This window comes from Ostrea edulis, chromosome 4 (genome assembly GCF_947568905.1).
Source record: "Ostrea edulis chromosome 4, xbOstEdul1.1, whole genome shotgun sequence".
Lineage (NCBI taxonomy): Eukaryota > Metazoa > Mollusca > Bivalvia > Ostreida > Ostreidae > Ostrea > Ostrea edulis.
Genome location: NC_079167.1, coordinates 45,484,929 through 45,629,107, shown reverse-complemented (window position 1 = coordinate 45,629,107; position 144,179 = coordinate 45,484,929). Strand labels below are relative to the sequence as shown.

The 144,179-nt window shown below is 35.8% G+C and overlaps 5 protein-coding genes, 1 long non-coding RNA gene and 1 pseudogene across 11 annotated transcripts; 1 reads left to right on the top strand and 6 right to left on the bottom strand.

The window, feature by feature from the left end:
- Window positions 1-13,053: 13,053 nt before the first annotated feature.
- Window positions 13,054-19,749, bottom strand: LOC125671064 (uncharacterized). The gene is made up of 3 exons (XR_007368487.2): window positions 19,435-19,749; window positions 16,344-16,467; window positions 13,054-14,041 (listed from the first exon to the last, which is right to left on the bottom strand). It is a non-coding gene; the product is annotated as an uncharacterized LOC125671064 (long non-coding RNA).
- Window positions 19,750-32,405: 12,656 nt separating this feature from the next.
- LOC125671039 (uncharacterized) lies at window positions 32,406-34,800 on the bottom strand. The gene is made up of 4 exons (XM_048906533.2): window positions 34,692-34,800; window positions 34,512-34,556; window positions 32,984-33,081; window positions 32,406-32,788 (listed from the first exon to the last, which is right to left on the bottom strand). Exons 1-4 carry the CDS (start codon window positions 34,798-34,800, stop codon window positions 32,456-32,458), a joined length of 585 nt encoding a protein of 194 aa, XP_048762490.2. The 3' UTR covers window positions 32,406-32,455.
- A 1,348-nt stretch (window positions 34,801-36,148) lies between these two features.
- On the bottom strand, window positions 36,149-37,839 carry LOC125669024 (uncharacterized; annotated as a pseudogene).
- A 5,758-nt stretch (window positions 37,840-43,597) lies between these two features.
- Window positions 43,598-47,796, bottom strand: LOC125671018 (acetylcholine receptor subunit alpha-like). The gene has a single exon (XM_048906501.2). It carries the CDS (start codon window positions 47,754-47,756, stop codon window positions 46,506-46,508), a length of 1,251 nt encoding a protein of 416 aa, XP_048762458.1. The 5' UTR covers window positions 47,757-47,796; the 3' UTR covers window positions 43,598-46,505.
- A 15,844-nt stretch (window positions 47,797-63,640) lies between these two features.
- On the top strand, window positions 63,641-64,710 carry LOC125669022 (craniofacial development protein 2-like). The gene has a single exon (XM_048903467.2). The coding sequence runs from the start codon at window positions 63,796-63,798 to the stop codon at window positions 64,708-64,710; it is 915 nt and encodes a 304-aa protein (XP_048759424.2). The 5' UTR covers window positions 63,641-63,795.
- A 9,913-nt stretch (window positions 64,711-74,623) lies between these two features.
- LOC125669021 (neuronal acetylcholine receptor subunit beta-3-like) lies at window positions 74,624-75,643 on the bottom strand. Its single transcript, XM_048903465.2, has one exon. The coding sequence runs from the start codon at window positions 75,641-75,643 to the stop codon at window positions 74,624-74,626; it is 1,020 nt and encodes a 339-aa protein (XP_048759422.1).
- A 7,320-nt stretch (window positions 75,644-82,963) lies between these two features.
- LOC125671032 (probable basic-leucine zipper transcription factor D) lies at window positions 82,964-112,234 on the bottom strand. 6 transcript variants are annotated; one of them, XM_056162766.1, is made up of 5 exons: window positions 111,737-112,082; window positions 111,250-111,496; window positions 111,061-111,168; window positions 85,817-85,916; window positions 82,964-84,631 (listed from the first exon to the last, which is right to left on the bottom strand). In XM_056162766.1, the coding sequence occupies exons 1-4, from the start codon at window positions 111,766-111,768 to the stop codon at window positions 85,845-85,847; spliced, it is 459 nt and encodes a 152-aa protein (XP_056018741.1). In that variant the 5' UTR covers window positions 111,769-112,082; the 3' UTR covers window positions 82,964-84,631; window positions 85,817-85,844. The 6 variants fall into 6 exon arrangements, with proteins under 6 accessions (XP_056018741.1, XP_048762479.1, XP_048762478.1 ...); XM_048906522.2 differs by lacking the exons at window positions 82,964-84,631; window positions 85,817-85,916 and adding an exon at window positions 90,820-93,767; XM_048906521.2 differs by lacking the exons at window positions 82,964-84,631; window positions 85,817-85,916; window positions 111,737-112,082 and adding exons at window positions 96,392-101,160; window positions 112,101-112,234.
- Window positions 112,235-144,179: the final 31,945 nt, after the last annotated feature.

Below are 144,179 nucleotides of genomic sequence, written 5' to 3'. Positions count from 1 at the left end.
GCACTTCGTGGTATAAAACGGAAAATCCATGTTTTGTTGCAGTTTTCGGCGATAAGAGGCAATGAATGCAGTCATGTCATACATGGTTTTTAAGTTGAATGATTGTACAATACAACGGTAGTAAATACATTTGCATCGGATATTCCCCGGAGGCTCAAAAGGCCGACATTCTCAGGGGGTGCCATTCTGTGTCATTTGAAGCTAGGTACCTTGTGTTGTTATTAGTATACAGAGGTCATAAGTCATTTACAGAAACAAGTGCCTGTGTAGATACCACCTGTAATATCGACCGCTAATGTAATACCTGTCTTATTTCATGATTCTATTTCCAAACTGAGTTTGGGAAATATTGTTTATTAAGTTTCTTCTGATGACAATTCGTATTATGATAATGTTTCCAACGGAAGACCTAAGTCATAGTGTACTGATCACTAGCCATTGTGGTTCAGTGAATTCTTTATTGTGTACGCTATTAGTAAAAAGCTGTAACAAAAATATTACACTCTATTACAATTCAGAAAATGTAGACATTACATATGACATAATGGTGTAACAATGAATAATTCAATATAATAAATATGACTGACTGAATTATGACCAAATATCACTTGCTTAATAGCACACGGTTGACAAAAAATACACCTAAATTATCGATGATTTACAATGAGAAATTATGCAAGATAATAAAAATGCATGACATAAATATAGAACTGAAAATGACTTACTTTGAAAGTTTGAAAGACTAGTTTATGCATGGGTGAAACATAACACGAACAGTTTTCCCGCCAAAGGTCTAAATAACTTGCATGAACTTTTGTATAAATATTGACTGCAAATGTAACTTATGTACATGAAAACAATTTAAACATAAGAAAACACAAAAATTACTTACACTGTGGGACTACATTACTGGAAAAGGTGTACGCTTGTACAAGGTTGAAACTGTTCGGTGTGCACGGGCTCAGTGCAAAACTTTGTAAACAAAGAGTAGAAAAATGGGGCATAACTTTTACACAAAAAAAGGAGTCGTTCCTAGAATAATTCGTGTATAACACTACATATAGTGATTCTATTAACATCGGTGACTACAAATGAACGGAAGACAGAACAAGAATTTCAGTCTAAAATGCATTAAAATGCACCATTTTAAATCATTCTTTTTAAATGGGTTAACCCCCAACCCCAACCCCACATTAAGATATAGATCCGCCACTGTATTTGAGTGCACCCTGATGTTATAATAGAACAGACATAGCTCAAGAATTTCAAATTCACATGAAAGTATGCTACTCTAATGCATCGTTCACACGAAGAATTTGATTCGCATTAAACGTAAGTTAATGTGAATTAAATCTGAACCGCGTTCACACGGAGATTTTAATGCGTATTAGTTTACTTCCGAATTAAAATTTACGTCGCGATTTAATGCGAATTAAATTTACTTCGCATAAGCTCCATGTGAACGCAAAGCGAAGCTAATTCGCATTAGATATACACGCATGCATAATGGCAAATTTGGGTCACATGCATCATACCCGTGCTCAGCTATATATATTAATGTTAGATTTGTGCGAAAAACTAATCAAAATGATAATAATCACTAAAAACATGTACAAACAGCATGTCATTAGATAATGTCAGACGTAAATCTGTGCTAAATTTACATAGACATAATGAGCAATACAAATGGAAGGAATTGCTTTTAAATAAGACAAAAAATGTTTTACATTAGTGATATGATTTTCTTTTTTACATTTTTAAAAACAAATATGCCGCTCATTGTTAAAGGCTTTTTATACCATATGACGTCATGGTAGACTTATAATACGTATTAGTAATAGGCACGTTTAGAGTTCATCCGGAACACCCGGGATTTTTCGCATTTAGCCACGCCGATCACGTGACATGAACAAAATGTTCAGCAGGGGTACTTCCGGTTGATATTGTTTACTCTGGTAACAAAACTGTCTTTAACAAAATATGCATTTTGTGGCACGAAAGGTCGCAATTCAGATAATGGAAAGAAAGGGGTGTATATCTACTTTGGATGATGTTAAAGTTCACCCTTTCCCAACCCTGGAAAAAATGTCCACCCAGAGGAAACGATGGCGTCATTTGTTTAGAAAACCACGAGCAGCAGAACAGTGCAGAAAATTAGAGCGATTACTACATTCTGTGAAAGCTGAACCAACACAGAAGCATCCCTGTTCTAGCCATTTCACCATATGAAAGGCGAAGATAACAAACAGTGATCAAGTTTTAAGAAAGCCAAGAGGTTTGTACTGCCCTTTACAAATAGTTACTGTGCGACATTAAAATAGGCCTAGTTGATACCCTCATCTACATAGATCTGAGCAATGTATGCATTTTACAATGGTGATCATGTGGCACTAAATTGATAGTAGATTATCATATATCAGAAAATTTACACTTCGAACTCATGGTTTAGGCTCATAGGCAATTTCAGGGGGGGGGGGGTCATATAATTATAATATTGGGGGATCTATTCTTACAGAACTAGATTAGGATTTCAATGCAATAATCATTCATCCAAGCTCCATACAGATAGTTCATTTACTTCCAAATAAATTTCAATTCATATCAAAGAACTCTCATTTATCTTTGCTCCAACTTGACCAATCAGTGTGCTTTGTATATATCAGAAATTACATGTATGTACACTTCCACTCATATTTATGTGCTCTCCCACTCCTTTCATTTAGTAAGAAAAATGAGCACGATTTTCTTTCTTCATAATCTATTCAATATATAATTATACACAGGTTGATAACAATGACTGTCCTCCTTATGTTGACTGGAATTATTGACTGGTATGCAGTAAAACAGCTGAATGAAAGTTCAACTATTAATTCATTTCAGCCCGGTAAGAATCAATATCCTTTTGTGTATTATACATCTGCAATTCTTTTCTTTTGCTGCTTCAAATCTTGTGTATTTGAAATTTTAATTCTGATATTTTGGTATTATTATAGGTAGTCTGGCAGTATTATAGGTAATCTGACAGTAATGGCATGACATCATGAGAGCTGATCAACATGGTTAATGATGTATAGAGACACTGTCTGAAGACCTCGAGGGAAAGGCAAGGAAAATGGATGATCCACTTCCTATATCCCTGTAAAAAAAGAGGAAGGATACCACAATATTGACGATAAATTATTGTCAATTCAAGAAGCAAAGTTGTGAAAATGCAAAAATGATAATTAATCTATTTGTTCGAAAAATATCGTTAACTGCATATATATTTCTTGAACTTATTCAGGAATACATCAGATGTAGTCATTCATATTAAAACTGAATCTATGAATTTTCATCACTTTTATCAATAAAGTTTAATATATTTATTTTACATGTATCTAATTTCCCTAATACATTGTACTCATGGGAGTTTGCTTGCATTCAATGTTCTGACATGAATCCGAAAATGTGCATATTTCATCACAAGAGTCCACCTGGGTACGAAGCATGTGTCATGTATAAAGCAGACTCCAACAAGATCTCCCAACATAATATTTGAATGAACACAAACGGTCTTAGATACTCTCTCTTTTTTTTCTCTGCAATATGTGGCATTAAACAGCATTAATTTTTTTGTTGTTGTTAATATATACAAGTCAATTAACTTTTCCCAAACTTTTGATGCATATAATGGATTTTCTCTGTACTGCTACATCTATGTCCACAGAATGAAAATGATGTCACTATCCCAAACTTTTGATGCATATAATGGATTTTCTCTGTACTGCTACATCTATGTCCACAGAATGAAAATGATGTCACTAACAGGAATATACCTTAATCATGAGCAGATATATTTTGTTCAATGATAACAATTTGAGCAATGATCACAAATACTCATGACATTGGAATTATGAAAAGTCATTGAAATGTATGTATCTACTAGAGTCACTTTCATACTAAAAATTCTTCTTATTAAATGAGTCACTTATAAATGAAAGACTTGTGACGCGAGTATTAGTTGATAAATAATTATTTTCAAATATCAATGTTTAAATTAGGGAGGATATCATTTATAACTTAGTAGATATGATTAAATTATTCTCACCCATATAACATTTTTCTTTTGTCTTGGTCATTTTTGGTCGCATATATCGCATTCTGTTGTGTCTTTGATGAGTACGATGATCATTTATCTAGAAATATTCCACAACTTTGACATAATCAGCATGGCCAGTCATTCACAGATGATACCACTGTCCTGTCCACAGTTTAATAGCAAACCATTCAGACCAAAACAGGTCATATATGTATACCATCACAGCACCTGCAAGATATATATCTGGTTTTACAAGCATGCATGTATCGAACAAAAAAATTTAAGTTCAAAATTGCTTCACTTATTTTGTGAAATCTTTAGGTACATGAACAGGTCCAGTACAATCTCTATATTAAGCTATAGAGTTTGATTTAGCTATTTCAAATCTTTTATGAAATTAACTTTGAAAAGTGTAAAAATCCAATGGCAAATAAAATTTCAAATTACTCGCCCTTGATTACAGGTGGCGCACGATCCGTTAACGTCCAAGGCGTTTCTAACCTCAAGTTTAAGAGAGCGTCGGAAGGACACATTTAGATTAGAAAGTTGTTGAATATTTAGTAACGAAGGCGGATTATGGTTCGTAGGACCTCACTGCGCTTAGAGACGAACTTAGAAAACGCAATGCAAGACTCTCTGGGCGGAAAGGAGAGCACGTTGAGAGTTTCAGCTGCAACCGAATTTTCTCTGTCACATCGATTAAATAAAGACATTCAATACACATTGAACGTTTTTCAGTATAAACTACTTCGTGATTAAGTTTACATGCTTAAACAGTAGTTTAGGTTGAATATATAATATACAATACATCATAATTCTTTATAAGTTGTTGAATTGCATATGTATAAAACAATAAGGTGCGGACCCCCCCCCCCCTCTCTCTCTCTCTCTCTCGATCGAGGATTAAGAATATCAATTATTAAATATATCCATATATCTCTGAATTTCTATTATTAAGCTGTTAAAATGTGTAGTAATAGTGAATGTATATGCATAACTTCTCTTTATAAAATAAAATGCACGATAGAGAAGGTATACATGTATGTAGAGTACATATATCATAACCCTTAACTTCACATTTAAATGTTTATTTGCGTGTTTTAACTTATATCTCTTACATGATGACGTCACGGTAGGTAAACAGTCCTTGCGATTAACTTTTTTTATTAGTCCATAGGGCAAACGAGAGCATAAAAATTGGCAGATCAAATAAATTTTACTACCCCATATGCTAGCTGTACAATAATGATTCAAAATTTCGAGTTTTTACATTTTAATTGAATATTACAATTTGATTGCAAGTTTAAGACGGAAGTGTATCGTCAACGATATTGTAAACTTTCCGGAAATATTATACTTGGCCACTATTTTGTTACTTATTTTACTGGAAGTTTAGTACGTTATAGCTCTATAATGTTGGACCCATCAATGTGTGAGTAAATTCATGTACATTTATTAAGTATTAATTCTATAGTTATCAGATGTAGACTGTTATGCGGTTTTGAGGAAATATTGAATGACTGTTCAAACTAATTTTTAGGATTCATCTTGATGTGAAAACTACATAACAAAGTTTTGTCATGAATTTGGTAATTTTTGTACTTTCATTTGTAGGTTGAAACATTGGAATAAATGGTTACAACAGATGGTGTATTGTTTTATTGCTGAGCTATACATTTCAACACATCGGATATTATGGCAGAGGAAATTCGGAAGGGATTAAAGACAAGAGGCCCATGGGCCACATCGCTCACCTTAGTCACCTTGGTCCATATCAGAAGACTTTCTATATATATTTGCATGTAAAACCGTAGTCCTTATTATGGCCCCAACCTACCCCTGGAGGTCATAGTTTTTGCAAACTTGAATCTACACTATGTCAGAAAGCTTTCATGTAAATGTGAACTTCTTTGGCCCAATGGTTCACGAGAAGAAGATATTTGAAGATTTTTCCTATATATTTGTATGTAAAACTTTGATCCCCCCTTGTGGCCCCATCCTACCCCCAGGGGCCATGATTTGAACAAACTTGAATCTGCACTATATCAGAAAGCTTTCATGTAAATATCAGCTTTTCTGGCTCAGTGGTTCTTGAGAAGATTTTTTTTTAAAAATTCCTAAATATTTGTATGTAAAACTTTGATCCCCTATTGTGGCCCCATCCTACAACAGGGGGCCATGATTTGAGCAAACTTAACTCTGCTCTATGTTAGGAAGCTGTTCATGTGAATATCAGCTTTTCTTGCTCAGTGGTTCTTGAGAAGAAGATTCTTAAAGAATGTCCCTATATATTTGTATGTAAAACTTTGATCCCCCCATGTAGCCCCAACCAACCCCCAGGGGCCATGATTTGAACAAACTTGAATCTGCACTATGTCAGAAAGCTTTCATGTAAATATCAGCTTTTCTGGCTTAGTGGTTCTTGAGAAGAAGATTTTTAAAGATTTTTCCTATATATTTGTATGTAAAACTTTGATCCCGTATTGTGGCTCCATCCGAGCCCCGGGGGCCAGGATTTTAACAATTTAGAATCTGCACTATATCAGGAAGCGTTCATATAAATATCATCTTTTCTTGCCCAGTGGTTCTTGAGAAGAAGATTTTTAAAGATTTTTCCTATATATTTGTATGTAAAACTTTGATCCCCTATTGTGGCTCCATCCGAGCCCCGGGGGCCAGGATTTTAACAATTTAGAATCTGCACTATATCAGGAAGCGTTCATATAAATATCATCTTTTCTTGCCCAGTGGTTCTTGAGAAGAAGATTTTTTAATGACCCTACCCTCTTTTTACCTTTTCTTGATTATCTCCCCTTGGAAGGTGGCCTGGCCCTTTATTTTAACAATTTAGAATTCCCTTTACCTAAGGATGCTTTGTGCCAACTTTGGTTGAAAATGGACCAGTGGTTTTTAAGAAGAAGTTAAAAATGTTAAAAGTTTACAGACGGACAGACAGACGGACGGACGGACGGACGGACGCCGGAATACGGGTGATCAGAAAAGCTCACTTGAGCTTTTAGCTCAGGTGAGCTCAAAAAAACGAAGTACCGCGAAGGGAAGATTTCACAGAATATACGGACGTCTTCTGGAGAAAATTCAGGATGAAGAAGAATTAGAAGTAATCAAACAGATGTTAGATGATCTAGAACAGTCATACAAGGGCATGGAAGTTCGGCATTGTGAGTATCTAGAGAACTTTGATTCAGACAATGAAGACGACAAAACTAAAGTGGACGAAGTGAACCACGATATGAACACTTTATACAAAGAGTTGTGTAAAGCGAGATCCCTTTGTTTCAAATTAACAACACAAAGGAATGCATTGAAAGAAAAGTGCGGTAAAAACCAATCTTTAAAGGTGAAAAAATTGGATCCACCACACTTTAGTGGCAAGATACGGGACTATCCTAGCTTTAGATTGGATTATATTACCCACATGATTCCGACTTATGGAGAAGATCCATTCGCTTTGAAAAGTTCTTTGTCTGGAGAACCCTTGGAAATTATTAAGGGAGTGGACAATAACTTTGAGGAGATGTTGAAGCGTCTTGATCTAAAATATGGAAGGCCAGAAAAGTTAACAGACACTGTTTTGACTGACATAAAAGCACTGGAAACAGTTCCGGAAGGAGACAGTATGAAGTTTATAGAAATGGTGGAAACTGTGGAGGGATGTTGGCTAATTCTAAAGCATATGGGCTTGGAAAGAGAAATGAATACTGCTACCATGATAAGTGAGATTGAAAAGTTATTACCATCTATTCAGAAGAGAGAATGGGCCTTACGGAAGCTTAAGCTAAAGTCTACAGACTTCTCTGAATTCTTGAGATTTCTTTTGGACGAGAAGACCGCGATTGAACACATGACTTCAGATATTAGAGGTAGTGAAACTGACAGTGTTTCCCGTAAGGGACGGATACATACCATGACAAATTTACAAGAGGAGAAAAATGACAAAGTTGACAATGCATTTGTTAATGTTATACAGAGTCAAATGCAACAAAATGAACAGAAAATGCAACAGGTGATTGATGGACTAGCACAAGTAACGGATGCTCTTCTTAACGGCAAACAAAAGGGTGTGACACATAACACTACCAGAAATGACATTCCTTTAAGAAAAAAATGCTGGTATCATGAAACAGATAATCACTTCATCGGAGACTGTACAGGTTTTTCTGCCTTGGATGGAGAAACAAAGATGGAATTACTAAGAAGAAATGGCGCTTGTTTTAGTTGTTTGAAAAGTGGCCATCTTTCAAAACGGTGTGTAAACAGAAAACCTTGTGATATCACAGACTTTCGTCAACAAAAATGTGGTAGATTTCATCACCCATTCTTACACGGGGCAATCTTAAATGCAAGTGCGCATCATCATAACGTGAACATAGTTAATGAAGAGCAAGGAAAGGGAGTCATTCTCATGATCAGTAAAGTGAAAAGCAACAGTGTGTCACTAACTACATTATGGGATCCCGGAGCTAATATATCACTTCTGACGTACGAATCGGCTAGAAAGCTTGGACTGAAGGGACGTGAAGTAACATTGTCAATAACAAAGGTGGGAAATACATCTGAGTGTATTCAAAGTAAGGAATATTTGCTGCCACTGACAGACATGAATGGCAAGGTCTGGCAAGTCAAAGTATATGGAATTAACAAAATTACAGCAGATATTTCAAAGGTGGATGTCCATGGAGTAGTGAAATTCTTTAAAGGGGTCAAAGAGGGAGACATCTTGAGACCTGAAGGAAAAGTGGATCTGCTTATAGGAGCCGATTGTTGCATTTTATTACCGGAGAAAGTTGATCAGATTGGAAATCTCCAATTGATGCGGAACCAATTTGGATATTGTATTAGAGGAAGTCATGACAATTTACGAGTACCTGTTACAGAAGAATCAAATCTTGTGTGCATTCATCATACTTCAGGAAGGATAATTGAGCCTATTCGGTTGAACTTAGGCAACTTTAAGACTGCTGTTGATTAATTTTTCGACATAGAAAGTCTCGGAACTTATTGTGTGCCAAAGTGTGGAAGTTGCAGGTGCGGGAAGTGCCCACCAGGTAATGGAAGTTATACTCTGAAGGAAGAACGTGAGCTACACCCTATAAAGGATGGACTTCAATATGACAAATTGGGTAAATACTGGACCACTACATATCCGTGGGTTAAAGATCCAAAGTATCTCCCTAACAATGTGAACGCAATGCAGCAATGTATCGATTGAGATCCACAGAGAGACGTTTGGAAAGAGCAGGACCAGATTACAGTAAAGCATATGGTGACCAGATTATGGATATGATGGAAAGGAGCGTGGCAAGAAAATTAACTGATGAAGAGATGGATACACACGATGGGCCTATTCACTACATTCCACACCACGAGGTCTTAAAACCAATTTCCAAATCAACACCTGTGCGGATCGTATTTGATTCATCATCGTCGTATATGGGTCATGTATTGAATGAATATTGGGCAAAGGGACCAAATGTTCTGACCTTTTAGGGGTCATCATCAGATTTAGACAAAGGAAAATAGCTTTTGCAGGAGATATCACCAAGATGTATAATGCAATCAAACTATGTGAAAGAGATCAGCATACACACAGATTTGTATGGAGAGACTTGCAGTTAGACAAACTACCTGATCATTATGTATTAACATCAGTGACAAGTTATGACATTGTTAAATTTGTTTATAGAAAAAACAAAACAAAAATCTGTCCAGGTCTAGTTTTGCACTCAGAAAAATGCAGCGAAATATTTGTGAGACTTTACACCAGCACTAGAAATGAACGAATACATTGTGTAAATAGCCTAACCCCCTCGTTTCCACAGAAGTCAGTACTGGGCACGATGTCGGCTTTATGAATCACTTTAAGACATTGTGTTTTGTTTAATCATATACAACGTTCTACAAAAAAGTAGTAACTATTTTGATTTACCTATTTGGTAGGTTTCACCGAGTCTAATACGTTATTTTCATGTCCCACTATGGCTACTACTGTACTAGATACTAAGGGCCTAGGGTTCCTAGACAACTAGGCCTTCTGCATAGATCTGCAAGTTACACTGCAACATCGTCGTCTTGTCTAAGTCTTCCGTTGAATTTGACCAATGGTAGCTTATCAAACGTTGACAAACAAATACGTACCCCCATACATCCCAAACTAATACATTTAATACACGAAGTGTTGGTAAACAACGAGAAACCGGAAGTAACCCCGCTGAACATTTTTGAAGCGGCGTGACTAAACACAGAATAAAAACCGTGTTCCGAAGGAACTCGAAACACGGCTATTAAAAATTACGTCACAACAATATTCAGTGGAATGGTGAAAGAGACGTTCCGGTGTTTTTAAACTGGGCTCATGAAGAAGCAATATATTGTCTAGAATGAATGTTAGTCGTCAGAGGAAATAACAAGTTATTTCTTGGGTATGGAAAGCCGTAGGGTACCCCCACATTATTATTATTTTTCCCTATATAAAATACCAAAATTATTATCTCTTCCAAAAATAAAAATTTTCCCCCTATTTGCCGATATTATTATTATATCGCAGCGATAATAATCATCTGTCCCGAATCTCAGACACCAAATTATAATTTCATCCCCAAAAGAAAAATATTCTTCATTTATGACATTATTATAATTATAAATACTGCCGCAATAATTATAAAAACTGACCCGATTTAAAGTCACACATTATCTTTATAAATATAATCTTTCCACCACCATAATAATTACTGAACATCGCCAACAATAATTATCTTTTATATTTGAACGCTACAGAATATAATCTGTACTGACAATAATAATTCTGGACCAGCCAAAAAGACAAGATTATTATTTGGACGCTTGAAACAGAAAACGTTTGTCTGACTCGGATTCACAATAATAATCTCCGACTTCAGATTGGCAAATATTATATGAAGCGTGAAGGCAGATATTATTTCATGCGTGACTGTGCAAGCGGTTGGTCGAGAGGGAAATCACGTGACGTAGTTTCACTTTGACTTTATTATGGAAATGATTGTTTGTCGAAAAGGTATCCTGGTATGTGTTTCTTTTGGAGGATGATAAATGTGAATAATTCAATGAATAAATCTTTGTTGGAACTGGAGTATAACATTTTATATCTTTGTGACATGATAGATAGAAAGGGAATTTTATCAAACACACTGGCCAGCTGCACAAGCAGTTTTTTTTTTCGTAACACAGGCCACCCTAGGGCTTAATTACGCAAAATGATATAGGGCTCACGGCGCGTGTGACCGGTCAACAGGAGATGCTTACTCCTTCTAGGCACCTGGTCCCACCTCTGGTATATCCAGGGGTCCGTGTTTGCCCAACTTTCTATTTTGTATTGCTTACAGGAGTTACGAGATTGATCACTGTTCGTTATCTTCACCTTTCATGGATCTCTTTAATCTGTGTTTTGTGTTGATTTCTTAATGTACTGAATAGGGTGTCATCACATGAGGTGTCCATTTCTGGTACAGGAACAACCCTATCCGGGGAGTGGGCTTGTCAGTACTAAGTATAGCACCTCCACCGCTAAATCCCACATCATTTTGTATACATGACCATCCTTCTGCTTAGATAATTCACAAAGGTGGTACTAAGTACACATACGTCATGCAGTTAATTGTTTCCCAGCTATTCACACAACCATCTAAGGGTGCATACAATGTATAATTAAGGAGGTACCTTACATCGTCATAATGACTGATTTCCTTTTAAAACATGGATGAAAAAAATCAGTATCAGCAACATTTATCTATTCCTTTTGGATTTAACTACCTAGCCAAGTAGCTCAGTAGGTTAGCAAACTGACTGCTGATCTGTAGATTGTGCGTTCGAGTCCCCAGATTTCTACTAAAACTGCATTTTTGACATTAAAATGAAGTAAATTAAAAAAAATTCAATATCAAAATATTGTTGTACATATCCTTAGGATTACAAGGAGAAAGCTTTAAAAACCTGGCTTATATTTGCCATGATTGTCATGCAATAAATTTGTGCACGATTCAGTTATTGCTTTTCATTAATCTAATTGATGTGTATATCAACGTGGTGGAGATACTGCTCACATTCAAATTTGGAGCTCAGTATAAATGATTTGATCGAAGATATCTAATTATTTTAATATGTTTTTGTATAAGAATTAATGCACAGAAGAGAGCTACAATTCAATAAGATCATTAATTCAATTATAGAAATGTTGAATTGATGATATCTCTAATTATATAGTTGCTCTCTCTAAAAGAATTATTGCATACATCTGCAGTCAATTAATGTTATATTTAATCCAATTGTAGAGAGCAATACATCAATTACAGTGCACATTAAATGAATTATTGCTCTCTACAATTGAATTGTAGCTTGCACCAATTCAGTTGTTGATATCATCAATTCATTTCAAGAGAGCAACAATTCAATCATAGCGCACATCAATTCAGCAGAATAATTACTGCTATCACCAATTCAATTAATGTATGCAAAAATCCTGAAATGAAAATATGTTAAAATTATTTGAGGAGATCATTGACTTGTTGCATGCTTCAAATGAATTGATAGTATCTTCAAAATAATTAAAGATGCCTTAAATTATTTGAGTTTATATTGATTTGGCACTCCATACAACTGAGCCAAAGACCTCAATAAGCTTGTCTGATCAGAATGTCATTGTTGCAAGTCCTCTTTCAATTTTTCATTTGGCATTTCAATGAAACTTAGTAGAAAGTTTATCTTTGAGTAAAGAACTTTTAAGTTTGTTCATTTCAGGTTCCATGCCACCCCCAAAAGTGAAATGGACCTTATATCAATTCATGAAATATAATAAAAACCAAAACATGTTAAAGCATCTGCCATATTCAAGTGGTCCAGTGTTTCTTAACAAAGAATGACTACCAGAAAACCATCCATATAAGAAGGTTAAACATTTTTTTTTCCATTGAGACGTACCGGTAGTACATACACAAGAAAGATATTTCATTGAACTGAGAATCAATTCCAAAATACTTTTAAATAATTGTTATAATGAGGGTTTTAGGAGAAATCAACACCAATCATGGTTCAAAGAGTTATATTGTCTTAATCACATTAACCCTAAAATATTTAAACAATGTCACATCTAAAACATATATATACAAGTATGTGGATGCATACTGTAATTTACATTATAGCAACCAACATGACTATTTTAGATCAGAACCTTGCTTTGGCAACCATAGTCTATTACAGCACAAACACTTTAAGTATCAAAGACAATTCAATAAATACATGTATATAATTTATTACACAATCATGCATATCTGACATTAATAATACATATCAGAAGGTGCTAAACATTTTGAATATATAAATGCATAGTAAATAAAAAAAAAAAATTCTGTAAACTTCTCCTGTGGTTAGCAAGTTTAACAGTACAAAGGTATGGCTTGGACAAAATTCATGGATGTTTTTGTAGGGGATGGTGGAGTGGGATGGGAGAGTTCAAAGAACAAATTCTGTTCATGAATAGCCTTTAGCATTCATACCAAATGAAATTCTGTAAAGTTCCACATTTAAAATATTTCAAGGATAAAAAAAAACACCCCCAGAAAATGTGAATACATGAAAATGTATCTGATTAGTTAAATACATAAAACTATGAAACACAAATCAGCTGGCAATAAAAGCAGGTGTACAAAGTCATGGAAACAAATGTATATTCTACAACATCTTATGATGTTAAAGAATCATCAAATGCATCATGCACTCCCTCATATATATGTAGAGATGATGAGAAGAGGTCCAGTCTCTCAAGGTGTCAGGCAAAGGCAGATCATGCTGATGCAAAATAGATGTTGCCACACATGTAAAATCTTCATCAAGATCTTGGAAATTGTTTAATTACGAGTCTCTGTAAATGAGGCGCTGTATTTTGTTGAACTGCATAGAAGTATTGTGAAGCACCTAAAATAGAAAAAAAATCTATTATAATTGCACAATGAATCTCTAGACATATTCAACATACCCAGTATATAAATTGAACAAGAGGCCCACAGGCCTAAATTTATCGGTCACCTGAGTACTAGTGAAAAATTATCACTACTCCCAAGGGCTATGGAATCTAGAAATAATTTCCTGTTCTGAAATCTAATCTAAATTTTTAACATTCAGCAAAAGTATAAAACAAGATGTGTTCTTACAACTTCAATGCCCTCATAAGTGCATACATTGATGAAAGGCTTCACATAATACAAGAGATGTTTGTAAAACACATATACCCCCAGGGTGCAAAATTGAAAAGAGTTATACACACACATCATTCAATTGATAGTAGTATCATCAATACAAAATATTGAGCGGAAAATATCTTCCTATGTCAAGAGTGGCTTGACCATGTGACCTCAAAATCAATAGGGGTCATCTTCTTCTGAAGATATACCAGTGTACTAAGTTTGATGTCTGTCAAGCAAAGGGTTCTCTAGACATTAAGTGGTCAGTGTATTCCTATGTCCAGTTTGACCTTTGACCATTTGACCTCAAAATCAATAGGCGTCATCCACTCCTTAGGATGTACCAGTGTACCAAGTTTGATGTCTGTCAAGCAAAGGGTTCTCAAGATATTGAGCGGACAGTCTATTCCTATGTCCAGAGTAGATTGACCTTTGACCTGAAAAACAATATGGGTCCTCTTCTCATAACCAACCCACATATGAAATATCATTATGACCAAGTGAATGGTTCGCAAGATATTGAGCAGACAACATGTGGTCTACCGACCGAATGACAGGTGCAAAACAAAATACCCCTCTTCTTTGAAGAGGGGCATAATAGGCATATCAACATTAAAAGATTTTACTAATTTGGACCCATCCTAGAGTCAAAACCCTGGGTTGTGAAATTCACCATTTTTTTTTTTTTTGTACATCTTTTTCTGCTATTCCTTGGTATGCATTTAAATTTCATACAGCATCAGCAAACTTGTACAAAAACACTATATTCAAGTTTGGCCCCATCCTGGGGTCAGAACCCCTACCCCGGGGATCATGAAATTTACAATTTATGTCCCCCTTGTCCAAAAGACGCTTCATACTTAATTTGAAAAGAATTGGACTAGTAGTTATCAAGAAGAAGCTAAAAATGTTCAATTGTTAACGCATGACAGCGGACGACAACCAATTTAGTATCAGGGGTCCGTGTTTGCCCAACTTTCTAATTTGTATTACTTATATGAGTTATGAGATTGATCACTGTTCGTTCATCACCTTTCATTGTAATCCCAACCTAAGGGTCATGACATAACCTAACTTCAATTCACATACTGTATACCAACTTCCATTCATGACGATTAGTTGACAATTTAGCAATTTACAACTGGTTCTCGGTGACCAATATTCGCGACCAAGATAATCTTAAACAAATACAAAATACATTAATGATAAAGTTCTCGCAAACTTCACGAAAATTTCTCACATGCGAATAAAAGTTGGTTTACAGTATCATGGGTATGCCTCAATATCAATATGACAAACATGACCTTGCTATTCTGGAAAAGAACCTTTTTAAAAGATATTCCTTTCTGAATGCATAAACCTACTTCATGAACCACAATTTGACTAAACTTGAATCTACACTATGTCGTCAAGCTTTCATGAACATTTCAACTTGTCTAGCCAGTGGTTCTCAAGATAAAGATTTTTAAATGACCCCACCTATTTTTGCCTTTTCTTGATTATCTCCCCTTTGAACATTTAAACATCCCAATTATCCAACTTTGAAGGATTATTTGTGTCAAGTTTAATTGAATTTGGCCAGGTGGTTCTAGAGAAGATAAAATGCAGTTTACAAACAGACAGATAACAGACAAGAGGTGGTCAGAAAAGCTCACTTGATCTACTAATAATAAATATATCATGTCACTGTGTGCGTAAAATCTCACATAGATATATACATGTAGTATAGTTCGTCAATACAACCTCGCATTGGGTCAAATGCTGTCTGACGTGTTTCATACCGATTGTTAAGCCGTTCTTGGCACACTGATTTGACTGCGGATAACTCCGTTTACCTGATCAGGATATGGGGCTCACGGCGGGTGTGACCGATCAACAGGGGATGCTTACTCCTCCTAGGCACTTGATCCCACCTCTGGTGTGTCCAGGGGTCCGTGTTTGCCCAACTATCTATTTTGTATTGCTTGTAGGAGTTATGAGATTGATCGGTGTTCGTTATCTTCACCTTGCATGTAGCACTTTTTTATTCGTGTTACCTTGATTTGCTCCAGATTTTCCCTAAGTAACTGAATTGCCATTTCCTTCTAAACAGGATTCAATGAAATGCTGCAACGATTCCATTCTCTGTTCCAGGATCCACACAGATCTTTTAAGGACACCCTTAAAAAAATATGACAAAATCTCAAACTTTAAACTTCCATACATGGAATTTTAACATCAGAGCAGATTCTGTCTCATTTCAATTCTTGTGTAAAGGGACAGTCTAGGGTAATTCCATACATTTTATATCCAGGTCCAAAAGAAAAACAAGTTTTCAGTGTTTAGAAATAATTATATTCTGTTGTAGTTGAACATATATGTTATAGATATAAAACATTATCTTATGTCCAAGGGCAGTGGTGGATTTAAGGGGGGAGGGGGGTCCAAGGGCAGTGGTGGATTTAGGGGGGGGGGTTGCAGCCCCCCCCCCCCAATAAATTTTCAAATTTAAGGTAAATCGTGGTATCTTGTTTAGAAAAGTATACTAAACGATAAAACCGATACTTATTTCACCTTATTAAAAATAGAAAATAGTACAAATGACTTAAATAGGAGATGTATTTCAAGCCCTATAAAATCTGTAAAAATCCAAGAGCTTCCGGGGGCTTTGCCCTCTGGGCCCCCACCAGGGCTTTGCTTTGGACCCCCTGGAGGCCTCAAGGCAGCCCCCAGACCGCCTGCTTAATAAAGTGGCGACATTAATATTTAGTAAATATTGTTAATTGAAACTGAAGCAATTTTTTGCCATTGGTGTAACATGAGGTTAAAGATTATGATACTTTATCAAATTATCAGGAACTGAAGTTCTCTGATTGGTCCAGACTTTCTTTCCAAATGGGTGTACCTCAGAGTGAGTTCACCTTAAATGAAGTTCCAGGAGGTTTATTCGGGTTCCCCTCTCAAGAAACTGTAGATTTGCTTACAATTTTATCAACCAATCAAATTGCACATTTTAACGGATGTGTTGTGAAGATACACAATGGCAGACGCCAAGTATCAAAGAGACAAAACACCTTTATTACTTATTGATGGAATATTTATTGTTATAATACTCTTTTCCACTTTTTAAAAACAGTTTTGATTCAGAAACTGTTTACATATACCTAGCTGCAATAATGTAGCCCTATCCAATTTTTTTTATTCTGACGTTTTCGGGATAGGGCTACAATTCCATAGGATCTCCGTAATGGTGCAAAATAATTTTATGAATAACCGATAATAAACTCTGTGTATTAGTCCCAAATGTTGTTTGCACCAAAAGGAGTACCAACTTTGTGCTCGGGCATGTCTAATAAAGGTGTTTTTCATTAAATATAATGTACAGCATGCAAAATTCTTCGTCTGCTCCGCCATGCTTGTTATCGCGAGATCTCGTAGGTGGATCTAATGAAAAACCTAAACATTGACAATCAACGCGAAAATGTAGTTACTCGAGCCACTTCGACAAAGAAAGGAAAATCATATTGTTGCAGAAAGAATTTACACTCTGCTGTTCGGTTTTTAACTTGATATTAAATTCAAACCTTTTCAATACCGACGAAATAGCTTTCGCCTCCATACTTGTCCATTGATGTAAATACTACCTTATATGGCATATGCAAATGACTTGACAATCGGAAGTTGAAACTTCAGTACATCAAACATGGCGCACAAATATGAATCGAGAAATTGGAATTTATCGAAATTGTTGAAAACGGTAGAATAGAGCCTCACAAATCTTAAGTTGCAGGTTGTAAGTTTATATATTGACTAAGAAACATAGAATATCATTTTATTTACGTAAAGAAAGTCAGGAAATGTATAGAAGGAGCGCAAATGTTGCGGGAGTGAATCACTCCCGCATTTGCACCATTACGGAGATCCTTAGGAGTTGTAGCCCTCTCCCTAAAAAAAAAAAAAAAAAAAAAAAAAAAATCAGAGAGGGCTACATTATTGCAGCTAACATATACCCAGTAATTATGGTGGTTTTTTTTTTTTTTTTTTTTTTTTTTTTTTACATAACACATCTTATTTTGTGTCTATATTTGCTGGAGGCGGAAACTATATAGTCTATAGTGTCAAAAATGTTGTAAAATTCCTGATTATTCAATAAAATGTTTATTGACTTTTGAATTCAGTCTACTCTGTCTTGGTCAACCAATACCCGACTAGTTCCATATAGTTACGAGTAGACCTCATTAAAAGTCAATAAGTGTATAATGTGATCAAGCAACTACGAATAGGAGAGAGCAATATCAGTTACACACAACAAATGAATTCTACAGTATATCTACAATTGAATTTAACTTTCCTAAACATTCATCACCATAGAACATTACAGACCAAAGGGGGGGGGGATGGATAGTGGTATTATTTGGTGAACAAAAGTTATTTTCCTTCCATTTAACATGACTGCATTTCAATTCACTGCCAAGGGGGGGGGGGGGATTCCATGAACATTTTCATAGTAAAGTAACAGTTAAACTTTGTTAAAAAAAATAATAGGAGGGTCCCCTCTCCCAATACTATGTGCCTGGGACTGTACAATTTAATTACATCCTAAAATATCATTATTGTGTCTCCATAATATACTATATAGATCTACAGATAGATCTACAGATAGACAATTGTACCGAGATGATGTTTGGCACCCCCCCCCCCCCCCCTTCTTCGACCCCACCGAAAGCAATTGGATGACTGCGACAGTCTGAATACCCTTGCCTTATTTTATTTTGAGGAAACAGGCTACTACTACTAGCGACTAAGTTGTGTCACTTATACTTCTATCAGTGATAGGGTCATACATGTACATGTAATGATGCATACATATTTATCTATCGGAGCATTTTCAAGCTACAAATAAATGATGGGGCTACAATGGCTTGAACACTCTTTCAAGAGGAAGATGCTGGTGACATCAGTTGTAACAGGGAATTTAGAATGAATTCATTAAAACCCACTGATAATGTCTTAATGATGAATACCTGTACTGACCCTATGACCCTAGTCTGAGAATATGGCCAATGTTAAGCTTTTTAGAGCGCCTAACACATGATGAGGTACCTGACCGTTGCACATAATCACACATGTATGTTATTGTAGCCTTACCTCTATCCATGAGTCAATAAGTTGAATAACGGTTAGGTCTGTCGGACAAAAGTCATACGTGCCGCTTGCGTCACGTGCTAATCTCTCTCAATGGGGTGCTTCTTTTCGTCACGCTTCAAATAATATCTGCCTTCACGCTTCAAATAATATCTGCCTTCACGCTTCATATAATATCTGCCAATCTGAAGTCGGAGATTATTATTGTGAATCCGAGTCAGACAAACGTTTTCTGTTTCAAGCGTCCAAATAATAATCTTGTCTTTTTGGCTGGTCCAGAATTATTATTGTCAGTACAGATTATATTTTGTAGCGTTCAAATAAAAAAAGATAATTATTGTTGGCGATGTTCAGTAATTATTATGGTGGTGGAAAGATTATATTTATAAAGATAATGTGTGACTTTAAATCGGGTCAGTTTTTATAATTATTGCGGCAGTATTTATAATTATAATAATGTCATAAATGAAGAATATTTTTATTTTGGGGATGAAATTATAATTTGGTATCTGAGAATCGGGACAGATTATTATTATCGCTGCGATATAATAATAATATCGGGCAAATAGGGGGAAATTTTTATTTTTGGAAGAGATTATAATTTTGGTATTTTATATAGGGAAAAATAATAATAATGTGGGGGTACCCTACGGCTTTCCATAATTGGGAACATATAAAAACAAACACGATAAAACTCCTTGTGTGTAGATCAGTTACATAGGCCTAGTGTTTTGAACAATAAATTCTGTATCTACCCAATATTCATTAAAATATAGATCTATAAAAATAATAATATAGTCAATCCTTTAATTCATTTCCCGCACCCTTTAATTTAGAGATGCATACGAATTTAATGCGCATTAGTTTACTTCGCATTAAATATTACCGCCGTGTGAACGCTATTTAATTCGAATTAATTTAATGCGCATTATTTTACTTCGCATCAAATTTAATGCGAAGTAAAATTTAATACGCATCCGTGTGAACGAGTCATAAAGATTTCTTCGAAAAAATGTATAATTCAAATCCAACAAAAAATCAACAGACTGATTGAAATGGATCACAGATTAAAATGTATCACAATGAGGGAAATTGGGATGTTTTTGACAATGCAGAAAGAATTAAAAGGATCAGTAAATGATGTCATAATACTTGCCCTTCGACCTTTAAATATCACTTTGACCTTTAACATAAAGCATGGAGAATCCTTATGCAGATATCCAAATATCAGGGCTCTACCATATAGAAATCTCATGCAAATGATTATGCACATTTTTAATGTACGCCCGAGAATGTCCAATATATATATATATATATATATATATATATATATATATATAGGATGTTTCTATTCGTTTTTCACAGGGTAGGGTAAATAATTCATATTTTTCATTCCAAAGATAACTGATGATTGCAATACTATACTTTTTTTCTGGCATGTTTTCAAAGAAATGAATTTAAACTAATTTCACATGTTTTGAACTACGTGAAGTAAATTACTTTAATAGAGTATGAACTCCCCATCTCCATTCTTAATATTAATTCATCATATCCACATTTTCGAATACTGGATGCCTGATATCATCATTGAAAAACACTAGATATCTATAGATAATTAAAATCAGCGCGTCGGCTTTACTTCCTATTACCAGCCCGTCAGAGTTATCGCGCTTTGATGACTCTTGCGCGTCAATGAACAAGTCTCGCGAGCATATGCGAGATTACCACGTTGACCCCCCCCCCCCCCCCCTTTAAATATATATATATATATATATATATATATATATATATATATATATATATATATATATATATTAAAAAAAAAAAGTGGTGCCATATGGTCAAATAGCCCATTAGTCAAATTACATTAGAAAAAAACTAACACTAATATATAATACTAACGTGTTCTTGAATCTATTTCAAATATTTCAAAAATCGATGTTTTCTATCCGAATTCCATCGAAAGTTGTGATTTTTGATATAGCTTAGTTCGGGTAACATAACAGTTGTGTTAATTAGTGTTATAAACGTCACAATTTTTTTTAATGCAGTTTGACAGATGTATAATTATTTTAAAATATTGGAAAAGGAGGGGGGGGGGGGGGTACATTGTATACTTACAAAGTCCATGCCATATGAACCTGCGCTAATTGTATGACAAAATATCTTCATAGTCTGACAGAATAACTTTAAAAGCATATGAATCCCATTACTTGTAAGAAAATTTCGTTATGTTGGATGTGCATAGGTTTTTTGGTTTGCAATTGGTTATAATTCGGATTTAGTGCCGTATTATGTGGGTGATGACTAGATGAAGCTGTGAAACAGGTGACCCACGAGTTACTTGCCCCTGATCATAGATAGAAAGATAAGTCGTACGTCGAATAATATTTCGTAAAGAAATGTGTTTACGATGAAGAAGGCAAAGAAAATTGTTGGGATTTTTTACTAATTAAGATTACTAATTAAACTCTAATTAGCTCAACTATTAAAAATGTAAGAAATAAATAAAGCTATGAACGCAATATGGAGAGAAATACGATTTGATAGAAAGTGTACAGAGTATTATTTAATTAACATAATTAATCAAACCCTAATTCTCTCAGATGTTAAAAACAGTAAGAAATTTGATATCAAAAACTGTAAGGGGCGAGATCAAAAGATTGATTTCGGATAAAAATCTAAATTCAAATAGTTAGGGGGAGGGGAGGGGGGGGGGTAAAACTTCTGTAAGTTTCTCTCATCCGACATCGATTACACATTAGTCGAAAAAGGAGAAAGACAAGTGACTGTTAAAAACTACATGACGACATTACATTTTAATGAACATTTGATAGTTTTAATCTACACTTTCATTTGTGAATAAACAGAAGATAGGGTATACAGAGTTATTTATGCTCGTTTGTTCTTACTTGTTAATCGATTATAGTTTAAACACTCATCATATCTAGTTTAGGGGGTCGTTGCGGGGGGGGGGGGCGTAAAAACTATGTGAATTTAGTTTTTTTGTCAGACATTGAACTTTTGATCTCGCCCCTAGGAAGTAGATAAAACAACGAATGCAACATGGAAAAAAAATAATATTTAATAAGAAGTCTTATCAAAAGCAATACTGATGATGCCTAGCGGTGGTCAAAGTAACATATCTTTAGAAATTATTTTTGAAAGTACAGAAGGGTATTTTTGATCGAAAGTTAATCATAGAAATTATTTTAATTACGCATTCAGTACACAAAATCAACACAAAACTTTCATTCAACTTATAACTCAATAAAAAGAGCATTCCTCAAAATCTGCTTTTCACGGATATCGAGTTAATTATTAAGGCTCAACTAACTACAGATCCAGGTCGATATATACACCTACTTTTGAGGGATACCAGATAAGCTTTGCCATCCAGCGAGGCCTATGCTAGCCCTGCCTTTCAGTGATATCAAGTTTTTTTGTTTTTTGGTTTTTTTTAGTAATTTATTTGTTTTTTGACACATACAATATAATCACACAGACAAATAAACAAACGGACAATCAATCATACATACATTTGATTTGAACATATTTTATTGTCTGGATGTTATTACAAACGGACTGAGCACAAGTTCTTAAAACGTAGAACGCCCTCTCCTATATGACAATTGATTACATATATGATAATATTCAAGAAATGAAACACAAAGGTATATCTAAGGTCAAAAATGATTAGCTTTCATAAAGCAATTATATCTGTAGATATATAAGTACAATTGATTAATATATACATGTATGTACAATTGATTAATATATGCATGTAGTACGTACAAAGTAATCGCTATGTAAATTCCATCAACTAAAAACGACCAGATCTCTTTATAAATAACTGAACATAGGAAAATAAGTCTTCATTTTCTGTGGTACTGATTGCGTTATCTCCCCATAATAATACATGCGTGTCTACTATATGCAAATTATTCATTCTAAAAATAGCATTAAATAGTTCATTTCTTGGGGCGGTGTATTTTGCACATGAGAAAAAGAAATGGTAAGCATCTTCTATTTTACCACAAGTACACAAAGGACTGTCAATGATGTTACATCTAAATAAATCTATATTCAATACACAGTTGTGTCTTAGTCTCGTATGGGTTACGTTCCAGTAGCGTTCTCCGAAAGAAAAAAAAGGATGGAAGGTGCGATTTTTGGAGGCGTAATTTTTTTTAAAATGAGCTTAATGTCGTAGATTGCCTTGTTCCTAGGGGCAAGGAATTCAATTCACGTACCCCTCTTGATACAAAAGATGATTTATAGATGTTTAATCTGCATTTAGGAATGCCATAATTTTGCGATTGTCTTGTAACGTAATTTGATTCATGTGAACGAATATTTGGTAAATTTCTTTCAGATACTCGGGTACCATATTGTGATAAATTTCGTTCATAGTTATTCTTAAATTTGTCAATCTTCTAACAATAAGTGGTTCACACCCAGTTTCGAAATATAGAGATTCCCGTGATGCCAACGATGTTAGTCCAGTAACCAATCTTGCTGCTGCTAACTGTAGTTTTTCAAGTTTTTCAGAATCTTGATTTGAACACCCACCCCATACTTCAGATGCATATTCTAGAGGGGGTCTAATGAAAGTAGTATATAAAATAGCTAAAGTTTTCGAACTGACCTTGAACTGTAATTTTTTAAGTAGTCCAAGTTTTTTTTATAAGCATTGGCTAAAAGCGAATCAATGTAAGCTGACCATGTGAGATCATGTGAGAAAGTGATACCTAGGTGTTTATGTGTTGATACAAAATCTAAATTGCAATTTTGAAAATGTAGACAAGGGAAACATGTATTTTTCTTTGTACAAAAGAAGACGGCTTTTGTTTTCGAAGGATTAAAATTTAACAGTCATTGTTTAGACCATCGTTCAAGCCGAAGTAAATCATTATTCAGCACGCATTGGATATCATAGATATTGGTAGAACAGTTCTGCAAAGAATTATCATCAGCGTAAAGCCTACATAAACTTGACATATTTTTAGCAACATCATTGACATATATCAAAAATAAAAGAGGACCTAATACGGACCCTTGAGGGACTCCAACATGTAAAGGTTTGAAATTAGACATTACATTTCTATGCAATACCCTTTGAGTTCTGAAATTTAGATAGCTTTGAAACCATTGTAATAAGTTACCACTCACTCCATAAGTTTGTAGCTTAAAAAGAAGGCCCTTATGCCATACACGATCAAAGGCCTTTGACAAATCACAAAACACCATACAGCAACATTTGCCCTCATCTATGGATTTTGCTATATGATCATATGTTTCAATAAGCTGATAGGTAGTTGAATGACCAGGTAAAAAACCAGTTTGGTATTTGTAAAAAAGATCATTTGAGTGAAAAAAATTGTATACATATTTAAAAATAACACGTTCCATAATTTTACCAACACAACTCAACAATGATACAGGTCTATAATTTGACAATACTGATGGGTCACCTTTTTTAAACAAAGGAAGTACGTTAGCTACCTTCCATTGTTTAGGAAATGCACATTCTTTTAAAGACTGATTAAACAGAAAACACAACGGGGTTGAGACACTAAAGATTGTAGCCTTTAACATTCTATGGCTTATTTTATCTGGCCCTACAGCCTTGTTGACCTGGAGAATAGAAATTATGTCAATAATATCTTGCTCCACTAGTTTAATGCTGTTGAATACACTATTACAAAATAAAGAAAATGCTGGAAGTGTAGGTTCATCTTCGTGTACCCATGAAATAGACGCAAAAAAATTATTCAACGCTTCAACCTTGTCGGTATCACTGTAAGTAATATGTACATCGCCATTTTCTTTAATATCCTGAAGCGGTGGTATTTCGGTCCTGGGTTTAGTTTTAAATATATCTTTCAGAAGTTTCCAATACATTTTAGAACTTTTGATACTTGCATCAGTAAGATTCGCTTCTATATTATTATAATAGTTTGATATCGCTATTTTTTTCAAATTGTTAACTTTGTTACGTAGTTTTTAAAAAAAATATCCCAATCAGAATTGTTTTTTGTTTTGAGCGTTTTACTTCTCGCGCGGTTTCTTAGACGAATTATTTTCCGCAGTGCTGAATCGAACCATGGTTTATCTTTAGGTCTGATGGTGATTGTTTTTTCCGGAATGCATTGTTTTACATGGTTTAAGAAGGTTGTAGAAAAATTTCTCTCCGCCTGATCTATATCTTTCGCGTCATTGATAAGTTTGTTCCAATCTGAATTATGTGAGAGTGTATTTACTGTATCAAAATCTGCATTTTTGTATAACCAAACTTTACGCTCATATGACTGATTTTGGAGTGAATGTGATTTAAGATAGATGTATGTGCCTTTGTGGTCACTAAGAGTGTTTTCTACAGCTATTGTCCCCGAGTTAAATACATCGTCTTGTATAGCTTCACTAACAAGAATTGGGTCTATGAGAGTAACCGTGTTTTGCGTGATTCTTGTAGCTTCTTGGATCGTGTTTTCTAAGGAATATTTTAGAAGGATTTCATTAACTATGTGTGTGTTTGAGAGATTTAAGAAATTTACATTTACGTCACTAGAATTATGATTTTATTCGATAATTCAGCAGCCTTTTCAATGGACCATTCGAGTTTTTTGCAAAATGAATTTTCGGCGTTCGGAGGACGATATACACAACATAGAAGAATATTACAGGTAGGATCACCTATTTCTACCCATATGCATTCGATATCCGTAGGTTCTAGATCATAACGTCTATCAATGCGCAATGAATCGGATGCATATATAATTACACCGCCACCGTGTGAATTCCTATCTTTTCGAAAAATTGATTTAAATCCATCTATATAAATATCCTCGTTCATAACTGAAGCGTCCAGGTGCGTTTCTGTGAAACATAAAATATCAAAGTCTAACACGAAGCTCAAAAACTTGTCGAATTTATTTCTAATGCTCCTTGCGTTCAAGTGGAAAATATCCAATGTAAATTGTGTTACATGAAATGGCCCTGGGTTTGTTTCAACATCCCCCGATAAAAACAAAAGTAAGTTTATAATTTGAAACACGTAATTCATAAACAATACCTCTTGCACACCTTTTGACACTAAACGTATGATTTTCCAAAAGATATAATTTTTAAGACACTCTTTTAGAAAATAGACAAAATCATTAACTAATGAAATGCGAAATAACTGCGATTTGGTTGTACATCTACATTTACAGTAATATAGTCCAATTGCGGTTCGATATTGTTCAATTGTATTACCCATTATCAAATAAAAAAATCATACATTGTGTTGTCATGGAACCTACCGCAACGAAACCTATGGTATATTCACATACTGCATTTACATTTCAATGTTGACCTTTGATATCGGTTAAAAAAGAAAGAACAAAGTAAAAAAGGTAAACAAACAACAACAAAAGAAAACAGTGACTGTGTTCATCCCTAGGCAAAACCAAAAGCCTGTTGGAAGCATCTAGGTTAAATAACAAAAATGTTATGTACAAATATACATTTTCTGGTAGGAACAGCATACTTTGGAAGGAAAAATGAGGGTTACAATGTTTTTGTAATAAGTACATATATATTAGTACAAAGATGCATGTACAGGTGTACATGTACATATACAATGCAAAATGGAACTAATAATAGTAATAATATAATGGTAGTGATAATAATACAATTGCATGCTAAATCAAAGTGCGACTGTGATAATGAATACGTATGGAGGTCCATATTAATCAGATCCTGGCCTTGACACAATGTGGTAAAGGTCATTGAAGGAGCGGATCGGGTGTTTTGGCCCCCTCTCTTCAAATTTCACAAAGATGCGCCCGTCATTCGTCCAGTATGAGTTCACTTCACCTTCGCGTTTTGCTTTGGCCAATTCCTGAATCATTCCCTGCCGGTACTTCGTTAGGTCCTCTGTCAAGAATATTTGAGTATTTTTGAGTTTCCGTTTTTCTGAGTATACTCTGTTTTTGATTTTTCCAATTTTTGAAGTTACAGATTATCTGTATATTTCCACTTTTGTTGGGTTTGTCGATTATCTGTATATTTCCACTTTTGTTGGGTTTGCCGATTGGATGGGATCGGGAAATGTCATCGTCTGTCAGATCGATATTCATCTTCTTGCACAGCTCTGTAACTATCGCGTCGGTGTCTACACGATTTCGATGATGTTGCTGACGTTGTTGGCTGGGCACTGGACAGTTGTGGAACCTTAAGGAGTTTCTTCTGCCATACTGTTCTAGTTCATCTACCGATTCTTCCAAACCCCATATTTGTTTCTGAAGATCTGTATTGCATTCCTCTGCATCACTTAGTTTTTTTTTAAGCTCACTGATCTCTTCAGTTTTTTTTTTAATGTCTCTGTCAACTGATGAAATATTGACTGGACAGCCTTTTCTATAGAAGGTGTTATGGCATTGGCCAGTACAGGTACTAACTGTTGCATGAAACTTTGGTCACTCATAGCCGAATAAATCAGACCTGGTAAACTGTATGTTTGACCCTCGGACATACATTTCATTCTCTCCTGTGGTCACTTGCTGTACAGTATTGAAGCATAACAAAAAAAAAAAAAACATGTAAAAATAAAAAAGAAATTATTCAAAAATATTTTCCCATCTCTTCCACATTTTATCAAAGCTGTGCATTCTATGTTTTTGAATTGCAGCATATTTTTCCACGTGATATTTTAACTTGACATAATAATCCAACAAGGTTTGGTTCCTTATCCTGCATTAAACAGGTAAAGATGTATTGTTTAACATATAAAATTATAAAATTCATAACTTTGTTATTAAAAGTTAGTGGATTTTTACCTAATATAATATTGGACACATTAAAACCTACTCTTTCTGAAGTTTTTCTATATATATGAAGACTCAACTCACTCCACAATGTTTGGGTTTTATCACATGAAGCAAAAATATGTGTCATCGTCTCTACATTACTTGTACAAAATCTACAGCAGTCATTTGTTTTAACATTAATTTTTTTCAAATAATATCCAACAGGAAGGATTCTATGTAAAATTCTAAACTGTAGCCATTGAGCAGAAGAACCAGTTGTTGTTTTGAAACAAATTTTAAACACACCTTGTATGGAAATATCACCCACTCCATATGGAGACAGTTCAGCTTTCCACTTGACCATAGAAGTTGGGATCATATCGTTTTCGTTCAAAATATTGTAAATGATTTTGGAACATTTTTCATGCATCAAAACATGTTCAAAAAATACAGGCATACAGGGATTAGTAATATTTTTGGCTAAATGTCTATCAATAGACAGACTTTTTAGGTATTTTGAAATTGCTGTGATAATGCTATTATATTGCATTACACAAACTTCATGGAGATTGTATAAGCATTGTAATTTTCAGGGATATCAAGTTAATTAATAGGGCTCAACTATCCCAGGTTCCCAGGCGATCTAAACACCTACTTTTGAGGGATACCAGATAAGCTTTGCCACCCAGCGAGGCCTATGCTAGCCCTGCCTTCGGGGATATCAAGTTAATTAATAGGGCTCAACTATCCCTGGTTCCCAGGCGATCTAAACACCTACTTTTGAGGGATACCAGATATAAGCTTTGTCACCCATCGTGCCCTATGCTAGACCTGCTTTTCAGGGATACCGAGTTAATTATCAAGGCTCAACTAGCCCGGGTCACCGGGCGATTTAAACACCTACTTTTGAGGTATACCAGATAAGCTTTACCACCCAGCGAGACCTATTCTAGACCTGCCTTTCAGGGATACCGAGTTAATTAACAAGGCTCAACTAGCCCGGGTAACCGGGCGATCTAAACACCTACTTTTGAGGGATACCAGATAAGCTTTACCAACCAGCGAGCCCTATGCTAGACCTGCCTTTCAGGGATACCAAGTTGATTTATAGGGCTCAACTAGCCCAGGTTCCCGGGCGATCTAAACACCTACTTTTGAGGGATACCAGATAAGCTTTGCCACCCAGCGGGACCTATGCTAGACCTGCCTTTCAGGGATACCGAGTTAATTATCATGGCTCAACTAGCCCGGGTAACCGGGCGATCTAAACACCTACTTTTGAGGGATACCAGATAAGCTTTGCTACCCAGCGAGACCTATGCTAGACCTGCCTTTCAGGGATACCGAGTTAATTAACAAGGCTCAACTAGCCCGGGTTCCCGGTCGATCTAAACACCTACTTTTGAGGGATACCAGATAAGCTTTACCACCAAACGAGACCTTTGCTAGCCCTGCCTTTCAGGGATACCAAGTTAATTAATAGGGCTCAACTAGCCCAGGTTCCCGGGCGATCTAAACACATACTTTTGAGGGATACCAGATAAGCTTTGCCACCCAGCGAGCCCTATACTAGACCTTTCTTTCAGGGATACGGAGTTAATTATCAAGGCTCAACTAGCCCGGGTAACCGGGCGATCTAAACACCTACTTTTGAGGGATACCAGATAAGCTTTGCTACCCAGCGAGACCTATGCTAGACCTGCCTTTCAGGGATACCAAGTTAATTAACAAGGCTCAACTAGCCCGGGTTCCCGGTCGATCTAAACACCTACTTTTGAGGGATACCAGATAAGCTTTACCACCAAACGAGACCTTTGCTAGCCCTGCCTTTCAGGGATACCAAGTTAATTAATAGGGCTCAACTAGCCCAGGTTCCCGGGCGATCTAAACACCTACTTTTGAGGGATACCAGATAAGCTTTGCCACCCAGCGAGCCCTATACTAGACCTTTCTTTCAGGGATACGGAGTTAATTATCAAGGCTCAACTAGCCCGGGTCACCGGGCGATCTAAACACCTACTTTTGAGGGATACCAGATAAGCTTTGCTACCCAGCGAGACCTATGCTAGACCTGCCTTTCAGGGATACCGAGTTAATTAACAAGGCTCAACTAGCCCGGGTTCCCGGTCGATCTAAACACCTACTTTTGAGGGATACCAGATAAGCTTTACCACCAAACGAGACCTTTGCTAGCCCTGCCTTTCAGGGATACCAAGTTAATTAATAGGGCTCAACTAGTCCAGGTTCCCGGGCGATCTAAACACATACTTTTGAGGGATACCAGATAAGCTTTGCCACCCAGCGAGACCTATGCTAGACCTGCCTTTCAGGGATACCGAGTTAATTATCAAAGCTCAACTAGCCCGGGTTCCCGGGCGCTAAAGTCACCTACTTTTGAGGGATACCAGATAAGATTTACCACCCAGCGAACCTATGCTAAACCTGCCTTTCAGGGATACCGAGTTAATCAGCAACGCATAACGACGAGTGTAGTACTTATCTGCCTTATAAGGATACTAATTTGAATTTCCTATACAAAGATCAATTCATAAGATCTGCCCTTTAGGGATACAGAGTTAGTAATCCTTGGACAACTAAGCCAATTCCTAGGCTATTTTACTAAGCTGCCTTTGAGGACCTTTGTGCACAAATGAAGCTATTACAATAACGTATTTTGCGCCTAGCATAGTTATTACTATGGAACTAAGATGTATAATACTAGTAAATGAGAAACACTTTGTACTGTAATGGAAATGACACTACACTGTAATGATAAAAAAAATCTCCATGGACATCCTTAAACGTTATGAAATAATCACCATGTTGCATTGACTAGATCAAATTAAAACAACATTTAGTACGGAATTTTAATTTTTGATAGACTGATTAAGCTCATCAGCTATGATAATTTGTAAATGAATGTGTGCAGATATGATATTGGGTGTTAGTTGTTACTGTTTTTCTTCTCTCGCTCTCTTGTCTCTCTCCATCCTCCCACCTTCCCTCTCACTCTCTCTCGGTCTAATCTATCTCTCCCCACTCAATGCCTCCATGCCTGTCTTTCCCTTTCTCTCTTGCCCCTCTTTCTCCCCACACTTCCTCCTTCTCTCTCTCTCTCTCCATGTTTTCTCTCTCACTCCTTCTTTTCCTCTCTTTACCCAATCCCTCCCTCTCTCTCTCCCTATCCTACTCTTCCCCTTCTCTCTCTCCCTCCCTTTCTCCTCTTCTCCCTCTCCCCAACCATTTCTCTCACTCATTCCCTTTCCCACCATTCTTATCTCTCTTCCCTCTCCCCCTTTCTATCTCCTCTCTCCCCTTATCCCTCTCCCTCCATCTCTTTCTCCCTATCCTATCCTTCCTCTCTCTATCTCTCCCCATGTCTTTCTTCTCTTTTCTCTCTCCTTTTCTCTCCCATCTCTCTACCTCTTCCACTTTTCCCCTCTCTCTCTCTCTCTCTCTTCCATCTCTCTCTCCTCTTTCTTTTCTCTCTCCCCACCCTTTCTCTCACTCATTTTATACCCTTCCTCTCTCTTCCCTCTCCCCATTTCTATCTCCTCTCTCCCCTTATCTCTCTCTCTCCCATTTTTCCTCTCTATCTCTCCCCCATCTCTTTCTTGTCTTCTCTCTCTTCTTTTCTCTCTCCTCCCTCTGTCGCATTCCCTCTTCCATTCTTCCGTCTATCTCTCCTTCCTATCTTTCTCTTTTTCTCTCCCACCCTTTCTCCATTCTCCACCCATCCTATCTCTCTCCCCTCTCCCCTTTCTATCTTTTCTCACCTTCTCCTTTTATCTCTTTCCAATCCTTCCTCTCTCTCTATCTCTCCCATCTCTTTCTTTCTTCTCTCTCTTCTCTTTCCCCTCCCTATTCTCGCCCTTCTTCCCTCTCTCTCACATCCCCTCTTCCATATATTCCCTCCTCTTTCTCTTCTTTCCCCCACCCTTTCTCTCTCATTTCCTTTCCCACCCTTCCTATCTCTCTTGACTAGGAACTACAAATGAACATTCTGACCCATAAGTCTATCATTCCACAAGTCATAAGGGAGAAAGCTTTATATATAAACATCTTGAACATTTACAGTATATATTACTCTGAAAATTAATAACACTGTACATGCTATAACCTTCAAATAAAATTATAGTAATATGCATGTTACCAATTAACCATACATTGCTAAGTAATTGTGGATACAATCCATTATTTTGCATTCATTTGATGCTATCATTATAAAGAGTTTAATGGAATTTTGACCAAAAACAAAGAACTTCCTGTGAGGTACCTTTTCCCTTGGCCATGGCATAAACCTTCAGAGGTTTCTTTGGCACTTTCACACTCTCCAGTTCCAATAACGTAGCATCCTCATTCATTCGTTCTAATCCACTTCTGCCCATCACATAGGGAACAAACTCTATATTCCCTTTAAAATGCTCTCTCGGGGATGTCATCCAGTCCCGAGTAGTTTGCCCAGGGTTGGTCGAGATCTTCACACATCCTGTCAAACCCTCTTCACCGGGAAAAGCTCTTTTAAGAGCTTTCTTGTTTTTATCCATAACATGGATTACCAATTCCTAAACAATTGTTGAAATGTATGTAGTTTGCTATAACTAATGCATGAAATATCGACATTCCACTGCAAAACGCAATCTCTTACAATGGTATTGAAAAATACTGATAATTTACAAATACATGTATATTAACAATTAGTCACACATGTGGCTTGCTCATGCACTCAGTGTTAGAGAATGAAAATCAAATCTATTTACTTTTATTTCACAATTTCTCTTTTTGGACAGTTTCGAATTTCTTCCCACATGCCCAAAACCATACTTCTCCTTCAGTTTTGCTAAGCTTTCTTTTGTACCTATCAACAAATAAATATATATAAATCAAATTCTGACATTTCAGTTACAGCACACTGTATGCCCATAACGGCTGTAAATAAGGTAATGATATTTTGATCACATTAATTATTCTGCTGAACTGATGAGTGTTATACATGAATTGTTGCTCTCTTCATTAATAAATGAATTCAAAAATTTAATTGATGTGTTCTACAATTACATTGAAAAGAGCAATAATTATATTGATGTGCGCATCAATTCAACTAATGCTCGCAATAATTGAATTATTACTCTCTTCATTTGTAGTGTGCATTTAATATGCAATTTCCGAGTTGCCCAATAGTTCTTTCCCTTTGTGGAACTCTTATGCACAGTGAGACGCAAAACATACTATCGTCCACACGCGGTGGGTACAAATGCTTATCACTGCCTTCATATATTGCCTAAAGGCCGATTATCAGACATCATGCAACCACCCAAACTGCAGGGACACGCAATATTAGTAAGTTTATTGGTTTTCAATAATAAAATAGTTCAAACAAATATCGATAATCACTTTTTTCTTTGATTAAAATATCACTCGTACAGAAAAGGAAATAAAAAAATAATTTCATATTTAATTTAATGGCCTAATTCAATCAAATATTATTCTGGATATGGTCAGTTTAATGTATACCAACGGCTGGTATAAACAAAATTTACACTTTCATTACTTAACCGAATTTACATAGCTAATCTATAGTATATGTATATATCTTGTACCCACCCAAGAGTTCAACAGAACACTTAACGTACCTCTTTCACAGAAGAGCTGATATCTCGGAAGTTGCGTATTAATTTATGCATGCAATAATTGCATTATTGATCTTTTTAATTGAATTATGATATCATTAATTTAATTGATGCATGCAATAATTCTTTTTATGAGAGCAACTATATGGTTAGTGATATCTTCAATTCAACATATCCACAATTAGATTAATGATCTCTTAATGACTGACTTGTTGCTCTCTTGAATTGATGTGTGCTTTAATTTATTATACAAAAGCGTTGTAAATAATTAAAGATATCTTCAATCAAATTAAAGAGATCATAAAATCATTCGACTACATGTATCTCCAAATGCACTAATTCCCTCACATTGATGCATGCATCTACTGCATTGATGCACACATCAATTAATGCTTTCATCAATTGAATTAACGTGTGCATCAAATCAATTATCGCTGTCATCAATTCAATTATTGCTTACATCAATTCAATTGAAGAGTGCAATAACTGAGTTGATATCTTCAAACAATGAAAAATATCTCTTAATAAGTTTGTTAATTTGGCTCTCCATGATTTTTATGCCAAAAATAAATTCATCAAACAACAGAACATTTAATCCATTCAGATTTCTCCTACACCTTTGAAATATTATTCACTAGTCAATTTTACCATTTATTACCTTGGGACAGAGTTTCCTCGACATCAGATGGGAGAACTTCAGTACCTGCAAATTCATTTCATAACACACTTAAACCTTCTTTTTGCAATTTCTGTTCAATACTTTCATTGTCAAGGATGGATGTTATATAATATAATTTATTGTTTCTTTTTCTGTAAGATCATGATAGTAAGTACTAACCAGGATCTGTTTCTTGGGAGGCCGAAGGTACCTTGGTACATTTTGTACCACAATTACCACAAAAGTTTGACTTTGAGTCAAGCTTCACACCACATTCCATACAAAACATCTGCAGTGAAATATATTACATACACAATACTTGCATCTTCTTATACAGGCAAATAATACAGTTTCAAATTTTAAAAGTCCCTACATTTACAAACATTTTCTTAATGGCCATGAGTAGTCCATTAGTGAGTAAATAGACATTGGCTATGTACAAGACACCATACAGCTTAGTTTATGTAGGCTATATATAGGACCGTCCTGCAAATTAGTTTCTGTAGGTTATATATAGGGGCGTCCTGCATATTAGTTTCTGTAGGCTACATAAAGTACCACCATATCGTGTCCTAAACCTGCATGGCCGTATCTACCTTAGTTGTAAGGTTCAACTTTGCTAGAATACATGTATTGTTAGTTTACTGTTCTCCAATACCGGCATTCATTTGTAAATATGATCAAATATCTCTCTCTCTCTCTCTCTCTCTCTCTCTCTCTCTCTCTCTCGTATAGGCAACTCCTGCTCAATTTTTTCCAGGGGTTCTGGAAATGTTTTCAGAGACATTTGCAGCAGGACACATTGAAACATTTCTTTATAGGATATCCCTGCCCAACGCTTTTAATTAGTCAATGTTGTCCGATCTTCATGTATGATGGGGTAGGAATAAAATTATGAACTCGCCATTTCCAAATGTCCACCATAAACGCGTCAAATCTCTGAATAAATCTTTCATTAACTGGGAAACTCCCGTCCGATTTTTCTCGGGTTCTAAAAACGCTTATAAAAGCATTCCCAACATCGCCAGCTGTCTCACCTTCCCAAGTTGTCGGCTGCTAAACTTTATACAGTAACAATATAAAACATTACTAGCCGAAATTTTGCACCAGAAACGAAAAGACTTAACAAAATTAAACGAAGTATGTTCTACTTTGATAATAATTGTTGGTAATATTTACGTGATATCGGTATTCAGTCAATGACCCATGTATACTTTATTCAGACAACTGTTACGTCACAATTGAATGTGCACGTAAAAAGACGTCGAGTCGTAGGATTTGCGTACCCGAAAACGATGACGTAAGCAAACTCGCGACCTACGTTAAGTTGGAGCCATTAATAATTTGGTTCACTGAAGTGTGTGTGTGTTGGGGGGGGGGGGGGGGGGGGTGTTACTCCAGAGTGAAGGACCGCACCAAATATGGAGCTCGTAATGCGACCTTTATGGAGAAATATAATATCTGGCACAGCCGTTGCCCTCGAGTTTTCTCCTCTATGTAATGGCTTAGACTGTCCTCGATTGAAATGGGCATAGGTACTACAAAAAAATAATTATCATGTATTTAAGGTACATTAAACAACACTGAAAATAGATGAAAATCTTACAGATGAATGCCATATTTTAATAGGAATTTCTTTACTTACAGTTTTCTTCAGACAAGACCAGATCTTTCATCCCTTTTTCCAAAGGATCCTCGGTCGTGCCAACTTCCACCTCATTTTCCACCTCAGGAGCTTCGTCAGGAATGTTCCACAGCTGAGTTATGCCTGAAATACAAAAATCCATGACTTATCAATTGTGTGTGCATATTTGTATTTTAAATGATTAAAAGTATATGTCACTAGATATGTTTTAAATAAATGATTTGTAAAGCTTCATTTAATATTTATTGTATGGGTTTTGATGTTAGTTATCAATGCCGGTTTAAATTCAACATAATGGTTACCAGTTTTAGGAAACAAAACTCTTTGAGCAGCTTTAACTGCTGCATTGAGCTAGCCAGGTCAAAATACCTTTGATCAGGATGACGTGGATCAAACTGGATTTGCTTCCTCTCCCTGAACTCCACCTCCACTTCTTCACTCACTTTGGGTCTCCCAAAATTCCACTCCTTAAGGGGTTTTGGTTCCATTTTCATTGGTCGAGGATTTTGATGTTGACCTGTTGGAACTCAAAATCTGACTGAGGTGGAGATGATGGAGGTACATAAGTAATCCACCAATGTGACTGCAGGACTGTGCTAGACTTAAGTAGAGTTTTAAAATTTGAATGTATATAATACCAGTATATACTGTAAAGTTTTAATAAAAATATATTAAATAGGTTTCCCAGTCTAAATCTAAACTTTTCTCTTACCCAATAGGACATTCACAGTATGCATAGCATACTTTTCCCCTCTCCAGCAAACAAATGCACACATTGTATCTGGTTTTCTTCATTGAAGCCAAACAGAAAGCTTTGATGTACTCCAAGGAGTCATCTATCTGAAAATTTTCATGATTAATACTAAAATTATACATGTGTTTTCATTTGTTCAAATGCTTATAATATGTACATATGTGTATGTGATTTGTTCATAATGTTTTTTAATTAATTTTCTTCATTCGCTTCACTGTCTGATATTTTCTAGCCCATAAGACATGCCAGGTATGCATCTGTATGGGGGTATATTCATATATATTAGTAGTGTATATTACTAGTATTTTGTTGATTAAACATGTTCTTTAATAAATAATCACTACCAATATTAAACTAAGAGTCAAATGTTTTCATAGAAGAATAGTGCTCGGCATACAACAAAACATTCAGGATCTAATTAATGATTATGTAAATATATGGGGAGTCAATAAATAGATGAACAAAACAAACAAACATAAATAAATTAAAAAAAATAATGATAAATAGTATTTCTAAAATAATTGTTTTGGTTGTAAATTATATAATTGAGTCTATTCTTTCTTTCTTTTTTTTACTATGTGCACTGAAATTTTGATATATATGTTAAATAATCATGATAGTTAGAAAAATATGAGTTTGGGCAGCCTTATGAAATTGATACCTGGGCTGTCATAACTTGAGAGAAATCACCAGCTTCAAAGTGCTTAACGGCCTTGTCTAGTCCTTTATGGTTGTCTATCCGTTCCCCTTCTTCCGTTAGTCTCAAAATCATGTGTCGATAAATTTCTTTAAATGGTAGTATGGGCGACATCTGATGATAATGTGGAATATGAAGCTAAATGAAGAGGGGGGAGGTTTTCATGTCCTGGGATATCTGGGATGACTCCTTCTCATGCTGACACTCTGAATTTTATCGGTGTTTCAGTCATAGGAACGTTGGTAATTTTCCGCTTTGGGGCGTTTGAAATCTCCCGGTGTGCTATCTTCGCTGCCAACACGTAAACACGGAAATCCCCGTGTGTGCGCATAGAGCAGCAAGTTCAATGCTCATTTTTTATTATATTTCGTAAAATGTATGGTTCATGTAATAAAATCGCAAAATCAAACCCCAAATATAAATATAAAAGAGAAAACACAGACTTTCATATAAAAACCAGGGCCGTAAATTACATGGAGGCGGAGGAGGCAGCTGCCTCCTCCAACTTTTGAGCCAAAAAAAAATTAAAATTCAAAGTTCATTAGAATTTATGGTGTTTCCAATAACTAAGAACATGATACCTCCCTTAAAAAGCATTCCAAATCTTTCTTTTAGAATGAGTTAGTCAAGTAACATCTTAGAAGGCCCTAGAATCAAGGATTTTGCACGAAACGTGTTCAGTGTGCACAAAACGTGCTCAGCGTCTGGGGGCCTGGGCGGCCCCCAGACCCCCGCCTAATTTCCTGCCTCCTCCAAATTGAAGGTTAATTTACGGCCCTGAAAACAATTTATTTTCCTCGCTTGAGATATGTACTTTGTACAAAAAAATGTAAGCGTTGCGCATAAACAGCTTTGCCCTGGGGAAGGAGTTATGCGCATGTGCGAAAGTTATCGTGAAACAGTCTATAGGCCTTTTTACTTTAACTGCGGTCCTGCTACTCGCGCATGCGCATAAATACTTCCGCGAGGAAAGCGTCTGTAACAACATTGAACATTGCGAAATCATAATGGTACGATCTTGTGTCGTCTACAAATGCTACAATAAGTCTGATTCGACCAGCAAAGAAAAAGGAATTAGGTTTTTTCGGTTTCCTAAAGACAAAAAGAAGCGACAGGCGTGGGTGAAAGCTGTTCATAGAGACAAGTGGCAGCCAACCGAGGCCAGTTATGTGTGTTCGACGCATTTCGATGGTGGCTGGCATAGCGACGATACCGAAGATACAAACTTCAGACCTACAATTTTTTCATACAAACAGACAGTGGCCACATCCTCAGGAGAAGCGAGGTCTGAGAGGGTAGTCCAGAGGAACCTTGAGCAGGTAAGATAAGATAAAAGCCCCCCCCCCCCCCCCCCCTGTTGATTTCTGCCTTTTATTTTCAATTGTTCATTGATGGAATTCATGCATGCTAATTTGTTGAAGTGCCATATACATTTAAGATTAAAAGGCTAAATTGTTGACATTATTTTTAATTTTTTTAATTGTATTAGCAGAATATTTGGTTTATTGTATATTGTTTATGTTTTTGTTTATCAATTATCATTTCACTTAGTTGGTGATTTTTTGTTGTTCTTCAGCATGTTCAGCATTATATCATACTTTGTTTGCTTCCCTTGAAATCCCACAGAACATTGTTCTTGGTAAGACTTAGATGAATATTTCGAGCTTGCGTTAGTACATTTGTATGCATGCACAATAATAGATGTATTGTTTAATAGCTTTAATGTATTTATTAATTCTATGCTCAGTGTCAAAAACTTATCATATTAAATTCTTGTGTCATTTTAACTGTGATTTTTAATTGTTTAAATTAGGTATTAACAAAATCCTTTAATACGATTGCCTTTAATTTGTGTATGTTGGTCGCATGAAGGCAGAGTACTTATAGACCCTATCACTAGAAAAATCAATGCATAGACAGTACCTATTATGTCATAGTATCATGGTGTTGTGCTAGATTAATTATGTCACATTTGAGGAAAAGAAAAATTATGAGAAACTTATTTGCAGAAACGTGGACTGTCAATTCATTTATGTACAGATAAACATCTTCCTTAATTCTTATTTTCAGTAAAGTTAGATTTAATTAATAAACATGATCTGCAATAAAATTGTAAAGTTAAAAAATTATTTTGTTGTGAAGAAGGGCTTCAGATTTTAAGATATATTGATCCCAATCATCAATTCATACACAGTTTTTAGCAACTGGAATCATACAAATAGGTACATGTACATGTAAGTGTACATTCAATATTCTAATTATACATTTGCTTTCAAGATATCATAATATGTAGCAAATAGCAATTTTACATTTAAGATTTGCTATTGACATGCATGTTATATAGTACATCGCGGTGTACACAAATATATCAATTGCAATATATTTTGTCAAGATTTAGGAACAAATAGGTCAGCTTTATTAAAAAAAAAAGAAATCTCAATTTTTATGAAATCTTAGACTCTCTAGATAATTTTTACATTGCACACATTCTTATTATGAAAGTAATAATTTCACACTCTTCTTACTGGGGTCTGATACCCTATATTTAAAACTTATTGGGGGGGGGGGGGGTATGGCATGTCAAACATTGCAATATTTGATCTTTTCCATTTGTATTGTATAATTTTCCATTTGTATTCTATATTTTCCATTTGCATTGTATAATTTTTCATTTGCATTGTATAATTTCCATTTGTATTGTATATTTTTTCCATTTGTATTTTATATTTTCCATTCGTATTGTATAATTTTCCATTTGTATTCTATATTTTCCATTTGTATTCTATAATTTTTTCGCGTTTGCATTGTATAATTTCCATTTGCATTGCAAAATCTTTCATTTGTATTGCATCCGAGGGATTATTTATTTTGATTTGTTACGAAGGATTTCATTAGTTTAGGTCCCACTTATATTTAGCCGTCACCAGCTGTAGGTGACGTACCACAAATAGACTTACTATGCTACATGTACGGGCACAGTGGCGTAGCAGTGGTTTTGTTTTTTTTTAACGTGTCAACGCCTGTCGCAACACAGGATGTCTGCTTTTAAGGTCACAATTATCCGAAAGATCCGTGATTCTCACTTTTAGATAGCATTGCGTATGGGAAAGTATTAACTATATTTACGTTTGAGGTTTGATGCAGCAATGACACGAGTAGAACTCGAACATGCGACTTCACGGTTACGAACCAAAGGGTATATCACTGAACTACGCGATTGGTTCCATATAAGGACTAGTTGAACATACATGTAGCTAGCAATGAGGAATCTTGCGCCGGGAGACACCCACCCCCCCCCCTCCCTTTACAAATATGATATTTTGTATATAAATGTCGAAAAAAGCATGCATGTACGTTTTATTTTGTCAGAACCCACTTGTTCCAGGGGACTTCCAGGAGCGGATCCAGGAATTGCGGTTACGGGGGCGCCACTTTATGAGGCAGGGGGTCTAGGACGCCTTGAGGTGGGTCCAGGGCGAAGCCCTGATAGGGGTCCAGGGGGCAAAGCCCCTAGAAGCTCCTGGATTTTACAGATTTTATAGGGCTTGAAATATGTCATTTTTAATAAAAGGAAATTAGTAAAATGACGCAAATTTTAAGGGTTTCTGGAAAAATTAAGTTCTCTCAATAAAGTAATTCAAGATATTAAAAGATTTTGTCATTTATTTCTCCGGGAATGGAAGAAATTATTGCTTCTTTTATCGTTTAATACATTTTTCTAAACAAGACACCAAGATTTACCTTAAATTTGAAAATTTTGAGGGGGGAGGGGAGGGGGGCTGCGCCACTGACTTCGCCCCCCCCCCCCGCCCTCTGCACCCCCATCCCCTCCACCAAGGCTTTGCACTGGACTCACTAGGGATCTTAAGACAGTCCCCAGACATCCAGCAGTTTACTGCATCCTTTCGTTCAGAATTATCTCGATCAGCCAGTGGTTAAATAGGAGACTAGTTTGAATATGCTGATCACATTAGACGCATAAATGCGATCAATTAATGGGGGGGGGGGGGGGGGGGAGGGGGGGTGTTACGCCATTACACTTAGCAAATACGGTACATTACTGCGAAACGTGGCTCCTGAACTTTACCTCTTCAACATCTCGCGCATTACCAAATTCGATAAACGATAACTTAAGATTAATCCATTGAACAAACTCGATGTTAACAATTGGTGGGGACCCAAGGACCGAATTAAGTCCCCCGAATCTACTGAATTCTGACTAAATAAAAATGTGCATTCTTTTCTGGACAGTTCTATTTTTTTTTTTAAATGATCGGGGGGGGGGGGGGGGGTGATTCGCCATTACTAGAGCTTGCTACGTATTTTTAAAAATAACTAGTCCTCCATGGACCTGGTCGCGGTAGCTCAGCAATATATCGCTTGGTTTGTGGGCGAGAGGTCGTGAGTTCGAGAACCGTTACTGTCATTGCCGCATCAAACCTAAGACATAAACAAAGACAGTGATTGCTCCTTTGCCAAACACTCGGCATTTAAAAGTGAGAATCACGGGTCTTTCCGTAATGACCTTAAAAACAGATATTCCGTATCGCTGCACAGGCGTTGGCATGATAAAGAACCGTTATTGCTACGGCACTGTGTGCTAAGCACGTCTACATATGTAGTACATTAGTGATGTTAACTAATGAAATCCTTCGTAACAAATCAAAATAAACATTCCCTGGATACAATACAAATGAAAAATTATACAATGCAAATGGAAAATATAGAATACAAATGGAAAAGATCAAATATTGCAACGTTTGACATGCCATAATATGCTTTAATCTCCCTATTTTTGGAACAAGGCCTCTGACACTGGAATTTTGCGACAGTTTGCCTTCACTTTGTAAATATTTTCATATTCTAACATGACTTAGATGGTTTCCATACTCTCCCAACACAAAGGGCTAGAGCCACGAACAACCATAATCGACTTTGCTCCATCAATTGAATATCTTAAATATGATATTTGAAGTTTCCAAAAATATCTATCAAATTCGGACAATTGTGTAGCGTTCTATGGACTTTTGAAGAGGCGTAGGGCAGAAATACTAATAGACATTTTCAACATCAACATGACGTTACATATATATAACAATGTGCGCGTCATTCAACAAGCACATTTACAAATATCTTAATGCTATTTCTACATGATTGTATGTACATGTAATAGTATTTACCATCTGATTAAAACCAATTAAGCTCTCTTTACAGTTCATGTCAGGGGTCAAATGAAATTGACGAATGAAATCACTAAGGTCAAAATTTCAGAATGTTTACTGTGTTGTATCTTAATCAATAACATTTCATTTAAATCATGATATTTTAAATAGTAATTTTATTCAGTTTATGTTCATATGCAAATTTTTAAAGAACATGAACTCTAATCGATAGTAGTCAGCTTTCTATTGGAATAAAGATATTTGTATTTTAATTAAAAACACTGCGTATAAAGAAGTATAGCGCCCTTGGTATGCAATTTCGCCTACATAAATATTTTTTTCTTGAATATCATTTTTTACAAATATTCTGCTATACAATGTCAGTCTATACTTGTGTTTACCCAAATTACTCAATAAAGATATTATGTTGATAGTATCTTTATTTGATAAACATAAACATCACCGTGATTTTATAGAGTATATAGTAGATGTAACGCAATGGACCTAAAAAATTGTAAACTGTTGCAAAAGGAATAAAACACTGAAATTGTTTTACTTGAGTATGACTTTACATAAGTCCATTTGAGGAAATTTAGTTTAAGGTGGTCCTCTTGTTGAAAATGGCGAAAATATGAAAAATCTCAAAATTTACCTTGAGATTTAGTAGCCTGTCAAACGTTAAACCTTTAAAATTACATGCCTAGTGGTTTAGGTGGGCCGTAATCTTACACTTAAAGTGTACATTCCGAGTTGAAGTCCAATATTTCCCCAATCTTTTTTTTGTTTTGTTTTGGCTTTTCATTTTTTTGGGGTCGTTTTCTTGGGGGGGGGGGGGGGGGGTATAAATGTGATACATATATTTTAACAAATATTAGTCATTTTCATCATAACTTCCAATATTTGCAAGTTACATCTTAAAGAAAAGGAATTTATTCTGAGATCACTGTAGTTCCGTTTGTTTACCCTAACCTGTTCCTGTGTGCACAATTTTCAAACCATAATGTGGCTGACGAAAAGCTAAGCAAATACTACAAGAAAAGGGGCACAAATGCACAAAATGTGAAAGTAAAATTAGGTCAAGGGAGGAAAATAACTGTTATACAGTTTGACTTCTCAAAAGTAAATATAAAAACTCATGTAGCAACTGTCATATGATATTTAGGCAAAGCTAAACACTCGAATTATCAACCAAAGGCAAATAAACTGGTGAAATATATCAAAGGTGCTGCAGCCATGTCAGAAAAAGACAGTGAGCTAAGTAATGCCATATGTAAAAGGGTTGTGTGATATGACTGCACAGGTATGAAAATATTGTACTGTTCATCATTCCACAGGAACATGGTTTATTGATTAAAGAACGACTCATATAAATGTCAGTAATGCTAAACTGCAGCAATTATTTATCTTGGTTAACGAAACATTAAAATCTTTGGCCTTATATTTAAAAATAACACGCCAGACTATCATTGGAAACCGGTGCTTTCCCTTTAGATTTCTGAGTCGGCCGAAGTCAGCAAAAGCGCTATACCTCTGCCAAATTAGTCAATTCGTTTTTATGTCGTCGGTCAAGCGAAATGTCAAAAACACTGTATTTGAGAAATATTTTGCATATTTGGGGTCATTTTTCAATGTTGAAATGTGACCCCCTCCCCCCAACCACCACTTGACCTAAGTATGGACTGTATGGAAAACCTTTTGTATATTTGCGGCATTCTTTTAATGCTGAGATATGACCCCCTACTACCTGATTGAGATATGGATTGCAAAGAAACATTGTGTATATATATTTAGGGTAATTTTCAATGTTAAATATGACCCACCACTGGGGACTGTACAGAAAATGCATCGTACATTGAGGGTCCTTTTTTAATGTTGAAATTTAACCCCACCAGAAATTATCTCTAAGGGTAATTTTTCACAAGGGTCAAAATTTAACGTTTGGGAGGGTAGTTAATTAACAGTCTGGGTCAATTTTCAACGTTGAAAATTTTAAAATCACTATTTAATGTTACATCGGAACAAGTATCGCCGCCTAGCGGGAAACAGGGGAACACAACTCAATCCTATCTCCCATTAGATTGTATGTGTACTTGAAAATTCTTTCAGTTTTACACCAGATTTCATTATCAAAATACAGTTTAACAATGGATCCCCCCCCTCAAGGCGAACTGGGGACCTAAAGACGACCAACAGACCCTTGTCTCTCTGATTTTCCACACGCCCCTCTAAATTAAAATCCCAAATCCGCCCATCCTTATAAGGTAATTTGCATTGAAGAAGCTAAATTGATTTTTAAAGTGTCGAAGTACCATCATGATGGTATGCAAATGAAGCAAATGTGAATATTATTTGATTTTGAGATTCAATAGATTACAGAAACCAAACATGCTTTAGAGCTCTCTGAAAAAATATTGGGACAGATCAGAGAGCTACAGATCCACCCCTTATAAAAAAAAAAAAACCCTTCGATTTACGGCGCAGAAAAAAAAGTGTACGGTTGAGACCTTATATCGCTGTATTCTTGCAGTAGTCTAGTCAATGTACAAGATGACCTCAAACTAATTGCTACAAAAGGTTTTATTGCTTTAAGTTGTACTATAATATATTCTTAACAACATATAAAAAATATACCAAAATACAATTTGCGGAAGGTGTTGAAAAGGGGCATTCGAAATAGTAAAAAAAAACACCGCAATTGTGATTTGGTTCGTCCTCCATACACAGTTTAGATGACGTCTAAAAGACAAATGAACGTAAATAAATCGATGACACGACGTTAAAAAAAATCAGGGAAATTGTAAGTTTAGATAGAAACTATATGAATCAATTAATTTTAGATAAAGCAAGTAGACTAGGGCTTTTCAGCATCCAAAATTTGAAGTTTGGTTCAGAGCATTCTTTGTTTTTTAATTCTCTCCCTTTTCTACTTGAATATCGAGAATAAAAAAAAAAAAAAAAAAAAAAAACAACTACAACAACAAAACACCAAAAAAAAAAACAAAAAAAAAAAAAAAACCGCATTGCCCGATTCCAAATATACCAACAAAACTACATGTTGTTTAATAAACCTAAAGAGAAAAGCAAACATCATCAAAATGAATTATTTCAATGAGGATGCTACTCTCTCTCTCTCTCTCTCTCTCTCTCTCTCTCTCTCTCTCTATCTATCTTGATCTTGAAAAAATTGGAGAAAAAAAAACTACGATGCACCGTACACGACATTTTAATGCATTCTAGCTATTATGCAAATTCAAGCGTATGCTTACTAAAAGCAAGATGTTGGAAATAAATCAAATCACGAACTTTTCGGCAGTCCGTAAATTTTTTCTGTGAATTACATGTATTTCTACCTCGATATTTAAAATAATTTTCCAAACGAAAAAAACAGAAAGTAAATAGATACTAAATAAAATTCTAGATAAATCAAATATACACAAAAAAACAGATGTATTCGAATATTTTATTTCATGTTACTGCTTTCAAACTTTTGGATGTTTAAAAAATAATGGTTCCTATCAGCTACATACCTAAAATCGCTTGACTCGACCCAAACTTAGTCTTTACAATGTAGCTCCAAACTTAAACGACGCCGAGTAAAATGAAGAAAAATCTTACTACAGAAAAGCACATTTATCACTCATTTAAATATAACAAATGCAATACAGATACGGAGTTACATTGTTATGTGTAAAGATGAACAAATCTGTGGTGAAGCAATAACAAGCACGAGTTTCAGTTATGAACCGTTGCTTGAAAGGGGGGCTAAGAAAACAATAGTGCATATCATGTTTACTAAAATAAACACAACAAAGAAAAGAATATCTAATGCCAGTGCAACCAAACGATATGTTATGTTATCAGTCGGGGCGAACACATCAGGCCTTTTGCTCTGCTCTTTCTTCTCTGGTGCAGCCCAGCCCGCCATCTCCTCATCAGAAATCTGTTTTTTCGGACAACAGTATCTTGCTAAAATTATAGCTACAAGAATTTTCAACCATCGTGGAACATCAGTTGACTTTTCATAGATTCTTAGTGTCATTATGGTAACTATGGTAGATGCAGAAGACAGGTAAACCATGACTGTGAGGTAATATACCACTAGTGCCATTGGGTTCGAAGTGTGCGGTAAGTTTGAGGAAATCATGTCAAGGAAGAAGGCGAAAGTAAGAAATGCTGTGATGATATATCCTACCCTCTCTCCATCATCAACTGGCATTAGAAAGACAAGACCCGTCAACAGGCCGATGAGAATGATGGGTAATACCATGTTAAGAACAAACCATGTTGGCTGTCGTTCAAGTGTTATTGAAAAAGTAATGAAAGAATTGTCTCCCTTTGAAAAATTGGATATCTTGGATCCTGCTAGTGACCACTGCTCATTTTGTGTAAATAAACTTAAGTCGATCACTTCGTCTCTTGAATAAAGATGAACTTCTGACTCCTTGTATCCCCAGTTGGTAAAGGTTATATCACAGGTCTGTTTATCAAACGGAAAATAAGTAGCATCGACGGAACAACTGGTTTTCGTTATCAATCCGGGTATCCACTGAATCCAGCCAATCGCTGGAAGGATTCGAACATGGTAAGAGGAGTCCCCTACCATCTTTAACGACTCTACGGAATTGTACACAGTAATTGTTGGCAGCCATACCTCGTCTTGTGGGACCAAGATTTCAGTTATGGAAGAATACGTCGGAGTGTATAATCTTTGTAAATTTTCATCAGTCCAAGATATTTTCAACTTGGCAACAAGTTCAAGAATACCAGAAACCTCGTCGAATCCATTGATAGAAATCAATTGAAGTCCCATCATCACAGAAACTTGTTCGTAATTACTGTACTTTGGGAAAATGTTTTTCGAGTAGGAGTTCTGCAAATCTGTAAGATACGATTTCACTGTTGTACTTGTTAAAGTACACTTCGAAGCTGGTAGATTAAACATTGCATATAATACCACCATCCATGTTATCTTGAAAAATCCCATCATAAAATATCGATCCGCCCTTCTAGCTGATCTGCTATAATTCTTGTAAATCTATCACTTGGAATTTTTAGCTGAAATATTAACACAATTAATCGCTATTGTTTAAAAAATGTAAAGTGGTTTTAGGTTTTTCTAACAGATCAGTGCACCAATTGATTAGTTTACTTTGAACTCCACATACATCTGTTTCAATTTCAGACGATCACCGTCTGTTGTCCTTCGTTACAATAGAACAGTCAAACCTATTGTGGAAAGCCACAAAGCAGGGACAATATACGTGACAATAAGGGTGAAATTTGATTCCCTTAATTGTAACATCAAATTGAATGGCATTGTGTAAAGCTTTAACTTGTTTGTCCAGAAGCAAGATTTATTGCCTTATTATCGGCTTACAGTTACACAAATACAAACGTACTTTATTTTCTCAAGTCATTTCACCTGGCATAGACATTATAAAACTTGTCTAAAATACATGTCTGTATATCACCTATATGTGTCGATACGATACAAATACCCTCGCCAGCACAGGTATCAAAATTTTAAAAAGTATATAGCTAATTTATCAAGTGAATTGGAACAAAATTGTGACGGTCAACAGGGGGACCCCCTGTGTTTGCCCACTCATAATCTTGTATTCTTTATAGGATTTATGAGATTTAGTACTGTTTGTTTTCTTCAGCTTTTCATTTGTATCTCTCAAAAATCAAACAATTTTCAGCACACTTCCTTAGGATTTTCCATAAATTTTCCATACATTCCTTAAATATGCAATAAAATTTGATATTATTTAGCAAAAAAATTAGCTATGATTTTCTTTTTATTTCACTAATTGAAAATTTTAGCTGTAAAATTTTTGAACAGGACCTTAGCAAGGAGTATGAACAATAATAACATAGATATGTGGTACCAGATACAAGCATGAAATTCTATCAACACGCTCAGCTGTGAAACATTTAAAAAAAAAACATGTACTAATTACCAATAAAACTTGTACCTACAAAAATGTATAAGTTCCTTCAAATATCGATGATGATGATGATGATGATGGCGGGAGTTTTGGGGTTCCGTCTACCACTCCTAAACTTTAACATATTCCCTTCTTTGGAGGGCTATATTCCCCTTTTTATGTTATTTCCAATCCCAGTGCTTTTTAGTTGTTGTGTGCTGCTTGCACTCGATTGACAGCTGTGACCTAGATTGTTCTAGAGCTCATGTTACTTTTAGTAGAAAGATGACGTAATGGTTCCATTATTGTCTTTCAAGATTGTACTAAAAAAAATCATACACTGGAATTCTTGTGATAAAAAAACAACTGATTAGACAAGCACGCACGACATTTTGGATTTATTTTATGATTTTGGAATTTACTATTTTGTGTGTGTGTATTCGATTCAGTTTGGCACGGGTTTTTCATAAGTTCATTATTCAACTACCATAAGTTAGTATTTTGCTATTGTTAAAATTTTCTTTCAATTATTAATTGTAAATAAATCTTATTGTTTAATTGCCTTTCGTTAATAAATTCTGCTGCTGTATTATCAAGGGTAATTCTTATTTATCATTATTATTATTGATTATGACCCATAACACAGTGAGAATCCCAACCACAACCCTGTCCATAGTCTAATGTCCAATCCCTTTGATAAATAGTATTCTTTTTTTTTTAAATATCAAAAAGGAATAAGATAATCAAGGGTGAAAAAAACCCATCAAAATAACGAATTCCGTTTACTGAAAATTATTTGTGTTATTTATCAAAATCGAGATTAAATATATGTAACTACTGTAATTTTATTTAATAGAATAATCAAATAACAATGATTTATGTTTATATAATTAGGGTCTTCCGTTGGAGACGGAAGACCCTTCTATTATTCTATTGTTTCTTTTTCACTTTTTTTATTATTAGGGTCTTCCGTCTTCAGCGGAAGAACCTTCTATTATTGTATTGTTGATTTTTCACTTTTCTTATTAGGGTCTTCCGTCTTCAGCGGAAGAACCTTCTATTATTGTATTGTTGATTTTTCACTTTTGATTTTTGACTTTTCTTTTTATTATTATTTTTATTCTTTTTTTTTTCCTTACAGATTTTGTGCAGATCATATCTCAGAGATCGCTCGATTGATTTGCTTCAAATTTTCTGGATTGATGCGTTGCCATCTGAAGTTGATATCACCGTTACAATTTTTGAAAATTCACTTCCGATCGCAAGTTACGTCCGATTTTCCGTTTTTAAAATGACAATTTGTCCAGATGTATTTTCATAAACGGTTAAAGATTGAGTCTTGAAACTTTCAGGGATGATAGATGGTGACCTGTAGCTATGTAATAAGGTTTATCAATGCGATCCGCCACTTCCGCTCGTGACCGGAAGTGAACAAAAGAAACGTCAAATTCAAATTTATGCTTTTGAAACAAAACTTGCATAGATTAATTGAATCTCTTTCGGCGTTTCAGAATATGTTAGACTTACCGGAAGTTTAACGAGCAACTTCCAGTTATTAGAGACAAACTTCGAAAAATTGGTTTTTGTTTGTCCTCGTATATCTCGCTTAATTATCAAGTTTTTAATACGATATTTACAGATATAATTGACATTATCCATCTTTAGAGAACCCTTTAATATCATTTCAAAATTCACTACCGGTCGCAAGTTAAGGCAGAATTTCCGTTTTTCAAATGACATTTTGTCCGGGCGTTTTCTCATAAACGGTTAAGGATCGAGTCTTGAAACTTTTAGGGATGATAGATGGTGACTTGTAGCTGTGTAATAATGTTTATCATTCCCATCCATCACTTCCGGCCGTCATCGGAATTAAACAAAAGAAACGTCAAATTTCAAAATTATGCTTTTGAAACAAAACTTGCATAGATTTCTTAGGTCTCTTTCTGTGTTTCAGAAAATGTAAGACTTACCGGAAGTTTAACCAGCAACTTCCGGTTTTTAGAGAAAAACTTCGAAAAATTTATATTTCTTTGTCCTAGCATATCTCGCTTATTTATTAACTTTTTACTACGATATTTACAGATATTTTTGACATTATCGAACTCTAGGGTACGCTTTAATACTTTTTCAAAATTCACTTCCGGTCGCAGGTTACGGCCAAATTTTCGTTTTTCAAATGACATTTTGTCCGGCCGTTTTCTCATAAACGTTTAACGATTGAGTCTTGAAACTTTCAGGGATGATTGGTGGTGACTTGCAGCTTTGTAATAAGATTTATCATTGTCATCCGTCACTTCCGGCCGCCACCCAAAGTGAACGAAAGAAATGTCAAATATCAAATTTACACTTTTGAAACAAAATGTGCATGGAATAATTAAGTGTCTTCTGGAGTTTCAGGAAATGTTACACTTACCGGAAGTTTAAACAACAACTTCCGGTTTTTAGAGAAAACCTTCGAAAAATTGTTCTTTCTTTGCTATTCTATCTCTCGCTTATAAATCAAGTGTTTGATATGGTTTTCACATATATAATTGATATTATCAATCTTCATAGTATAGTGATTTTTTTTTCAAAATTCACTTCCGTTCGTTAAATAACTACGATTTCAGGGGTTTTTTCTCCTGGCGTTTTCTCATAAATAATCTAAGATTGAGTCTTGAAACTTTCAGGAATGTTAGATGGTGATTTGTAGATGTGACATACGTGTTTCAATTTTGTTGCCGTCACTTCCGTCATCCACCGGAAGTACCTTAAAATATGTAATTTTTCCTCATTTTAAATTCTAATGCTTATAACATTATTTAATAGAGTGTAATAAGTCATACCATTTCCACCGGAAGTTTGTTTGTTCGAAACCGGAAGTTGTCCGAAAACTCAGTATTTTTCATGGACATTTTTAGTGTGGGTTCCTACGCGGTCCATTTGGAATTTTTAGTCGTTTTATGGACTCCTGAGATACTCGAAAGTGAATAAAATAAAACCGAAATTGTTTATAATTGATAAATCGTGTCTTACATATACGTGTTTATTTCTTTCATGTATAGTCGTTCTTCACTAATTGAATTCTTCCAGTTAAGATCCCATCTCGTCAGAAATTGGACGGAACACCTATTTGTTGCTCGCAACGAGATCATTTCTAGTTATTATTATCAAGGTCTTCCGTTCCAGACGGAAGACCTTATAGTGATTCTACTGTTTATTAAGGTCTTCCGTCTCAACCGAAGACCTTATAGTGATTCTTATGTTTCTTTTCCTCTATTATTATTATGTCTCTGAACACAAAGTGTCGGAGACAATGTTTTTGCTCCGTTTCTTATTATGTCTCCGAACACAAAGTATCGGAGACATATTGTTTTTGCTCCGTTTCTTATTATGTCTCCGAACACAAAGTGTCGGAGACATTGTTTTTGCTCCGTTTCTTATTAAGGTCTTCCGTTCTTCACGGTGATTCTACTGTTTCTTATTCTTATTATTAAGGTCTTCCGTTCTTCACGGAAGACCTTATAGTGATTCTACTGTTTCTTATTATTATTATTATTAAGGTATTCCGTTCTTCACGGAAGACCTTATAGTGATTCTACTGTTTCTTATTATGTTCCCCAAACAAAGTTTGGGAACATATTGTTTTTACTGTTTCTTATTATGTTCCCCAAAAAAAGTTTGGGAACATATTATTTTTACTCTGTTTCTTATTATTATTAAGGTCTTCCGTTACCAATGGCGGCCAAAAAACAAGTCCGTCGGATTTAAACCAAATTTAGTTTCTAGGGTTTTTGGAGGATCCTGAGTGCATATCTGGCATCAAAAACATTTTCTGACATGGGGAGGTGTTCGGAGACATTTGTGTTGGCATCCTAACACAGTTATAGCTCGTTATTAAGGTCTTCCGTCTCCTGCGGAAGACCTTACTATTATTGTTCGCGTTCTTCTTCTTCATTATTATTATTATTATTATTATTTTCCTTGGTAGTACACGCGTTTTTCTCAGCCATTTCTCCATCGATTTTCACGAAATTTTCAGGAAAGATGTCTTTTGGTGACGAGACTTTGCTTGCAAAATTTCGTGCTTGACGTCACTTCCGGTCAGGAGTTATCTCTCTTTTAGTGACTTTTTGAAGGGCCTTGTTGTCCACACATCTCCTCCGTCAGTTTTGAAGCTAGAGTCTTGAAATTTCTACACAAGATAGAGTAAACATTTTAGAAGATTTGTGGGGGATTCGATTTTACCGGAGGCGATTTGCCTAAACGCTCGCCTGGACCTGAAAAAATGGATGCCAAAATTTTTCGCCGATTTCGGCGATTTTTGACCTTTGATCTCCAATATCTTTTTTCTTGCAAATATTTTGTTAAGACATGTAGAACAAAAGTTGTGCACATTTACGAGATCTTTTCGAAAATATCAAGATTTAGGGGCTAGCCCCTTAAATTAGGGATCTAGAAGGGCTCAAAGTCTAGATCAAATATCTCAAAAATCGTTAATATTTTGGTATAAGTCAAAGAACAAAAAATGTTCATCTCAACAATCCAAATCTATTCATATAAAAATTTAGGTCATATGTTACGTAATAAGGGATTTTAAGGGCCAAAACCATAAATTTTTTACCCCTTGTATCTCGAAAACGACAAATATTTTGAAAAGCAATAGAGAACAAAAGTTGTTCAGAATGATGATCTGAACAATATGCATATTTCGTTTTTACCCTATGTGGCCCCGTTAGGGAGCTACAGTTTGGCCCCTAAAAATTACTTCTAGAAATAACTCGAGAACGGTAAAGAATTTCTAAATACTTGTTGAACAACAAATGTTTGAAATGTCATGACCTTTCTTACGATATCAAGCAAAAGGGGCTGACCCTTTAAATTAGGGGCCCAGAAGGGTCCAAAGGTTTATGAGAATATCTCAGAAACTATTAATATTTTGTAATAAGTCATTGAAGCGGAAATGTTCATCTAAACGAGCTTGTTCTTATCAAATCAAAAAGTAGGTCATATGTTACGTAATAAGGGATTTTAAGGGCCAAAATCATAAATAATTGACGCCTCATATCTTGAAAACGACAAATATTTTGAAAAGCATTATTGAACAAAAGTTGTTCAGAATGATAATCTAAACAATATGTACATTTCGTTTTTTCCCTATGTGGCCCCGTTAGGGAGCTACAGTTTGGCCCCTAAATATTTCTTGTAGAGATAACTCGAGAACGGTAAAGAATTTCTAAATACTTGTTGAGCAAAAAATGTTTCAAATGACAAGGCCTTTCTTACGATATCAAGCAAAACGGGCTGGCCCTTTAAATTAGGGGTTCAGAAGGGTCCAAATGTTTTTGAGAATATCTCAGAAACTATTAATATTTTATAATAAGTTGTAGAAGCGGAAATGTTCATCTCAACGAGCTTGATCTTATCAAATCAAAAAGTAGGTCATATGTTACGTAATTAGAGATTTTAAGGGCCAAAATCGTAAATATTTGACGCCTCATATCTTTAAAACGACATATTTTTTGAAAAGCATTATTGAACAAAAGTTGTTCAATGTGTCATAACCTATCGATCAATATCAAAAAATGGGTCTGTGGGCCTCATGGCTCGCCTGTAGAGTCGATTTTTGTCGATATCAGTCGATTTCAAAAACTTGTAACTGGTAAATATTTTGTAAGGACATATTGAACAAAAGTTGTTCAGTTTATCGAGATCTATCGATTGATATCAAGAAATAGGCCTATGGTCCTAATGGCTCGCCTGTAGAGTCGATTTTTTGTCGATATCGGTCGATCTCAATAACTTTTTACAGGTAAATATTTTGTAAAGACATATAGAACTAAAGTTGTTGAGTCTATAGAGGGCTAACAAATGACATCAAGAAATAGGCCTGCGGGCCTTATGGCTCGCCTGGAGAGTCGAATTTCAACGAATTTCACCGCAACTTTGCTTCAGAAGCTTATGATATGAAAAATTGATTATATCTAAAGTGTCTTAAAGTCGGAAACTAAATTGGGACTCATTTGTCTTTTTTTTTTTTTTTTTTAACTCCGAGTGCATCAACAAATCGGACGGAAGACCTACTTGTTGCTCGCAACGAGATCGTGTCTAGTTATTATTATTTTTTTTTTGACCAAATTTTTTGCAGGAGTTTTCTCGAAAACTATACAGTGGTTTTCAGTGAATCTTTCAGGAAAAATGCATTTTATTATGAACTTTGTTTATCACAAAAAAATTGGGAAAATTCCATTTCGGTTCCAAGTTATGGACAATTTCCTGATTTTCAAATGGAACTTTGTCCGCGGGTGATCTACAGGAAGGACTAAAGATATGAACTGGAGACTTATTAGAGATGATAGAACATGACTTATAGATTTGCATAAGCACTATTTCGTACGTCGTCATCACTTCCGGTCGCTACCGGAAGGGAATTTAAAAAATGGATTTTTTCAACTTTTTTGTTTTTTAATGTTTTTCTTTGATAAAGGTAAGATAAATAGAGACTCTTAATAGAATGCTGAATATGATATTTGTTTTTAAATTGATCAAACCAAACTTTAGATATTCGTAATTTTCTTTTTGAACCGAGGTCCTCACTAGGCTAATGGTTAGCGTCAGTGCTCGAGCTGGGCTTCGCCATTTTCGCCAATGGCGAATTTTTTTCAAAAATGGCGGAAAAAAAATTGAAAGTGGCGAAAATCCCTTTTTGCAATAAATTGTATTTTTAATCCTTTGTCAGTGACACATTATCGCCTGTTTGTTTATGCAGTCAAAATCTGTTTATTCAGTTAACGCGTGCGACCGGAAATCTCGCGTCGCTCCAGTGCAAACAGAGCTGGTCACAGCCTCAGGTAATTTATGGCTGCAAAAAAGTCGGTGATTATGTAATAAAGTACATCGACAGCTGTTTACCCTGCTGTGGTCAATTGTTTAACATTTAAAGTCATTCATTATCGTGTTATCATCTCCACATTAACCAGAGAACCGACCGGTAATTAAATTGGCCGTATTATTGTGTAAAATGCATATATGAATACATCAATTGTTTGTTTTTGCGGCCAAACTCGTTGATTACAAGATTTTGATTTTGATGTGTTTGATTTTAGTTCGAATATTTCATAAACAATGCGGTCGGTCACCATTGATATGGACATAGCAATTTTAATAAATAATTTTCTTTGAAATTCGGTGCACAACAGTATAAAAATGCTAATCTCATAAGACTATGCACCCCATTCTATTTTGACAGTAAACTTGTAGCTTCTGACCCTAGTCAGTCTAAAATAAAAAAAATATCTATGTTTGGCTTTACGTTAAAAGATAGAGTCACCAAATTTTCAGAGTTTATAGATCTCACTTTGTAGGCGTGCAGTAGGGGGTTAAGAATGCCGGCCGTCACTTCCGGTCGTCACCGGAAGTGATTAAAGTAATCATAAATTTCTAACTTTTTTCTTTCAAATTGAAACCTATATCGGTTTACTAGGTCTCGTTCAAATTCTCAAAAAATGTTCACCCCACCGGAAGTTGAATCTCCAACTTCCGGTTATATCAAAGAAAGACTATTCATTTTCTCATTTTTCAGTGCCATAAATCTCGGTCATAAAACAAGTTAATGATTTGAATTTTACATATGTTATAGACACTATAAATGTCTAGAGTACACTTAAATATTTTTGTAAATTCACTTCCGGTCGTGAGATATGGGGTGGACATATTCAAACCTTGTTTTTTCAGTTTCTGAATAATGAATATAGATAGACGCTTGAAACTTGTAGAGCTGATCAACTAACATTAGTCCATTGTACACATACATTCAATTTTTTCGTCCGTCACTTCCGGTCTATACCGGAAGTATTTGAAAAAAATATCGATTTTACGATTTCTTCGAGTGATTTCTCAGAGATGGCTTGATATATTTTCTTGAAATTTTCAGGAATAATGTCTTATGAAATGACCTTGCTATAATTATTTTTGATTTTACAAAATTCACTTCCGGTCGGAAAATATGGCCGATTTTCTGTTTCTCAAAAGGAATTTTGTCCAGCATTTTTCTTGGAAAAGGTAAAATATAGGTTCATCATATATTCAGGGATGATCAATCTCTGTTTGTAGGTGTGCAGTAGGGGGGTTGAACATGTCAGCCGTCACTTCCTGTCGTCACCGGAAGTGATGGAAAGAATCGCAAATTTCAAACTTTTTCTTTTAAATTGAAACCTATACTAGTTTATTAAGTCTCTTTCAAAGTGTCAAAAGAATATTGACTCTGTCGGTAGCCAAAACGACTACTTCCGGTTTCTTGATAAAATACCTTTTTACTTTTCGTCTCTTTGTCCCCATAAATCTTGCTTATATTTGAAGTCTTTCATATGATTTTCACATGTCTTAATAAAAGTATCAACTTCTAAAGTTTTGATAATTTTGTTTTTCAAAATTGACTTCCGGTCGGTAGTAACCTACTACTTTTTCTTTCTTTAGTCTACTTCTTTTTGTTAAGAACTCTTTCAGATAGAGACGTGAAATTTTCAGGGAATATAGACAGTAAAGAGTCGCGGTCATTTATAGGAAAACGCATCTGAATAGTACTTCCGGTCGTCACCGGAAGTTACGAAAAAGGAGTAAAAAATTCGATAATACATTTCTCATTCATTGTTAAGGCACATTTTCTGATACATTTAAATGGTTTTCGTAGGAATAGAAAGTTCTTTACCGGAAGTGGTCTAACAGAAGACCTACTCATTACTATTACTAATGAGTGTCTAGTTATTATTATTTTTTTCCCCTTTCGTCTCCGAGACGGTTGGATGGATTTTCCTGAAACTTTCACAGATTATAGACAACGATGGTACCTCGAGGTATTTTTTTTTCATTTTTTCAAAATTCACTTCCGTTCGTGAGATACGTCCGATTTTCCGGTTTTTGATAGCAACATTGTCCGGCGGTAAACTTGAAAACCACTAAAGATAATCGAATGAAACTTTCAGGGATGATAGATCTATTTTCTCTATGGTGCATGCACGTAATATTTTTTTTCGCCGTCACTTCCGGTCGTCACCGGAAGTGATTAAATGACTCATTAATTCCAAAAAATTTTCTTTCAAATTGAAACCTATATCAGTTTACTAGGTCTCGTTCTAATTCTCAAAAAATGATGACCCCACCGGAAGTTGAATCTCCAACTCCCGGTTATATCAAAGAAAGACTATTCATTCTCTCATTTTTCAGTGCCATAGATCTCGGTCATGAAACAAGTTAATGAGTTGAGTTTTTCAGATATTATAGTCACTATATATGTCTATAGTAACGTCAAATATTTTTGTAAAATTCACTTCCGGTCGTTAGATATGGTGTGGACAAATTCAGACTTTGTTTCCCTGATATCTGCGGAACGAGTATAGATATACACTTGAAACTTGAATATAGTAAATTTTTCAGACACTTCCTGTTGAAACAGGAAGTGACGTCCACTCATATACAAAATATGTTTAAAATGGACTATTGAACAAATTCAAATTAGCAATAGTCCATCTTAAACATATTTTGTATATGAGTGGACGTCACTTCCTGTTTCAACAGGAAGTGTCTGAAAAATTTACTATATTCAAATTTTTTTCAACACGATTTCTGAAAGATGTCTAAATGGATTTTCTTGCCAATTATGGAGATGATAGAGAACTGTAGTACCCTTAGACACGATCTTTCATTTTTACAAACTCTACTTCCGTTCGTAAGATATGTCCGATTTCCATTTTTCAAAAAATCATCTTGTCCGGAGGTAATCTCAAAAACGACTAAAGAGGAACAAATGAAACTTTTAGGTATTATAGATCTCTCGATTGCATAGTGCATCCACATTAATTTGTTTTTCGTTATCACTTCCGGTCGTAACGGGAAGTGTTTGAAAGAATCACTAATTTCAAACTTTTTCTTTTAAATTGAAACCTACACTGGTTTATTAAGTCTCTTTCAAAGTATTCAAAGAATGTTGACCTGTCGGTAGTCAAAACGGTTACTTCCGGTTTCTCGATAAAATACTCTTATACCTTTCGTCTTTGTGCCCCCCCCCCCCCATAAATCTCGTTTATATTTCAAGTGTTTGATATGATTTTCAAATATTTTAAGAAGAATATCAACATCTAGAGTTAAGACAATTTTATTTTTCAAAATCCACTTCCGGTCGGTAGTAAGCCAATACTTTTTCTTTCTTTAGTCTGCTTCTTTTTCTTGAGAACTCTTTCAAATAGAGACGCGAAACTTTCAGGGAATATAGACAATAGAGAGTCGCTGTGGTTTATGGGAAAACACATCTGAATATTACTTCCGGCCGTCACCGGAAGTGACGAGAAATGGGTGAAAACTTCATTAACACACCTCTCATGTCTTGAAAAGACACATTCTCTGATATATTTGAATGATTCTTGTAAGAACAGAAAGCTGTGTACCGGAAGTGTTCAAACGGAAGCCCTACTCATTACTAGTAATGAGTATCTAGTTATTATTTTTCTCTTTACACATTTTGTGCAGACGATTTCTCAGAGGTGGCTGGATGGATTTCTTTGAAAATTTCAGGGATGATGTATCATGATCTAAACCTGATAAATATTTTTTTTTTTAATTTTTTTTTTTAGCTGTGTACCGGAAGTGTTCCAACTTAAGCCCTACTCATTACTAGTAATGAGTATCTAGTTGTTATTTTTCTCTTTACACATTTTGTGCAGACGATTTCTCAGAGGTGGCTGGATGGATTTATTTGAAAATTTCAGGGATGATGTATCATGATCTAAACCTGATAAATATATATTTTTTTTTAATATTCACTTCTGGTCGAAAGTTATCCCCTTTTATCGATTTTCAGATGACCATTTTGTCCGGCCAAAATCTCAAAAACGATAAAAGCTAGAGTGCTGAAATTTTCAGTGATGTTAGACGACATGTTGTAGTTGTGCACCTGGGTTTTCAAAATTTCTGAAAGTGCCTAGTATGGAAGCTCGGTAGGGTCGAAAATAGAGTTTAAAACAGTGCCCAATTTTTTTCTACGTTTTAAATCAGAACTTTTTACTCGTAAATATTTTGCTTAGATATATATAACAAAAGTTGAACAGTTTATTGAGATCTTTCATGCCATATCAAGAAATGGGCCCATGGGCCTCATGGCTCGCCTGGACCATTGAATTTCTGTTACAATGATTAACTTTTTTCTCACGAAACCAATGATAAGACATATAGAATAAAAGTTGTTCAGTTTTGCAAGATATATCTAATGATATAAAAAAAAAAATAGGCCTCCGGGCGTCATGGCTCGCCTGAACAGTCGAATTTGTATCACAATTAATAACATTAATAACTTTTTTCTCGATAAACTTTTGACAAGACATGTAGAACAAAAGTTGTTCAGTTTCGCAAGCGTTAACTAACGATGTTAAGAAATAGGCCTGCGGGTCTCATGGCTCACCTGAACAGTTGGGTTATTGTTGCAAGCTATAACATTTTTGTCAAGAAACTTTTAATAAGACATCTAGAACAAAAGTTGTTCAGTTTTGCAAGATCTTTCGAACAACATCATGAAAAAGGCGAACGGCCCTCATGGCTCGCCTGAAGAGTTTGATTAGTGTCACAATGAATAACTTTTTTCTGGAGAAACTTTTGATAAGACATGTAGGACAAAAGTTGTTCAGTTTTGCAAGATCTTTCAAACGATATCAAGAAAAAGGCCCACGGGCCTTATGACTCGCCTTAACAGTCTGATAAATGTCGCAATCAATAACTTTTTTCTCAAGAAAATTTTGATAGGACATGTAGAACAAAATTTGTTCAGTTTTGGGAGATATATCTAGAATGATATCAAAAAATAGGCCTCCGGGCGACATGACTCGCCTGATCAGTCGAATTTGTATCGCAGTAAATAACATTATTAACTTTTTTCTCGAAAAAAGGCTGACCCCTTTAATTAGTGGCCGAGAAAGGCAGACAGTCTTTAATTTATAACACTTAAATGATCAATATTTGTAAAACATTACCGAAGCTAAATTGTACATCTAAACAATATATTTGTATCATTATTTATGAAGGAAAATCTCAGTGAAATTCTTATCTCATCACATCTAAAATTGGACGGAAGACCCACTCGTTGCTCGCAACGAGATCGCATCAAATTACGTTTATCATTTTATAAAGTACACCCGCAGTAAATCACGGTCGTCTTTATAAAAATACTAGGAATTGCCTGCCTCCTGGCGGCCGATAATTAACCGTCTTATCTGTATAGGAACTTAAAACTTGATTATGCCAGTTAATTCCTGTTTGATTAATGACTTCAATGCAAGTTATATTCCTTTTTCTTAATTTGTTCATTGCTATAGATTTATATGAAAACTAGAGGGGGAGAGGAGGCTGAAACATGCAAAGTGAGGACAATTCTTAACCATCTGAGCTGCGTTGAGTGGACAGAGGAGTACTATGATGACAAAAAGTCCGTCCTTACAGTTGCGTTCCTTAAACGTGATCTACAGAACAAAAAAAGATTTAGATATAAGACATTAGATTAGTACAGAAAAGGGGTGTGGGGACATGTCTCTACTAATATTCTCTCTCAAAAACATTTTTATCACAATTCAAAAGAGTGTATTAGATAAACTTTTATAGGTGTCTTTATAACTATCTAAGATATATTGTTTTGCCTTTACAATAACATAATTATATTTGTATATCATCTCCTAGACGTGGTGAGGACACCTTCGCTAACTTTCGTCGGAGAGAAAGAGAGAGTTCTTTCGTGACCAGTGAGTATACCTGCAGCATTATAATACATGTATATAGGTCACTCAAGTGCATGACCTATTGGTTTTTGTTTTTGTCCAGTTAACGCGCGATTAGTATTTGAACATTTTTCACAATCGGAAAACTGGAATGATGTACGCAAGAGGGGCAAAATTGTGAATTTTATTGCCCCTGCTCTTCTGGAAACTGAGTGGAGATGCCATACCTTATGACCGAATCTTTAAAATTCGTCTTTACTTTTAATGGCATTTATCAACAGCTGTCTTCGATAAATGCTTTTAATTACTGGGCAGGCGCGGTAACTCTTGTAACCTTGTCTACCTTAAGCGTTTAAGCACATTGTATGACAGATTCAAGCCTAGTAGGATCCTGATTTTTGATCATAAAGTTTTAACCGCTCGTATGGAAAGGAGACCCGAGAATTTCAACAATCTAACTTTTGTGAATCCATCACCATCGAACAATATGCCGCCAAAAAACAGTAAACGGCAGTCTACAAGTACTGCATCGAGTGTCATCAAGCGACCAAAAAGGCAGAGGTCCGCCAATTTCAGGAATCCGGCGGAGATTGTAAGCAGCCAGCCTGTCCCCCGCGCCGCACTCAGCGTGCTAAGACTCGGAAAGCAGGTACAGGACCTGGTAGATCTACAGACGATGCTTTGTCGCCTCCGGTTTTTGTTCAGGAGTCTCAGTTGCTGACCGAACGTAACCCCACCCCCACCCCCACCCACCCACACCCTTTCGTAGAGGTGGACAATAGGCCTAACGCACAGAAATGCCCAGATCGAGGCTACAACCAGTACGCTGAGCACAGGTACGACAATAGACTTTGATAGGCAGAGGGGGTTGTACCCCCTCATTACAGATGCTAGTTTTAATGTTGGAAATCAGCGGGGCGTACACATGTAGGTTTTGAAATGAGTCAATCATGTGTTGGGGATCTCGCTTTAGGGGAGCAGGTTCAAGTTAGCCGCCCACCAGTAGATTTGTGACCCTATAGGCACTCATGTGCCTCAGTCCATTCGCGAGAAAATTTGGGCGGATGGTTATATTGACCGGGCATTGCTGTTAAAACATGCTCGGGACCTACGTACTGATGCCCACACTGCAGGTGAAATAGTAATTAAAAATGGGCAACTAGTTATTAAGAAACAGCATATACAGCCCATATGCAACGTACAAGCTTGGACGACTGCATTTATCATTTATATGTCCATATACCTGGAAAATTTTCCAGACAAAACCCAAGAGATGCTTCGATACTTGCACAACATTCGTCTAGCTGCCAGCAGAGTAGGTCATTCGGGGTGGGCTAGTTACGATGAACAAATACAGCCTCAAGAAGGATCGTCACCCTACATCATCCTGGGGGATTATTGATTATGAGTTGTGGGTGATGTATGTTAATGTAGCACCAAGTCAACCGTTACAACCGGCGGGTACTAACACTGCGGGTAGTAATAATGCATCTCGTCAGGGGTGGGCTAGAACACAAGCTCCACGATTTGGAGCTGGTACCCTGGGGGAAGGGTCAAGCACAAGTCTAACTATGGGTCAAACAAAGCATTCAAAGCAGGTGGCTGCTGTTATGCATTCAATAAGGGATCCTGCAAGTTTCGACACATATGTATTTTCGGGGGGGGGGGGGGGGGGGGGGCATCCCCAAATCAAATGTTCCATGGGTAAAAAATAAGGGACAGTCCAACTTGTATAGCTTAGCTGTCACACCTATCAATTACCATCAATTGTCAATTGAACTGGTTCCTAAGGTTGTTATGCCTAGGGGTGATACTGGAGATAAGCACCCAGTTTCAAATAAGTGTTCCTATGGGCGTGCGAAAAATATAGCCTCTGACAACCAAAGTCCAGCTCCTGACCTTCTCGTGGTGGAACTGTTTCAACGAACAGGAGAAGGGGCAAAGTCGAGACCCTGGCGCCTTAAAACCAGTGCTTGGGGTGGATGGAGCTCCTCAGCCTTGGAAGGCAATTCATCTAAGAGAAGGAAAACTCTGATTTCAAACCCGGCGTTGAAAGTCGTTAGTTGTTCACAACATTCAAAACATGGGTAGACAGGACTCAATAGCCATGGTCGGCAACCAGTCTAGGAGAAAGAGACTCTGATATAAAAACTACTCTGCAGGTTTCAAAATCCAACCCTATATCGAAAGATAAGGAATTTGTAGGGTGACAATCTGTCAAACTAAGGGATATGGTGAAGCTGAAGGGCCAACCCCCCATCAGTGGATAAAATCGGTTACAGAAACAACCATAGAAGCAAATCCTCTTACTCGTCAAAGACTAGAGATAGAGGTAAACCAAACCTCCCAAACACGAGTTCAACGAATGACGCGAAAGCCGAGAAAGTTGTTCTCACCAAAACATCCAACAAGAATTGCGTGCTGGAACATCCGCACGCTATATCAAAGTGGTAAGTGTGTCCAAGTAGCTAAAGAAATGGATAGATACAACATTGAAATACTAGGCTTAAGTGAAGTTAGATGGAACACATCTGGTATAACAACAATAAGCACAGGGCACACCATCGTATATTCGGGAAATCCAAACATAAATGATCCACATGAGAAAGAAGTTGGATTTTTACTCAACAGAACATCAAAGAAAGCACTGTTAGAGTGGAATCCTGTTTCACAAAGAATAATTACAGCAAGATTCGACACAAAATTCCAGAAAACCACCATCATACAAGTCTATGCTCCAACTAATGAGGCTGAAGAATCTGAAAAGGATGATTTCTACAATGCATTGCAATCCACAGTAGATAAAACACCAAAGCGTGACATCCTTATCATCATGGGTGACCTAAATGCAAAGGTAGGATCAGATAGAGTAGGGAGGGAGACAGAGATTGGAACACATGGAATAGGAAATATGAACGAAAATGGAGAGTTATTTGCAGACTTCTGTGCAGTCAATAAATTAATGATAGGAGGAACATTCTTCCCACACAAAACATGCCACAAGATCACATGGGTATCACCAGCAGGAAATGCAGAGAACCAAATAGACCACATTGCTATATCACACAGATGGAGATCATCACTGCAAGATGTTAGAAACAAAAGAGGTGCCGATGCTAATGGCTACCATCAAACTAAAGCTGCTATCAAAGAAAAAAACAGAACCAAAGAGGAAAAAGTTAAATGTTGCAAAACTAAAGGAACCCTCTACAAAACAAAACTACCAAATAACCTTACAAAACAGATTCTCTGTTTTATCGATCGAAGAGGAAGACCATGATATTAATACTATATGGGAGAAAACTAAGAAAGCCATTATACAAACATGTGAAGAAACCATAGGTTATGTCCAAAACAAACGTAAACATTGGATGTCAGATGACACTTGGGCTAGAGTTGAGGAAAGAAGACAAGCTAAAGAGAAAGTGGTAAGAGCTACAACCAGACACCAAACACGTCAAGCACAGGAGAACTACACCCAAAAAGATCAGGAGGTGAAGAAAAATTGTAAAAAAGACAAAAGAAAGTATGCAGAACATCTAGCACAAGAGGCAGAAACAGCATGTAGTAAAGGAGACATCAAAACTCTCTTTAACATCACCAGACAGCTGAGTGGTAAACCACCGACTACCAATACACCAGTAAAAGATAAAAACGGAAATGTAATAACCAAGATTGAAGAACAACTTAAGAGATGGAAAGAACATTTTCAGGAAGTACTAAATAGACCACCACCGACAAATCCACCTGATATAGAAGCGGGGCAACCACTAGATATAAATATTGAAGAAGTTACAAGAGATGAAATAGATAGAGCAATAAACATCTTAAAAATGGGAAATCAGGAGGAGTTGATAACATTCCACCAGAGGCAATTAAAGCCATGGACTATATGTCAGTCGAGGCCCTTCACCGCCTGATAAACAGAATCTGGAAGGAAGAACAAATTCCAGATGATTGGCGAAAAGGACTCCTTATTAAACTTCCAAAGAAAGGTGACCTTTCCTCATGTAACAACTGGAGAGGGATCACCCTGTTATCCATTCCAAGCAAAATCCTGTGTTATGTCATACTCTATCGAATTAAAGCAAAATTAGACAAAATGCTTAGAGATGAACAAGCAGGATTTAGACAAGAGCGTTCCTGTGTAGACCAGATATCCACCTTAAGAATCATAGTAGAACAGACAATTGAATGGCAAACATCTCTTTATATGATCTTTGTAGACTTCGAAAAGGCTTTTGACAGTATCGACCACCAGGTACTGTGGGATATTCTCAAACACTATGGCATACCTCATAAAATCATCTCTATCATTCAACAGCTTTATGATGGATATAACTGCCAAATAGTTCATGATGGAAACCTGACCGATCCGTTTGATGTCACTACCGGTGTAAGGCAAGGCTGTCTCCTGTCCCCTCTCCTATTCTTAATGGTTATAGACTGGGTAACTAAAACAGCATATAAAAACCCAAAAGGTATACAGTGGACATTACAAAACCGCCTGGAAGATCTTGACTTTGCCGACGATATATGTATGCTATCACATAGATTTCAGGACGCAAAAGAACAGACCATCAGTCTTGAATCAACAGCAAGACAAACAGGCCTTCTAATCAATCCAGTAAAGACAAAGATAATGACAATAAACACTGCTCAGACAGAGAAACTACAAATAAGACACAAAGAAGTAGAAAATATAGAAGAATTCACATACCTGGGCAGTATCATCAGCACTACAGGTGGAACCGACGAAGACATAAAAGCTCGGAAAAGGAAAGCTCAACAAGCCTTTGCTATACTAAAACCAGTTTGGAGAAACACCACCTTGAGAACTAGTACCAAACTAAGGCTTTTCAACTCTAATGTCAAATCTGTCCTTCTCTATGGGTCCGAAACTTGGAGAGAAACATCAGCATCCATCAAGACACTCCAAGTCTTCTTAAACCGCTGCCTAAGAAACATCCTTGGTGTGAGATGGCCAGATACGATTAACAACAAAGAACTGTGGAAAAGAACCAAACAAGAACCAATTGAGATAACAATTAGAACAAGAAGATGGAAGTGGATTGGACACACATTAAGAAAACCTAACACCAGCATAACTAAACAAGCTCTAGAATGGAATCCACAAGGCAAACGTAAGAGGGGCAGACCGAAAAACACTTGGCGTAGAGGGATCAATGCAGAGTTACAGGCCATCAATAAAACATGGGGAGAAACCAAAAAAATAGCCCAAGACAGAAAAAAGTGGAAAGCTACTGTGGTTGCCCTATGTCCCCCATGGGACGAAGTGGATTAAGTAAGTAAGTAAGTCAATTGAACTGGAATCTTACCCCTTTGAACTCGACAGACAACAACCTTTGACTGGTTTTAGGATTGGTTTTTCATTGCATTATTCGGGGCCTAGGCAATTTAGGGTATCCAATAATTTAAAATCTGCGCAAGAGGCACTTCAATTGGTTGAAGAAAAAATATCTAAGAAAGTAGCATTGGGTAGGGTAGCAGGTCCTTTTACCTATGTTCCACTCCCCACTCTTCGCATTTCGCCAGTAGGTCTCTTACCTAAAAAGTAGGGATGGCGATTTCAGATTAATTCACTTGTCTTACCCACAATATGACTCGGTTAATTATCGCATTGATCCATACATTTGTACTGTTAAATACTCCGATATTGACGAAGTGATCCTCATGATTCAAACACTGGGGCCCAACGCATTACTGGCCAAAACTGGCCTTAAGAGCGCCTTTCGTCTGCTACCTATATACCAAGGTGATTTCGATCTTTTAGGCATTAAATGCAATAACAACTACTACTTCGACAAATGTTTGCCATTTGGCTCAAAATTGTCTTGTGCTTTATTCAACCGATTCGGCACATTCCTACACTGGTTGATCCGTAAAAGTCCCTGAATTACAATATTATTCATTATTTAGATGACTTTGTGTTTGAGGGCAAGTCAGTAGACGGAACATGTAGTCACACTTTACTAATTTTTCATAAGGTTTGTGCGCAATTGGGGGTTCCCATAGCTGACGACAAGACTGTCGAGCCGACGACATGTTTAACATTTTGAGGGATTGAATTTGATACAGCAGCGATGCAGTTGCGCCTGCCTCAGGACAAATTAACGGAACTGCGTAGTCAACTACAAACAACTTTGCATATATAAAAAAAAAAACAACAAAAAAACCTGACATTACAGGAGCTGCAGTTGAGGTGGGCCTTCTGGTGGCTTTGGGATTTTCTTTCAGAACAAATGGGCCTATGGTAGATGGCCACAACATTGGTCAGAAGCAGGTAGATTAAGCGACATGACATTTTAGAGCTCTTTCCAGTAGTGTTGGCTTTGTCTGTCTGGGGTCCCCAGCTAGCTAATAGGAGGATATTGTTTCATGCAGCAGTACAGATAATCAATAAAAAATCTTCCAAATCGCTTGAGGTCATGACATTGGTAAGGAAACTGGTACTTCATATGCTGCGCTTTAACATAAACTTTGGAGCTCAGTACATTAACACAATAACCGATTCTATTTCTCGTTGTCAGTGGAACCGCTTTCAGGCTTTGGCTCCACATGCAGATCCAGCACCATCTCCACTCCCCCCCCCCCCCCCCCCCCCGCCAATATATGGCAGATTTGATAGTTGAAACTAATAGGCTCTTGAGAGCTTCAATGGCAGAGAATACATGGCTAACATATAAGGCAGCCGTTGAAAGTTTTAACCATTTCAGATATATATTTAGCTTACAATTGACATGGCCAGCGCCCTTGGTTCATATGGTGCAATTCATAGCTTATATGTCCACAAAAAAATCGCACACCAGCATCCATTACGATAAAAATATCAGGTTTGTCATACATGTACAAAATCCAAGGTCTCAGCGATGTTACCAAGTCATTTATAGTCACTAAGTTGTTAGAGGGTGCCAAAAGAAGTTCCCAGAGTCTGGATACAAGGGCCCCAACAAGCTCTGAACAAGCTTTCTTTGGATTTCTGCGTGTAGGGGAATTGACTACCAAGTCATTAAAGTTTTATGACCCAAGACCGCTACACCGTAGCGACATTGACATTGTGGGAAACTTCGGGTGCAGACAGGTTAAGATGACAACTGATCAATTGGGCCTTATGGTTATTAGAAACGGGGGGCCCAGCTTGTCCAGTAACTTCATTGTCTAAATTATTAGCGGTAAGAAACAACGATATTACAGCAGACAGCCAATTATTAATCCACTATGATGACAATCCCCTAACGCGTTATCAGTTTGCATCTATTTTGGCCAAAACCTTAAAATTCTGCAACATAAACAATGGGCAATTTAGGACACACTCATTTCGAATTGGGGCAGCAACAGAGGCAGCGATGAGGGGTATCCCAGATATAGTAATCAAACAATGGGGCAGATGGAAGTCAGGGGCGTACACTTATTATATTAGATTGTTTTAATATGCTTTTGATTTTACATGCATGTATCATGTAGGCGTGTCATACTATTTATGCACTATACTAACAAATACCAAGTTTTGCAGGAAAGCCAACAGTAGTCTGGATAATGGGATCCTCCATTGTCCATTGAGCTGCCTGTAGCGTTAACAGTCGTCCCGGAGGGAGGCATCTTACAGTCCAAGATAAGAACATCCGGATATTTTGGTTTGGGGGTTAGAGGCATGAAATGGGAACAGTTTGACAACTTGTTTTATAGTAAATCAGGAGCTAACCCTGCACCTCAGTATTTGATAGTACACTTGGGATCCAATGATCTGGGATTTTACCTGAGGTGGAGTTATTTAATCGAATTAAATGTTCTCCTGCGTTGCAAGGTGCTGGCCCCAGATATGACCATCATTTGGTCTATATTGGCAGAATGCCAAAAGTGCTTCTAAAGTGGATGCCACGCGCAAGGACATCAACCGTAAGGTCAGGAACTTTCTTAGAACGGAAGGGGGGGGGGTAGTCATTAGACATCCAACTATCACATTTGCGGAGAAAAAGCTATTTAGGTATGATGGTAACCATCTGAATGACTTAGGCAATGCCGTGCTTCTCAACGACTTGCAAGGGGGTCTTGAAACTTTCTTACTAAATGCCGAAAGGGGGGGGGGGGGGGGTAACTGTATTTCCAGACGAATTGCAGTAAGTTACGGCTCATTTGAAGTGGTGTTTGTATGACTCGCTCTTTACATATGTTATTGTGGTTTGTCTTCTCGGAAGGACTGATGGGTGAAATTCAGGGTATATTATGTAATTAATTACGATAACGCGTTGTTGGCGGGTGAACTTGTATTTAGACAAGTCCATTTGGCGGAACTTAGGGATTACCACGATTGAGGATTTCGCTTATGTCTGGCTCTAAACTCTGGGTATTCCATCCTCAGTAGTGGGGGGATGTGGGGGTCACCTTTGTTTACCTTAGGGGCCGGCTTGACCCTTGAGGTACCAAGGGCAAGTTTTGTGGCTTACCCCAGTGTATGGCACCAGGGGAGGCAGGATAGAGTGAGGACCTGAGCCAGTACTTGATTTCCCCTTCATATGTGGTATTCTCTCTTGTTACGGTACCACGAGGTATCGCTCATCACGGTTACTCTAAATTGGAGACCGGTGGCCCTTCTGGCAGTTGGTGAATCTCTGGGTTCCCCTGGAGTAATTTATACATTGTATAAATAGATTGTGACAAATACTCGCCACAAATTGTCATTGCTCTCGTTTATGCAATAAAGGTTTACAATTTATGATTTGTTGTATTAGTTGCTGCATCTGGAATTAAATATACCAATTATGTAATGAGCAATGATGCATTAACGAAACTGAAATTCATGGCCCCTGGATCAGGACTTCTAGGTTTTCGAGTGGAACCAGCTTATATAATGAAAATTCATTGTTTCTTGACTCCTGAACATCAATCAGTGCATAGAAATAATACTTAAAGAAGCGTCTACAAAGATTTAAAATTCCTGACCCGGTCTTGTCCAAGGCGGGTCTCAATGATTCATGTACATGAAGTAAAAATGTTTTGGTTTTTTTTTATCAAAAAAGGGGAGAGGGTCTTGACTTCAGAATATCATAGAAAGTCATTATAATAAGAGGCCCACAGGCCTTATCGGTCACCGGTTTATTAACTTAAAGTATCACTAGTGCCAAGGGCTATGAAATACTGTTCTGCATATCAAAGCTGAATTCTAATATTTAGAAACAGTATAAAACAAGATGCCCTCGAAAGTGCCTAACTGATGAAAGGCTTTACATAATATAATATATGTAACATTAACACAATATTGGACTTGTCCTATAGTCAAAACCCTAAGGTTGCAAAATTAATAATTTTGGTACATCCTTTCCTGCTTTTCCTAAATATGAAGTTAGTTTTTTATATCGTAACAACAAACAAATGATAAAGACAATAACCATTATAATAATTTAGCCCCACCCTGGAATCAAAACAGTTACACCATGGGATCATGAATGTTACAATTTTGGTAAAGGTTGACTTACTCCCTCTAAATATCTATTTAGTTTCAATTTAGTATTAAAAGCATTAAAGAAGACATTATTTAAATGTTTTACACATACATGTATATATAATATATAATACTAAGCTTTGGCCCCACTCTGGGGTCAGAACCTCTACCCCTGGGATCATAAAATTTACGATTTTGTAGAAGCCTTCTTACTCTACGTCACTATGCATTCAGTTTTTCTTGCACTTATGTGGCTATAGGAATTAGAATGGTACTTATCAAGAGAAGTTAAAAATGTTCTATTGTTCCCCAATTTAATAATTGACGATTTGGGCCCCATCCTGATACCAAAACCCCTACCCCTGGGACATCAAATTTACAATTTTGGTAAAAGATTACCTGTTCTTTCTAAATATCTATTTAGTTTCAATTTAGTATCAATAGCACAAAAGAAGATGTTATTTAAGTGTTTTACACATAAACACTATGTACAAAGTTTGACCCCTCCCTGGGGTTAGAACCTCTACCCCGGGGATCATGAAATTCACAATTTTGGTAGAGGCCTTCCTGTTCTACATCATAATCTATTTAGTTTTTCTTACACATGTGCGGTTGTAGAGAAGATTTTTGAAAATTTGTAAAATTTTGGCAGTTTTTGCCTCGCTCTTAGGAGCCAGGAGTACAGGAGTCCTGAAACTTACAATTTAGGTCCCCCTTGTCCCAAATATGCTTCAAACCAAATTTGAAAAGAATTAGAATGGTAATTATCAAGAAGTTAAAAATGTTTATTTGTTAACGCACGACAACCAATTGCAATAAAAAAGAAGTTTTTACTCATGGCCCCTATGCAGGGTCAGTAGTTCTGGTACTATGCGGCGGGATTCTTTGATTGATATAGTGAAAATGCGTTGTTTCGTTACAAGTCTTCATGACTCTTGGACATCAAATAACCAAATATTAACTGGATGCGTAATAATACACATGTATTGTGAAATGCATGACCCCTAGCTAGAGCAGGATTTCTTGTCTAGGGTGGCACTCTTTCATATCGTATGTATTAATGTTCATATTAGTTAATCTAATTAATTATTTTAAAATTAATAACGTCATTGCAAATCAAAGTTAATCAATCTCTCTGTTATAAAACGACACTAGTGTGGTCCTAATGCTCTTCGGCAATCTATTTCTGTGATGAAATTAAATTCCGTTTCACTGAAATTCCATGTTCAGATTTAGGTACTGAGATTTTCTACTTACAGTTTACCGTTTTTAAAAAACCTTTTTAAAATTTTCCACACGTCTTTTAAAAATCTCAAGTCTTTCTTAAGGTAGCTCATTATACTAAAATTTTGTTCAATGGCTCCTTAAAACACATCTTATGAAGTATGATTTCACCATCAAAAGAGTGATACAAGATATCAATTATTTTATATGATTTTTGTGATTTATCCCGGAATGATAAAAAGGTACTTTGCTTGCGAATAAGATACTCTAGAATCCAAATTTCGCTATGATTGTATGCATAATATGAAAATCTAAGAAAACATGCCTAAGCGATTCAGGCAGACGTTCTAATTTTTTAGATAAAAAAATATTTATGAAAATTGAAAACGTTTTTTGCTAACCTTTTTTAAATCTACAGATAAAATCTTCAAAAACATATCAATTAGAAAAAAGATATATCAGAGAAATACATTTTTAACAAGAGTACCGCAAATGGTATAATATACGCCCGTTGGACACTGAAATTTAACCTGGAAGCATATCATGCACTCTGAATTGATACAACACACATTCTGAATAGAAAAGCCTTAAAGTGGGTCCTGGGGCACCAATCCATCTGACATGTGAACTGATTATGTATTTCTCTGAGAGTGAGGTTGTGACAAAATGTCGGTGCAATATCTATGTATGATGATAAAAAGTCCAGGGAACCATTTGATCTACTTATAGTCCTAAAGAAGGTCATGGTGCACCATGGTTGAAATGTTAACTGATTATGTATTTCTCAAAAAGGGAGGTTGTGACTAGATTTCAGACCAATACCTGTGACCATGCCAAAAAAAATCTGGAAAACTGTTTGACCTATTTTTAGCTGAAAGGTATGTCAAGGATGGACCAATCCAGCTGAAATGCAAACTGACCTTGTATTCGTCCAAGAGGAAGCCTTTGACTAAATCTCAGTGCAATATATGTATCCATAATGGAAAAAAAAAAGCCAGAAAAACTGTTTGACCTACTTTTAGTCCTAATATAGGTCACAGACGGATGGACCAATCCAGCTGAAATGCAAACTGAACTTGTATTTCTCTGAAAGAAAGCTAATGTGTAAATTTCAGGACAATATCTGTATCTGTAATGAAAAAAAGTTCGGAAAACTGTTTGACCTACTTATAGCCCTAAAGTAGGTCAAGAATGGACCAATCCAGATGAAATGGAAACTCACTCTTACAATTCTTGAGGGAGATATTGTGATCAAATTTCAAAGTTGTACATGCATCCGTTACGTAAAAAAAAGTCCAGAAAACATGACCCGGGACGGACGGATGGACAGACAGCCAGCCGGAAAGACGCACGGACAGCGCCATAACATAATAATAATAATAATAATAATAATAAGTCTAATGACGGGCGTATAAAAAAAATTGAAATGAAATTATCAAAATTCAGAAATATTATGATTTTTCAAATTTGAACCAATCAGAAAACTACAGTCCCTTGATGTAGAATGGTTTACAAATTAAATGAATTTATAAAGGAAACCAATTTCTTGATGAAAAGTGCATACAATTAGCAACAATATGATTAGTTTAGTAATTTCTATCAATTTTGATCGGTATTGGTACTTTTATCTCTCGTTTGAATATAGTGAAATATCTGAAATTTGGTCATTTACTTTTAATTTCTTTTTAAAATATATATTTTTCGATGTACATGTTTTTTGAAAATTTTATCCGTAGATTTAAAAAATATTAACAAATAACGTTTTTAATTTTCATATATGTAAATATTTTTTTCTGAAAAGTTATAACGTTGAGGCCTATAATATTATCCGAGTCTTTTAGGCATGTTGTATCAGATATTCATATCATGCACCAAATCACAGCGAAATTTGGACTCTAGAATATCTTATATGCAAACACAACACCTTTTTTTTTATCATTCCGGGAAAAATCACAGGAAAATCATATAAAACAATTGAGAGCTTGTATCACTCTTTTGATGGTAAAAGCATGCTTCATAAGAGGTGTCTTTACGAGCAATTAAATAAAATACGTACACGTTGATGCCATGTACATGTATTGATATTTACATTCAAAATGAAAATCTGGAAGGTAGTATACAGATATTTTTATGCTTTATTTTCAGACATTTACAATAACATACATACATAATAAATTTTGTAATATCACACAATCTTCCATACAAAAGCACTTCGTAACTATTATTGTAATAGTATTTGACAGCAAGTCATAATTTGAAGGAAATCGAAAAATTACATATCAACAAATTGATACTAAAATTATAATACTAACAAATGTAACCCCCTCCCTTTAGACATATATTTTAGTGCATGTATTTTATCACATTATGTACCGTGGCTTGTTTTCGAATTCACCAAGGTACTACAATTAAATGAATATAGATACAACGCAAGTATGAACGAAAATAAATTTTTAATGAAATATTAACATCTTGTGCAAACAAGGTGTAGTGTATGAAGATAAGGATTTCATGAGTCCTTCCCAACGGAAACAGTTAGGATAATGAGAACGGTGAAAGTCAGAGACACCGCGAAAAACAGCATGAAAAAACAAGAGTTGAGAGTGGTGGTAACCGTGTGGTAGGTTATTCCCTCCTTTGGTTTCATGTAATCTATTTTCACCTCCTCCTCCCCCTCACCAGTGCTTTCGGCAGTTAAAGGCCGTTTCTCGCCTGCGGTCTGTACTGGTTGTCTGCCCTGCAGTTCCCTTTCTTCTCTTCTTTCCTTTTCTTTAGGATACCAGTAACGAAGCAGGATAAAAGCAATGATGGTCTTCAGTCTTTCAGGAACTTCTTGTCGTTTTGGTTTGAAGTCGAGTCTCATCACGAGTACAGAAATTATGGCGGCCAAACCGACGGCTACCAAAGAAATTATAAGGAAATAACAAATCAGTGGGATCGGGTTCGATACATGTGGAATAAGATAAAAATTTAGTTTGAATATGAAGGCAAAGAACAGGAATGCTACTGCAATGTAGCGACTGCGAGTTGCAATGACAGGAGGAGATAAAATATCCTTTCTAGTCTTTTTCACATTTTTTATTCGAGCTTTCAGAAATGTCATTCTTAGACCCTGTGTCATCTTTGAGTTTGGCATCAAAAAAGAAAAGTACATAAGCAAAGTCACAGCACATACGGGTATAATAGTGTACCAAATGAAAAAACTAGGTTCTCGATGAAGGACTATTGAAAACTCCAGGAAAGATTGGTTCGAAATTGTCTTGTTCGAGATGCTGGTGGTCATTACACTCCACTGAGAGTGCGTCTGTTCGTCATAATGACTGAGATCTATAGCTGAGGAGGAAGTAGTCAGAATTATCTCTGTGTTTTGAAAACCCCATGGCACAAGTTTTACAACACATGTTTGTATGTCAAATGGAAAGAATTTGGCATCGTATGTGCACTTTGTGCTCGGGTTAATCTTTGGTGTCCACTTAATGTAGCCTGAATTTGGAAGTACTCTCAGCGCTGTTGATAAGTTTCCGACCATCTTGATTTCATCAACGCCATTTTGGATCGTTAACGGAGGAAGCCAAATGTTCTCTTTCTGAAAAACAAGTTCATTCAGCTCGGAATATTTTTGAGGAGTGTACCACCCAACAGAAGAGTCTATCAAATTTTCATCCGTCCAGGTTACAATTAGTTTACCGCAAAACCGAAAAATGCCTTTCTGTTCGTTGTAATCGATAATACTGTACAGTTCCAATCCCACATCGACGGTAATTGGAGAAAAGGTTTGGTAGCGCGGGAATATCAAGCTATCATAATTAGTGTCCAAATTTGTCAAATAATCTTTGACTGTGTCATTAGTAGGAACTGACCACATATGAGGGAAAGATGATAAACAAACGAAGGCCGTAGTAATCCACATCTTATAATTTCACTTTTAATAACCAATACACAAAATTGTAAAAAGTCAACAGTGGGTGTTCTCGAACGAGACATCGGATCGTAATCAAAATTTTACAATAGATTTGAAATTAAATAGTCAATTTCTTTAGAAACGTACAGACAAGTAGTGGAGGACATCGTGCCGCCTAATGATTCTTTGTTCTGATCTAATTACTGAAACATTTTACTGCTATTTAAAGCTCTGCTAAATTTTATTATTAACTCTTTGGTAGAGCAGAAAATAAAAGACATATCAAAAATGAAGAAAGCAGAAAAGACATCAAAACACATGAAAGTACTCTGAACAAGCGTTTCCCCAAGATAAGTATTTTGGATCTTGTTGAAAGTGGCAGTGCATTAGATATATTGTTGCACTAATAGAATAGATTCAGTTTTTAAAATTATTTTCAAATATCACTCTGCTAATTAGAAAACAGATACTGTTTACATGATATGTAATCCAGAAACCCATGGGTCTTAAACGGTCAACTGCGTATCATGATTTAAACAAGAGTACCGCAAACGGTGTACCGTGAAATGCTTATATAGGGTGTTTTTCTTGTGCTATAATTTGTATAACTTTGCTTCAAGTAGTATCAGCCATCATGAGGTTGTGACAAACTTTCATATGAACAAAGGGTCTTAGCCTAAAAATCAAGATTTCCTCAAAATGGACCAAGTTCAACAACCTGTAATTTTTTTCAAAAATGGAAGAAAATCAAAATCCTTCCTCAGATGCACATCTTCAATACCTATACAAACACTCCACAAAATAAGATGGTCCTCACTTGAAAACTGTGGGAGAAGTTGGGCAGACAAATTATGTACCCTCCATAGAATATTAATTTCCAAATAGACTAAGTTCAACAACCTGTAATTTTCTCAACAATTGTAGAAAATCAAAATCCATCCCACATGCACATCTTCAGTACCTATACAAACACTCCACAAAATAAGAAGGTCCTCACTTGAAAACTGTGGGAGGAGTTGGGCAGACAAATTATGTACCCCCCATAGAATATTAATTTCCAAATAGACTAAGTTCAACAACCTGTAATGTTCTCAAAAATTGTAGAAAATCAAAATCCATCCCACATGCACATCTTCAGTACCTATACAAACACTCCACAAAATAAGATGGTCCTCACTTGAAAACTGTGGGAGGAGTTGGGCAGACAAATTATGTACCCTCCATAGAATATTAATTTCCAAATAGACTAAGTTCAACAACCTGTAATGTTCTCAAAAATTGTAGAAAATCAAAATCCATCCCACATGCACATCTTCAATACCCATACAAACACTCCACAAAATAAGATGGTCCTCAGTTGAAAACTGTGGGAGGAGTAGGGCGGACAAATTATGTACCCTTCATATAATAATTATTTCCAAATAAAGGGGCAAAACTCCTGGAAAAAAGGTCGAAATGGATCAAAATTGCAGTATGATCTAGAGTGACCCACAAAGAAGCTACACAGCAAGTTTTAGCATGATATGTGAAAGGGAAACGAAATTATAAAGAGAAAACCCCAAACGGATGGACGGACAGACGGACGTACAGACATCGCTGTACCATAATACATCCCGTCTAAAGACGGTCGTATAATAAAAGCTAGTACTTGCATCAAACGTAGAGTGCACCTATAACGCCATCGTCGGATACCCACGGGTGATCTCGTTTTTTACTCATCATGATGAGTAAAAGACGAGATCACCCGTGGGTATCCGACGATGCTATAACGCAGGCGATGTGATTTTTACATTTACAACTTTGCATTTTAAAACTTGTTTGCTTGATGTTCAGGAGCAGTGGCGCTCGGGTCGTGGATAATGTAAATAAACTAAGACTATAGAGCTATTGACGAAATTCGAACTATGATCGGGACATTTTTGCAGAAGGATAATTTGTACTCTCAAGTAGGACCCAGGGGAACCCATTTTAGTATGACCCCGGGTCACCCTATTTTCTACAGTTTACTACACTATAAAATAGTCCCACAAAGAGGTGAACGTATAATGCAGACAATGTATAATGCACACTACTAAAGGAAAATGAATATTGAGCAAGTCATTATTGATCATTTACATGTCATAATTTCTAAGCAAAAATAGCCTAATTCTAAAAATGATAATTCACTGTTATCTGCATCCCTCAGATTTTCCCAAATACGAGAAGTTTATATGAACCTAGCTTATAATAAATACAATGCAGTGAAATTGAACTTGGAATATTATTCTTTTATTTATCTATTTATTTATTTGCAATTTATTTACAAATAATGATAAGATAATGTTGCACCGGAGGAGGGGAGGTGACCTCTGATTATCTTCTGATGAAATGAACTTTTTTTTTATCATTTGTCTATCGTTTGTATTTTTTTTATCTACAGGGCATATTTTCACCAAACCTTAAGTAAAGGCGGTGAATTTGGTGAAGCAATACTGAATGACATTTTGGAATCATTGACTTATCAATCATTTCATCGCTTCAGAATTTGAATTTAAATAAGCTTAAGATGTTTCATGATCTTTTGCCTGAAAATTATAGAGGGAATTTTATTAGAAATATTTTCACAAATATCTTGTGTAGTGTAATTAAATTGAAACGATGATTTCAATATATGTAATACATCCGATTTGTTTCCTTTTGAAATATCATAGAGTGGATAAAATTTTGATACTTCGTTCTAGTGTAACCATACGTAAGGAACGTTTAAACAAGAGGGGTTGAAAGAACGCAATTCTGGATTCTGGATTCTCCTAAGCGTTGTTTCAACGCTTAGGAAATAAAGATAAACAGGTTTATTAATACTTAGTATCTAGTTAATCCCTCCATTTCAAAAATAATAAAATGCAGGAATATGTGTGACAAAGGTACAAAAAATATCTCAACAAGTTGTTTTGGACGTTCAATTTTAACTAATTTTCAGTATTTTCCTTTAATTTATATGCTCATAAATTCTAATATTTTTCGATAACTTAATGACTTGCATGTACAACCTAGAATCATTAAAGCTTCCAAACATCGATCGACCAATTAATTAGACAGTGAACAATCGGATTTCAAACATTTCGGTTGAGCATCACTGAAGAGACGTTATTTGTCGAAATGCGCATCTGGTGCATCAAAATTGGTACCGTATAAGTTTTACATTATGACCCCTGGGTCGAGGCCTCTGCTGGTGGACTGTTAGTCCCCGAGGGTCTCTACAGCCCAGTAGCTAAGTACTTCGTTACTAGCTTGAAAATGCGGATGTATATTTAATTGCTGTTATAAAATTTAGAAATTCACTTCAAAATTAAGGATTATCTCCCTCATGCATAGCTCTTATCCTTGGACGAATTTGGCTCCACTTTTTTGGCACGCTGTTTTTGGCTATATTTAGCTCTAAAACTTCATAGTTATTTCGGATTTCAAACATTTTGGTTGAGCATCACTGAAGAGACATTATTTGTCGAAATGCGCATCTGGTGCATCAAAATTGGTACCGTATAAGTTTTACAGTGAACAATCGGTAGCAAACTCGCACTTACAGCAATGAAGCCCCTTTTATTGTTTACACCACCCAGGTACAGGTATACAGACATACATGTACTTCCCATTTTGGGTCAATTCGTAACAATAACTTTCACACTTGTCGCTCCATTGACCACAGATCACCATTATACTCGCCGCTCCAATGAGTAGATATCGCCGTTACAAATCTTTTGTATTTTGTTTTTATTTATCTATATATTTTTGCAAAATTATTGGGGCGGCGACCGCCGCCCCTTCCGTCCTTCATATGAAAATGCAAATAACCTTAGCAAAAAACCATAAGATTCGCAGCTTGTGTAGGAGTTCTAATATGAAAAAAAAAAAAAAAAAAACGTAACAGAACTGACTCGCAATAGATATATAATACATGTATTTACAACATGTAAATGTATAAGTTCAATGAGAATCCCAAGCTATATCATGTATATAGGCACTTAAACGTTACAAAAGTAATTTTCAAACCGCTGTAGATATAATGAAGAGGTATCTCGCCGAAAAACTAATGTATATGCATTTTTATATGAAAAGATTGTTCAACGAAAACAATATGTGGTGACAAGGAACAACGAAGTAAAACCATGCCCCCTTCCCCTCCTTCATCAAATTGAAAACACAATTACTTTTCATTGTGTGTAACGTGCTGTGGGCCGGCTTTCAGATTTTGGAACGCAGTTCGCAGTTCACTATTCGCAATCCAATAGTGAACTGCATTTCAGAACGCAGTTCGCAATTCAAATTTCTATATGCATAAAACAACACCACATTGGAATTATAAGGATGGGGTGCCAGTTACCAACCCCAAACACTGTGAAGAAATGGTGATGGTAATCTCTCTAGTTACATAGATCAGCCCCTCCAATTTTTATGCATAACGCATTACACTTAGTGAATAAACAGCGGTTTCGGAATCATCGAAGACCCCTACCCCGGGGACTGAAATTTTTGTGGTAGGGTATTAGTGGTCCTCTCCCACCACTATGAAGAAATGGTGATGTTACTCTCTCTAATTACAAAGATCCGCCTTTCCAATTTTTATGCATAACGCATTACACTTAATGAATAAACATCGGGTTCGGAATCATCGAAGACTCCTACCCCGGGGACTGAAATTTTGGGGGAATGGTATTAGTGGTCCTCTCCCACCACTATGAAGAAATGGTGATGTTACTCTCTTTAGTTACGGAGATCCGCCCCTCCAATTTTTATGCATAATGCATTACAGTCAGTGAATAAGCATCGGGTTCGGAATCATCGAAGACCCCTACCCCGGGGACTGAAATTTTTGTGGTAGGGTATTAGTGGTCCTCTCCCACCACTGTGAAGAAATGGTGATGTTACTCTCTTTAGTTATGGAGATCCGCTCCTCCGACACTTTTAAATAACGCATTACACTTAGTGAATAAACATCGGGTACGGAATTATCGAAGACCCCTACCCCGGGGACTGAAATTCTGGTGGTAGGGTATTAGTGGTTCTCTGCGACCACTGTGAAGAAATGGTGATGTTACTCTCTCTACTTACGGAGATCCGCCCCTCCAATTTTTATTCTTATTACTTTACACTAAGTGAATAAACATCGGGTTCGGAATCATCGAAGACCCCTACCCAGGGGACTGAAATTTTGGGAGAAGGGTGTCAGTGGTCCTTTGCCAGCACTATGAAGAAATGGTGATGTTGCATTTTCTAGTTACTGAGATCCGCGCTTATAAGTTTTATGCATAACGCATTACATTATGTGAATAAACATCGGGTTCGGAATCCTCGAAGGCTCGTACCCCGGGGATTGAAATTTTTGTGGTAGGGTATTAGTGGTCCTCTACCACCACTGTGAAAAAATTGTGATGTTACTCTCTCTAGTAACGGAGATCCGCCCCTCCAATTTTTATTCATAATACTTTACACTAAGTGAATAAACATCGGGTTCGGAATCATCGAAGACCCCTACCCCGGGGACTGAAATTTTGGGGGAAGGGTATTAGTGGTCCTTTCCCACCACTATGAAGAAATTGTAATGTTACTCTCCCGGGTTACGGAGATCCGCCCCTCCAATTTTTATGCATAACGCATTACAGAAAGTGAATAAACATCGGGTTCGGAATCATCGAAGACCCATACCCCGGGAACTGAAATTTTTGTGGGAGGGTATTAGTGGTCCTCTTCCACCACTATGAGGGAAATGGTGATGTTACTCTCTCTAGTTACGGAGATCCGCCCCTCCAATTTTTATGCATAATGCATTACACTTAGCTGCAATAATGTAGCCCTCTCTGATTTTTTTTTTTTTTTTTTTTAGGGGAGAGGGCTACAACTCCTTAGGATCTCCGTAATGGTGCAAATGCGGGAGTGATTCACTCCCGCAACATTTGCGCTCATTCTAAACATTTCCTGACTTTCTTTACGTAAATAAAATGATATTCTATGTTTCTTAGTCAATATATAAATTTACAACCTGCAACTTAAGATTTGTGAAGCTCTTTTCTACCGTTTTCAACAATTTCGATAAATTCCAATTTCTCGATTCATATTTGTGCGCCATGTTTGATGTACTGAAGTATAAACTTCCGATTGTCAAGTCATTTGCATATGCCATATAAGGTAGTATTTACATCAATGGACAAGTATGGAGGCGAAAGCTATTTCGTCGGTATTGAAAATGTTTGAATTTAATATCAAGTTCAAAACCGAACAGCAGAGTGTAACAATAATATGATTTTCTGCAACAATATGATTTTCCTTTCTTTGTCGAAGTGGCTCGAATAACTACATTTTCGCGCTGATTGTCAATGTTTAGGTTTTTCATTAGATCCACCTACGAGATCTCGCGATAACAAGCATGGCGGAGCAGACGAAGAATTTTGCATGCTGTACATTGTATTTAATGAAAAACACCTTTATTAGACATGCCCGAGCACAAAGTTGGTACTCCTTTTGGTATAAACAACATATGGGACTAATACACAGAGTTTATTATCGGTTATTCATAACATTATTTTGCACCATTACGGAGATCCTATGGAATTGTAGCCCTATCCCGAAAACGTCAGAATAAAAAAAATTTGGATAGGGCTACATTATTGCAGCTACATTACACTAAGTGAATAAACATCGGGTTCGGAATCATCGAAGACCCCTACCCTAGACTGAAGCAGTCCATGTAAGAATCATGCAGAAGGTGGCATACTGATAATCTTGGATTTTCATGAAACTTTCCATAACTCTTCATAATAATGATATATGAAGACATGCAGAGTAAAAACATTGTGCATCAATAGTTGCTATGGAAATTAAAGCATTTGTGTTTCCATAGCAACCACTGTATTGGGTTTTGTAAAGTGCAGAAATACATACTTCTTAAAATTTGTATAAAAATGAAAATAATAATTTTTCAAACATAATGATAATTTATTTAGGCGAGGTAAAGGTTACTTCAATATAAAAATGTACAATACTAATGAAATACTATTATATGGTATCTGTAGAGGACTTTGGAATAGGCATTGTTTTAATATTTATAAATTTTCTGTAAATTCGACAATTTTAAGGTATTTTAAATACATATTACTTTAGTTATCCGAAAAGTGCCAAATTTTGATACATATTTTCTAAACAATCAATATTAAGTGTACTTAAAATAAAAATCAAGAGTCGGAAATGCACATAGTAACGGTTGCTAGGCAACTCTTTCAGGCCCATTTCCAACACAATAAAACAAGAATATCTGCAATATATGCATTAAAATGATTCTATTAACTGAAAATAAACACAAATCATCTGATTTCACTTTAGTTTATTGACATTTCAGACCAATTGGAGAAATCAGACTTAAACCATATCACCATAGCAACTGATTTTCCTTAGCAACGCACATAAAATTTATAGTTGTATGATTAAATTGCATTGGAATGAGAACCTAATGCAAATATACCAATATATGATTTTCTACTGATATGTTGAATCCAATGAAGACATCAGGTTTAACTATATCACCATAGCAACCAATTTTCCCTAGCAACAAGCAAACATTTCAAACTGTACAATTCCAATTGCCTTCAAATGAGAATATAATACAAATATATCAACATGTACTTATTTACTGACATGTCGGACCCATGGAAGACAATATGTTTACACATATCACCATAGCAACCACTTTCCCTAACACTTAAAATATTTGTACAATGCCATTGCACTGAAACGAGTATATAATTGAAAAATATCACCATATGAATCATGTTTCTCTACTGACATGCCACACCCATTGTAGACAATGAGTTTAATTATACCACCATATAATTCTCTCTCTCTCTCTTTATATATATATATATATATATATATATATATATATATATTGGGATAAATCTCCGATATAATCTTCTAGAGTGCTCGACGTGGCCTCACGGAGCTACATAAATTGACGATCAGATGGAGTTCAATCACATAACATTTATTTCTCTACAGGCTGTTTCGTGAGGGGATGGTTTCCCCTCACTCGTCGGGACGACGACGAGTGAGGGGAAACCATCCCCTCACGAAACAGCCTGTAGAGAAATAAATGTTATGTGATTGAACTCCATCTGATCGTCAATTTATATATATATATATACATACATACATACATACATATATATATATATATATATATATAATTTCTGCATCTTTATAATTATTCTACATTCATGCCTGAGTGAGTCTCTCTTTATGTACAATTTTGCTGCAAGTAAATTTTCCTGGTACTCCTCGAGCTATGAAATCTTGTCATTATCTGGTTAATAGGCCTCCATGCTTCTCAGAATTCCTATGAGGATTTCAAACCATGCAGTTCCATCTGCAGCCACATTGTGAAATCTTTTTAAGCTTGTGATGCAGGACAAGTAGTTAAAATCCTAAATAACATGGCCCTTGAAAGAGGATGAAATAAGTTTCTTCACAACAGGACTGGTAAATTCATATATGTACAATGGTTGAATGGCAGGCAGTCCCAATTTCTTGTTGAAAGGTTATAAGTTGTCTGCTGTGAAGGTACATTTCTTTTGTACTCAATGATGTTACCTGAAAATAATTTTGTTGGATCAGAGACATTGTTTTTTAAAAAAAATTGCGCAATGTCAAAAATGCCTATTCATTGAAACAGATATTTTCCATAAATGTATGTCAGTTGCTATTAAAAATTTATTTTTAGCTCACCTGAGCCGAAGGCTCAAGTGAGCTTTTCTGATCACATTTTGTCCGGCGTCCATCTGTCTGTAAACTTTTCACATTTTCATCTTCTTCTCATGAACCACTGGGCCAATTTCAACCAAACATGGCCAAATGCATCATTGGGTGAAGGGCTTTCAAGTTTGTTCAAATAAATGGCCATGTCCCTTTCAAAGGGGAGATAATCACAAAAATGCAAAAATAGGGTGGGGTCATTTAAAAATCTTCTCAAGAACAACTGGGTCAGAAGAGCTGAAATTTACCTGAAAGCTTCCTGACATATTGCAGATTCAACTTTGTTCAAATCATGGCCCCCGGTGGTAGGATGGGGCCACAAGGGGGGATCAAAGTTTTACATACAAATATATAGGGAAACACTTTAAAAATCTTCTCAAGAACCACTAAGCCAGAAAAGCTGAGATTTACATGAAAGCTTCCTGACATAATGCAGATTCAAGTTTGTTCAAATCATGGGCCCCGGGGGGTTGGATGGGGCCACAATAGGGGATCAAAGTGTTACATACAAGTATATAGGAAAAATCTTTAAAAATATTCTTCTCAAAAACCACTGAGCCAGAAAAGCTGATTTTTACACGAAAACTTTCTGACATAGTGCAGATTCAAGTTTGTTCAAATCATGGCCCCTGGGGGGTAGGATGGGGGCACAAGTTGGGGGGGGGGGTCAAAGTTTTACATACAAATATAGGAAAAAGCTTTAAAAATCTTCTTTTCAAGAACCATTGGGCCAAAGAAGTTGACATTTACATGAAAGCTTTCTGACATAGTGTAGATTGAAGTTTGCAAAGGGTAGTTTGGGCCATAATAGGGACTATTAGGTTTTACATGCAAATATATATGGAAAGTCTTCAGATATGGGCCAAGGTGACTCAGGTGAGTGATGTGGCCCATGGGCCTCTTGTACATTGGGTAATCATGGGATGTATTTTTTCAGAGTGCAGTGCGAGTTATTTCAATGAATGTTAATCATATCCATTGGATGAAGACATAATTTGGCATTGTTGATAATTTATTGTGTACCTGATAAAAAAGCAGGATTTAAAGAAGTCTAGTGCATGCTCCAATTTTTCTTTATCCATCTTCCAACAAATACGCTTCCCCTTTTCCTGAAGTACAACACCTATTTTGAAGAAGAAGAAAATATATAACATATTTCGAAATTAATTACAACTCATCATTTGTTGTCAAACAAAGGGGTCTAAAGACATTGAACAATATTTCTAATATCATGATTGATTTGACCTTTGTCTTTGATTTTGTGGCCTCAAATACCATCAAGAGGCTCATGGGTTGCATTGCTCACCCGAGTCATCTTGACGCTGCTGTAGTGATTTTTAAAAGATTTGTTTCCAATCTTTATTCCCATGAAAATTTTTAACCCTATATTGCGACCCAAATCTAGCCCAAAAAGTTGCGATATAGCCTACTTGAATTCACATATGGGGATGCCCCAAAACCAATATGACTAACATGATCTTGCTGTTATTGAGAAAACATCTTTTTTAAAGATCTTCTTTCAAGCATATATGTCCTATAAATGTAAATTATGATTCATTGAGTAACCATAAACCAAGGGTTCATTTTTACTGAGGGAAAAAACTTCAAATGAACTTAGGAATGTTGGTATTATGATATGATTTAGTGTGGCTCTGTGACACTTACACTGTCTTAAACATTTGTTTTAATCAATTTTCTGAATAGTCTAATATAAATCTCCAATTGTGTTTCACACCTACCCCTAGGGCTCAGAATTGAACATACAGAAATTTGAAAACCTGTTCATGCATGCATATTGATATGGCTAGCCTAATCATGGTCATCTGTTATTGAGATGAATATTTTTAAAGATGTTCCATACATATACCCAAATAAAACTTAGATCAATTATTGTGCCATATCCTACTTTCTAGGACCACAATTTGAACAAACTTAAATTGTGCAATATCTGTGAGTTTAACCCGACTACTAGTAGTACCTGTCTTTTATGAAGATTTATTTAAAAAATTTCCAGTATACTTTGATCCCCTATGGTGATTGAATCTACACTATGTTAAGGAAGCTTACATGTAAATTTTAACTTTTCTGGCCCAGTGTTTTTGAGAAGATTAAAAAAAAAGAACCTCCCACCAGACCTGGGGTAATGGTAATGTGTAATGCATTGTCGTCATTACATTTTTAAAGTAATGGGGTGTAATGTGTAATGCACCCATTTTTGAATTACAAGTAATTGTAATGTAATGCATTACTTTCATAAAAATGCCAGTAATGACCATTACTTTTCAATTACATTTGAATTACCTATCATTTCTTATTTCATGAAATAATCTAAGTTTTTCTTTTCAATGAAAATGATTAATAATTTTTAAAACATGATACATTAAAAATACATTCTTTAAAATAAAGACATATTTCTTTTTCTAATGTGTTCATTCAATGGTCATTTATGAATAATTCAATTGATTTTTTAATGGAAATTTTTAATAAAAAGTTATGAAATCAATTGAAGGACTTTAGGTAAACATTTTAAATTTCATCTATGTGATATGAAATCAGACATGAGATCAGAGACATAAATAACATGTTACTTAGTCATGTAAATATTCCATATTTCTTGATTATCTCCCCTTTGAAGGGAGCATGACCCTTCATTTAATTTGAACAAGCTTGAATCCCCTTTTCCCAAGGATGATTTTTGCTAGATTGACTGACAATGGCTCAGTGGTTGTAGAAAAGATTAAATTTTGTAAAGTCTACAAACAGATGGACAGACAGACAAAAGCTCACTAAAATGTTCAACTCAGGTGAGGTAAATAGGATAATATGCTCTGTGGTTTATCAGTATGCCAAGTTTGTTGTCAACCCAGCAATTGGTGTGACTGACGGGTGCAAACTTAATTAATATTCCAACTCACATATACAGGACAATATAACAACCTGAACAATACATATATTACATGTAAATATATGCATGTGTATATTTACAATGACAACGATTTTTCATTTTCATACATGCAAAGCAGATATCATGATGTATACCTTTAATATTGCTACATAACTTTGCATGTATTCAAGTCTGACCCATTCAAGTTCTAGTTCTAGGAATCGCGTCCATAATCTGTTGTTCGTTGTATGGCAAGCAAGTCATGGAATCTTCTTGGAATTTCAGTGAATAGATTCCTTGTGTACTGAAATTTAAGTAAATATATTTCATTCAATGAAGCTGAACTACCAACTATCAATTTGTGGTGATGGCAATGATCTCAATACCTGCAGAGGTGTCAATAATTCAATTTTCAATCAAGTTCACAAGTTACCAAATTCTGTAGACAGAAAAATGGTGATCAGGTAAGCTATACAGACTTTTGGTTAAAAGACCCGTGCTAAATCATTACATCCGATACATTTTTGCTGATAAGAAATATTCATTTGATTAAAAATTATGTTTGAAATTGTTCATCTTATGCAAAATTAACTAAAATAGATTCTTAAGGTCTTCATATTTGATGTGATAAAAATTAGCTAATGAAGACAGGGTTGGCAAAAAAGTGGTCAATGTGAGTATTGACTGGGCCGGTGGTCAATACTGGTTAAAACCGGTCAATATTGGTCAATACTGTCCGATTGAAGATTATTTGGTCATTATAGTCTGTGTTATTTGTTTTAAATGTTTAAGTTACCATTATGGTAATTACTGTAATTCATAACATGCACTATCAGTTTATAATATACTTATAAGTCATAATATTAAATAAATAATGTACAAATGACTCTGTTGAATTGGGGAAGATGTAAAAGTTTCTGTTCAAATTCCTTAGTTTAACAAGAACTACCTATATAAGTATTGTTTCATCAATCTTCATTTTAACTGTTGAATAAACATTTGAGGGGGTGGGTTGGTCATGTTTTCATAACAATAACAGGCACACTGGTCATCTCTGGTCCCAGCCTATGCTTATTAACACCTGTCAACTCTGCTTCCTGTGCTCAGGTAATGTCCAGCTACCTTTTATTCTTAATCTGTCCAGGTACATGTAGTAAAAGGTCTGTCTCCAATCGTCAAGCTAAGCTATAGAACTGTGACCCTCTGGTAGGTGCTGAAGATATTTCGGTCAGTTTCAGCAAACCAAATATATTAAATTTATAAAATTACATTTGATTATCTAATGAAAAATATTAATCAACAATTGATCCATATAATGAAAAGACTTAATTTATCTTTATCTTTGCAAGAAATGTACAAAAATAAGAAAATGGACAGTTTAAATCACAATTGACCACTATTGACCAGTATCGACCACTTGGGAAGTATTGACCGGGACGGTTAAAACCACTGGTTAAAACCGGGGGCGGTTTTGACCGCCCAACCCTGAATGAAGAGCACTTTTAATATGTATTTTCAACTATGTGGGTTGTGATTGGATTTTTAAAAAAGCATCTATACTGGTTATAAGAAAATTAAAAGGATTTTGATATAGAATCAGGCATCACAAATAGTGTTTCCTATTTTAATTATTATTCCATGGCTAAGAAAATAAAAAATCATTAATTTTGAATTTCCACTGTGATGACATCATGATTAACAACTATGTGGAATCAACATTTGTACCATCTTCGCTAGCCTAGGGTTTACGATCCGCTCCGCTTCTCTACAAACCCTTGGCAGATTTAGTGCGATTTTCGTAGCTTTGAGTGGCGCCCTCTAGCAGATGGAGAAAACAACCCTGTTTGGATTACATCATGCTTATCCAATGAAAATGCATGTTTCAGCTACTGTTTAAAAGTTGTTTAGAAATGGCTGCGCTCAGAGAGTAACGCAATGTGGTATGCAAATCATTCAAAATATCAATAATAAATTTAACTATCTCTTAATTGCATATACTTGAAAAAGAAATCAGTGAGAATATTATTTAGAAAATAAACATGTGTGAACCCATGAAATGTATGTAGTCGTTGAGTCTACGTCTAAAAATAACCCCCCGTGTGTAAGGTGAATTCCAAATTGAGGAAAATAGCTCTGACGCAACTGTCTAAATCTGACAACGAATTACAAGAGATGTTTGATATTAAACTTATGGTACGGTACTGTAGTAAATAAAATGCACTTCTTTACGCAGATACGAGTCTGAACTGCGCACGTGGCATAATTGGTTTGGATACACGGCCGAGTGACAGTTATAGGTATTTTTAAATTCCTTTGATTTGCACGTGATCTAACGTAACACGTTCTCTGATTGAGCAGTGGACTTTCCCTGCGTCCAATCATATGCTGAAAGTTGAGGCTATGAAAATCGCACTAAATCTGCCAAGGGTTTGTAGAGAAGTGGAGCGAATTGTAAACCCTTGGCTAGCGAAGATGCATTTGTACTTTTCTCAAAAATCAGATACAAAAAGACTCATGAAAATTCATGGGATTTGTGAATTTTCATGGGATTGAAGCTGCTCATAAACCATGAGTCTGGGGCTTATGTTAAAAAGCCCTAGTAACAACCCTGATGTGTTATGAAATTTAAACCTGTGGTACATGTGTTAGATTAGAGTTGTGAGGATCAAGATACCCCAACATATCACCATATGGCATATGTCATTGACTTGTCTAAACAATGTGTAACTGTTGACCCACCAGGTTCAGTAATCATGGGGTGGGGGTGGGGTTGTTGAATCATTCATTGAAATAACATGAAAAAAGAGCAATGATTCATTAGTTTCATTTTAGCTGATGTGTTTTGATTTTAGCCTGTGGAAGAAAAAGTTACTTTCAACCACTGGTTGGCAGAGGGAAAAGAGAAGTGTTTCTAAAATGGCCTACATTTTAAAGTATAATATTTTTACATAGTTTTCACCCCCCCCCCCCCCCCACCCCCCCCACACTGATACTATTTATGCATTAGTCGACAGCTTATTTATGGTCCAAAGCAAAAGAATGATTAAAATAAAGTATGGTGAAATTAGCTTAAGTAACCAATACACATTTATGATTCATTCATACAAACTTACCTGCACCGCCACCAATACTGGCCATAGCATTTTCCCACAAGCATGTTGCTCATCCCGAATATTAATGATATGTGTCCATATCCGGTTCGTATATCCAATACAACTGACCGAGTGATCTGGAAAAACACATGTAGTATTCCTCATCCACTCCAAAGAACTCTGATGATATGAAACAACCGAAAAATTCCAACGTGTGATTGTGAAAATAGACACAGGCGCAGGTGGGCCTTGCGTCATGGATTTCCCGCAATGTGATTTGTTTAACGAGCATAAATATCTAGCTACCGATTTCTTATAGTCATTCACTTAAACTGTCTTTGAAACTTCTTCACATGGAGTATTTGTCGATAAAGAAATGTTACAAAACGGCATCGTCTGTCTTCAAACCGCCAACTCGTAGGTGTGGCATCTTGTCATGTTTCCCCAAACACTGAAGAGTTAGCAAAGGGAGATAATAAAATCGTCAATCTGCTAGATCGTACGTAGTTTTTAAAAATCTGTAACTAATTTGTAAACATGTTTCCAAATGATGTTTGTTATTCCTTTTACTGTCCATATTATTGACTTTATGTATCTATTAATCTTTAATGACAGAGTGTCCGATAATTAATTTTTATGACCATTTTCATTAGTGCTCTTTATAAAGAAAACAACGGAAAAATATTTTTGAAACCGAATATTCTTTCAGCCGATTAAAAATCTTAAGAAGGATTCAAAGTGAAAATTTTTATTGGATCAAGTACAAAACATGATTTTCTTCAAAATCAGCAATTTTTCAAGAGATTTTAAATTTATAGCTGTGCCACTTATTTTTCATTTTGCATGATTCTTATGTGGACTGCTATAACAAACTAAAAAAAGATACTGCTGCGGCCCTAATATGCTTCCGTACCTATGTGACCTTTTAAAAGTATTCTATGTGTTTCACCTTGTTGTTCTCTACCCGTTTATCCGCTTTCTTTTCATTCATCACCCAATATTCAATTATTAGAGAGGTCTGAAAAGTGGTCCACCCATGGAAATCCAAAGGGGGTACCCCTACAGCCCCAAACTGAGAACGGAAAACGATAGCTTTAGGGGTCCCCCTCCTTGCCTGCATACTCCTTTTGTGGATTCTTCAAAGATTAAGTTGTTATTGGCCATCATTATGACCCTACATGAAATCATCACCCTACATGTAAATTCATGAATTTTCGGGTGAGCTCAATATTGCCCTTAAAGCCCTATGTGACCCTTTTAAAGGTTCTATATGCTTGACTTTATTGTTGTCTAGTCCTTTATCAGTTTTGTTTTATTTCAATACCCTACAGACATTTTTAAGAGAGGTCTGCAAGGAGACCATACCCTTGGAAGACCCCAGGAGGCACCCCTAAGACATCAAATGAGGGCGGTAAATGATAGTACTAAGCACCGGGGTAGGCGTCTTCAATGATTCCGAACCCAATATTTATTCACGAAGTGCATTGCATTATGAACAAGAATAGGAGGGCGGATCTACGTAACTATCAAAAGTATCTTCAACAAATCTTCACAATGGTGGGAGTGGACTACTAATACCCCACCCCCAAAATTTCAGTCCCCGGGTTAGGGGTCTTCGATAATTCCAAGCTCGATGTTTATTCATTAAGTGTAATGAATTATGCATAAAAATTGGAGGGGCGGATCTCCGTAACTAGAGAGAGTATCATCACCATTTCTTAACAGTGGTGGGAAAGGACCACTAATACCCTTCTCCCAAAATTTCAGTCCCCGGGATAGGGGTCTTCGATGATTCCGAACCCGATGTTTATTCACTAAGTGTAATGCATTATGCATAAAAATTGGAGGGGCGGATCTCCGTAACTAGAGAGAGTAACATCACCATTTCTTCACAGTGGTGGGAGAGGACCACTAATACCCTACCACAAAAATTTCAGTCCCCTGGGTAGGGATCTTCGATGATTCCGAACCCGATGTTTATTCACTTAGTGTAAAGCATTATGCATGAAAATTGGAGGGGCAGATCTCCGTAACTAGAGAGAGTAACATCACAATTTCTTCATAGTGGTGGGAGATGACCACTAATGCCCTACCCCCAAAATTTCAGCCCCCGGGGTAGGGGTCTTCGATGATTCCGAACCCGATGTTTATTCACTAAGTGTAATGCGTTATTTAAAAATGTCGGAGGAGCGGATCTCCATAACTAAAGAGAGTAACATCGCCATTTCTCCATAGTGGTGGGAAAGGACCACTAATACCCTTCCCCCAAAATTTCAGTCCCCGGGGTAGGGGTCCTCGATGATTCCGAACCCGATGTTTATTTACTAAGTGTAATGCGTTATGTATAAAAATTGGAGGGGCGGATCTACGTAACTAGAGAATTAGAAGACATTAACTTCTTCCCAACTTCACTATTTCAGATGTTAGATACTGGTAGATAACAGCAAAGACATGAGATGTATGAATTAATTTTTATATACCATTACACGATTTGAGTAATTTCCTTTTTTTCTTCAAAAAACCAAACAACATAAGACGATGATTGTGATACACAAGACCCTGCTCAAAATTTAAAAAAAATAAGAAGAAGAATTCCTGGGTCTAGATAAGCAAGAGAATTCTAGTAATAGAACTGAAAACGGATACATAGCTAAAATGTAAGAAGGGGGGGGGGGCGTACTGTCATTTAGGGGGGAATTATATACTGGTGCGGTTTTTCCTAGGGGGAAAATTGGGCCCGGGATAATTCTTCCTAGAGGGAAATTCTATGCCAGGTCCATCTTTCCGGGGGGAATGTCTATCCCGGGCCCGTTTTTCCGGGGGAAAAGTCTATGCGGGGGGAAATTCTATGCTACAACAACGGGTCTTTCGGATATGACTTTAAAAAATCGAAGGTCCACTGTCACGACCGGCGTTGAAGAGCCCTCAGTGCTTTGGCCGCAAGCGCTAAGCATAGGTATGTAAAGAGGTTGCTGACGTATCCAGTCGACTCAGAAATCTAAAAGGAAAACACCGGTATCCAATAATAGACTGGCGTGTTATTTTTAAATATAAGGCCAACGTTTTTTAATGTTTCGTTAACCAAGATAAATAACTGCTGCAGTTTAGCATTAATGACATTTATATGAATCGTTCTTTATTCAATAAACCATGTTCCTATGTGGAATGATGAACAGTACAATATTTTCATAGGTGCATTCAATATCACACAACAACCCTTTTACATATGACATTACATAGCTCACTGTCTTTTTCTGACATGGCTGCAGCACCTTTGATAGATTTCATCAAGTTCATTTGCCTTTGGTTGATAATTCGAGTGTATGCCTAAATATCATATGACAGTTGCTACATGAGTTTTTATATTTACTTTTGAGAAGTCATACTATATAACAGTTCTTTTCCTCCCTTGAAATATTTTTACTTATTACATGTTGTGCATTTGTCCCCTTCTCTTGTAGTATTTGTTTAGTTTTCCATCAGCCACATTACGGTCTGAAAATCCCGTGCACACAGGAACAGGTTAGTATAAACAAACGGAACTACAGTGATCTCAGAATAAATTCTTTTTATTTAAGTCGTAACTTGCAAATATTGGAAGTTATGATGAAAATGACTAATATTTGCTAAAATATTTGTATCACATTTATACCCCACCCCACCCCACCCCACCCCCAGAAAACGACCCCCACAAAAAAATTGGGAAAATATTAGACTTGAACTCGGAATGTATGCTATAAGTGTAAGATTACTGAGCACCTAAACCACCATGCCACCCAGGCGTGTTTGTTTAAAGGTTTCACGTTTGACAGGCTGCTAAATCTCAAGGTAAATTTTGAGAACGATTTTTTTTTCATATCTTAGTCATTTTCAACAAGAGGGCCACCTTGAAACAAAATTTCCTCAAATGGACTTATGTACAGTCATACTTAAGTAAAACAATTTCAGTGTAGGGTGGCCTTTTGCAACAGTTTGCAATTTTTTAGGCCCATTACGTTACATCTACTATATACTCTATATAATCACGGTGATGTTTATGCTTATCAAATAAAGATACTATCAACATATAGATATCTTTATTGAGTAATTTGGGTAAAGACAAGTATAAACTGACATTGTATAGCAGAATATTTGTAAAAAATGATACCCAAGAAAAAAGTATTTATGTAGGCGAAATTGCATACCAAGGGCGCTATACTTCTTTGTGGTACTGTACTTCATCTACAACCGGTGACGTCGCCATGAAAGTTGAAGATAACGAACAGTGATCAATCTCATAACTCCTATAGGCAATACAAAATAAAGAGCTGGGCAAACACGGACACCTGGACATACTAGAGGTGTGCCTAGGAGGAGTAAACATCCCCTGTCGACCGGTCACACACCCGCCGTGAGCTTTATGTCTTGATCAGATAAACGGAATGCGGGTGAAAAATTCTCGACGGGACGTGAAACAAATATACAAACCAACCAACCATTTAAAAGACATGAGAAAAGTTTCGGTTAAACTCCAAAGTCAAGGTCACAAAGTCAAACATCAAGGCATCAAATGGAATTTCTTGCCATAAGCAATCTATACACAAAATATGAAAGCCTTACCTTTAGGAGATATATTGCTTAGTTTTCTTAAAAAGCAGGTAAAACTCCAAGGTCGAAGTCATAAAGTTAAAAACTTTGGTACCAAAAAAGTTGATGCCACAAGGAATGCACGGATGAAATACGAGAGCCCTATTTAGCCATGGGGGCATCAAAATACTTGAAACCCCATAACTTAGAAACGTGATTTAGAAATCTAGAAAATAATTTGTCCAGTTTGACCCTTGAGCATGTGACCTCAAAATCAATAGGGGTCATCTTCTCCTGAAGATGTACCAGTGTACCAAGTTTGGTGTCTGTCAAGCAAAAGGTTCTCAAGATATCGAGCGAACAGTAAATTCTTATATCCAGTTTGACCCTTGACGATGTGACCTCAAAATCAATAGGGGTCAACTTCTCCTGAATATGTACCAGTGAACCAAGTTTGATGTCTGTCAAGCAGAGAGTTCTCTAGACATTGAGTGGTCACTATATTCCTATGCCCAGTTTGACCCTTGACCATGTGACCTCAAAATCAATAGGGGTAATCTACTTCTTAGGATGTACATGTACCAGTGTACGAAGTTTGATGTTTGTCAAGGAGAGGGTTCTCAATATATTGAGCGAACAATGTCTTCCTATGTCCAGAGTAAATTGACCCTTGACCTTTGGAACTGAAAAACAATAGGTGTCCTCTTCTATTCATAACCAACCCACATATGAAATATCATTACGATCAAGTGAATGATTCTCAAGATATTGAGCGGACAACATGTGGTCTACCGACTGACCGACCGACAGGTGCAAAGGAATATGCCCCTATTCTTTGAAGGGGGCATAAAAAGGATGTGGCATTTCATTTGAATTAGTAATCAAGTTTGGCTGAAATTAACAATGTGGTTCTGGAGAAAAAGTTAAAAATGTTAAAAGTTTACGGATGCCGGACAAAGAGTATCAGAAAAGCTCACCTAAAAAAATTGGGTCAGTATGATAAAAGCAAAATACGAAATGTAAAGCCCTTTAAGAAAACAAGTTCGTATGACAGGATGAATCTTTGGAGAATTTTATCTTAGATATTGAACATTAAAAATATACATGTAAGTCATTTAAAGTTGACAACCAAATTTTGGACCTTCTTCAAGGAACTGATTCACGTCTTTTTTTTTTAAAGAAAAAATGTCATTTTTTATGTTAAACATTAAAAATATAACTCATTTAGATTAACCAAACTTGGGCCTTTTTGATACAAGGATAAGACTCTTATTAAGGGCAATATTTTACATGTACCCTTTTCTGTGTTGTGCAAACACGTTTATGTATACAAGCAAACTAGTGAAATGATAATTTTGTAATTCAAAGCATCCAAATTTTACAAAGACACAAATGAAAGGAGAAGATAACGAACAGTGATGAGATTGATTACTCCTGTAAAGGATACAAAATAAAGAGTAGGGCAAACACGGAACCCTGGATACACGTGCCATAGGTGGGATAAGGTGCTTAGGAGGAGTAAGTATCCCCTGTCGACCGGTCACACCCGCCGTGAGCCCTATATCTTGATCAGGTAAACGGAGTAATCCGTAGTGTAAAAAACGGCCTACCAATTGGTATGACAGCATTTGACCCAATGACAGGTTGTATTGGTACATGTAAATTAGATCATTATAACGACCATATAATTTGCGAAATGCGGACTTTAAACGAGACTCCTGTAAAATCAACTTATTTGTCAGTAGCCTGCTTGGATTTAAAAACTCTCTATAATGAGCTTTGTTATGATGTATAACCTTACTTTTTGTGTGTAAAACCTTTCAAACACATTAGACAGTAGAATTTGATCATTAAAATGAAAAACGTGTGGGGAAAATCGTGAATCAGTCCCTTGATAGCAAATCTAGTAAAATATCGGGGTAATGATTTACAGCACGCCAAATTTCTGTCCAAGATCTATTACATATCCAATGTATATTTCAACAGTTTGGGTGTGACCCTATTTCAGTACTTCATGTTTTACAAAATAAGCACGTTTTAAAATCCAGGTTTGTTTGTCTGTTGTGGTTGTTTCTTCAATGTTACATATGGACTTTTGCGAGAACGACTGACTTTCACGGTCAATGGCTGACTTGGATATTTAAACCTGAGTATTGTATGGAAGCACGATATCGTTAAATATATGTAAAGTCGAATTGTTGGAAAGTATATAGGGAACTTCTGCCTCGCTCTTGAGCTAGCTTGTTCAGTGATTTCTCTTGATCACGCAAGTTAAGCAAAGGCGAGTCTGTTCAAACCGTAGCACGTTACAAAATGGTGACAGTGTAATAACTCTGGTGTTTGGCTGTCCAGAGGCTTGCTTCAGGTAGAGTACGTTTGGAACTCGGGGACTGTGTGTCCTTATACGCACGTGGTTTCGTCCTGGGACAACGACGGTTGTCGTCGTGAACGGCAGATGCTTTTGCTGAAGAGGTGCCAAAAATCAGAGAAGACCCATGCTAAGCTTCGGGACGAAGCTTCCCTGGGCGGGGGAAAGTGTAGCAGACAGTATGTAGGGATTTTCTACGGCCTCGCTAGTGAACTAGCTTATCTAGTGATATGGTAGAGTCTCTCTCTAAGCAACGGTGAGCGTGTTCAGATCGCTGCATGTTACAATATTATTACGGTAGGCCTGTTACGTTTCAAATCATTTGAACTTCTTTCATTATCTGACAATTATCAAAACATCAAACCACAAGGCTTGCATGCATACCTGGGTGTAAAATCTTAACTCGCACAGATACCATGATTCATTGTTTAAACTTTACAAAAAGTAATTGCATCTTGATAAATCGAATGTAAATTTATTATGCAGGAGTTTTGCGTTTTATTTTATAAAAATATACGAAGGTCTTATACAGCTTTATTCAATCAAACACACACAAGTACAACACAGAACATGATAAACATTCGGAATTACATGTGCATCTGCACTAATGCACATCTGCAGCTCTCTGGGAAAATATTTGGACATACCAGAGAGCTACAGATCCACCCATTATAAAAACCTTCGATTTATGGCACATGTCGATGTATTCTTGCATCATAATATCAAAAAATTCCTAACATATTTTCCCAGTATATTTCTTAAAGCCGCATGTGAACCGAAAACTCATATCTTCAATTGATTCCGTTTGTAGAGATAGCCATGTTTGGTAGCAGTCAAATCGAACCCCGTTGATTTTTATATATATTCATTCTATCCAATATGAAGTACGTAAATATTGAAAAGTAACCCTAGTACGTTATGAAAGTCATGAGTCTGGTCCCCGTCTCCGATTAATATTTTCAATACTGATATATAAATGGAAAGTTTATTGAAGCAAAGAAACAGTTATACCAAAAAAGCTTAAAGGCATGCTTCAAATTTTACAGAGATATAAAAACTGCTAATCCCTGTATAAAAACTTTTTTTTTTTTTTTTAATTTTTTTTTTTTTATATACATATATTTGATCATTGTATTAAACCCATAGTATTGTATGGTTGTGAGAATTGGAGCATTATTAATGTTACCCCAAAAAGAAGAAACCTCGCACTTTTTGATATATTCAAAGAGTGGGAGGTGGAAAAGCTAAATATGAAAATCTGTAAATATATTATGGGGGTGTCTAAAACTTGTACAAATATAGGCATCTATTCTGCACTGGGCATGTATCCATTATATATTGATATGCTAAAGCAAACATTTATGTACTGGTATAGACTAGAACACTCAACTTCAAACCTATTACAGGCTGCTTTCAATGAGTGCAGGTCACCATTAACAGTGACTGGTATTCTAGTATATTATTCTACAGTGAAAAACTAAATATCAATTTGCCCCACTGCAGAAAATTATGTGAAAATAAATTTAAATTGTACATAAAAAAGCAACTGCGTAACAATTTCTCAAACTTTGGGAAAATATTCGTACCAGTTATATGCAAGGATTTGGAAAATTAAGTACATACTTTCAGTACAAAAGTTTGTTCAATTTTGAAAAATACCTGAATTTAAAAACTCGAGACAATCGGGTAATTCTCACTAAATTCAGAATTAGTAATCATTGTCTACGGATAGAAACAGGCAGATATGAAAGAAAAATTGATAACCATGGTAAATATTAAATTCTTCCTAGATGTGAAAGAGTCTGTCAACACTGTATCTCAAGTTCAACAGAGGATGAATTGCATTTTCTTCTTGAATGTCCACTATAATATAATAATCTTAGAGGAGAATTTTTGAATAAGATATTAAAAACCTTTCCAAACCTAATACTGCTTCACAATACTGATCTGTTTATTCGATTTTGCTGTTTTATTATGCCAATATTTAATTGTAAATTTCAAAACAAGAAAACAACATACATGTACAATATAGTTATGTGCATGTATAAGATGCTAGTTGATTATTATGCATTGATAGATGTGATGGCTAACTCTCTGTTCATCATGCAGTGCAATTGTCTTTGTTTTCCTTTGTCATGTGCTTCTGTGATTTTGGACTTTGTCAATGTACATCATTATGCTCCTCTGGGGACCCAACTTGGTTGAATAAATATTCTATTCTATTCTATAAAAACAGGGCTTGGCGGGCATGGAACTGGAATTGTTTCATCTAAAATATTTAACTAGCAAGAGGCCCACGGCATAGCATTGAAGAAGATCTATGCTATTTAAATGGTTAACACATAAATACTAATTCCTAGTTTGGCCCCGTCCTGGAGTCTGAACATCTACCCCGGATATCAAGAAATTTACAATTTCGGTAGAGGCTTTCCATCTCTACATGACCAGATCTATGTATTCAGTTTTTCTTACAGATGTAAGGAAGATTTTTTTAACATTTGTCAATTTTTGCTCCATCCTTAAGGCCCTGAGGGTGCAGAAGTCCTGTAATTTATACTTTATACCCCCTTGTCCCAAAGATGCTTCATACCAAATTTGAAAAAAAAAAGGCAGTTATCAGGAAGAAGTTAAGAATGGTCAAGTGTTCGCGCACGACGACGGATGCTGACCAAATGCATTAGGTCAGGTGACCTAAACTATTTAGGGATATTAGGTCACATGGACTTTACACTTTAGAAAGTGTACGAGTATGGAAATGAACCGGAACAACTCTATAATGTTTGGGCAACTTGACCATTTCTGTACATTGTATCGGTTCATCACTTATTCATGTATACGGATATGTCACGAAAAGGTTTCCGTATTATATGCTCGTGTCAAAGTCAGCCGTTGACTGTAAAAGTCAGCCCATCTCGCAAAAGTCCACTAGCATTATAAATTATAATCAAACAATTACACAAATATCACACGATATTTGGATCCAATATAATTAAAAGTCACAATCTTATATAATTTCAAGTCATATGAAAGACAATAGGGGTCTCATTGGATGTTTCCAATTCTGTTAAACACTGCTGCTTACAGATTGCTGGATTGTATTGGCATCAAATCCTTCGCTCCTCTGTCTAGAGTACATTTCTACTTCTATAGGCGAATCTGGACTCAAAGTTTGAGAATCGTCAGTGGAGGTTTGCACCTGCGTACTTGAAGCAGTTCTACACATTTTTGCGAACAGATGTACACCATTATGATGCGGCCTACTATTTACTGGGAACTTGAGGTTGCTCTTTAAGGATTGTAACCCTTCAGATCCATATTGTTGTTGGAGTTTCTTCCCCTCCATTTGACACCGAAGCAAGTGATTCTTAAAACCTTCTTTCATTTTTTCTTTAAGCACTTTCAAATGTTGAATTTCTCTCTTCAATTTTTTATGGTCGTTTTCGAGAGTGTCCACCTCCTGCATTTAGGAAAATAGATCTAAAGTGTAACAAATATGTTGTTTGCATCACATGATTAGATAGATACTGTACAACATGTTTCGTCATTTTTCGTTTCAAATCTTTATTTTAAAGGTAACTAGTATGAGATTACATCATTTGAAGAAATCAGTGCCATTTGAACAACTCTGTCAAGAAATATGCTAGAAAAGAATGAAGATGGGATCATATTTAGATACATGTACTATTTTTTAACTTGAATAAAACTCCTGAGCAGATGCCTCTTTCAGGAAAAAGGGCCCGCAGGCCTTAACGGTCATCTGAGTGCCATAGCCCATACATAGACCTGTCAGCGAGTCTCATATTTGCATTTTATCCTCATTCTGGAGTTTTTTGTGCACAGTTTTATGATCTTCCTAAATATGCATACAATTCCCATTTCAATCCCCCCCCCCTCCAATGAATTATATCTCTTATTTTGGTAGACAGCTGTATCCTCTCCTCTGAATATGTTTCATCTTTCATTTAACACCAGAAGTACAAAAGAATATTTCAGACATCTCTGACTCATTAAGTGACCATGTATTTAGTTTTACGTCTGAGAGTAAAGAAGATTTCCCCAGATTTAATACATTTTAAATAGAGAGCTAAATTGGCCTCACCCAAGTATATAAACCCCTAACCCAGGGGCCAGGATTTTCACAATTTAGGTAGAGATCTTCATGAACATTATAACCATCTATTTAGTTTTTTTTTCACACATGTCTGAGAGGATAGAAGATTTTCTAGGATTTAATATATATTTAATATATGGCCATATTGGCCCCATCCTAGAGACTGAACTTCTGACCAAGAGGCCATGAATTTAACAATTTTGGTAAAGAGCTTTATGAACATCATAACCATGCATTTGGTTTTTCTCCCACGTGCGAGCGAGCTAAGATAATACATTTTCACAAATTACATTTCTCTTATCCTAAACAAGTTTCACTTCAATCAAGAGGCCCATGGGCCACATCGCTCACCTGAATCACCTTGGTCCTGTCATTGTTCAGCTGTTGTGATTTTTAAAAGACTTTTTTTTATCAACCTTTATCCCATGAAAACTTTTGATCACAACATAACTGGAAATGAATTCACAAAACACAGAAATGTATCAACACCAATATGACTAAATGATATTGCTGTTCAGGATAAGACCAAGGTATGATAGGAAAGACCTTGCCATAAGAAATCTAAATTAAAAAAATATGAAAACTCTATCTGAAATAGTGGAAGAGATATTGAGTAGGTCAGATTTTACTAAAAGTAGATCAAACTTCCAGAACAAGGTCACATACTGAAGTAAATCAAGGTCTTGCCATAAAAATCTATATACAAATATAAAAGCTTTTCCTTAAATAGTTCAGGAGATATTCATTAGGTCAGGTTTGTTAAGAAAGTAGATCAAGTCACATGTATCACAGGGTCGTCTTGTCATAGAGAATCTATATACAAACAAGAGATGTTTGTAGAACATATATACCCCCATGGTGCAAAATTGAAAAGGGTTATACACATGCATCATTTAATTGATAGTAGTATCACCAATTCAAAACATTGTGCAGACATTATCTTCCTATGTCAGGAGTGGATTGACCATGTGACCTAAATATCAGTAGAGGTTATCTACTCCTTATGCTGTACCAGAGTGCCAAGATTGGTGTCAATCAAGTAAATAATTCTTAAAATATAGGAGACAATATATTAGTATGTCCAGATTAACCCTTGACATTTGACCATGTGACCTCAAAATCAATAGGGGTCATCTTCTCCTGAAGATGTCCTAGTGTACCAAGTTTGATGTCTGTCAAGCAAAGTGTTCATAAGATATTGAGCGGACAGTGCATTCCTATGTCCAGTTTTGATCCATGACCTTTGACCATATGACCTAAAATTAATAGGGGTCATCTATTCCTTGGGATGAACCAGTGTACCAAGTTTGATGTCTGTCAAGCAAAGGGTTCTTAAGATATTGAGCGGACAGCATATTCCTATGTCCAGTTTTCATCCGTGACCTTTGACCATATGACCTAAAATTAATAGGGGTCATCTATTCCTTGGGATGAACCAGTGTATCAAGTTTAATGTCTGTCAAGCAAAGGGTTCTCAAGATATTGAGCGGACAGTGTCTTTCTATGTCCAGAGCAGATTGATCCTTGACCTTTGGAACTGAAAAACAATAGGGGTCCTCTTCTACTCATAACTAACCCACATATGAAATAACATTACGATCAAGTGAATGATTCTCAAGATATTGAGCGGACAACATGTGGTCTACCGACCGACAGGTCCAAAGCAATATTCCCCTCTTCTTTGAAGGGGGGAATACATCGAATACTTATGAAAATACATTTTCTTAAAAGTAGTTCAATTTCAAGATTACAAGTCAAAGGTTATAGTATGAAGTAAAAGGTATTGTCATAAGAAATTCCTACACAAAATATCAAAGATCTATCTTTAATTAAATACATTGTAGTTCAGGACATATTGAATAGCTCAGGGTTTTTTAAGCTGGTCCAACTCCCAGGTCAAGGTCAAACTTCACAAAATAAGGTCCAAACTTCCGCCAGAGTTCGTTTGCTCACAAACGTAGGTGACGTAATGAGGTTTCGACGGGGAGTTTGAATAAGGTCTTGCCATAAACATTCTATACACAAAAAGGAAAGACCCACCAGAAATAGCTCTGAATATATTCAATAGGTTGTGTTTTCTTGAAAGTAGGTCAAACTCCAAGTTCAAGGTCAAAGGTCACGATATGAAAATAACTGTCATGTCATTAGAAATATACATACAAAATTAGGATATATTGAATAGATCAGATTTTTATTAAAAGTAGGTCAAACTTCCACGTCAAGGTCAAAAGATCGCACACCATTGCATCACATGAGAGGTCTTTCCGAAAAAAATGTATATACAAAATATGAAAGTCCTATCTTAAATAGTTCAAGAGATATTCGTAAAGGTTTTTCTTACATTTCAGGATATAACACTTTGATCCACTATTTTGGCCCACCCCTACCCCCGGGGACTATGAATTGCACAAATATCAGGAATCTTTCATGTAAATCCACTTTTCTCGCCTTGTGGCTTTTGGAAAGAAGGTATTTAAAGATTTTCCCTATATACTGGTATGTAAAACTTTGATCCCTTATTGTGGTCCAATCCTACCTTCGGGGCCATGATTTTTACAAACTTGAATTTTCACGATATCCGGAAGCTTTCATGTAAATTTCAACTTTTCTGGCTTAGTTGCTCTTCTAAAGAAGATTTTTAAAAAGTTTCCCTATATATTCCCATGTAAAACTTTGATTCCCTATTGTGGCCCCAGCCTACATTTTAGCAAACTTGAATCTGTACTTTCTCAGAAAGCTTTCCTATGAATATGATCTTTCCTGATCTAGTGGTTTTTTAAAAAAAGATTTTCCCAACATATTTACATACAACTTTGATCGCCGTGTGTGTGTGTGGGGGGGGGGGGGGGGATAGGCGTAATTTTAACAAACTTGAATCTGCTGGTGGGATGTGCATTTCAACTTTCCTGGCCCAGTGGTTCTTTAGAAGATTTTTTAAAGATTGTCCCTCTATATTTCCATGTAAAACTTTAATCTCCTATTGTGGCACCACCCTACCCCCAGGGAGGGAGGGGCGTGATTTTAACAAACTGTAATCTGCACTAAGTCAAGAAGATTTCATGTTAATGTAAACTTTTCTGGCCCAGTGGTTCTTGAGAGGATTTTTAATGATTTTCCCTATATATTCCCATGTAAAACTTTGATCCCATATTGTGGCCCAGTGGTTCTTGAGAAGAAGAATATCAAAGATTTTCCATATATATTTGTATGTAAAACTTTGATCCCCTATTGTGGCCCCACCCTACCCCCAGGGAGGGAGGGGCGTGATTTTAACAAACTTGAATCTGCACTATGTCAGAAAGCTGGCATGTCAATTTTAACTTTGCTGACCCAGTGGTTCTTGATAATATTTTTAAATGTCAGAGCCCCACCCTATTTTTGCATTTTCGTGATTATCTCCCCTTTGAAGGGGGCATGCCCTTCATTTGAACAAACTTGAACCCCCTTTACCCATGAATGATTTGTACCAAGGTTGAAATTGATCCAGTGGTTCTGGAGAAGATGAAAATGTGAGACGTTTACGGACAGAGGGACGGATGAACGAACAAACGCCAGACAAAAAGTGATCAGAATAGCTCACTTGAACTTTCAGCTCAGGTGAGCTAAAATGGTAACAATTCAAATAGCTCAAAATGTAAAATTGGTAACGCAAGACGACGGACGAAGACCAACAGCAATAGGTGACTCAGGTGACCTAAATATGAAAGCACTAACTTAGATAGCTCAGGAGATGTTGAATATATCATGATTTTTTTTAAGTAAGCCAAACTCCAAAGTCAAAACATCAAACACCATTGTGTCACAAGATCTTGCTATAAAGAATCTATATACAAAATATGAAAATCCTACCTAAAATAGTTCCGGATATATCAACTAGTTATGTTTTCTAAAAATAACTCCGAGTTCATGGTCACAAGGTAATGATAAAAAACAAGAGGCCCACAGGCCTTATCGGCTACCTGAAAAAGTATCACTAGTGCCAAGGGCTATGAAATGTAGAAAAAATTCCTGTTCTACATATCTTAGCTAATTCTAATATCTAGCAACAGTATCAAACAATATCTGTTCTTTAAAAAACTAAAATGCCCCTGAAAGTTGCCTATACTGATGAAAGAATTTACATAGTGATATAATATATGTAACATTAACACAATATGACTAATGTGGACCTGTTCTTGAGTCAAAACCCAAAGGTTGCAAATTTCATAAGTTTAGTACATCCTTTCCTACTTTTCCTTTATTTCCACTTAGTTTTTATACCGTATCAGCAAAAGAGGCCTTTCAAATGATAAAGACAATAACCACTATAATAATTTTGGCCCCACCTTGGAACCAAACCCCCTTGGATCATGAAATTTACAATTATGGTAAAGGACGACCGAGTACCTGTAAACTGCGAAACGAAATCGAAATGAAATCTGCCGAAACGAAACGAAACCTACCGAAACGAAACAGATTGTAGAACCAAACTGTAATCATGATAATAAGAATGGAATCTCAGCTCCCTGTGAAAGTTCCCCTCATATAAATGAAATTCTCTTCCCTGTTGATGTGGTCTTTCGGGATGACTGATACATTTTAAGCGGTCCATCTGTTAGCATCATACATTGTTTAAGGAAGCTGGTGTTTGAGAAAGTTGAAAACAGGAAGACATTTAACCTCTTATTTTATCTCTATTTGCTGAGGTGCGAGTACTTTCAATAACGGAAAAAATTAAATAGTATACCATATCATATGAATGCAATTCGGTAAGATATATATATATACATGTATTATTAAAAATTATTATTGATATACAGTAAGTCTAAAGATAACTTTATATATTTGGGGTGTTGCTAAAACGGGGAATTGAAAACGGAACGGAAAACAGTTTATGCAATAATATCAAGAGGAGGTCAGCATTTTGTAAAATCAAAAGGCTTATGAACAAGGGAAGCAGAAATTTCAAAGACAAGGGGAAGACATACCCAAAGACGGATCCAACCCCGGCGACCCCACCCCTCGTTTAATGTGTTTCCCCAGACCTCCGACCTGTGAGACTGTAACCCTCCTTTCTGAAATTTCTGGATCCGAAACTAATTGCACATGATACTTATAATTTAATCAACTTTTTATATGTACTTTGTGCTTACTCATCCCCCCTTTCCAACTTTTAAAACTTTGTTTTAGTTTTAAAAACCGAAAGCCTACATCAAAGGGGAGGCGAATACAATTTATACGTGGTAACTTTCACAGGGGTCTGAAATACCATTTCTAATATCATTATAATTAATAGAGTTTGGTTATACAGTCTGTTTCGTTTCGCACTTTACAGGTACCCAAGGACTACCTATTGCTTCTAAATATCTATTTAGTTTCAGTTTAGTATGAATGGCACTAAAGAAGATATTACTAGTATTCAAATGTAAATACATATTTACACTATATAATACCATGTTTTGGCCCCACCCTGTGGTCAGAACCTCTACCCCAGGGATCATGAAATTTACAATTTTGGTAGAGTCCTCCCTACTCTTCATCACTATGCATTTAGTTTTTCTTGCACATGTGTGGTAGTAGAAAATATTTTTGAAAATTTGTCAATTTTTGGCAGTTTTTGCCTCGCCCCTAAGGCCCTGGGGGTCCAGGAGACCTAAAAATTTACATTTTAGGTCCCCCTTGTCCAAAAGATGCTTCATACTAAATTTGAAAAGAATTAGAATGGTAGTTATCAAGAAGAAGTTAAAAATGTTCTGTTGTTAACACACGACGAATCATGAAGGAGGTCGTGAAATTCACAATTTTGGTAGAGGCCTTCCTGTGCATTTAGTTTTCCTTACTCCTGTGCGGTTGTGGAGAAGATGACTTTTGAATTTTTCCCGACCCTTAAGGCCCCAGGGGTGCAGGATTCCTGAAATTTACAATTTATGTCCCCCTTGTCCCAAAGATGCTTCATGCCAAATTTGAAACGGGCCAAAACCTTGAACCAAACTAAAGATAGGGTTTACATGCTGATTTTTTAAGCAAAAAAAAAAAAAAAAAAAAAAAAAAAAAAGAATCTTTGAAAATCCAGATTTTGCAAAGTAAAAGATGAAAAAAACTTGTGTAAAAGTCTCCAGTAGGATTCGAACCCATTCTAACAAGCTATGATTCTCTTTTATTGTCGATCTCTGAATGGAACATCTCCTGATTATCCACCAGGAATTTAAAAACACAAGCTATTCGCAGTTTATATAAAACAATAATCAGGGGCAGACCACTCAAACACCCAAAAATTCTTCTGTAATTCCGGTGTACATACATGTACAGAGTATTGTATATCCTGAAAGAATTTTCATCGAATATTTTCATATTAAAAAATCCAACGTCTATTACGGTGTGGCCCTAAGGGTCAGGTTTTAACAAAGTTCAAGCTACAGTACATGAAAATGATTAACAAATCGTACTCTGTAAAACTTTAATTCCCTATTTTGTTCCTGTCCTGGTATCAGGGTCGTGGTTTGAACGTTCTTGAAATTACATAATCTAAATAACCCTTCATTTGAAAAAATACAAATAAAAAAACCTGGAAGTCCTTACCTAGGAATACTTGGTCTGAAATTTACCAAATAGTTCTAGAGAAGAAAATGTGAAAAGTTTACGACAGTAAAGCAGACCAGAAAATCTCATTTTCAAGACACATTTGCTTTGGCTCTTCAGGTTGATATATATTTTTGTGCCCAATGAGTTTGCAAACACAATGAATTACAGGTTCAAATGATTTTGTAACATCACTATTTTTACCACAAAAATTATTTAATTTTTTTTTTAAATACAGTGAACGAAGGTACCATAACGATTAAAAAATTGTCACAATAATTTCAAATACTCTAAACCATTTCTGATCCAATTTTTATATGACTTAAATCATTTAATAACTACACTCACAAATGTATGTAATTTTTTACCGTAATTTCATTGATAACTTCTTGACATGCACGCATAAAATAAACACAACACAAAAATGTTTGGTTCTAAATGTGAAAGACATGCACGAATCCATCATTTTATGTTTTCAAAGGGGAAGGTCGAACGTTTGACAAGAAAAAGAAAATAACCCTCTTATAAAGAACATTATGGACCAATGATCATTAATTATAACAGTACAAAAGGGGTGGGGGTCGAAATATATACATGACCCATACTGCAATTTACTATGCACCTAGGAGACAAAAGACGCCGGATGTGAATTTCTAACTTGTATCGTCATGTGCTGTTTCTGGAAGGAGGTGTTATTTAGCAAAGGAAATATGATTGGAATAATCTTCTGTTTCCCTACTGGATTGTACAATTTCTTTTCGGTCAATTTCTAATGATGAACGAAACGAAAGTGGCTACCAAAGTAAATGAGTTTACGATAATGCAGTAGCACATAATACTATAGTCAAAGGTTTACATTGTCCAGAAGGGTTTTTTTTGGGGACAAAATAGAGGAAAAGAGTCAATGATACGTCGAATCTTAACCTATAGTTGAATGAAAGTATAACATCAATCATCGGCAGTTGCCGCCACTTATGTCAATTGTAAATGAATCAAACAAATCGTTTCTAGTAAATGTATTCGTTTGAGTGCATTTTATACATGATCATTTTATGACAATTGTGTGATCTGGTTCTGTCCTCATTACTCAGTATACAAATGTAAGACCTCATATATTTTTTTTTTATAAATCATGATGGTAGATACTTTGCAAATCCGCGCATGAACAGATATGCAAATTGAAATATAGTAAATGGGCAACTACTATCACTGTTTGCTTTAAATCTTTTATCACTTCAGTGGTCAATGGTCAAGTCTATGAATATAAACAACATATGCCCCCCATGGTGCAAAATTGAAAAGGGTTATACACATGCATCATTTAATTGATAGTAGTATCACCAATTAAAAATATTGTGCAGACAATATCTTCCTATGTCAAGAGGGGATTGACCATGTGACCTAAAAATCAATAGGGGTCATCTACTCCTTATATGTGCTGTACCAGTGTACCAAGTTTGCTGTCAATCAAGCAATTAATTCATAAAAGATAGGAAACAATATATTACTAATGTCCAGTTTAACCCTTGACCTTGTGACTTCAAAATCATTAGCGGTCATCTTCTCCTGAAGATGTACCTGTGTACCAAGTTTGATGTCTGTCAAGCAAAAGGTTCTCAAGATACTGAGCGGACAGTATATCCCTATGTCCAGTTTGACCCTTGACCATGTGACCTCAAAATCAATAGGGATCATCTTCTCCTGAAGATGTACCAGTGTACCAAGTCCGTCAAACAAAGGGTTATCTAGACATTGAGTGATCAGTATATTCCTATGTCCAGTGTGACCCTTGACCTTTGACCTCAAAATCAATAGGGGTCATCTACTCTTTAGGATGTACCAGTGTACCAAGTTTGATGTCTGTCAAGCAGAGGGTTCTCAAGATATTGAACGGACAATGTCTTCCTATGTCCAGAGTAGATTGACCCTTGACCTTTTGACCTGCAAAACAATAGGGGTCCTTTTCTATACTCATAATCAACCACATATGAAATATCATTACCATCAAGTGAATGGTTCTCAAAATATTGAGCGGACAACATGTGGTCTACCGACCGACCGACAGTTGCAAAGCAATATGCCCCTCTTCTTTGAAGGGGGGCATAAATTAAAATATTATTTTAAAATCATAAATGAAAACTAGATATATCTAGGTTTAATGGTATATTATTTTTTACTTCGATAAAATATGATTTCAAACGAAAACTTAAGATAAATATTATTTTGAAATCGTAAAAAGAAACTAGGCATGTCTGGGTTTAATGGTATATTATTTTCTAATTTAAAAAAAAGATGGTTTAAAACGAAAATTTTAGAAAAAATATAGAAAGAATAAACATTGAAACTTGTCCAGTGTCTGTAAATAAAATTAGACACCTGGCGTCTGAACCTATACTTCCATTGATCCACCTCTCCCTTTTTAATGTGCAAAACGAAACTATTTATAATATTTCCTATAAATGCATGCATTCCGTCTTTTATATATATATATATATATATATATATATATATATATATATATATATATATTTCGATTCCCAATGTCCGAAAAATGAATTAAAAATAGATTTTAAAAAACAAAATCCACGCAGTTAAATACTTTTATTTTGCACTTTTAAAAAGAGGTGGATAATCAGTAGTGTTGGTCCTGTTCTTATATTTTAAGGCTATGTCTACCGGTAAGCATACCCTCTGTAGACTATCCTCTTTGATTTTCCTCTTTACACGACTTATGTTGGCTGATTTTCTGTTTCTCATTTTTCTTATTTCCCGTTTCTTCTTCTCCTCCTCTGTTAACTGGAAAATAAATTCCCGAAATATGAGGCATCATAATTCTTAAAAATGACGGTATACATAGAAATAAAGAAAACAACAAACCTCATAAGTCGGAGGTGGATCAAAGGAAATTTGCAACGGCCCTTGGCCATTTTGAATGTACTTTTTCTGGATCTTGAATTTCAAGTCATTTTTTACTTGGTTCAGCGCACTATTTCCGGAATTTTCACTTTCAGGTTGACTATTCTGCAGCTGCTCTGTAGAAGAGTTACTGTCCGATGTTGAAGAACAGGGCAGAACCTCGGGATGCGTCAATCCTTCCATGTCCAGGATATCAAACGCAGGGACCCTAGGAAAGCAGAATAATTATGCAGACAGTTTTACACTGATAACGAACATGAAAATTTTATATTGGCAATTATTTCATTGTTCACCTGTGCATGAATTTCCAGAAAGAAGATACTAGCCATTTCTTTTAAAACTTATCGTCCTTGAAATTTTCAGATATCACATTATTTGTGAACACATAGTTTAAAATCAAATTTTCTGATACTTCAAAATATTTCCCCGAGCGGAATAAAATACACACCCTTTATGAAAATCGAAGAAACTTTCCGCCATCAAGAGATATTGGCTACAGTCCAACTAGTAAACTTTCATATGATGCAAAGAAAGTATCAAAATGCAAACTAGCACTAACAAACATTCGGTTTAAAGTACGTATATACACGATGTGAACGTATACTGTATGAACCAACAAATAACCCAGCTAGTTAAGCTGAAGAAATTATTTCACAGAATTCTATTGATTTTCTGGATGGAAATCCCACGTTTCCAACATGAAACTTCATGAAAACACCTGTGCTATAAAAAGACCAAGACATCCATCCTTTGTTTAAGAATTGCTGCTTCATTGATGAAGCAAGAAAGCCCGTGATATGAAAATTACTTACGTTCACAAAATTGCAGATCTTAAAATATTGTCACATCATTTTCACACTAATCTCACTAACCTGTCTTTGTTTAGAAACAGACAGTCATATCATTTATAAATAGAAGTGGAAAGTCCTGTTTTAATTTTAGAACCGAAACTATATATCGAAACTTTACGCTTCGTGGTATATTTACTTCCGTTGACAATTACAAGAAATGCCAAGCTGTTTTGATTGTATGGTGTTATCAAGTAAGCCGAAAACATTGGTTGAGTGGCATACCGATACACTTCTCGATCAACATTTTTAGTGCTTTAGCTCACCTGACGTGATAATTTGTCTGTCGTCTACAGACTCTCTGCAGGTTTCTCCGGAACCACTGTGCCCTCAAAACTGCCTTAAGCATCATTGGGTGAGGGGGATTCAAAATTGCTCATACGATGGGATATGCTCCCTTCTAATGGGAGATAATTAAAAAATAGTGAAAACAGAGTAGGTGTTTAAAACCTTCTCAATTAAATCACTCGGCTGAAAATTTGTTATGGAAGCTTCTTTATATGATAATGACTCGAGTATGTTCAAACCATGAGCCCTAGGTCCATACCTATCAGGGGCGGATCCAGGAATTGCGGTTACGGTGGGCGCCACTTTATGAGGCAGTGGGTCCAGGGGGCTCCTGGATTTTACAGATTTTATGGGGCTTGAAATATTTCTCCTATTTAGTCATTTGTACTATTTTCTATCATTTTGATAAGGTAAAATTAATAAAATGCCCCAAATTTTAAGGGGTTTTTGGAAAAAAAATAAGTTCTCCCAATAAAGTAATTCAAGAAATCAAAAAAAAAAAAAAATTGTCATTTATTTCTCCGGGAGTGGAAGAAATTATTGCTTCTTTTATTGTTTAGTACATTTTCCCAAACAAGATACCGCGATTTACCTTAAATTTGAAAATTTTAGGGGGGCGCGCGCCGGTGCGCCCCCCCCCCTCCCCCTCTAAATCCGCCACTGACTATGGCATGTCAAACATTGCAATATTTGATCTTTTCCATTTGTATGGTATAATTTTTCATTTGTATTCTTCTGTATTTTCCATTTGCATTGTCAATTTTTTAAAATTTGTATTCTATATTTTCTATTCATATTGTATAATTTTCCAATTGTATTCTATATTTTCCATTTGTATTATAGAATTTTTTTTTTCGTTTGCATTGCAAAATCTTTCATTTGTATTGTATCCGAGGGATTGTTTATTTTGATTTGTTACAAAGGATTTCATTAGTTTAGGTCCCACTAATATTTAGCCGTCACCAGCTGTAGGTACCGTACCACAAATAGACTCACTATGCTCAGCGCACAGTGGCGTAGCAGTGGGGGTTCTTTAACGTGTCAACGCCTGTTGCAACACGGGATGTCTGCTATTAAGGTCACATTATCCAAAAGACCCGTGATTCTCACGAGTAGAACTCGAACATGCGACCTCACGGTTACGAACCAAAGGGTATATCACTGAACTACCGCAACCGGTTCCATATAGGACTAGTTAAACATACATGTAGCAAGCAATGATGGATCTTGCGCCAGGCGACCCCCCCCCCCCCCCCCTCCCTTCACAAATATGATATTTTGTTTATTCTGTATAGAAATGTCGAGAAAAAAGCATGCATGTACGTTTTATTTTGTCAGAACGCACTTGTTTTCGGGGACTTCGCCCTCCCCCTGCACCCCCCCCCCCCCTCCACCACCAAGACTTTGCCCTGGACTCACTAGGGATCTTAGGACAACCCCAGACATCCAGCAGCTTACTGCATCATTTCGTTCAGAATTATCTAGATCAGCCAGTGGTTAAACACGAGACTAGTTTGAATGTGCTGATCACATTAGGCGCATAAAAGCGATAAATTAATTGGGGAGGGGGGGGGTACGCCATTGTATTTAGCAAATACGGTACATTCCTGCGAAACGTGGCGCCTGAGCTTGACCTCTTCATAATCTCGCGCATTACCAAATTCGATAAACGACAACTCAAGATTAATCCAATGAATAGTTGTAACAAACCAAACTCTATGTTAACAATTGGTGGGGACCCAAGGGCCGAAGTCCCCCGAATCTACTGAATTCTGACTAAATAAAATGTGCATACTTTTCTGCAAAAAAGATCATGTTGGGGGGATGGGGTGGATTCGCCACTGATAGCTACGTATTTTTAAAAATAACTAATTCTGCATGGACCTGGTTGCTCAGTGATATATCGCTTGGTTTGCCACGGTGGGCGGGAGGTCGCGAGTTCGAGCCCCGCTCCTGCCATTGTCGCATCAAACCTAAGACAAAACATAGGTAGTGATTGCTCCTTTGCCAAAAACTCGGCATTTAAAAGTGAGAATCATGGGTCTTTCCGAAATAACCTTTAATAGAAACAGATATCCTGTGTTGCGGCAGGTGTTGGCACGTTAAAGAACCCTCATTGCTACGGCCCTGTGCGCTAAGCACGTCTACATTTGTGCACCCTTACCAAAATATAAGCCCTCTGGCAAACAGTTGCTGCAAATTTGCAACGCATTTGCGGCAAGTTTGCTGCAACTAGTTGCGGCACATTTGCCGCAAGTATACTTTTCGTATGCAAATTTTTCCTCTGGCACACAGTTTGTGGCACAGTTGCTGCACACACTTGCTGCACACTTCTGGCACAGTGTGCGGCATATTTGCCGCAAGTATACTTTTCGTATGCAAATTTTTCCTCTGGCACACAGTTTGCGGCAAACTTGCGGCACACTCTTGCTGCACACTTCTGGCACACAGTTTGCGGCAAACTTGCGGCACAATTCTGGCACTGTCTGCTCGAAATTAAGGGATCCTATATAAACTGTCATATTACAAAACAAAAACACAATAATAATTCAATTAATATAATTTCAAGAACAATGACATATCAAGTAATTAACATATTCAAAAATACTAATAAAAAAAAAGAGAGATTCAAAAACAGAAATGACCAGGTTCTTGTAAAATATGTTATCTATCATAGGAACAACAGTAGAAACATACTGGAAAAATGACAAATTAAAGGTAGAATTTTTCAACAAAAAAAGGGGAAAAAAAGAGAAGCATTTTTAAAATGTTACATGTATATCTTCAATGTTTTTATAACATCTGTAATGTACAGGGTTTGAAAAATGTTAAGTAAAAGCTGAGTTGGTTAAGTTCAACTTCACCATGCACATGTAAATTTTTCAAAGGATGCCTGATCACTTCCGAAAAGACACATGCACATTTACAATGCTTCCATAACAGCTGTTCAAGGTCTGAAGAATGTCAAATAAATGCTGTAAGAGGAGTTGATTACAAAAAATAGGTACCAACTATTCAGGAAATGCTTTAAAAAAAATGACAAAGTTCAACTAAATGTAATTTTTTTGAAAAAAGTCTGATCACTTTCAAAAAGACACATGCACATCTTCAATGTGTTCATAACTACTGTACAAAGTTTGAGGAATATCAATTTAGATGTGCACGAGTTGATCACACAAAATAGGTACCATCTATTCAAGAAATGCATAAAAAATAACAAGTTCAAGTACACGTAATTTAAAAAAAAACAAGTCTAATCATTTTCAAAAAGACGCATGCACATCTTCAATGTGTTCATAACAACTGTACAAAGTTTAAGGAATGTCAAGTTAGAGGTGCATGAGGATTTGATTACACAAAATAGTTACCATCTATTCAAGAAATGCTTTAAAATGACTTAAGAGGCTGTCTACGATAGAACCATGCAAATGGCTATTGATGGACATGTGTCAGAATTTCATGAAACTTGGTATATATCCTTTAGATAACATAACTTGAACGTAAAAATAATTATTTTCATTCCACTCGATCGGTAACCATGGAAACGAGAGACACTTGGTTTTCCCCCATTTCTATATTTAGATCTATTGAAAAAAATCAGACAATGTACTTTCTTTTTGGTTTATTGCAAAACCCATGTCTTGCAATTTAATGATACCTATTTCATGATATTGCAGAGACAAATAGGAATTAATAACACATAAGCAATCAAAATTTAATACACAGTGCAATAAAATATCAAAATTTCAAAATGAAGGAAATGCTGAAATTTTACCTAATTTCACCTATTTGCACTGAAACAGGTATAGTTGCCCAAGTAACGCTTCAATAGACATCATATTTGATACATGTGTAGAACCTATCAATTTCTAATACATGTTAAAGGGAATTTGGTTGCAAATGAAATTTAGTGGTATATTGGGGGGGGGGGGGGGTATGCAAGAGAAAAAAAAAGGGGGGGGGGTGATAATGTCGGTTTTGTAGAGTTAAAATCTTCAGATAACGTAATAATATCATTGCACATGTCATGCATAAGCATTAATGAAGGGTAAAAATTATTGTTTGTTGTACTTTGACCCAATATTGGAGGGAGAGGGGTTATTTTGAAAACATCTTCCACCATTACCTTCCACCAATAAATAGTACATTTATTGTAGCCATGTACAAGAATCGTGTATTCAAAGCGTTTTTGCTTTCTATCAAATTCAGCAGGCAATTACAACATATGATATATCTCTCATGTTTTAAATTCACTCTGCATATGTAGTTTTATTGTAAGTAAAGCCATAAAGGATGGGGGGGTGGGGGGGTGGGGGGGGGGGTGGGGGGGGGGGTGGGATATTACACTGTAAGTCAGGTAATGTAAAAAAAATTCATGAACATCACATACAAGATCATGAAAGACACATTCATTATAAACATAGAGATTTAATCATTGCAATTCTTTTTTTTTTTTTTCTTTTTCTTCTTCTTTTTTGTTGTAACTTTCAACTGAAACTATTGGCAAAACTATCCCATAGAAGAACATTCAATTTTTCTGTACATTTATACCAAAAAAAAATAATAAAAAATTAAAGCACAAGTGTGAGTTTTAGGAAATCTGACATCTAGAAAATCCTGAGAGATGTAAAATAACCTCCAAGCAGTGACTAAAAAATTAAAACAGTTTTCCTTAACCACTTATGAGTTCAGTCATAGATAATATATATTGGATAATAATTGGTTACATTCAATTGCAACAATATCACTGATGACATTCTGGAGGTCTTTGTCATTTTCTGGACCCTCCCCATTTTTCACCACGTCAATACAAGGAAAGTAATTGTTTGGTTCCTTGGAAAGCAGGGGTATGACTGTCTTACTTCAGAAACATCTGCAAAATAACAAAACAATTCTTATTATTGCATGAGTTTGCCTATTGTCAGGACCCCCCCCCCCCCCCGGTCATATAGAAAACCCAGACATATTAGCATCACATGTGTTTTGAACGTTAAATAACCAGAAAAGTTATTATAATATTTAGAGGTTTTATGGCTACGTTTAACCATAAATTACAATTTCAGCAGCTCACCCTTTGGTATTAAAATCCTCCTTGCAATTTGTTCACTGTTTTTATTACACAATAATATGCATCTCTTTTAATCATTAAATTTGAATTTAGAGACCGAGATAAAGATTTTCATTTTATTGTGAGAATTTTCTTTTTCAAATGAGTATGCACTGATATACTCTTTGTGATCTAATAAAATTTTTAATTTGATAATTAATTGATTTATAGATGGTGTTTCTTTTTCTAGTGTTCTCATAAAAAACAATATTTCATGGGTCAAGTTGTCTAAACATGGGGTGAGTTGTCTAACCAAGGTGTTAAGTTGCCTAAACATGGCTTGCCTGAAACATAAAACTGAAAGTAACACAAGATGTGAAACACTAATGGCAACAAAAAACTATAAACAAGGTCCAAAATTTTGATTTGAAAAGAGGTCTTGTCACAAGGATTGTTAATATGAAATATGACAGCCTATCATTCACCCAGTTTTAAAATTTGGGTCAAATTCCAAATTTAAGGTCACAAGGTCAAAAACTTTAGCACAAAAAGTAACTTGACTTGTAACCCATTGATAAAAATGCAGGTGTATAAATTTTCAAATCAATAGTTGCAGACACATTGCCAAAAAAGTCATGAAAACTGTTAATGCACAGATGTATAGACAGGCTGAGGCCTGAGACCAGATAAAATAATGTGTGGTTCTGGTTACACTCCCTTGAAAAATATGGTAGGTAGGTATGTATTTTATTTCATTTTTTTTAAATTTACTTTTTTAATGATAGATTTTAGATGGAAACACAATTTTCTTTTACTTTCACTTCTTTTCATTTACCATTTATATATATACCTATCAAAACTGGTAGGGATCACCCTAGTTTTGACAATTCTTATATATTTATTTCAAATAAAAAAATAAATACAATATAAATAAGCGTTTCTTGGGGTTTTATGACTCACTAAAAATAGCATTTGATTTGAAAGTTACATAATCTTACTAGTTCAAACACTATACGACTTAAATCTGGAAAATGAATTTTAAAGTTATGTTCACCAATTCAAAGGTACCGTTCAAATAGACTATGCGGAACTGAAATTATATGTGATTATTCTGCTTTTGATATTCTAATGACTAGCTGAAAATACACCATTTTTGCGTGAATTTGATGTGTATATTGTGCTAAAAATAGAACGGCCCATTAGGTGTTAGTTCGGGAGGTACTCATCGATTTTGCCACAAAATATGATATAACTAGTAAAATACTTCTGAAATATCATAAAAAGGTCTGAAAATTTGACAACACCTTCCATAATATTTTTTTGGTTTTGCATAGTTCTATCGTAGACAGCCTCTTAACAAAATATTTGCAAGAAAAAAGATATTGGAGATCAAAGGTCAAAAATCGCCGAAATCGGCGAAAAATTTTGGCATCCATTTTTTCAGGTCCAGGCGAGCGTTTAGGCAAATCGCCTCCGGTAAAATCGAATCCCCCACAAATCTTCTAAAATGTTTACTCTATCTTGTGTAGAAATTTCAAGACTCTAGCTTCAAAACTGACGGAGGAGATGTGTGGACAACAAGGCCCTTCAAAAAGTCACTAAAAGAGAGATAACTCCTGACCGGAAGTGACGTCAAGCACGAAATTTTGCAAGCAAACTCTCGTCACCAAAAGACATCTTTCCTGAAAATTTCGTGAAAATCGATCGAGAAATGGCTGAGAAAAACGCGTGTACTACCAAGGAAAATAATAATAATAATAACTAGACACGATCTCGTTGCGAGCAACGAGTAGGTCTTCCGTCCGATTTGTTGATGCACTCGGAGTTAAAAAAAAAAAAAAAGACAAATGAGTCCCAATTTAGTTTCCGACTTTAAGACACTTTAGATATAATCAATTTTTCATATCATAAGCTTCTGAAGCAAAGTTGCGGTGAAATTCGTTTGAAATTCGACTCTCCAGGCGAGCCATAAGGCCCGCGGGCCTATTTCTTGATGTCATTTGTTAGCCCTCTATAGACTCAACAACTTTAGTTCTATATGTCTTTACAAAATATTTACCTGTAAAAAGTTATTGAGATCGACCGATATCGACAAAAAATCGACTCTACAGGCGAGCCATTAGGACCATAGGCCTATTTCTTGATATCAATCGATAGATCTCGATAAACTGAACAACTTTTGTTCAATATGTCCTTACAAAATATTTACCAGTTACAAGTTTTTGAAATCGACTGATATCGACAAAAATCGACTCTACAGGCGAGCCATGAGGCCCACAGACCCATTTCTTGATGTTGATCGATAGGTTATGACACATTGAACAACTTTTGTTCAATAATGCTTTTCAAAAAATATGTCGTTTTAAAGATATGAGGCGTCAAATATTTACGATTTTGGCCCTTAAAATCTCTAATTACGTAACATATGACCTACTTTTTGATTTGATAAGATCAAGCTCGTTGAGATGAACATTTCCGCTTCTACAACTTATTATAAAATATTAATAGTTTCTGAGATATTCTCAAAAACATTTGGACCCTTCTGAACCCCTAATTTAAAGGGCCAGCCCGTTTTGCTTGATATCGTAAGAAAGGCCTTGTCATTTGAAACATTTTTTGCTCAACAAGTATTTAGAAATTCTTTACCGTTCTCGAGTTATCTCTACAAGAAATATTTAGGGGCCAAACTGTAGCTCCCTAACGGGGCCACATAGGGAAAAAACGAAATGTACATATTGTTTAGATTATCATTCTGAACAACTTTTGTTCAATAATGCTTTTCAAAATATTTGTCGTTTTCAAGATATGAGGCGTGAATTATTTATGATTTTGGCCCTTAAAATCCCTTTTTACGTAACATATGACCTACTTTTTGATTTGATAAGAACAAGCTCGTTTAGATGAACATTTCCGCTTCAATGACTTATTACAAAATATTAATAGTTTCTGAGATATTCTCATAAACCTTTGGACCCTTCTGGGCCCCTAATTTAAAGGGTCAGCCCCTTTTGCTTGATATCGTAAGAAAGGTCATGACATTTCAAACATTTTTTGTTCAACAAGTATTTAGAAATTCTTTACCGTTCTCGAGTTATTTCTAGAAGTAATTTTTAGGGGCCAAACTGTAGCTCCCTAACGGGGCCACATAGGGTAAAAACGAAATATGCATATTGTTCAGATCATCATTCTGAACAACTTTTGTTCTTTATTGCTTTTCAAAATATTTGTCGTTTTCGAGATACAAGGGGTAAAAAATTTATGGTTTTGGCCCTTAAAATCCCTTATTACGTAACATATGACCTAAATTTTTATATGAATAGATTTGGATTGTTGAGATGAACATTTTTTGTTCTTCGACTTATACCAAAATATTAACGATTTTTGAGATATTTGATCTAGACTTTGAGCCCTTCTAGATCCCTAATTTAGGGGGCTAGCCCCTAAATCTTGATATTTTCGAAAAGATCTCGTAAATGTGCACAACTTTTGTTCTACATGTCTTAACAAAATATTTGCAAGAAAAAAGATATTGGAGATCAAAGGTCAAAAATCGCCGAAATCGGCGAAAAATTTTAGCATCCATTTTTTCAGGTCCAGGCGAGCGTTTAGGCAAATCGCCTCCGGTAAAATCGAATCCCCCACAAATCTTCTAAAATGTTTACTCTATCTTGTGTAGAAATTTCAAGACTCTAGCTTCAAAACTAACGGAGGAGATGCGTGGACAACAAGGCCCTTCAAAAAGTCACTAAAAGAGAGATAACTCCTGACCGGAAGTGACGTCAAGCACGAAATTTTGCAAGCAAAGTCTCGTCACCAAAAGACATCTTTCCTGAAAATTTCGTGAAAATCGATCGAGAAATGGCTGAGAAAAACGCGTGTACTACCAAGGAAAATAATAATAATAATAACTAGACACGATCTCGTTGCGAGCAACGAGTAGGTCTTCCGTCCGATTTGTTGATGCACTCGGAGTTAAAAAAAAAAAAGAAGAAGACAAATGAGTCCCAATTTAGTTTCCGACTTTAAGACACTTTAGATATAATCAATTTTTCATATCATAAGCTTCTGAAGCAAAGTTGCGGTGAAATTCGTTTGAAATTCGACTCTCCAGGCGAGCCATAAGGCCCGCGGGCCTATTTCTTGATGTCATTTGTTAGCCCTCTATAGACTCAACAACTTTAGTTCTATATGTCTTTACAAAATATTTACCTGTAAAAAGTTATTGAGATCGACCGATATCGACAAAAAATCGACTGTACAGGCGAGCCATTAGGACCATAGGCCTATTTCTTGATATCAATCGATAGATCTCGATAAACTGAACAACTTTTGTTCAATATGTCCTTACAAAATATTTACCAGTTACAAGTTTTTGAAATCGACTGATATCGACAAAAATCGACTCTACAGGCGAGCCATGAGGCCCACAGACCCATTTTTTGATATTGATCGATAGGTTATGACACATTGAACAACTTTTGTTCAATAATGCTTTTCAAAAAACATGTCGTTTTAAAGATATGAGTCGTCAAATATTTACGATTTTGGCCCTTAAAATCTCTAATTACGTAACATATAACCTACTTTTTGATTTGATAAGATCAAGCTCGTTGAGATGAACATTTCCGCTTCTACAACTTATTATAAAATATTAATAGTTTCTGAGATATTCTCAAAAACATTTGGACCCTTCTGAACCCCTAATTTAAAGGGCCAGCCCGTTTTGCTTGATATCGTATGAAAGGCCTTGTCATTTTAAACATTTTTTGCTCAACAAGTATTTAGAAATTCTTTACCGTTCTCGAGTTATCTCTACAAGAAATATTTAGGGGCCAAACTGTAGCTCCCTAACGGGGCCACATAGGGAAAAAACGAAATGTACATATTGTTTAGATTATCATTCTGAACAACTTTTGTTCAATAATGCTTTTCAAAATATTTGTCGTTTTCAAGATATGAGGCGTCAATTATTTATGATTTTGGCCCTTAAAATCCCTTATTACGTAACATATGACCTACTTTTTGATTTGATAAGAACAAGCTCGTTTAGATGAACATTTCCGCTTCAATGACTTATTACAAAATATTAATAGTTTCTGAGATATTCTCATAAACCTTTGGACCCTTCTGGGCCCCTAATTTAAAGGGTCAGCCCCTTTTGCTTGATATCGTAAGAAAGGTCATGACATTTCAAACAGTTTTTGTTCAACAAGTATTTAGAAATTCTTTACCGTTCTCGAGTTATTTCTAGAAGTAATTTTTAGGGGCCAAACTGTAGCTCCCTAACGGGGCCACATAGGGTAAAAACGAAATATGCATATTGTTCAGATCATCATTCTGAACAACTTTTGTTCTTTATTGCTTTTCAAAATATTTGTCGTTTTCGAGATACAAGGGGTAAAATTTTTATGGTTTTGGCCCTTAAAATCCCTTATTACGTAACATATGACCTAAATTTTTATATGAATAGATTTGGATTGTTGAGATGAACATTTTTTGTTCTTTGACTTATACCAAAATATTAACGATTTTTGAGATATTTGATGTAGACTTTGAGCCCTTCTAGATCCCTAATTTAAGGGGCTAGCCCCTAAATCTTGATATTTTCGAAAAGATCTCGTAAATATGCACAACTTTTGTTCTACATGTCTTAACAAAATATTTGCAAGAAAAAAGATATTGAAGATCAAAGGTCAAAAATCGCCGAAATCAGCGAAAAATTTTGGCATCCATTTTTTCAGGTCCAGGCGAGCCTTTAGGCAAATCGCCTCCGGTAAAATCGAATCCCCCACAAATCTTCTAAAATGTTTACTCTATCTTGTGTAGAAATTTCAAGACTCTAGCTTCAAAACTAACGGAGGAGATGCGTGGACAACAAGGCCCTTCAAAAAGTCACTAAAAGAGAGATAACTCCTGACCGGAAGTGACGTCAAGCACGACATTTTGCAAGCAAAGTCTCGTCACCAAAATACATCTTTCCTGAAAATTTCGTGAAAATCGATCGAGAAATGGCTGAGAAAAACGCGTGTACTACCAAGGAAAATAATAATAATAATAACTAGACATGATCTCGTTGCGAGCAACGAGTAGGTCTTCCGTCCGATTTGTTGATGCACTCGGAGTTAAAAAAAAAAAAAAAAGAAGACAAATGAGTCCCAATTTAGTTTCCGACTTTAAGACACTTTAGCTATAATCAATTTTTCATATCATAAGCTTCTGAAGCAAAGTTGCGGTGAAATTCGTTTGAAATTCTACTCTCCAGGCGAGCCATAAGGCCCGCGGGCCTATTTCTTGATGTCATTTGTTAGCCCTCTATAGACTCAACAACTTTAGTTCTATATGTCTTTACAAAATATTTACCTGTAAAAAGTTATTGAGATCGACCGATATCGACAAAAAATCGACTCTACAGGCGAGTCATTAGGACCATAGGCCTATTTCTTGATATCAATCGATAGATCTCGATAAACTGAACAACTTTTGTTCAATATGTCCTTACAAAATATTTACCAGTTACAAGTTTTTGAAATCGACTGATATCGACAAAAATCGACTCTACAGGCGAGCCATGAGGCCCACAGACCTATTTTTTGATATTGATCGATAGGTTATGACACATTGAACAACTTTTGTTCAATAATGCTTTTCAAAAAATATGTCGTTTTAAAGATATGAGGCGTCAAATATTTACGATTTTGGCCCTTAAAATCTCTAATTACGTAACATATGACCTACTTTTTGATTTGATAAGATCAAGCTCGTTGAGATGAACATTTCCGCTTCTACAACTTATTATAAAATATTAATAGTTTCTGAGATATTCTCAAAAACATTTGGACCCTTCTGAACCCCTAATTTAAAGGGCCAGCCCGTTTTGCTTGATATCGTAAGAAAGGCCTTGTCATTTTAAACAGTTTTTGCTCAACAAGTATTTAGAAATTCTTTACCGTTCTCGAGTTATCTCTACAAGAAATATTTAGGGGCCAAACTGTAGCTCCCTAACGGGGCCACATAGGGAAAAAACGAAATGTACATAGGGCCAAAATCATAAATAATTGACGCCTCATAGATTATCATTCTGAACAACTTTTGTTCAATAATGCATCCCTTATTACGTAACATATGACCTACTTTTTGATTTGATAAGAACAAGCTCGTTTAGATGAACATTTCCGCTTCAATGACTTATTACAAAATATTAATAGTTTCTGAGATATTCTCATAAACCTTTGGACCCTTCTGGGCCCCTAATTTAAAGGGTCAGCCCCTTTTTCTTGATATCGTAAGAAAGGTCATGACATTTCAAACATTTTTTGCTCAACAAGTATTTAGAAATTCTTTACCGTTCTCGAGTTATTTCTAGAAGTAATTTTTAGGGGCCAAACTGTAGCTCCCTAACGGGGCCACATAGGGTAAAAACGAAATATGCATATTGTTCAGATCATCATTCTGAACAACTTTTGTTCTTTATTGCTTTTCAAAATATTTGTCGTTTTCGAGATACAAGGGGTAAAAAATTTATGGTTTTGGCCCTTAAAATCCCTTATTACGTAACATATGACCTAAATTTTTATATGAATAGATTTGGATTGTTGAGATGAACATTTTTTGTTCTTTGACTTATACCAAAATATTAACGATTTTTGAGATATTTGATCTAGACTTTGAGCCCTTCTAGATCCCTAATTTAAGGGGCTAGCCCCTAAATCTTGATATTTTCGAAAAGATCTCGTAAATGTGCACAACTTTTGTTCTACATGTCTTAACAAAATATTTGCAAGAAAAAAGATATTGGAGATCAAAGGTCAAAAATCGCCGAAATCAGCGAAAAATTTTGGCATCCATTTTTTCAGGTCCAGGCGAGCGTTTAGGCAAATCGCCTCCGGTAAAATCGAATCCCCCACAAATCTTCTAAAATGTTTACTCTATCTTGTGTAGAAATTTCAAGACTCTAGCTTCAAAACTAACGGAGGAGATGTGTGGACAACAAGGCCCTTCAAAAAGTCACTAAAAGAGAGATAACTCCTGACCGGAAGTGACGTCAAGCACGAAATTTTGCAAGCAAAGTCTCGTCACCAAAAGACATCTTTCCTGAAAATTTCGTGAAAATCGATCGAGAAATGGCTGAGAAAAACGCGTGTACTACCAAGGAAAATAATAATAATAATAATGAAGAAGAAGAACGCGAACAATAATAGTAAGGTCTTCCGCAGGAGACGGAAGACCTTAATGAAGAAGAAGAACGCGAACAATAATAGTAAGGTCTTCCGCAGGAGACGGAAGACCTTAATAATGAAGAAGAAGAACGCGAACAATAATAGTAAGGTCTTCTGCAGGAGACGGAAGACCTTAATGAAGAAGAAGAACGCGAACAATAATAGTAAGGTCTTCCGCAGGAGACGGAAGACCTTAATAATAATAATGAAGAAGAAGAACGCGAACAATAATAGTAAGGTCTTCCGCAGGAGACGGAAGACCTTAATAAACAGTAGAATCACTAGAAGGTCTTCCGTTGGAAACGGAAGACCTTAATAATAAGTAGACACTCATTACTAGTAATGAGTAGGTCTTCCGTTAGTTCACTTACGGTAAAGACTTTTCTGATCCTACGAAAACCATTCAAATATATCAGAGAATGTACTGCAACAATAAATGAGGAATGTATTATCGAATTTTTTACTCATTTCTTGTAACTTCCGGTGACGACCGGAAGTACTATTCAGATGCGTTTTCCTATAAATGACAGTGACTCTTTACTGTCTATATTCCCTGAAAATTTCACGTCTCTATTTGAAAGAGTTCTCAACAAAAAGAAGTAGACTAAAGAAAGAAAAAGTAGTAGGTAACTACCGACCGGAAGTCAATTTTGAAAAACAAAATAGTCAAAACTCTAGGAGTTGATATTATTCTTAAGACATGTTAAAATCATATCAAACACTTCAAATTTAAGCGAGATTTGTGGGGACAAAGAGACAAAAAGTAAAAAAAGTATTTTATCAAGAAAGCGGAAGTAGTCGTTTTGACTACCGACGGGGTCAATATTCTTTTGACATTTTGAAAGAGACTTAATAAAGTAGTATAAGTTTCAATTTAAAAGAAAAAGTTTGAAATTTACGATTATTTCAATCACTTCCGGTGACGACAGGAAGTGACGGTCGACATGCTCAACACCCTATTGCATGCTTACAAACAGAGATTGATCATCCCTGAATATTTGATGAACCTATCTTTTACCCTTTCCAAGAAAAATGCTGGACAAAATCTCGTTTGAGAAACAGAAAATCGGCCATATTTTTCGACCGGAAGTGAATTTTGGAAAAACAAAAATAACCACAGGAATGTCATTTCATCAGACATTATTCCTGAAAATTTCAAGAAAATCTATCCAGCCATCTCTGAGAAATCACTCGAAGAAATCGGAAAATCGTCATTTTTTTCAAATACTTCCGGTATAGAGCGGAAGTGACGGACGAAAAAATTGAAAGTATGTGCACAATGGCCTAATGCTAGTTGATCAACCCAACAAGTTTCAAGCGTCTATATATTTTCGTTATTGAGAAACTGAAAAAGCAAAGTTTGAATTTGTCCACCCTCTATCTCATGACCGGAAGTGAATTTTCGACAAATATTTGACGTTACTCTAGACATTTATAGTGTCTACAATATATGTTAAATACAAGTCAAACACTTGTTTTGTAAACGAGATTTAAGGCATTGAAAAAGGAGAATTTGAAAAGTTTTTCCTTAATTACCGGAAGTCGACGTTTCCACTTCCGGTGGGGTCAACGGTTTTCAATACTCCAAAAGATACCTGATAAAGTGGTATAGGTTTCGATTCAACAACTACAACTTTAATTTTTCGATTCTTCTTATCACTTCCGGTGATGACCGGAAGTGACGGCCGACATTTTGAACCCCCAACTGCACGCCTACAAAGTGAGATCTATCAACTCTGAAAATTTGGTGACTCTATCTTCTACCGTTTCTGAGAAAAATGATGGACAAAATCTCTTCTAAAAAAACGGAAATTGGACATATCTAACGACCGGAAGTGAATTTTGAAAAATTGAAAAAAAAGCCTGGGGGTATTTTCATTCTGTATCATCCCTGAAAATTTCAAGAAAATCCATCAAGCCATCTCTGAGAAATCGTGCCGACAAAAAAAGGGGGAAAAAATAATAATAATAATAAATAAACAGTAGAATCACTATAAGGTCTTCCGTCTGGAACGGAAGACCTTAATAAAGAGTAGAATCACTATAAGGTCTTCCGTCTGGAAGGAATACCTTAATAAACAGTAGAATCACTATAAGGTCTTCCGTCTGGAACGGAAGACCTTAATAATAAGAAACAGTAGAATCACTATAAGGTCTTCCGTGAAGAACGGAAGACCTTAATAAACAGTAGAATCACTATAAGGTCTTCCGTTGGAAACGGAAGACCTTAATAATAATAAAAAACAGAGTAAAAACAATATGTTCCCAAACTTTGTTTGGGGAACATAATAATAAACAGTAGAATCAATAGAAGGTCTTCCGTGATCTCGTTGCGAGCAACGAATAGGTCTTCCGTCCAATTTCTGACGATATAGGATCTTGACTGGGAGAATTCAATTATTGAGGAACGACTATACATGAATGGAATAAACACATATTTTTTTTTTTTTAAAAAAACAGTGATAAACATATACATGTAAGACGTGAGGTATCAACTACAAACAATTTCGGTTTTGTTTTATTCACTTTCGAGTATCTTGGGAGTCCATAAAACGATTCAAAATTCCACACTTACCGTGTAGGAACCCACACTATATATTTCGGTGAAAAATGTTTTGGGACAACTTCCGGTTTCGAACAACCAACTTCCGGTGGAAATGGTATGGCATTACACTCTATTAAATAATGTTATGAGCATTAGAATGTTTTTTAAAAAAATGAAAAATTATATATTTTTAAGGTACTTCCGGTGGATAACGGAAGTGAAGGCAGGAAAATTGAAACACGTATTTCACATCTACATGTCACCATTTAACTGTCCTGAAAATTTCAAGACTCAATCTTTGATTATTCATTAGAAAACGCCTGGAGAAAAAAAACAAACAACGGAAATCGTAGATATTAACGAACGGAAGTGACTTTTGAAAAAAAAAAACCCAAATAATTCACTAAACTCTGAAGATGGATAATGTCAATTGTATATGTGAAAATCATAACAAACACTTCATTTATAAGCGAGAGATATGATAGCAAAGAAAGAACACTTTTTCGAAGTTTTTCTCTAAAAACCGGAAGTTGTTGTTTAAACTTCCGGTAACTGTAACATTTTCTGAAACTCCAAAAGACACTTCATTATTTCAAGCACACATTTTGTTTGAAAAGTGTAAATTTATTTGACGTTTCTTTCGTTCACTTTCGGTGGCGGCCGGAAGTGACGGATGACAATCATAAATCTTTTTAGAAAGCTACAAGTCACCACCAATCATATCCTGAAAGTTGAAAGACTCTATTATTAACCGTTTATGAAAAAACGGCCAACCAAAATGTCATTTGAAAAACGGAAATTCGACCCTAACTCGCGACCGGAAGTGAATTTTGAAATAGTATTAAAAGGGTATCCCAGAGATGGATAATGTCAATAATATCTGTAAACATCGTATTAAAAAGTTGATAGATAAGCGAGATATATGAGAACAAAGAAAGACTATTTTTTCGAAGGGTTCCTCTAAAAACCGGAAGTTGTAGGTTAAACTTCCGGTAAGTCTAACATTTTCTGAAACTCTGAAAGAGACCCAATGAACCTATGCAAGTTTTGTTTCAAAAGCATAACTCTGAAATTTGACGTTTCTTTTGTTCACTTTCGGTGACGGCCGGAAGTGACGGATAGCTATGATAAACCTTTATTACAAAGCTACAGGTCACTATCTATCATTCCTGAAAGTATAAAGACTCAATCGTTAATAGTTTAGGAGAAAACGCCCGAACGAAATGTTATTTGAAAAACGAAAATTCGGCCGTAACTTGCGACCGGAAGAGAATTTTGAAATAGTATGAAAGAGTTCTACAGAGATAGCTAATGTCAATAATATCTTGAAACATCGTATTAAAAATGTCGATAACTAAGCGAGATATACGAGGACAAAAAAAGACCAATTTTTTGAAGTTTTTCTCTAAAAACCGGAAGTTGCTGATTAAACTTCCGGTAAGTCTAAGATTTTCTGAAACGCCGAAAGAGACCTAATTAATCTATGCAAGTTTTGTTTCAAAAGCATTAGTTTGAAATTTGACGTTTCTTTTGTTCACTTCCGGTGACGGCCGGAAGCGACGGATGGCAATGATAATACCCTATTGCACAGCCACAAGTCATAATCTATCATCCCTGAAAGTTTGAAGACTCAATCGTTAACCGTTTATCAGTAAACGCCCGGACAAAATATCATTTGAAAATCAGAAATTCGGCCATATCTTGTGACCGGAAGTAAATTTTGAAATAGTGTTAAAGTGTTCTTTTAAGATGGATGATGTCATAAAGATCTGTAAATATCATATGAAAAGTTTGATAAATAAACGAGATATAAGAGGACAAAGAAAGACCATTTTTTCGAAGTTTTTCTCTAAAATCCGGAAGTTCCTGTTTAAACTTCCAGTAAGTCTAACATTTTCTGAAACGCCGAAAAATATCTAATTAATCTATGCAATTTTTGTTTCAAAAGCATTAGTTTGAAATTTGACGTTTCTTTTGTTCACTTCCGGTGACGTCCGGAAGTGACGGATGGCAATGATAATACCCCATTGCATAGCTACAAGTCACATTCTCTTATCCCAGAAAGTTTGAAGTCTCAATCTTTAACCGTTTATGAGAAAACGCCCGGACAAAATGTCATTTGAAAAACGGAAATTCAGCGGTAACTTGCGACCGGAAGTGATTTTTGCAAAACCAAAAAAAAAAAATATTACTAGACAATCCTATTTTACAACTTTCCTGAGAGTTTCATGAAAATCTATCAAGCCGTTTTAGAGAAATTGCGTGCACAAAATCGGTAAGAAAAAGAACAATAACGAGCTATAACTGTGTTGGGATGCCAACACAAATGTCTCCGAACACCTCCCCATGTCAGAAATGGTTTTTAATGCCAGATATGCACTCAGGATCCTCAAAAAACCCTATAAACTAAGTTTGGTTGAAATCCGACGGACTTGATTTTTGACCGCCATTTTCTTGAATGGCGGCCATTTTGAAACATTTCAAAATAGATTGGAAGGAAATACTGATGCTAAAAATGAACTGTGGACCCTCCAATTACCCCAGAAATCATATGTTGTAGAGATTTTAACATTTTCAAATATTTTGGTATATGGCGGCCATTTTGAAAATGGCGGCTCAAAATTTTTTTTTGATGGTGGGAATGAACTCGGAGTCACCAAATTACTCTAGAAATAAAATTTGGTTGAAATCCGACAACATTGATTTTTTGTCGTTTTTGGCCGCCATTTTGAAACAGCGGCCATTTTGAAAATTTCGAAAGTTGATTGCACCCCTCCTCATGACCTCCTATCAGATCACAAAGTTTGAAGTGGATCTGTTGAAACACTTTCATAAAATCGAGCGGACAAATTTCTCTGGAAAGAAGAGGAATAAAAAGAAGAAGAAGAAAATAAGAATAACGAGCTATAACTGTGTTGGGATGCCAACACAAATGTCTCCGAACATCTCCCCATGTCAGAAATGCTTTTTCATGCCAGAAATGGACTCAGAATCCTCCATCAACCCTAGAGAGTAAATTAGGTTAAAATCCGACGGACTTGATTTTTGGCCGCCATTTCCTTCAATGGCGGCAATTTTGAAACATTTGAAAATTGATGGGAACGAAAAACTGATGCTAGAAATGAACTGTGGATGCTCAATTGACCCCAGAACCCAAATGTTGTAGAGATTTTAACACTTTCAAATATTTCGGTATATGGCGGCCATTCTGAAAATGGCGGCTCAAAAAAAAAATTTCTTGGTGGAAATGGACTTGGGGTCACCAAATTACCATAGAAATAGAATTTGGTTGAAATCCGACAACCTTGACTTTTTGACGTTTTTGGCCGCCATTTTGAAACGGCGGCCATTTTGAAAATTTCAAAAGTTGATTGCACCCCTCCTCATGACCCCCTATCAGTTCACAAAGTTTGAAGTGGATCTGTCGAAGCACTTTCATACAATCGAGCGGACAAATTTCTCAGGAAAGAAGAGGAATAAGAAGAAGAAAATAAGAATAATAAGAAACGGAGCAAAAACAATATGTCTCCGACACTTTGTGTTCGGAGACATAATAAGAAAGGGAGCAAAAACAATATGTCTCCGACACTTTGTGTTCGGAGACATAATAATAATAATAGAGAAAAAGAAACATAAGAATCACTATAAGGTCTTCCGTCTCAACGGAAGACCTTAATAAGAAACAGTAGAATCACTATAAGGTCTTCCGTGAAGAACGGAAGACCTTAATAAACAGTAGAATCACTATAAGGTCTTCCGTCTGGAACGGAAGACCTTAATAATAAGAAAAAACAGTAGAATCACTATAAGGTCTTCCGTGAAGAACGGAAGACCTTAATAATAAGAAACAGTAGAATCACTATAAGGTCTTCCGTGAAGAACGGAAGACCTTAACTAGAAACTTGATGCCATGGCAACAAGAAGGTCTTCCGTTATTTCCGTGTCCAGTAGATAACCTTAAATTTTTCATTTGTTATAAAGTGGGAAAAATATATTCGAGTAATCTGGGGGATTGAACCCGGGTCGCCCGCATGGAAATCCACCACGCTAACCATTAGGCTAGCGAGGACCTCGCTTCAAAATTAAAACTACGAATATCTAGAGTTTGGTTTGATCAATTTAAAAACAAATATCATATTCAGCATTCTATAAAGAGTCTTTATTTATCTTACTTTTATCAAAGAAAAACATTAAAAAACAAAAAATATGAAAAAATTCATTTTTTAAATTTGTACGAAATAGTGATTCTGCAAATCTATAAGTCATGTTCTATCATCTCTAATAAGTCTCCAGTTCATATCTTTAGCCGTTCCTAAGATCACTCGCGGACAAAGTTCCATTTGAAAATCAGGAATTTGTCCATAACTTGGAACCGAAATAGAACTTTCCCAATTTTCTTTGTGATAAACAAAGTTCATAATAAAATGCATTTTCCCTGAAAGTTTCACTGAAAACCACTGTATAGTTTTCGAGAAAACTCCTGCACAAAATTTGGTCAAAAAAATAATAATAATAATAATAACTAGATGCGATCTCGTTGCGAGCAACGAGTGGGTCTTCCGTCCAATTTTAGATGCGATGAGATAAGAATTTGACTGAGATTTTCGTTCATAAATAATGATACAAATATATTGTCTAGACGTACAATTTAGTTTCGGTAGTGTTTTACAAATATTGATCATTTAAGTGTTATAAATTAAAGACTCTCTGCCCCTCTAGGCCACTACTTAAAGGGGTCAGCCTTTTTTCGAGAAAAAAGTTAATAATGTTATTTACTGCGATACAAATTCGACTGATCAGGCGAGTCATGTCGCCCGGAGGCCTAAATTTGATATCATTTTAGATATATCTCGCAAACCTGAACAAAATTTGTTCTACATGTCTTAAGGAAATTTTCTTGAGAAAAAAGTTATTTATTGCGACATTTATCATACTGTTAAGGCGAGTCATAAGGACCGTGGGCTTTTTTTTGGATATCATTTGAAAGATCTTGCAAACCTGAATGACATTTGTTCTACATATCTTATCATAAGATTCTAAAGAAAAAAGTTAATAATTGTGACACTAATCAAACTGTTCAAGCGAGCCATGAGGCCCGTTCGCTTTTTTCATGATGTTGTTCGAAAGATCTTGCAAAACTGAACAACTTTTGTTCTAGATGTCTTATTAAAAGTTTCTTGACAAAAATGTTATAGCTTCCAACAATACAACAACTGTTCAGGTGAGCCAGGGGTCCCGCAGTCCTATTTATTAACATTGTTAGTTAACGCTTCCGAAACTGAGCAACAATTGATCTACATGTCTTATCAAAAGTTTCTCGAGAAAAAAGTTATTGATTGTGACACTAATCAAACTGTTCAGGGAAGCCATGAGGCCCGTTCGCCTTTTTCATGATGTTGTTCGAAAGATCTTGCGAAACTGAACAACTTTTGTTCTATATGTCTTGTAAAAAGTTTCTTGAGAAAAAAGTTATTAATGTTATCAATTGTAGTACAAATTCCACTGTTCAGGCGAGTCATGACGCCCGGAGGCCTATTTTTTGATATCATTAGATAGATCTTGCAAAACTGAACAACTTTTATTCTATATGTCTTATCAAAAGTTTCGTGAGAAAAAAGTTAATCATTGTAACAGAAATCCAATGGTTCAGGCGAGCCATGAGGCCTATGGGCCCATTTCTTGATATGACACGAAAGATCTCAATAAACTGTACAACTTTGGTTATATATGTCTAAGCAAAATATTTACCAGTAAAAAGTTATGATTTAAAACGTGGAAAAAAATGGAACACTTTTTTAAACTCCATTTTCGACCCCTACCGAGCTTCCATACTAGGCACTTCCGGAAATTTTTAAAACCCATGTGCACAATTACAACATGTCGTCTAACATCACTGAAAATTTCAGCACTCTAGCTTTTATCGTTTTTGAGATTTTGGCCGGACAAAATAGTCATCTGAAAATCGATAAAAGGGGAGAACTTCCAACCGGAAGTGAATTTTCAAAAATCCAAAAAAAAAGATATAAATTTCAGATAGCAATGCATCAACCCTAAAAATTTGAAGTAAATCGACCAACCCATCTCTGAGAAATCCTCTGCACAAAATCGGTAAGGGAAAAAAAAAAAGAATAAAAATAATAAGAAAAGTGAAAAATCAACAATAGAATAATAGAAGGTTCTTCCGCTGAAGACCGAAGACCCTAATAATAAGAAACAGTAGAATCACTATAAGGTCTTCCGTGAAGAACGGAAGACCTTAATAATAAGAAACAGTAAAATCACTATAAGGTCTTCCGTGAAGAACGGAAGACCTTAACTAGAAACTTGTTGCCATGGCAACAAGAAGGTCTTCCGTTATTTCCGTGTCCAGTAGATAACCTTAAATTCTTCATTTGTTTTAAAGTGGGAAAAAAATATTCGAGTAATCTGGGGGATTGAACCCGGGTCGCCCGCATGGAAATCCACCACGCTAACCATTAGGCTAGCGAGGACCTCGCTTCAAAATTAAAACTACGAATATCTAGAGTTTGGTTTGATCAATTTAAAAACAAATATCATATTCAGCATTCTATAAAGAGTCTTTATTTATTTTACTATTATCAAAGAAAAACATTAAAAAACAAAAAAGTTGAAAAAATTCATTTTTTAAATTTGTACGAAATAGTGATTCTGCAAATCTATAAGTCATATTCTATCATCTCTAATAAGTCTCCAGTTCATATCTTTAGCCGTTCCTGAGATCACTCGCGGACAATGTTCCATTTGAAAATCAGGAAATTGTCCATAACTTGGAACCGAAATAGAATTTTCCCAATTTTCTTTGTGATAAACAAAGTTCATAATAAAGTGCATTTTTCCTGAAAGTTTCACTGAAAACCACTGTATAGTTTTCGAGAAAACTCCTGCACAAAATTTGGTCAAAAAAATAATAATAATAACTAGAAACTTATTACTAGTAATGAGTAGGTCTTCCGTTATACTACTTCCTGTCGAGATTGGAAGTTTAAAAGCCATTCATTACAATTGAATCTTATTTTCGTCACACATTATCCGTTGATATTAAGGCCATCAGTGTTAGAAACAAACTGCAGTTCAGATTCCTTTAGTCAAATTCGGTTCCAGTTTTGTGAAATGCATTGGAATTTTCAAAAATATATTCCACAAAATGTACCATTGCGCCTTACAAAAAAAAAACCACGTTATGATTCCTGTTGTCTATATTCACTTCCGGTCATGACCGGAAGAGATCCAATCGAATAAATATTTTATTCTACACCTTAATAATTCTCAACTAATCATACTTTTAACTTTCGACAAAAATACCCATGTTTGAGACAACTTCCGGTTTTTCGGTCGGCACTTCCGGTGGACATATTTTACATGAACAAGACCTAATCATCATCATAATAGCCCCAATATCTGTCAAAAAAACCTTCAAAAAATTATATTTTTTATATCGCTTCCTGTCACGACCAGAAGTGACGGTTACGTACGATTCTCACATGATGCAAACACACTAATGACTGACTATCAGTCTTGAAAATTTGAGACTTCAGTCGTTCACATTTGCAGAATATTAGCTTGAACAAATTCTCATTTTGAAGACTGCAAATCTCGCGACCGGAAGTAGATTTCACCAAAATACTTTACGTTACTCTAGACATTTGCAATGTTTTGCAATGTCAATAACATACAAGAAAATCATTTGTAATACTCCATATACAAGCGAGATTTAAGACACAGTCAAAAACTCAATTTTTCCACTTTTTCTAAAAAAAAAACCCGGAAGTTGCCGTTTTTACTTCCGGTAGGGTCAACATATTTCAAAAGAAGAAGAATGAAACAATAAGCTACTGTTCGTTCTGCATCAAAAGAAAAAATCTGAAATTTTCGATTTCTTTGATCACTTCCGGTGAGGTCCGGAAGTGACGGTTGACGAAGTTAACCATATTCGACAAACCTACTTGTCATGATCTATCATTCCTGAAAGTTTAGTGCCTTAATCTTTAACTGTTGCTGAGCAATTTTGTACTCAAAATCTCATTTTGAGGACAGGAAATCGCGCGACCGGAAGTAGATTTTACAAAGATATTTGACATTACTCTAGATATTGTCGGTGTAGGCAACATATTTGAAAATTATTTCAAATACTTCATTCACAAGCGAGATTTATGGGAAATAAAAACGTTCAATTTATTTCGATTTTCTCTTATAACCGGAAGTTGTCGTTTTTGTTTCCTGTGGGACTTAAATATTTTGAAACTGCAAAAGAGATGCAATAAAGTGATGCAAGTTTTTATAAAAAAAAGGAAAAGTTGAAATTTTCGATTTTTTTTATCACTTCCAGTGACGACAGGAAGTCACTGCGGACGTGCTTAACCCAATTCGGCTCGCCTATTTCTTCAGGTCTATCACTCCTGTAAGTTTGGTATCTAAATCTTTTACCGTTTCTGAGATCTCGCGCGGACAAAATATTTTTGAAAAAAACGGAAATCGGACATATCTGACGAACGGAAGTGAATTTCAAAAAAATGAAAAAGACATCTGTAGGTATTTATATTCTCTATCATCCCTGAAAAGTTCAAGAAAATCCATAAAGCCATCTCTGAGAAATCTTCAGTGACAAAAAAAAAAAGAATAATAAAAAGAACTAGAAACTCATTACTAGTAATGAGTAGGTCTTCCGTTTGTTCACTTCCGGTAAAGAGTTTTCTGATCCTACAAAAACCATTCAAATATATCAGAGAATGTACTTTAACAATAAATGAGAAGTGTATTATCGAATTTTTTACTCATTTCTAGTAACTTCCGGTGACGACCGGAAGTACTATTCAGATGTGTTTTCCTATGAATGACAGTGACTCTTTACTGTTTATATTCCCTGAAAATTTCACGTCTCTATCTGAAGAGTTCTCAACAAAAAGAAGTAGACTAAAGAAAGAAAAAGTAGTAGGTAACTACCGACCGGAAGTCAATTTTGAAAAACAAAATTGTCAAAACTCTAGAAGTTGATACTATTCTTAAGACATGTGAAAATCATATCAAACACTTCAAATATAAGCGAGATTTGCGGGGACAAAGAGACGAAAAGTAAAAAGTATTTTATCAAGAAACCGGAAGTAGTCGTTTTCACTACCGACGGGGTCAATATTCTTTTGACACTTTGAAAGAGACTTAATAAACTAGTATAAGTTTCAATTTAAAAGAATTTTTTTGAAATTTACGATTATTTCAATCACTTCCGGTGACGACAGGAAGTGACGGTCGACATCCTCAACACCCTATTGCATGCTTACAAACAGAGATTGATCATCCCTGAATATTTGATGAACTTATCTTTTAACCTTTCCAAGAAAAATGCTGGACAAAATCTCGTTTGAGAAACAGAAAATCGGCCATATTTTCCTACCGGAATTGAATTTTGGAAAAACAAAAATAACCACAGGAAAGTCATTTCATAAGACATTATTCCTGAAAATTTCAAGAAAATCTATCCAGCCATATCTGAGAAATCACTCGAAGAAATCGGAAAATCGTCATTTTCTTCAAATACTTCCGGTAAAGAGCGGAAGTGACGGACGAAGAAATTGAAAGTATGTGTACAATGACTTAATGCTAGTTGATCAACCCTACAAGTTTCAAGCGTCTATATATTTTCGTTATTGAGAAACTGAAAAAACAAAGTTTGAATTTGTCCACCCCCTATCTCACGACCGGAAGTGAATTTTCGAAAAATAATTGAAGTTAATTTAGACATTTATAGTGTCTACAATATATCTTAAATAGAAGTCAAACACTTGTTTAGTAAACGAGATTTAAGGCATTGAAAAAGGAGAATTTGAAAAGTTTTTCCTTAATTACCGGAAGTCGACGTTTCCACTTCTGGTGGGGTCAGCGGTTTTCAATACTCCAAAAGATACCTGATAAAGTGGTAAAGGTTTCGATTCAACAACTACAACTTTAATTTTTCGATTCTTCTTATCACTTCCGGTGACGACCGGAAGTGACGGCCGACATTCTGAACCCCCAACTGCACGCCTACAAAGTGAGATTTATTAACTCTGAAAATTTGGTGACCCTATCTTTTACCGTTTCTGAGAAAAACGATGGACAAAATCTCTTCTAAAAAAAACGGAAATTGGACATATCTAACGACCGGAAGTAAATTTTGAAAAAATGAAAAAAAAAAAGCCTGGGGGTATTTTCATTCTCTATCACAACTGAAAATTTCAAGAAAATCCATCCAGCCATCTCTGAGAAATCGTGCCGACAAAAAAGGGGAAAAAAATAATAATAATAACTAGACACGATCTCGTTGCGAGCAACGAGTAGGTCTTCCGTCCGATTTGTTGATGCACTCGGAGTTAAAAAAAAAAAAAAAGACAAATGAGTCCCAATTTAGTTTCCGACTTTAAGACACTTTAGATATAATCAATGTTTCATATCATAAGCTTCTGAAGCAAAGTTGCGGTGAAATTCGTTTGAAATTCGACTCTCCAGGCGAGCCATAAGCCCCGCGGGCCTATTTCTTGATGTCATTTGTTAGCCCTCTATAGACTCAACAACTTTAGTTCTATATGTTTTTACAAAATATTTACCTGTAAAAAGTTATTGAGATCGACAAAAAATCGACTCTACAGGCGAGCCATTAGGACCATAGGCCTATTTCTTGATATCAATCGATAGATCTCGATAAACTGAACAACTTTTGTTCAATATGTCCTTACAAAATATTTACCAGTTACAAGTTTTTGAAATCGACTGATATCGACAAAAATCGACTCTACAGGCGAGCCATGAGGCCCACAGACCCATTTTTTGATATTAATCGATAGGTTATGACACATTGAACAACTTTTGTTCAATAATGCTTTTCAAAAAATATGTCGTTTTAAAGATATGAGGCATCAAATATTTACGATTTTGGCCCTTAAAATCTCTAATTACGTAACATATGACCTACTTTCTGATTTGATAAGATCAAGCTCGTTGAGATGAACATTTCCGCTTCTACAACTTATTATAAAATATTAATAGTTTCTGAGATATTCTCAAAAACATTTGGACCCTTCTGAACCCCTAATTTAAAGGGCCAGCCCGTTTTGCTTGATATCGTAAGAAAGGCCTTGTCATTTTAAACAATTTTTGCTCAACAAGTATTTAGAAATTCTTTACCGTTCTCGGGTTATCTCTACAAGAAATATTTAGGGGCCAAACTGTAGCTCCCTAACGGGGCCACATAGGGAAAAAACGAAATGTACATATTGTTTAGATTATCATTCTGAACAACTTTTGTTCAATAATGCTTTTCAAAATATTTGTCGTTTTCAAGATATGAGGCGTCAATTATTTATGATTTTGGCCCTTAAAATCCCTTATTACGTAACATATGACCTACTTTTTGATTTGATAAGAACAAGCTCGTTTAGATGAACATTTCCGCTTCAATGACTTATTACAAAATATTAATAGTTTCTGAGATATTCTCATAAACCTTTGGACCCTTCTGGACCCCTAATTTAAAGGGTCAGCCCCTTTTGCTTGATATCGTAAGAAAGGTCATGACATTTCAAACATTTTCTGTTCAACAAGTATTTAGAAATTCTTTACCGTTCTCGAGTTATTTCTAGAAGTAATTTTTAGGGGCCAAACTGTAGCTCCCTAACGGGGCCACATAGGGTAAAAACGAAATATGCATATTGTTCAGATCATCATTCTGAACAACTTTTGTTCTTTATTGCTTTTCAAAATATTTGTCGTTTTCGAGATAAAAGGGGTAAAAAAATTATGGTTTTGGCCCTTAAAATCCCTTATTACGTAACATATGACCTAAATTTTTATATGAATAGATTTGGATTGTTGAGATGAACATTTTTTGTTCTTTGACTTATACCAAAATATTAACGATTTTTGAGATATTTGATCTAGACTTTGAGCCCTTCTAGATCCCTAATTGAAGGGGCTAGCCCCTAAATCTTGATATTTTCGAAAAGATCTCGTAAATGTGCACAACTTTTGTTCTACATGTCTCAACAAAATATTTGCAAGAAAAAAGATATTGGAGATCAAAGGTCAAAAATCGCCGAAATCGGCGAAAAATTTTAGCATCCATTTTTTCAGGTCCAGGCGAGCGTTTAGGCAAATCGCCTCTGGTAAAATCGAATCCCCCACAAATCTTCTAAAATGTTTACTCTATCTTGTGTAGATATTTCAAGACTCTAGCTTCAAAACTAACGGAGATGTGTGGACAACAAGGCCCTTCAAAAAGTCACTAAAAGAGAGATAACTCCTGACCGAAAGTGACGTCAAGCACGAAATTTTGCAAGCAAAGTCTCGTCACCAAAAGACATCTTTCCTGAAAATTTCGTAAAAATCGATCGAGAAATGGCTGAGAAAAACGCGTGTACTACCAAGGAAAATAATAATAATGAAGAAGAAGAACGCGAACAATAATAGTAAGGTCTTCCGCAGGAGACGGAAGACCTTAATAATAATAATAATAATAATGAAGAAGAAGAACGCGAACAATAATAGTAAGGTCTTCCGCACGAGACGGAAGACCTTAACTAGACACTCATTACTAGTAATGAGTAGGTCTTCCGTTAGACCACTTCCGGTAAAGAGCTTTCTGTTCCTACGAAAACCATTTAAATGTATCAGAAAATGTGCCTTAACAATGAATGAGAAATGTATTATCGAATTTTTTACTCCTTTCTCGTAACTTCCGGTGACGACCGGAAGTACTATTCAGATGCGTTTTCCTATAATTGACAGCGACTCTTTACTGTCTATATTCCCTGAAAATTTCACGTCTCTATCTGAAAGAGTTCTCAAAAAAAGAAGTAAACCTAAGAAAGAAAAAGTAGTAGGTTACTACCGACCGGAAGTCAATTTTGAAAAACAAAATTATCAAAACTTTAGAAGTTGATACTTTTATTAAGACATGTGAAAATCATATGAAAGACTTCAAATATAAGCGAGATTTATGGGGACAAAGAGACGAAAATTAAAAAGGTATTTTATCAAGAAACCGGAAGTAGTCGTTTTGACTACCGACAGAGTCAATATTCTTTTGACACTTTGAAAGAGACTTAATAAACTAGTATAGGTTTCAATTTAAAGGAAAACGTTTGAAATTTGCGATTCTTTCCATCATTTCCGGTGACGACAGGAAGTGACGGTCGACATGTTCAACCCCCTACTGCACACCTACAAACGGAGATTGATCATCTCTGAATATTTGATAAACTTATATTTTACCTTTTCCAAGAAAAATGCTGGACAAAATTCCTTTTGAGAAACAGAAAATCGGCCATATTTTCCGACCGGAAGTGAATTTTGTAAAAACAAAAATAATTATAGCAAGGTCATTTCATCAGACATTATTCTTGAAAATTTCAGCCATCTCTGAGAAATCACTCGAAGAAATCGGAAAATCGACATTTTTTCAAATACTTCCGGTATAGACCGGAAGTGACGGACAAAAAAATTGAATGTATGTGTACAATGGACTAATGTTAGTTGATCAACTCTACAAGTTTCAAGTGTCTATCTATATTCATTATTGAGAAACTGAAAAAACAAGGTTTGAATATGTCCACCCCATATCTCACGACCGGAAGTGAATTTTGCAAAAATATTTAAATTTACTTTAGACATTTATAGTGTCTATAACATATGTAAAATTCAAATAATTAACTTGTTTTATGACCGAGATTTATGGCACTGAAAAATGAGAGAATGAATAGTCTTTCTTTGATATAACCGGAAGTTGGAGATTCAACTTCCGGTGGGGTCAACATTTTTTTGAGAATTAGAATGAGACCTAGTAAACCGATATAGGTTTCAGTTTGAAAGAAAAAAGTTTGAAATATATGATTCATTTAATCACTTCTGGTGACGACCGGAAGTGACGGCCGGAAGTGACGGCCGACATTCTTAACCCCTACTGCACGCCTACAAAGTGAGATCTATTAACTCTGAAAATTTGGTGACTCTATCTTTTACCGTTTCTGAGAAAAACGATGGACAAGATATCTTGTAAAAAGACGAAAACTGGACATATCTTGCGACCGGAAGTGAATTTTGAAAAAATGATAAAAATGCCTCGAGGTACCATCGTTCTCTATAATCTGTGAAAGTTTCAGGAAAATCCATCCAACGGTCTCGGAGACGAAAGGGAAAAAAATAATAATAATAATAATAATGAGCTATAACTGTGTTGGGATGCCAACACAAATGTCTCCGAACTCCTCCCCATGTCAGAAATGCTTTTTGATGTCAAATATGTCAGGATTCTCAAAAAACCCTAAAAACTGAATTTGGTTGAAATCCGACGAACTTGATTTTTGGCCGCCATTTTCTTCAATGGCGGCCATTTTGAAACATTTGAAAATTGATTGGAAGGAAATACTGATGCTAGAAATGAATTGTGGACCCTCCATTTACTCCAGAACCCAAATATTGTAGAGATTTTAACACTTTGAAATATTTCGGTATATGGCGGCCATTTTGAAAATGGCGGCTCAAAAAAAAATTTTGATGGTGGAAATGGACTCGGGGTGACCATATTACCCTAGAAATCGAATTTGGTTGAAATCTGACATTCTTGAGTTTTTGACGTTTTTTGGCCGCCATCTTGAAACGGCGGCCATTTTGAAAATTTGAAAAGTTGAATCCACCCCTCCTTGTGACCCCCTATCAGTTCACGAAGTTTGAAGTGGATCTGTCGAAGCACTTTCACAAAATCGGTCGGACAAATTTCTCACTAAAGAAGAGGAAAAATAAGAAGAAAAGAATAAGAATAACGAGCTATAACTGTGTTGGGGTGCCAACACGAATGTCTCCGAACACCTCCCCATGTCAGAAATGTTTTTTGATGTCAGATATGCACTCAGGATCCTCAAGAAACTCTAGAAACTAAATTTGGTTGAAATACGACCGACTTGATTTTCGGCCGCCATTTTCTTCAATGGCGGCCATTTTGAAAGATTTGAAAATTGATTGGAAGGAAATACTGAAGCTAGAAATGAATTGTTAACCCTCAATTTACCCCAGAAACCAAATGTTGTAGAGATTTTAACATTTTCAAAAATTTTTGTATATGGCAGTCATTTTGAAAATCGCAGCTCAAAAAAAATTTTTGAGGGTGGGATTGAACTCGGGGTCACCAAATTACCCTAGAAATAAAATTTGGTTGAAATCTGACAACCTTGATTTTTTGACGTTTTTGGCCGCCATTTTGAAACAGCGGCCATTTTGAAAATTTCAAAAGTTGATTGCACTCCTCCTCATGACCCCCTATCAGCTCACAAAGTTTGAAGTGGATCTGTCGAAACACTTTCATAAAATCGAGGGGACAAATTTCTCAGGAAAGAAGAGGAATAAAAAGAAGAAGAAGAAAATAAGAATAACGAGCTATAACTGTGTTGGGATGCCAACACAAATGTCTCCGAACACCTCCCCATGTCAGAAATGCTTTTTGATGCCAGATATGAACTCAGGATTCTCAAAAAACCCTAAAATTTGAATTTGTTTGAAATCCGACGAACTTGATTTTTGGCCGCCATTTTCTTCAATGGCGGCCATTTTGAAACATTTGAAAATTGCTTACAAGGAAATACTGATGCTAGAAATGAATTGTGGACCCTCCATTTACCTCACAACCCAAATGTTGTAAAGATTTTAACACTTTCAAATATTTCGGTATATGGCGGCCATTCTGAAAATGGCGGCTCAAAAAAAAAATTTGATGGTGGAAATGGACTTGGGGTCACTAGATTACCCTAGAAATAGAATTTGGTTGAAATCCGACAACCTTGAGTTTTTGACGTTTTTTGGCCGCCATCTTGAAACGGCGGCCAATTTGAAAATTTGAAAAGTTGAATGCACCCCTCCTAGTGACCCCCTATCAGCTCACAAAGTTTGAAGTGGATCTGTCGAAGCAC

Coding starts and splice junctions, on each gene's coding strand:
- LOC125671039 (XM_048906533.2), bottom strand. CDS start 34,800: ATGTTTTGTATGGAATGTGGTGTGAAGCTTGACTCAAAGTCAAACTTT. Junction 34,557..34,691: donor CTCCCAAGAAACAGATCCTG/GTTAGTACTTAC, acceptor ATGAATTTGCAG/GTACTGAAGTTCTCCCATCT. Junction 32,789..32,983: donor AGAGAAATTGTGAAATAAAA/GTAAATAGATTT, acceptor ACAATTGTTTAG/GAATTGGTAATCCATGTTAT.
- LOC125671018 (XM_048906501.2), bottom strand. CDS start 47,756: ATGATGGGATTTTTCAAGATAACATGGATGGTGGTATTATATGCAATG.
- LOC125669022 (XM_048903467.2), top strand. CDS start 63,796: ATGACGCGAAAGCCGAGAAAGTTGTTCTCACCAAAACATCCAACAAGA.
- LOC125669021 (XM_048903465.2), bottom strand. CDS start 75,643: ATGGTCGGAAACTTATCAACAGCGCTGAGAGTACTTCCAAATTCAGGC.
- LOC125671032 (XM_048906518.2), bottom strand. CDS start 111,768: ATGGCGGAAAGTTTCTTCGATTTTCATAAAGG. Junction 111,497..111,736: donor TTCTTCGATTTTCATAAAGG/GTGTGTATTTTA, acceptor CTGCTTTCCTAG/GGTCCCTGCGTTTGATATCC. Junction 111,169..111,249: donor ATCCACCTCCGACTTATGAG/GTTTGTTGTTTT, acceptor TTTATTTTCCAG/TTAACAGAGGAGGAGAAGAA.